Source organism: Rhinolophus sinicus, chromosome 18, assembly GCF_057876585.1.
Source record: "Rhinolophus sinicus isolate RSI-liver-muscle chromosome 18, RSI-T2T, whole genome shotgun sequence".
Taxonomy (NCBI): Eukaryota; Metazoa; Chordata; class Mammalia; order Chiroptera; family Rhinolophidae; genus Rhinolophus; species Rhinolophus sinicus.
This window is the reverse complement of record NC_142518.1, coordinates 21,784,524-21,928,702: the sequence shown is the minus strand read 5'-3', so window position 1 is coordinate 21,928,702 and position 144,179 is coordinate 21,784,524. Positions and strand designations below refer to the sequence as shown.

The window sequence follows — 144,179 nt, the reverse complement described above, 5'->3', positions numbered from 1 at the left end:
GAAGAGAAATATATATATATATATATATATATATATATATATATATATATATATATATATATATATATATATTTATTATTATATATATATATATTTTACATATATATAAAGCCACCTACAAATTCCTTAGAATTGTACACTCAGGCATTGTTGCATCAGTTCGTAAATTATGTGTATGTACTTAAGAAGCTGCCATTTAGTGTTTTAAAGTAATAATTTCTGAGAGTTGGGCAGAGTTGTTCATTTGGTTTTACAGGAGTCTTACTGATCAAGAGTGTTGAATTAGACTTTTTTTCCATTTCATTCATGGGCTTCTGTATGAGTAATGGGTGAAGTCTAACCGTGAACCTGATGTTTTAGGTCAGAAAAATCTCATCAAACAATATGCCCAATTTTAGAGCAGACAAAAATTTCTGGCAGGTATTTTAAGAGCATTTTAAATGATTAGAGAAAGATGTGGGGTGGTCTACAGAAAACAAAATGTAAAAATAAGTAGAACAAAAATAAGAAGGTAGCAAATAATAGAGGATAGGGGATAAAATAAGCAGGAAAAGGGGAAAATAAACTTGTAATATAAAATGAATGCCAGATTTATCTACATGACTGTATTTACCTAAAATAGTCTATATTGTTACACTGTTTGTTTTATTCCTAATACATAGATACCAGAAAACCATACTGTATTTTAAGTAAAAAAGCTAATATTTACTGGGCCAAGCTCTGTTTTGAATGTTTTTCATGGAAGATACCTTTCAATCTTCACAATAGCTCTATAAGTTTAATATTATCTTCCCAGATGATAAGTCAAGGCTCACCAATTGGGTATCTTTCCCAAGACCCCATCACAGCAAAGGCATGGCTAGAATGTGAAAGTAGTCCTGTATGACGAAAGCATTTGAGTTCCTATCACCATACCACACTGTCTCCAATTTAGCTGCAGAAGCTAAATAGAAGTATATATGTGACACTTTATAGAATATATCTAACACATCTCATTTCTAAATACAGGTATCAAAGACTATTTTAAAATATTTTTATTAAAATATAATTAATGTACAACATTATCTCAGTTTCAGGTATACACCATAGTTATTCAACATTTATATACCTAAGGAAGTGATCACCATGGTAAATCCAGCAACCATCTGACACTGTAACACACTATCACAATATTACTGACTATATTCCCAATGCTGTACATTGCATCTCCATGACATTTGTTTTATACCTGGAAATTTGGGCTTCTTATTCCCCTTCACCTTCCCCCTGCTTTTTAAATTTTTCAATTACAGTTGACATTAAATATTATTTTGTATTAATTTCAGGTGTACAGCATAGTGGTTAGACATTTATGAGAAATGATTCCTCTGACTAGTCTAGTACCCACATAGCACTATACATAGTTATTACCATATCATTGACTATATTGCCTATGCTTTACTTTACATCCCCATGATTCTTTTGTAACTACCAATTTGTACTTCTTAATCCCTTCAACTTTTTCACCCTGCCTCTCAGCCCCCGCCCATCTATCACCCAACGAATCTAGTACCTTTCTGACACCATACATAGTTATTAAAATATTATTGACTATACTCCTTATGCTATACCCTACATCCCCATGACTAGTTTGTAACAACAAATTTGCACTTAATTCCTTCCCCTTTTTTTCACCCATACCCCCCAAACTCCCTCCCATCTGGCAAACATCAAAATGTTTTCTGTATCTATGAGTTTGTTTCTGTTTTGTTTATTTTGTTCTTTAAATTCCACATATAAGCAAAATCACATTGCATCTATCTTTCTCTGTCTGACATACTTCACTCAGCACAATACCCACCAGGTCCATCCAGGCCACCGCAGATGGCAAGAACCTATTCCCTTCCGTGGTCAAGCAATATTCCAGTGTATATATGTACTATCTCCTCTTTATCCATTCATCCATCGACAGACAGCCAGGCTGCCTCCACATCTTGGGCATTATAAACAATGTTGCTATGAACATATGGATACACATGTCCCCTCGAAGTACCTTTGGGTTTCTTCAGATAAATACCCTGAAGTGGGATTACTGGGTCCTTCTTTGTCTCTTGTTATACCCTTTGTCCTTTGTATTAAAGTCTATTTTGTCTGGTGTAAGTATTGCTACCTCAGGTTTTTTTTTGTTTCTTGCATTTCCATTTTCATGAAATATCTTTTTCCATTCCTTTACTTTCTGTCTGTCCAGTATGTGTCTTTCAATCTGAAGTGAGTCTCTTGTAGGCAGCATATGTAAGGGTCTTGTTTTCTTATCCATTCAGCCTTCCAATGTCTTTTGATTGGAGCATTTAATCCATTTACATTGAAAGTAATTGTTGATAGATAGGTAGCTACTGCCATTTTATTATTCATAATTTTGATCTTTTTTCCCATCTTAAATAAGTCCCTCTAACTTTCCTTGTAATACTGGTTTAGTGATGATGAACTCCTTTAACTTTTTCTTGTCTAGGAAGCTCTTTATCTATCCTTCTATTTTAAATGATAGCCTTGGTGGTTTGAGTACCCTTGGTTGTAGGTCCTTGATTTTCATCACATTGGATATTTTGTATCAATCCCTTCTGGCTTGCAAAGTTTCTGTTGAGAAATCCGTGGACAATGTTATAGGGTCTTCCTTATAAGTTACTAGTTGCCTTTCTCTTGCTGCTTTTAGGAGTCTCTCTTTGTCTTTAACCTTTGCCATTCTAATTAAAATGTGTCCTGGTGTGGGTCTCTCTTTGGGCTCATCTTGTTTGGGACTCTCTACACTTCCTGGGCTTGTATGTCTATTTCATTCGTCAGGTTAGGAAAGCTTTCAGTCATTATTTCTTCCAATAGGTTCTCAATCCCTTGCTTTCTCTTTTCTCCTCTGGTACCTCTATGATGCGAATGTTGTTATGCTTGATGTTGTCCCAGAAGTCTCTTAAACTGTCCTCATTGTTTTGGATTCCTTTTTTTCTTTTTGCTGCTCCAATTGGGTGGTTTTCTGCTCCCTTGTCTTCCAAATCACTGATTCGATCCTCTGCTTCATCTAGTCTGCTGGGGATTCCTTCTAGTGCATTCTTCATTTCAGTTATTGTATTCTACACTTCTGACTGGTTCTTTTCTATGGTTTATATGTCCTTTTTTATGCTTGCTACCTCTTTGTTGAAGCTCTCACTAAGTTCCTTGAACACCCTTATAACCATTGTTTTGAACTCTGTCTCTTGTAAGTTGCTTGCCTCCATTTTGTTTAGTTCTTTTTCTGGCATTTTCTCCTATTCTTTCATTTGATATGTATTTCTTTGTTTCCTCATTTTGGCTGCCTCTATGTGTTTGTTTCTATGTATTAGGTAGATCTGCTACATCCCCCAGTCTTGGCCAGGTGGCCTTATGTAGTAGGTGCCCTGTGGGGCCCAGTGGCACAGTCTCACTGGGCACCTGCACTGGGTGCTCTAGGAGTGTCCTTTGTGTGGGATGCACATGCTCTCCTGTTATAGCTGAGACTTGGTTGCTATTGGCATACCAATGGGTGGGATTGGCCCTCAGGCTGATTGGCTATGGGGTTTTGCCATGTCCACAACTAACAGGCTGCTGTGCAGAGGGCTTACCCGAGTGAATGGGATTCACCCCAGGGGGCTCTGGTGCCTGTTGAGACTGCCCTTTAAGTGTGCCACTTGTGGAGCTAATTGTTCGGTGCTCTGCTGTGGTCTGAAGCAAACCTCCAAGTATGTTGGTTCTGGGACATCTTGGAAGGGGCTTTTGTGCAGGCCCAGGTAACCCAGTGCCTGTTACCAGGCGTGGACTACCTGTTAGGAGCTACAAAGTCATCCACTGTTGTTCACTGCCTATACACAAGTTGGAGGCATGTGGGAGAGGCTGTGCTGTGAACCCAGGACAGCTGCTACCATTACTGGGCCTGGAGTAGCTCTGCCAAATGCAGGGACGCCCTGAGGCCCTCTGCCACCTGCTGGCTCCCTTCAGGTTCAGCCCCTGATAGAGTCTTGTGAGGTATGCAAGTTGGGTGAGGCAGGGTCTCAGGGAGTTACTAAAGAGGAAAAAGTTGTCAGCAGGTTAAAGTAGATTCTGTTTTGGAACCAGCGCTAAACCTGGAGTTACTCAGCAAAAGTATCAGAGCATACTGAGGCCAGCCACTGCTTGCTGCCTGCCTGGGGCCTGCTGGACTCTTGATAGTTTTCCCAGAAAGAGTGCAATGCAGGCACAGCTGGCTGCTTGTGGAGAAAGTACCTCTGGCATTGGCAGAGTTGGGTAGAGCGGGGTCCCAGGAGATCTCACCAGAACAATCATATTCAGATTTGGCCTGTGGGAGAGAGCTCAACACACAAAAGATGGCACCTGCCTGCTGTCTGCGTAGGAGAAGATCCCCTTACAGGGAAAATGTTGACTGTCCTCCAGTTCGCATCCTGCAGCCACACACCTCAGTCTGAACCCTGATGCCTGACAGCGTCCCTCCACCGGAACCTAGGGTAAGTGCCTGTGAACGAGTGAGTCTGTGTGTGAGTCATTTAAGAGGATGTCTGGGTTTCCTGCAGCCTTCCGTCCCACCTGGATGGTCGGAATCACCACCACTTTTCACAGCCAGATGTTGTGGGGGCTCTTCTTCCTGGGACCAGTACTCCAGGCTGGGGAGCTTGGCGTGGGGCTGGGGGTCTCTTGTTCCTCTGGGGGGAACCTCTTCGGTTGAGTTATCCCTCCTGATTCTCAACTGCCACATGGAGGATTCAAACCCATTCTGAGTTTTCGCCCCTTTTACCAGTTTCAACTTGGCTTCCTCTTTATATTTTTAGTTATAGGACTTCTGTCCGGCTAGACATCAGATGGTTCTCCGGTTCTCCAGGTTGATTGTTCTATAATTTACTTGTAATTTTAATGTGTTCATGGAAGGACACAGGCACAATGTTTATTCACTCTGCCATCTTGGATCTCTCTCTGTTTTTGACTATAGGTAAATCTGGTGGTTCCTACGCTGCCACTATATAATTACAATAGACATATTTTCCAAACCAGAAATTGGGACCTGAGATTTTACAAAGACAGTTTCAGGTTTATACACATGTTTATATGAAAAATCTTATGAAGAGATAAAATGTAAAATACATTTAATTATATGTTGAAAAAAATCACCTTAATTGAAAAGAAAAATAAAGTCACATGAAATATAGTCCACTTGGAAAATACCAAACATATGGTTCTGTAAAACACTTCTTTATAGCCAAATCTTTTTGTTCCTCTCAGGTCCAGTCTTTACCCTTACTAAGTTAGTCACAATCCTTGTTTAGCTAAGTACTTTGAAGCCATTTCAAGCTTCAGTGCAGAATGGTAATTAATGTTGGGATTTTGACATTTAAAAACACATGTAAAGGATTTAATAACATTGATGTAATTACAATGCTTTAAGTGGTTATTTCTTTTCTTACCTCTGCAAAGTAATTGTAATAGAGTCTGTTGCTACTATTACTATTGCTTTTTAAAATTATGAACAAGGGAATTGCCAATGTGGAAAATGTATCCTAATTCAAATTAGGTATAACATGTAGAATATATTAAAATACAAGGGTCCTTGCTTCCTTTGCTTGCTTTCTTTTCAATACAAAAATGATTGTTTTTAATTAGCCCCCCAAAACACACTAATACATATATCTGGTTAAATACTATGTATGATTTATTTGGAGCAGCATATGATCAGTGGATGAATGATAAATCCCTTCTAATCAATTGGATAACCAATTGAATCTGTGGTTCCACAACTGACTAGAGAATTGTATTTCTCAGTGGCCATATCAAAAAAGTGAAATGAAACTAAATCCTCTGGTTTGGAGACAGTTTCATTATTTGTTTCATAATTACTAACACAGTATTATGGGATCTGCATGCAGAATGCAGATATTCATACGTGAACTCAATATGTTTTTAGGAGACAAGGCATATTCTCTTCACTTTACATCACCTAATTGCCTTATATTTATTTTATTTCACTCATTTGGGTTATCTTCTGGGCTTCTAGGATCATGTGAGTTTATTACTCTTGATTGAGAGGATGAAACATAAAAATGTCATATTGGACATTACAGTTTTAAAAAATTGGACACCTGAATTAGATTAATCTTATATGTGAATGTGCCAATCATTCATTTCTTTTTTTAAAAAAATAACCTTTTATTATTAGAGCTGTGTATAGGCATTATAGAAAATTAGGAAGTATAATCAAACAAAAAATTGTTTTTAAATTAAAACATCACATTCCCACCACCCAGATATCACTACTGGTCACACCTTAACAAAAACTCATAGACAATCATTCATTTTTTAACTCTCAGCCCCAACTCTTCCATTCTTTACCTTCTTTGTGATATCAGAGGCATTCCCTGTAAACATTTCTCTTTTGCCAGTGGCACAATGTTGGTTTCAGCAATAGAAAAAGCTTAAGGGATGGTGCAAGGCAATAACAGCAGGAAGACACTTTCCTTCAGGTCCAGGTCCTCCTTTTTTATTATTCCGCATAGAAACCTCATGACACTCATGGCCCTCATGGATCAGATTCAGCCAGCCACACTCTCAGGACACTTTTCCCACTCAGTGGCCCACCAGCTGTGATCTGTGGCCTCTGGTAAGTTCCTTTAACCCTGGAGGATACCTGATCCTGCCTTCTTTGAAAAGATCTGAAACTTGGTCTTGTGGGGATTCTGCTAAGTTATTGTTCTTCCATTGTCAACTCTCTTCAGCCTAGATATTATAGTTGTTTGTTTTAGAATTTGCTATCCCTAGACCCCTTCGAGTCTTCTTTTACTCAGTATAGTTTTTAATTCCCTTTTATTTGATATTAGTTCTTTATGTTAATCTTCTCGATTCAAATTTCTGGTGCTATTTCTGTTTCCTCACTAGACCCCAACTGACATGATGAGCAACTAAGGTCTCGAGAATTTTATTCTAGAGAAGGTGCACCAAAAATTCTTATAGACAAGGTTAACTAAGTGTTCTAGAAAATATATGTTGAAGCATGATCTATTGTATGCCAAGTTTCAATTCTATGTACATAAATTAAGGTCTACTTCTTTAAATGTTATTTAATACCAGTAAATCTTAATGAATACTAACAGCAATGGTGGACTTTCTCATCAAGAGGAAGCTGAAAACATGCCATGGATTTTCAGCCTAAGGTACCTGAAGTTATGCTGAGTAACAACTTCAAGAAAAATTAATCTCCAGGGATATACACAGGTACATAAAAACCACGTAGCTGGGGCCTTTCCCTCAGTTGTCATTTAATCCACATGCCCACAAAATGCCAGGAAGTTACAACTGGCAAGATTGGGTGTCCTTTATTCTCAAAATAGTTTTTTCTCTTTGTATGTAGGTAAGAATTTGTAGGTCAATAATCATTTTGATTTCAGCATGCAATTACACTCTTTGCTTGAGTTCCTCTGAGTTATGCACTAGGTTTTCTGTTCTGATGCCACTGTGTATTTGTTTTTCTGCTCTGGTTTCAATGCCTGCTGATGGCAAGTTAAATTATGAAAAACCTTAGTCCTTAATTCCATCAAGATGTAGATGTCAAAGAAAGGTAAAGGTATAAATTAGATGGTACTAGGAAACTTGAGCTTGGCTCTACAGGACAGTATGCCTATACCTTTTTTTTTTCTGGTGGCTGAGGAGGGTTTGTCTATGTAGAAGTTGAGTGTATGATACAAGGATGCATGTAAGATATCCCTGTAAACTCATCTGTTGACAGTTCATATTAAGACTTGATTAAAACATTTCCACTGAGGACCAAAGATATAAACAAGCTGCTTTCCATATTAAGATAGCCATTTATACCAGGTATTTCCTTCCTCAAAATAGTAAGGGTTGTGTAAGCTCAGGCAAGCACTTTCAGGTCAGCAAGTAATTAAAGCAAGTAACTTGAGAGTTCAATTCAATCCAAATAATATATATCGAATCGCTATAACTTGCAGAATACTGTGTCCTCAAGAAGCTTAAGGTTTGTTGGGTAGACAGAGAGTTCACCCTGGAGTACTCCACATATTGATGCTTTACATCTAAACAGTAATCCACAGCTACTGCATTTTTGACTGTGGGGTCAAGAAATGAACCATTTTCCTTATTCTTTCCTCTGCAGTGAACCCCCAAATTTTACCTACCATTTTACTATAGCCAGGGGCAAAGTAAAGCAGGTGATAGAATAATTCTGAAAAACTTAAAAACGTTTGACTATTTGTTCTAAAATATTTAGATAATTGTCTCACACCTACTTTTGTTTCACAAGTAGATGCCCTTCATTAACAGTGAACTGGCAGATCTGTGAAAGAAACAAACCTCAGTGCTAGACCATTTAGATGGAATAATTTTTTAAAATTTTTTATTAAATTTATTGGGGTGACATTGGTTAGTAAAATTATATAGGTTTCAAGTGTGCAATTCTATAATACATTACCTATATAATGCATTGCGTGTTCACCACTCAGAGTCAGTTCCCCTCCCATCACCATATATTTGACTCCCTTTACCCTCCTTTACTATCCGCCCTCTCCCCTTACCCTCTGGTAACCACTAAACTGTTGTCTGTGTCTATGAGTTTTTGTTTGTTTGTTTGTCACGTTTGCTTGTTGCTTTCAGTTTTATTTCTCACATGTGAGTGGAGTCATGTGGCTCTTGAGTTTGTCTGACTTATTTCACTTAGCACGATAATCTCAAGATCCATACATGTTGTCGCAGATAGAAGTATTTTTTCTTATGGATGAGTAATATTCCATTGTATGTACCACATCTTCTTTATGCAATCATCTATCGAAGGACACTTTGGTTGTTTCCATGTCTTGGCCACCATGAATAATGCTGCAGTGAACATAGGAGTACATATATCTTTACAGATAAATGTTTTCACATTTTTTGGTATATAGCCAGAAGAGGGATTGTTGGGTTGTATGGTAATTCTATTTTTAATTTTTTGAGGAACCTCCATATTTTCTGTGGTGGCTGTACCAATGTACATTCCCATCAGCAGTGTATGAGGGCTCTTTTTTCTCCACAACCTCTCCAACACTTGTTATTCCTTGTCTTGTTGATAATAGCCATTCTAACAGGTATGAAGTGGCATCTCATTGTCGTTTTGATTTGCATTTCCCTAAGAGCTAGTGAAGTTGAGCATTTTTCCATATATCTGCTGGCCATTTGTTTGTCTTCTTGGGAGAAGTGTCTGTTCAGGTCCTCTGCCCATTTTTTAACTGGATTGATTGTTTTTTTGTTGTTGAGTTTTATGAGTTCTTTATATACTTTGGATATTAGCCCCTTATTGGAGGTGTTGTTTGCAAATATCTTCTCCCATTTGGTTGGTTGCCTCTTTGTTTTGTTGATGGTTTCTTTTGCTGTGCAGAAGCTTTTTAGTTTGATATAGTCCTATTCATTTATTTTAGCTTTTACTTCCCTTGCCTTTGAGATCAAATTCATAAAATCCTCTCTGAACACAAGGTTCATAGCTTAGTACCTATGCTTTCTTCTATGCAATTTATTGTTTCAGGTCTTGTTTAGGTCATTGATCCATTTTCAGTTAATTTTGGTATATGGTGACAGGTAGCAGTCTAGTCTTCTTTTGCTCTTGGCTTTCCAATTTTCCCAGCACCATTTATTCATTTATTTATTTATTTTTAAAAAGACACATTTATTCAGCATCATGATCAGACTATTACACTTAGCAATCAACAGCATGGGTCCAAAAATAAATCTACATTAAAATCCTTTGTTGGAATGCTTTACACTTTCCACAGAACAGAAACTAAAATAACCTGTTATACAATTAGTCACAAACACAGTCCTCGAGTTTTTTGCCCACATGTATGTGTATTGTCTAAAACATGTCTTCTTTGTAGCAGCTAGGCCCTATCACTGCTGTGCTCAGCTGAGTTCACGAATCTGTTGTCACCTGTAGCTTCCCTGTCATATCGCTGGCTCCCCTCTCCTGCTAAGTAAGCTTTGTTTCCTGGCAGTAATTAAAACCTTCTGCCACTGCTATAGCTACTGGTGCTGCTGGAACTGCCATAGCCACCTTGGTTTTGTGGTTTGGCAAAAGTATTGGCCTCCACCGCTGTAGGGGCCAGAGCTTCTGCCTCCAAAGTTTCCTCCTTTCATGGGTCCAAACTTTGAAGACTGATTGTTGTAACTGCCAAAATCGTTATAGCTTCCGCCACCTCCCAAAGTGCTTCCATCATTACCAAATCCATTATAATCATCCCCACTGTCACCATATCCTCAATACCATGCCTGCCACCAAAGCCACCTCGACCACTGAAGCTTTCTCCATGACCAACATTGTCATTCCCACCAAAACCACCTCCTTGACTACCACCAAAGTTTCCAGAACCACTTCAACCTTTTTGGCTAGATGAAGTACGAGGGATTTCCTTACGTCACAATTATGGCCATTGACAGTATGGTATTTCTGAATGACAATCTTGCCTATAGAGTCATGGTTATCAAATGTCATCAAAGCAAAGCCTCTCTTCTCACCACTGCCTCGGTCAGTCAGATTTCAATCACTTCAATTTCCCCATACTGTTCAGAATCATCTCTTAGGCGATGTTCTTCAGTGTCTTCTTTGATACCACCCACAAAAGTCTTTTTCACAGTTAAGTGGGCACCAGGTCTTTGAGAATCTTCTCTTGAGATAGCCCGCTTTGGTCCCACAACTCTTCATCCACCTTGTGTGGCCTTGCCTTCATGGCTGCACCCACTTCCTCCACGGTGGCACAGTTGACAAACCCAAAGCCACTGGAGTGCTTGGTGTTTGGGTTTCTTATCACAATACAGTCTGAGATCCCCATTGCTCAGAATGGCTCCTCAGACTCTCATTGGTTGTTTCACAGCTCAAACCTCTGATTAAGAGCTTCTGCAGCTGTTCAGGCTCTTTGGGAGACTCTGACTTAGACATGACGACAGCGGGAGGGGATACTTTAATGATGCTTACTCAGTGGTGTCCACCAATACAAAGGCCCAGCACCATTCATTGAAGAGGCTTTCTTTTCTCTATTGTATGATTTTGGGCCCTTTGTTGAAATTATCTGCCCATATTTTTGGGCTTATTTCTGGGTTTTCAATTTTATTACATTGGTCTGTGTGTCTGTTTTTCTGCCAATACCATGCTGTTTTGATTATTGTTGCTTTGTAGTATAAATTGAAGTCAGGGAGTGTGGTATCTCCTGTCCTATTTTTTTTTCTTAGGATTGCTTTGGATATTTGGGGTCTTTCGTGATTCCATACAAATCTGATGATTTTTTTGGTTCTATTTCTTGAAAAAAAATGCCATTGGGATTTTGATGGGGATTACATTAAGTCTGTATATTGCTTTGGGTAATATGGCCATTTTAACTATGTTGATTCTTCCAATCCACGAACATAGAATATCTTTCCATTTCTTTGTGTCTTCTTCAATTTCTTTTAAAAATGTCTTATAGCTTTCAGTGTATAGGTCTTTCACACCCTTTGTTAAGTTTATTCCTAGGTATTTTATTCTTTTTGTTGCAATTGCAAAAGGAATTGTTTCTTTCATTTCATTTTCTGAAATTTCTTTGTTAGCATATAGAAATGCAATGGATTTTTGTACAATGATTTTTTGTCCTGCAACTTTACTGTACTTGTTTATTGTTTCTAATAGTTTTTTAGTGGAGTTTTTAGGGTTTTCTATATAAAATATCATGTCATCTGCAAAGAGTGACAATTTAACTTCTTCATTCCCAATTTGGATGCCTTTTATTTCTTTCTCTTGCCTGATTTCTTTGGCGAGGATTTCCAATAATATGGTGAGTAACAGTGGTGAAACAGGGCATCCCTGTCCTTTTCCTGATCTTAGAGGAAAAGCTTTTAGTTTTCCACCATTGAGTATGATATTAGCTGAGGGTTTGTCATACATGACCTTTATTATGTTGAGGTACTTTCGTTCTATACTCATTTTATTAAGTGTTTTAATCATAAATGGATGTTGCATCTTGTCAAACCAAATCAGAAATGAAAGAGGAGTTGTTATGTCGGATACCACAGAAAAACAAAGGATCATACAAGTATACTATGAAGGACTATATGCCACCAAATTGAATAACCTAGAAGAAATGGACAAGTTCTTAGAAATATATAACCTTCCTAGACGGAATCATGAAGAACTGAATAATCTAAATAGACCAATCAACAGTAGGGAAATGGAAACAATCATCGAAAACCTCCCCAAAAGCAAAATTGAATTCCACCAAACATTCAAAAATGATCTAATACCTGTCCTACTCAAACTGTTTCAAAAAAGTGAAGAAAAAGCAATACTTCCTAACTCATTTTATGAGGCCAACATTATCCTAATACCAAAACCTGGTAAGGATAACACACAAAAAAGAAAACTACAGACCAATATCTCTGATGAATACATATGCAAAAATCCTAAACAAAATACTACCAAATCGAATACAACAATACATTAAAAAGATTAAACATCACGATCAAGTGGGGTTCATTCCAGGGGCACAAGAATGGTTCAGCATATGCAAATCGATCAATATAATACCACGTAAACAAAATAAAGGATAAAAATCATATGATCATATCAATATATGCAGAAAAATATCTATTTATGATTTTTGGAAATGTATGAGTCACCAATTCCAATTATCAGAAAAAAAATTCTGCCTCATCTTTGGGATACCTAAACTCACAAAAATCAAGTCAAGAATGTCATGCTTTATCTATTGAGCTAGGAGAGCAACTGTCCAGAGATGGATGAATGAGCATGTACATACAATGGAATATTATTCAGCCTTCAAAAGGAAGGAAATTCTGCCCTTTGCTACAACATGGATGAACCTGGAGGACATTATGCTAAATGAAATAAACCAGCCACAGAAAGACACATACTGCATGACTCCCATTATATAAGGCACCTAAAATACTCAAACTCATAGAAAAAGAGAGTGGAATGGTGGTTACCAGAATCTGGGGGAGGGGCTTAATGGGCAGTTGTGTTCAGTTGTTATAAAGTTTTAGTTATGCAAGATGAATTTATTCTAGAGGTCTGCTGTACGTCTTAGTGCTATAGTCAATAATACTGTATCGTGCACTTAAAAATGTGTTAGGAGGGTAGATCTCATACTAAGTGTTCTTACCACAAAAACAAACAATAAAAACCAAAGAGACACAAGGAAACTTTTGGAGGTGATGGATATGTTTATTACCTTGATGGTTTCACGGGTATATGCTTATGTACAAACTCATCAAATTGTATATATTAAATATGTTCAATTTTTGTATATAAAAAACAAAAAGTAAACAAGTCAAAACGCAAATCAACAAACATTTCCAACCATACGCCATTTGTCGCAGTGGAGTTCACTTTAATATTTTAAAAGTTTTGACAGCTTCTAAAGAGAAATGCTCCTACTTTTTGAGTCTTATCTCATGTTGCCTCGATCTTCTCAAAGTTTGATTTGATAGTTAAAATTCTGTTTACTTTTCAAGGCCATTTCAAATAATCCTTTCTCCAGGAAACTATTTTACCTGTCAAACCAAGATAATTACTTCTTCCCCTCCACAATACTTAACTTTTGTTTTTAAAGTTTTTATAGCATCACAGAGTACCATAAGAGTAAAAAACCACCTTCCTCTATGATGTTTTGTTTTACTTTGACTAATGTATCAGGAAGATATCACATTGTTTTATTTTCATTAATGAGAGGGGTGTGGGCACACTACTCAGATTATAATTCCTAAAACATAAAGATAATTTATCTATTAAATTAATCCAAGAATGAGGCCAAAACAAACTTTATCATTGGAAAATCATAAAAGGAAAATGGAAAACCTCTGAGATTTACATGCAAAATTACACCCCACCTCCATGCTATGCTTGGAGCACTGGTCTCCTTCCCTTCTTAGAATGTGGAGAAGTTTAAGGGGGCTGCAGAGCTAGGAAATCTTTGCCGTTCCTCATAGTCGCAATGCCCTCCCCTTCTGAATAGGGGAAGCTGCTGTGCACATCAGTGGACATCTCTTTCCAAATCTTTTCAGAGCCCTGAGGGCAGGCAGCAGCTGAAAGCAGTCAGATGGGGAATCTTTCCTCTCTCCAACAGGGACAGCAGTCTCGTTGGCTCCAGCACTGCAGCCTCTCTGGCACGTAGAGATTCACCAGATGTCTTGTTTTAAGCCCAAGTAGAACCTTGGCCACATGGGCCAGTTTCCTTCCTCTCCAGGGGACTCTGCGGTAACTCTCCTTTAGATCCCTGTGGAACCTCTGTTGCCTGAAAGAGGATCTCCACATACCAAGTCTACTTTATTTCATTTTCTGTTCTCCAAGTATGGGAATGCATAACAATTAAGAATTTAACTAATAGAGAACAGAAGGAAACACTTAGCCTGTTATCAGGTTGATGAAGGACAGGGGACGAGGAATGAAGTAAATGACAATTTAATAAAATTTCTTCTGTAAAAAAAGTTCATGGTTGGAGCAGAAATGTGTTTGGATTTAGCAGGCCAGCATCAACTTCTTCTCCCTAAAGCATCCCACAGTTTTTTGAGAAATTAACGTTTTCCTCATTGAATGCAGTCTGGTGGGCTGTGAACAAGAGCTCTGTCCTTTCCTAACTAAGAAATGGGCACTGATCCAAAACCACTGATCCAAACCAGTGTAGACCTTGGACAGAAGAATAAAGATTAACAATGGTTGGAATTTCATTCCTCCCTGGGGTGGGAGATGGAGGGAGGGATGTTTTCACTGTCCCAACTGCTGATCCCTGCTTCGCATCTTGAAAGACAGTCTTGGTTCTGGCTCATTCCAAAACCTAGCCCCTGTTATCCCCTGATACTTTTCCACATAAGCTCTGTTTAACTTCAGCAAAATGGGATTATTTCTGTTGCTTAAAATCAAAGAAGCTTTATTATGAAATGGCATACCTCAGAAAAATAAGCTGTAGGATAAATATTGATATCTCAAATATATGAGGCCCTTATTACTTGGTCCACGGTTTGCCTAATAAGTTAACAAGATTAAGCACCAAATATATTGATATTAAATATATAAGGGAATTTGCATGTTTTTGTACACTTCAGAGAAAAAATATCTGCAGCATTTGAAAGTATTTTGTTCACTTCAAAGAGAGCTGACAAATAGGGCTTTGGGATGGTTCTAAACCTCAGGCATCAACAAACTAAATGATGAAAACATGAATTCCTCATCTTCACTTTTAGATAAGATTGCTTGCAGTAATAAACACTAGTGTAGTTAGGGATATAGTCAACCATACACTGTCTGAATGGAAAGCCAGAACATTTGTTCCCATATAAAATTTATACCACCAGCTGGAGTATTTGTAGTCCTGTGAAAAGATCATTTCTTTTAAAACATTTATAGATGAGAAAAAATAAAAGCTAACAATTTTAGAACAGATTCACTTATTGATATACTTTATCATGCAGAGAAGTTTGAATGCCAGTGTGCTTTTCTATACATGGCCCAAGGACTTTATGACTGAAGTTTCTTTACAGTCTCAAGAAAGGTAAGGGCCTAAATGAGCAAAAAAACCCAACTAAACGATATTGAGAATACGGTGGCATCACAAGATAAGCCCGTACAGTGAAAAATCAACTATAGTAAATGTTTCTCTTAAAGATTCCTGGGGGAAGTCACCTCATTGGAGATTGACATGGTATTGCCTGTTATTCTAGTGAGTCCAACACTAGCTTGTCCTGCACTATTAGAATAGATTGCTCTTCATTAGGTGAGAACCAGATTAAATAGTGTTCTCATGCTTCAGGCTCATGTTTGGGGGTGGGGAAGGCTTTTAGTAAAATATTAGAATGACATCCATTGAGGCAAGATGATCCCCATTTTTAACGCGACTAGAAATAGAGACTGAGGAAAAAGATTCACCTGCCCCATCTCATGCTAACTCCCCAGGCTTAAGATAGCTAGAATGTTCTACCCATTGCAATTTTTTTTTTTTTGGCAAGCTTTCTGAAAAGTCACATATGGGGTTGATATGACTCCACTGTGTCATCATATCTAGTGAATGATCCTTATGGCAAATCTCAACTCAACTGAAGCCTGCTTTGGTTGTACTTTCCTTTGATTTATAACTCTATCTTGTGGTTTACCTTATTAGCTGGTAATTTGACTGCCATCCAAAGTTAGATGATTAAACAATAATAGCTACCAGTGCTGGTACTGTGCAAGGTTCTTAACAAACTTTACCAAATTTAACTCTGAAAGGTAGGTATTATTATCATCTCCATTGTATAGACTTTATAAAAAAAGGAAGATTCGAGGACCCTGTCTGAGGTCACACCCACAGTGAGAGACTGAGATTTTTATGTAAACCTAGACTCCTAAATTGGTGTTCTTTATCCTTTACCATGTTACCTATGTAGAAACAACTATCAGTAATTTCATTTTAGAGCTGGGAATCTATTCAGATGTAATAAAGTGTAATAGATAATGAAACAGGCTTCAGACCCAGACAACTTGGGCTTCCTTTTTACTTTAGCCTCTTACTTCAGGGTGACCCTGGGAAAGTAAGGTAACCTCACCTCTCTGTGACTCAGTTTCCTCATCTGAAAAATGGGGATAATAATGGAATCTACCTTACAGATGTGCTGTAAAGATCAAATGTGTAAATGCAAGGCAAGCTTTTGGTACAGTCTTTAGCACACAAGTGCTCCATTGCTCCATAAATGTTAGCTATTAATATTCCATATGTGATGTCCAGTGATATGATTCCCCTTGTCAGTTTTGATCATGTCTGAGATTCTGGGGGCACTGTTTTCAAACAGCATGGTGTTGCTTTCTTGAGACCTCTTATTGATCAGTTAGGATTAATTATGTGGCTCTTATAAATTGGCAACATTAAATTAGGCAGGTGTAGCAGGATAGAAAGCAGTGTAAAATAGCTTCACTCTCCATAAGGAATTTCTAGCTGGAGTCAAGTTTTAAAAGAAAAAGTCACAGCTAAATGGCCCGGACAGGAGACCCGGACTCCTTTAGCCCATCAAAAGCCATCCTTCTAAGGGTTGTCATGTCCCTTGAGGGCTGCCTCTGAATTATCTGTAGGTCCTCGATCTCATAAAGACCCTCCACTTGTGGTCTTTTTCCAACCTCATACCCAATCTCACTCTTTCTCTTTCTCCTTCCCTCCGCATTTCAAAAGCCATCTCTTTCTCCGCTCATGCTGAGTTGTGGGACAGGCAAAATTATCATTTAATGGGATGAGGTTTCACAAAGGGCAAGAAGAACCAATGACTTTAGCGATCCTATTTCTATATGTTCTGTAAAAACCCGTGAGGCAAATTTACAAAACCTGACCAACTGTTTGAAATGAGGAAAGAGAAAAATATGCAGAAAACATTACTGTTTCAAAAACCATCCTGACACATCTACATAAAACACTCTCGAGTCTTTCCTCGAGGTGTAGCTGGGGCTGCTTTTCATGGGCACAATCCAGCTAATGCTCACTAAGTGTTCACATAAAACACTGACTTTTAATTTAGAAATGTTTCCAGTAACCCAGGACTGATAGGTGGTACCTATTCATGTGAATCCAATACAATCCTGTATATTAGCTTAATCAAACAATTTATATGAGTTCTTGGATGTTTATTTATTCAAAGGTTGACAATGTTTAGGACGTATAATAATGACTGAACTTTGTGTAAGAATTCTAAAGAAAAAATTTTGAATGACATATGAAAAGAGAAATCCAATAAACTGAGTTCAAAATAAACTCTGTGAAAATAAACATGGGCAAACAGCACTAAAGAAAAAAGAAAGACTACTAGGGATTAGAAAAAATAAGAAGGAAGAGTCCAATAAATACTAATATTCAATAAGCCACAATCAATATGGACAAGCATATGGTGAATATGAGGGTGACAACTGTGAGCACTGAGATGCAGAGTCAGGGACAGGAAGTAGCATGAAGAGTAAATACACAAAATGCTGTAATGAGGGAAAAGGTACCACTTCATTCAGTCTCTGAGACACCCACTCTGTTATGAGAGCTGCTGCTTAGAAGGTACGAAAAGCACAACTCCACAAAGAAGATAAATGATCATATAATTCAACAATGGCTCTTGCCTCAATGGGTCCCTAGATCAAATCTCTGCCTGGAAATGGTTCCTAGTTCTTTGAATGCTCAGTCAGAGAAATAAAATGTTTTCCTATTTTATTACTAATTCTTAAAACATAACTAAATGATGCATGTTGAGGTAGAACATCTAGGTTTTTTTTATATCTAAATTCTCAGGCGATACATTAATCTTATCTATACCACCTCACCCACATGCACTGATGAGAGATATGAAACAATTAGAGACTAACACAATACACTATATAGTTTAGCTAGAGTATAGTGTGTTATTTACTAATAATTAAAATATTTTTATGTTTCAATTACAGTTGACATACAACATTATATTAGTTTTAGGTGGACAACACAGTGATTAAACATTTATATACTTACAAAGTGGTCGCCCTGATAAGTCCAGTACCCATTCAACACCATGCATAGTTATTACAATGCTACTGACTGTATTCCCCATGCTATATTCTACATCCCCATGACTATTTTGCAACTACCAATCTGTACCTCTTAATTCCCTCCTTCCTTCACCCATGTTCCCAAACCCTTCCCAGCTGGTAACCCTCAAAATGCTCTCTGTATTTATGAGCTTGTTTCTGTTTTTATTGTCCATTTATCCTCTTCTCTAGATTCCACATATAAGTGAAATCACATGACATTTGTCTTTCTCTGTCTGACTTACTCCACTCAGCACAATACCCTTTAGGCCCATCCAGATGGAGGCAAAATTTCATTCTTTTTTATGACTGAGTAATATCCATTGTATATGCGTATATATACTTCTATTTTTAAATTTTATTGGGTAACAGTGTGTTTTTTCCAGGGCCCATTAGCTCGAAGTCAAGTTGCTGTCCTTCAATCTACCTTGTTTCACCGAAAATGAGACCTAGCTAGACTATCAGCTCTAATGAGTCTTTTGGAGCAAAAATTAATATAAGACCCAGTCTTATTTTAATATAAGACCAGGTCTTTAATATAAAATAAAACAATATAATATAATATAATATAATATAATATAATATAATATAATATAATATAACATAATATAATACTGAGTTTTATATTAATTTTTGATCCAAAAGAGGCATTAGAGCTGATGGTCTGGCTAAACACCATAGTTGTGGAGGGCGCAGCTCAGCTCCAAGTCCAGTCGCCATTTTCAATCTAGTGTGGGGGTTGCAGCCCATCACCCCATATGGTAATCGAACTAGCAACCTTGTTGTTAAGAGCACACGCTCTAACCAACTGAGCCATCCAGCAGCCCACCAGCAGCTCAGCAGCAGCTCGTTGTCTTCAATCTAGTTGTGGAGGGCACATCTCACTGGCCCATGTGGGAATCAAACCGGTAACCTTGTTGTTAAGAGCACCGTCTCTAACCAACTGAGCTAACTGGCCGTCCCTACCTCCTTTTCTTTATTCATTCATCCATTGTTGGAAACCCAAGTTGTCTCCATGTCTTTGCTATTGTAAATAATGCTGCAATGAACATAGGGATGCACATGTCTCTTCTAAGTAGTGTTTTGGGTTTCTTTGAATAAATACCCAGAAGTGGGATTACTGGGTCCTTCTTTGTCTCTTGTTATAACCTTTGTTTTTAAAGTCTATTTCGTCTGGTATAAGTATTGCTACCCCAGGTTTTTGTTTTCATTTCCATTTTCATCAAATATCTTTTTCCATCCTTTTACTTTCAGTCTGTGATTAAATAATTATTCACTAATTGCTGTGTGAAAACTATCAAAACAGTAGATGTTGGAGCAGGATCTTTATATATGAGAACTAGACCCATCAGGGATGGCTTTTTTTCCATTAAAATAGACCTTGGTAAGGGGGGCGAGGGGTGGGGAGTGGGAGATGAAGGTAAGGGGGATCAAATATATGGTGATGGAAGAACTGACTCTGGGTGATGAACACACAATGGGATTTATAGATGATGTAATACAGAATTGTACACCTGAAATCTATGTAATTTTACTAACAATTGTCACCCCAATAAATTTAATTAAAAAAAAAATAGACCTTGGTATGGGTCTTGAAGATTTTGTAAAATATGGGAATATGGGAAGGAAAAGAGTACATACTAGAATCCCAGTAATTATTTTGAATGTGATTCAGATTTAGAATTCTACACACACCATTTGTGAATTTTGATTATTACTGAAAAGGAGGAGAGTTTTCTGGAGCATACTGAAGACATTATTTAATCCTCATGCAATTTAATAATAATATCTTAGGCACTACAACCAATCATTACATTTCTCTGGGACTTCTTATTTGATGCATCTGCTTTTGGATAAAAACAAGCATTAGCTAAAATTTGACATTAAATTTATGTAAATTTTGATGCAAAACTTGCTAAACATAGATAATAAAATGTGCTTTACCTTGTGGTCTTTGAGGTAATGCATCAATTATGTGAATCCTTGAAAAGGAAAATGGTGACAAAATAATCAAATTAGGGGCCGACCCGGTGGCTCAGGCAGTTGGAGCTCCGAAGGCTGCTGGTTCGATTCCCACATGGGCCAGTGGGCTCTCAACCACAAGGTTGCCGGTTCAACTCCTCAAGTCCCGCAAGGAATGGTGGGCAGCGCCCCCTGCAACTAAGATTGAACTCAGCATCTTGAGCTGAGCTGCCGCTGAGCTCCCAGATGGCTCAGTTGGTTGGAACGCGTCTTCTCAACCACAAGGTTGCCAGTTCGATTCCTCGAGTCCTGCAAGGGATGGTGGGCTGGGCCCCCTGCAACTAGCAACGGCAACTGGACCTGGAGCTGAGCTGCGCCCTCCACAACTAAGACTGAAGGGACAACAGCTTGAAGCTGAATGGCACCCTCCACATCTAAGATTGAAAGGACAAAAACTTGACTTGGAAAAACGTCCTGGAAGTACACACTGTTCCCCAATAAAGTCCTGTTCCCTTTCCCCAATAAAAAAACACACCAAACAAAAAACAAAACAAAACAAAAAGCACAGTATGGTATTGGCAGAAAAACAGACACACAGACCAATGGAATAGAATTGAGAACCCAGAAGTAAACCCATAAAAAATCCCCATAATCAAATTAGTACAAGATAAAATGAAATGGTTATACTAATTTGACAAAAACTTACAAAATACAAATGTCCACGAGACCACTTTTACCATTTGATGCACTAATGGATACTGGGTAAGCAAATGTTTACAAAGCAGACTTAATTCAAAGTATTTGAAGACATATATACTACCACTGTTTGGGATACTTACTTCCCTCATTGTTATGAGAAAATGTGGAAAATGAATGGGTTTCCATTCTAAGTAGATATGATCTAAGTATATATGATCAAATTTTTAGAAATTGTACATGGAAAATTACAAATATAATTTTAACTTCACGTAATATATATGACCTAGTATCATGCAAGGACTCTAGTATTGTTCCCTGCACAGGAACAGTACTTCTTATTTGTGAAGGATATGGTGAGGCCAAAAAGGGACACCAATGGAGCCATGGATAGGGGACTCATACCACTATATTCTCCGATGGCGGCTGGTCGCGACACAGGAAGCAGGAGCCACACGATCCGCAGTCCGCCGCCCGCTTCTCTGCCAACCAGCCCCACTCCACTTGCTAGCTGCAATCTGCCATCTGCTTTTCTGCCAGCCAACCAACCAATCAACCCCTTGCTAACTGCAATCCGCACCTGCTAGTGCAGCCACAGCAGCTATATTAGTGGCTAATGGTTAATGGGTAACAGCTGTTGGCCACCCAGCCACAGTGGATGGCCATCCGAATATAGCTGCGAGCACCTTTCCACATGAGGCCGAGAACCTGGAAACTGCTCTCTGGAACTCTTTCCCCACACCTACGCTGATGACAACCAACCAATCAAACAAACTTATTTATATTTTAAAATATAACTGGAGTACGTATGAAATAGAGTAACTTAGAATTAGCAGAGAGGAAAGATTTATGATTTACTCCCTATTCCCATCCAATGTAAGAATTGTTTTTACAGTATCACTCACAGATGGCCAGACACCTTCTGGCTGAACAGGTGTAGTATCTTATTGTTTCTCTATGAAGCCTATTTTGTACAGCTGTAATTTATGGAAAGCTTTGTCTTCTGCTTAACTAGAATTTACCTCCCTGTGACTTTTATTGTTTGATCCAAGTTTTGCTCATAAGCTTCAAAGGAATATTTTAATTCAAATCAGTTCAATTAATGAATATCATAGAGTAGTTCTGCCAGAGACCGAGGTAAGTGCTGGCATACAAAAATGAATAAGACACATTTATTGACATCTCTCTTCTGACTTGACAGCTATTCAAATTCCAGAAGACAAATTCTATATCTTCCTTGATTCTTTCTTATAAATCAAAGATCTCCAGGTTCTTGAACCATATTAAAATCTTTTACAATCTCAATCACTCAATTTCTAAATTTTCACAATTAAATTGCCAATCTAACTAAAATTTTAATATAAAACTATTAAATGGGGATTTCCTGCGGCAATACTTTGCATCTGTGAACAGACTACCTATATAGAACTTACTGGAGAATGGGGGGCCAAAAATGGTCTAACAAGACCCTTAGCTGACCTTCTATCTCAAGGACTATAAAAAGAAGTAAAACAAGAGAGAAATATTGTTAGTAGTGATTTCTTTGGAGAGAGTTGATGGGGTGATGAGCATTTCTGTATTTTCACTGGTATTTCTTCTATTTTCATCTTCACAACTCAAGCCAAGAAAGAGGGAGGGTTGTTAGAGAACACTTAGAGATGCTTGACATATGTTCCCTGTAGTTAGAACATGTTTTTATTTCTATTCCAAATTAAATTTCTTGGGGTGACATTGGATAATAATATTATATAGGTTTCAAGCATATAATTCTATAATACATCATCTATATATCACATTGTGTGTTCACCACCCAGAGTCAGTTCTCCTTCTGTCACCATATATTTGACTCCCCCCTTTACCGTTTTCAACCTTGACCCCTCCTTACCCTCTGGTAACCACTAAACTGTTGCTCAACTTCATTATCTATTAGGGAAATGCAAATCAAAACCACATTGAGATACCACCTCACACCTATTTGAATGGCTATTATCAATAAAATAAGTAATAACAAGCATTGGAGAGGCTGTGGAGAAAAAGAAACCCTCTTACACCGTTGGTGGGGATATAAATTGGTACATCTTCTATGGAAAACAGTATGGAGGCTCCTCAAAAACTTAAGAATGGAATTACCATACAATCCAGCAATCCCTCTTTTGGCTATTGTCATGCAGAGTGTCATGCGGGATCTCTAGTCTCGCCACATAAGAACGCAGGATATGGTGAGGCCAAAAAGGAACACCCATGGAGCCATAGATAGGTGAGTCATACACTATATTCTCACTGGCGGCTGGGTTGGAGATACAGGAAGCAGGAGCCACACGATCCACAACCCGCCGTCCACTTGTCTCTGCCAACCAACCTCTACTTGCTAACTGCAATCCTCCGCTTGCCAGCCACCATCTTCTTGCTAGCTCAGCCACCATTATCTGCTAGCATAGCCACGGCAGTTATATTAGTGGCCAATAGCTCACTGGTTACAGCTGATGGCCATCCAATCACAGTTGATGGCTATTTACTACCCGAGTGAGCACGTTTCCACATGAGGGTGAGAGCCTGGAAACTGCACTCCTGGCTCTGTCCCCACACTGCACCCCTACAGGGTCTCACCTCACAATCTATGTGACAAGCATCTTCGACAAGGGGCCCTGTGCGAGGAGACTGGAGGTGAATGCAATATCCTGGTGTGGAAACAGAGCCAGGAGTGCAGTTTCCAGGCTCTTGCCCTCACGTGGAAAGGTGCTGGCTCAGGTAGTAAATGGCCATCAACTGTGATTGGATGGCCATCAGCTGTGGCTAGTTGGCTGTCAGCTCTAACCACTGAGCCATTGGCCATTAATATAACTGCTGTGGCTATGCTAGCAGTAAATGGGGGCTAGCAAGAAGATGATGGCTGAGCTAGCAAGAGCAGATTGCAGTTAGCAAGTGAGGTTGGTTAGTTGGCAGAGAAGCGGACAGTGGGTTACAGATCATGTGGCTCCTGCTTCCTGTGTCTCCAACCCAGCCGCCAGTAAGACTGTAGTGGTATGACTCCCCTATCTGTGGCTCTGTGGGTGTTCCTTTTTGGCTTCACCATGTCCTGCATTCCTATGTGGGGAGCGGGAGTAGAGACCCCGCGTGACACCCTGCATGACACCTGGACACAGCCAGGGTTTCTCAAGGCACCACCAGTCCTTCTGGGCATGGCCAGACTTCCTGGACACAGCCAGGGCTCTCAGGGCACTGCCACTCTCTCTGGGCCTCTCAGGGTAAAGTGCTAGAACAACAGCGACTCACAGTCAAGGTACTTACATATTCTCGATGGCTGCTGGTCAAGGCACAAAAGCAAACATCCGCCAGTTCCACTACACAGTGGTATGTTCCCAAGCAAACAGTCAAGCTGTCCATTACATTAGGGATGGAAGGCAGTTCCACATAGTCCATAGTCATTCACCAGGGCTGTCCTGGGGTTGAGGGACGACCTTGACCTCACCCTCATCTCCCACGGAGGACTCAGCAAGCCTTTCCTCCTGGGACTACAAGTCCTGCATCCAGGCTGCCTCAGCAAGCACTTCCTAGCCCACAGGGCCGCAACGACCTTCACTTTCTCTGGCTTATGTTGGTTGGGGAACCGTCCATGTCTTCCCACCCCTCCACGGGGGTCCAGCACTCCAGCAGCTTCTCCTCCTGGTCTTCCTGAGACTGATTGTTCATACGCACAAACTGCTTCACCGCCCTTCGGGGAGCTTTGCCCAGCACTGTACCCTGCTTGCTGCGCCATTTGTCACGTGGGACATCAGGCAGGGTCTCAGCTCCCGCTCCCCACATAAGAATGCAGGATATGGCGAGGCCGAAAAGGAACACCCATGGAGCCATAGATGGCGGAGTCATACCACTATATTCTCGCTGGCGGCTGGGTTGGAGACACAGGAAGCAGGAGCCACACGATCCTCAACCCGCCGTCCACTTTTCTGTGCCAACCAACCTCACTTGCTAACTGCAGTCCTCCGTTTGCCAGCCACCATCTTTTTGATAGCACCTCATTTTCTACTAGCATAGCTACGGCAGTTATATTAGTGGCCAGTGGCTCACTGGTTACAGCTGACGGCCAACTAGCCCAGCTGATGGCCATCCAATCACAGTTGATGGCCATTTACTACCTGAGCCAGCACCTTTCCATGTGAGGCTGAGATCCTGGAAACTGCACTCCTGGCTCTGTCCCCATAGCTATCTACCAAAAAAACCCCTGAAAATATCCGTAAAGATATATGTACCCCTGTGTTCATTGCAGCATTATTCACGGTGGCCTAGACATGGAAACAACCAAAGTGTCCTTAAATAGATTATTGGATAAAGAAGATGTTGTACATATCCAAAATGTAATACTACTCAGCCATAAGAAAAGATGAAATCTGCCATTTGTGACAATGTGGATGGATCCTGAGCAGCAGCTAAGTGAAATAATTCAGGTGGAAAAAGTGGAGAACTATATGATTTCACTCATGTAGGATAGAAAACTGAAAGTAACAAATGAACAAGACAAGCAAAACTCAGACACAGCACAAGTTTTATCTGAAAAAGTTTAGAAATAAGAGACTGAAAGTACCTATTTCTAGTAGGGGAGAGAAAGCTCCAGTGGCAAAGTTATACTTCTATTGATGGTGAAGCAAAAATGCAAGTGACCAGAAGGGACACACAAAAGGGAGTTGGACTTGGATTATTCTGAAAGGTCCCCTTCTTAAAGGTCTGGCTGCCATGGCTAAGCAAATGTGTGAGGTACCACTAGAAGCAGGGGCTGAGGAAAGAGTTTAGGTAAGCTTCCAGAAGCTAAGATATTGTGGTGAGTCCCCTCCAAAGCAGCAAAAAACAATTGCGGTAGATTGATTGTAATAATGCCCTCAATTCCTTATCCTTCAAGTATCTAAGCCATTTGCAATGCAATGTTGCAGCAAGAGAGAAGCATTTATTTCCCCAGCCTTTGAATATAGGCTGGCCTATGACTTTGCCCAAGAGAATGCAGTGTAAGTGGCAATGTGCCAGTTTCAAGCCTAAGCATCAAAGCACTTTACATGCTGCTGCTGGTGATTCTGGTACTGTTGCTTTGCCTTCCTCCTCCTCCTCCTCCTCCTCCTCCTCCTCCATCCTCCTCCTCTTCTTCCTCCTCCTCCTCTTTCCTCCTCCCTCTCCTCCACCTCCTCCTCCTCCTCTTTCCCTCTTCCCTCCTCCTCTACCTCCTTCATCCCCTCCCTCTCTGCCTCCACCCTTGCCTCTTCCTCCTTCTCATTTCAGCCAAAGCTGGAGAAACTATAAATTGAGTGAGAAGGTCAGGATTTAGATTTTTTTCACCTTTTAAATTATTATTACAAGTTTCAGGTGTACAAAGCAATGTAATAGACATTTACACCCCTCACAAAGTGATAACTCCCCCAATCTACTACCCCTTTGATATCGTATACAAGTATAGCTGTTACAATACCATTGACTCTCTTCCTTATATTGTACTCCACATCATGTGAATATTTATATTTGTATTTATATTTAATTTTAGTTGACATTGAATATTATTCTACTTCAGCTTCAGATGTTGTGGGGACAGAGCCAGGAGTGCAATTTCCAGGCTCTCGGCCTCATGTGGAAAGGGGCTGGCTCAGGTAGTAAATGGCCATCAACTGTGATTGGATGGCTATCAGCTGTGGCTAGTGGGCCATCAGCTGTAACCAGCGAGCCATTGGCCACTAATATAACTGCCGTGGCTATGCTAGCAGAAAATGGGGGCTAGCAAGAAGATGGTGGCTGAGCTAGCAAGCTGTGGAATGTGGATTGCGGATTGTAGATAGGCAGGTTGCAGTTAGCAAGTGAGGTTGGTTGGCAGAGAAGCGGATGGCGGGTTGCGGATCATGTGGCTCCTGCTTCCTGTGTCTCCAACCCAGCCGCCAGCGAAGACTATAGTGGTATGACTCCCCTACCTATGGCTCCGTGGTTGTTCCTTTTTGGTCTCACCATGTCCTGCATTCTTATGTGGGGAGTGGGACTAGAGATCCCGCATGACACTGTGCATGACAGATGTACAGCATAGTGGTCAGGCATCTACACAGCCTATGAAGTGATCCCCCTCATAAATCCAGTGTCCATCGGGCACCCTACACAGTCTTTACAACATTATTGATTATATTCTCCAAACTGTATTTCATATCCCCGTGACTACATTGTGACTACTAATTTGTACTTTCTAATCCCTTCACCTTCTCCTCCATCCCCAATCCCCTCCCATCTAGCAACTCTCAGTTTGTTCTCTGTATCTCTGAGTCTATTTCTGTTTTGTTTGCTCATTTATTCTGATCTTTAGATTCCACAGATAAGTGAGATCATATGGTATTTGTCTTTCTCTGTCTGACTTATTTCACTTAGCATAATATTCTCTAGGTCCCTCCATGTTGTGGCAAATGGTAAGATTTCATTCTTTTTTTAGGGCAGAGTAATGCTCCATTGTGTAAATATACCACAGCTTCTTTATCCAATCATCTATCGATGGGCATTTAGATTGTTTTCATATCTTGGCTATTGTGAGTAGCCCTGCAATAAACATAAGGGTGCATATATTTTTTCGAATTAGTGTTTTGTATTCCTTTGGATAGATACCCAGGAGTGGACTTGCTGGGTCATAAGGTAGTTCCATTTTCAATTTTTTGTTTTCCATAGTGGCTGTACAAATCTGCAATTCCACCAACAGTGCACGAGGCTTCCCTTTTCTCCACATCCTCGCCAACACTTGTTTGTTGATTTATTGATGATAGCCATTCTGACAGAAGTGAGGTGGTATCTCATTGTGTTTTTTATTTGCATTTCTCTAATGATTCGTGTGGTTGGGCATTTTTTCATGTCTGTTGGCCATGTGTATGTCCTCTTTAGAGAAATGTCCCCTGCCCATTTTTTAATTGTGTTGTTTGGTTGCTTGGTGTTGAGTTGTATGAGTTTTTTTTTTTTTTTTTTAAATAAATTTTGGATATTAACCCCTTATCAGCTGTATTATTGGCAAATATCTTCTCCCATTCAGTAGGATGCTTTTTTGTTTTATTGATGGTTTTCTTTTCTGTGAACAAACTTTTTAGTTTGTTCCCTTGCCTGAGGGGCTATATCAGTAAAAATATTGCTAAGGGTAATGTCTGTGAGTTTACTTCCTATATTTTCTTCTAGGAGTTTTATGGTTTTGGGTCTTACATTTAAGTCTTTAATCCATTTTGAATTTATTCTTATATATAATGTAAGAAGGTGGTCCAATTTCATTTTTTTGCATGTATCTGTCCAGTTTCCCTAGCACCATTTATTAAATAGACTGTCTTTACCCCAATGTAAATTCTTGCTTCCATTGTCATAGATTAAATGACCATATAGTATAGATTTATTTCTGGGCTCTTTATTCTGTTCCATTGATCTATGTGTCTCTTTTTATGCCAGTACCATGGTGTTTTGATTACTATAGTCTTGTAGTATGATTTGATGTCAGGTAGCATGACACCTCCCATTTTGTTCTTATTTCTCAAGATTGCCATGGCTATTTGGGGGTCTTTTATGATTCCATATAAATTTTAGGATTATTTGTTCTAGTTCTGTGAAAAATGTCATTTGCAGTTTGATAGGTATTGCTTTAGGTAGTATGGACAGTTTAGCTATATTAATTCTTCCTATCCATGAGCATAGTATAATTTTATTGCCTGAAATTGAGAATGTTCATAACTAAGAGTAACTGAAAAAGCTTTGAGATGTGCTCATGTGGGAAAAGCTCTGAAATCTAAGGAAGAAAGATGTGATGTAGGATATTTAAAAGACACTTTTGTGGAAAAAATGTAGTTATTTCATAATTTCACCCCACTGAATCAACTAATTCAAGAAACTGCCTATATGTGTTTTTTAGTTATAAATATCTCTTTTAGTAAATAAAGTGTTTCTCAACATTTTCTCCCAGTTAATCCACTTTTTTACTTTTAAAAATATTTTTATTAAAATATAGCTAACATACAATATTATATTAGTTTTAGGGGTACACCATAGATAGTCAACATTTATATACCTAAAGAAGTGATCATCATGACAAGTCCAGCAACCTCCTGACACCGTACCACACTATCACAATATTATGGACTGTATTCTCTATTCTGATACATTACATACCAATTACTTACTTGTTTTATACATGGAAATTTGGATGTCTTATTCCGCTTCACCTTTAAAATTTTTTCAATTACAGTTGACGTTCAATATTATTTTGTATTAATTTCAGATGTGCAGTATAGAGGTTAGACGTTTGTATAATTTAAGAAATCATCTCCCGGAGTAGCCTAGTATTCACCTAGCATGATACATAGCTATTACCATATTATTGACTATGTTTCTTGTGCTTTACTTTACATCCCCATGACTATTTTGTAACTATCAGTTTGTACTTCTTACTCCATCTTTTACACCCTGCTTCCAACACCCTCCCATCAATCACCCCTATAAATCTAGTACCCATCTGGCACCATCCATAGTTATTACAATATTATTGGCTATATTCCTTATGCTATACCCTACATCCCCATGACTACTTCGTAACAACCAACTTGTACTTCTTAATCCCATCCCCTTTTTTACTCACCCCCAACACCCCTTCCATCTGGCAACAATCAAAATCTATGAGTTTGTTTCTGTTTTGTTTGTTTATTTTGTTCTTTAGATTCCACATATAAGCAAAATCTCACTGCATCTGAATTTCTCTGTCTGACACTCCACTCAGCACAATTCCCTCCAGGTCCATACATGCCTCCACAGATGGCAAGAACCCATTCCCTTCCATGGCAAGGCAATATTCCCATTGTATATATGTATCACCTCCCCTTTATCCATTCTTCCATCGACAGACTCCCAGACTGCCTCCACATCTTGGCCATTGTAAGTTATGCTGCAGTGAACATATAGATGCACGTGTCCCCTTAAAGTAGCATTGTGAGTTACTTCAGATAAATACCCAGAAGTGGGATTACTAGGTCTTCTTTGTCTCTTGTTTCAAAGTTATTTTGTCTGGTATAAGTATTTGCTATCCAGCTTTTTTTGTTTGTTTCCATTTTCAGGAAATATCTTTTCTCACCCCCTTACTTTCAGTCTGGGTGTGTCTTTCAATCTGAAGTGAGTCTCTGGAAGGGAGCATATGTAAGGGTTTTTTTTTTTTTTTTTTAATCCACTCAGCCCTCCTGTGTCTTTTAATTGAAGCATTTAATCCATTTACATTGAAAGTAGTTGCTGATAGATATGTAGCTATTGTGATTTTATTTTTGATAATTTTGATCTTTTTCTTTCCATTTTAAATAAGTCCTTCTAACATTCATTGTGGTACTGGTTTGGTGATGATGAACTCCTGTAGCTTTTCTTTTCTGGGAAGCTCATTATCTGTCCTTCGATTCTAAATGATAGCTTTGCTGTGTAGAGTACCCTTGGTTGTAGGTCCTTGCTTTTCATCATGTTGAATATTTTGTGTCAATCCCTTCTGGCCTGCAAAGTTTTTGTTGAGAAATCAGCTGACAATCTTAGGGAACTAGTTACTAGTTGCCATTCTCTTGCTGCTTTTAGAATTCTCTTTTTGTCTTCAACCTTTGCCATTCTAATTATAATGTGTCTTGCTGTGGTCCGTTTGGGCTTATCTTGTTTGGGACTCTGTGCACTTCCTTGACTTGTATGTCTATTTCCTTCATCAAGTTAGGAAAGTTGTCCGTCATTATTTTTTACAATAGGTTCTCAATCCCTTGCTTTCTCTCTTCTCCTTCTGGTATGTCTGTGATGCAAATGTTGTTACACATGATGTTGTCCCAGAGGTCTCTTAAACTGTCTTCATTTTTTTGGATTCTTCTTTTCTTTTTGCTTTTCAAATTGGGTGTTTTTCTGCTCCCTTGTCTTCCAAATCACTGATTCAATCCTCTGCTTCATCTAGTCTGCTGGGGATTCCTTCTAGTGCATTCTTCATTTCAATTACTGTATTTTTTACTTCTGACTGTTTTTTTTAATGGTTTCTATGTGCTTTTTTATGCTTGCTGTCCCTTTGTTGAAGTTCTCACTAAGTTTCTTGAGCATCCTTATAACCATTGTTTTGAACTCTGTCTCTGGTATGCTGCTTGCCTCCATTTTGTTTAGTTCTTTTTCTGGCGTTTTCTTCTGTTCTTTCATTTGATATGTATTTCTTTGTTTCCTCATTTTGGCTGCCTCTATGTGTTTGTTTCTATGTATTAGGTAGATCTGCTACATCCCCCAGTCTTGGCCAGGTGGCCTTATGTAGTAGGTGCCCTGTGGGGCCCAGTGGCACAGTCTCACTGGGCACCTGCACTGGGTGCTCTAGGAGTGTCCTTTGTGTGGGATGCACATGCTCTCCTGTTATAGCTGAGACTTGGTTGCTATTGGCATACCAATGGGTGGGATTGGCCCTCAGGCTGATTGGCTATGGGGTTTTGCCATGTCCACAACTAATAGTCTGCTGTGTGTGGGGGGTTCACCCACTGAGTGAGCAGGTTCTACTACCTGTTGAGACCACCCTTTGTGTGCACTGCTTGTGGGGCTAATTGTATTGCCTGTGGGGCTAAGTATGAGGTCTGACAATTAAGTTCGCGAACTTGTTGCAACGAATGTTGCTAACTTTTTTTTGATATCAGAGGGATTATTCATCATGAATTTGTACCAACTGAACAAACAGTTAACCAAATTTACTATTTGGAAGTGCTGAAAAGGCTGCATGAAAAAGTTAGGCGACCTGAACTTTCTGCCAACAATTCATAGCTCTTGCTCACCACAATGCACCAGCCCACCCGGCACTGTCTGTGAGTGAGTTTTTAGCCAGTGAACAAATAACTGTATTGGAACACCCTCCCTACTCACCTGGTACATCCCTCAATGATTTCTTTCTTTACATGAAGATAAAGGAAATATTGAAAGGAAGACATTTTGATGACAATCAGGACATCACGGGTAATAGGACAATAGCTCTGATGGCCATTCCAGAAAAAGAGTTCTAAAATTGATTGGAAAAGCGGACTAGGTGCTGGCATCAGTGCATAGCTTCCCAGGGAAGTACTTCGAAAGTGACTGTAGTGATATTCAGCAATGAGGTATGTAGCACTTTTTCTAGGATGAGTTCGCAAACTTAACTGTCAGTCCTCATATATTGGTTCTGGGGCTTCTTGAGAGGGGCTCTGGTGCAGGAGCAGGTCACCCACTGCCTGTGACTTGCTGGGGACTACCTGGTAAGAGCTACAAAGTGATGCACAGTAGTTTGTTGCCTGTGCTCACCGTGGAGGTGCTTGGGAGAGGCCATGCTGTGAACCGAGAATATCTACCACCAATACCAGGCCTGGGGTAGCTCTGCAAAATGCAAGGGCACCCAGATGCCTGCTGCCACATGCCATCTCCCTTAAGGTTCAGCCACTGATAAAGCCTCGTGCACTATGTAAATTGGGTGAGGCATGGTCTCAGAGAGTTGCTAGAGTGGGAAAAGTTGTGGTTACCAGGTTAATGTGAATTCTGGTTTGGTGCCAATTCTGAGCCTGGAGCTATTCAGCAAAAGTCTCAGAGTACCCTGAGGCCAGTTGCCACCCACCTGGGGTCAGTAGGACTCTGAAAGTTTTCCATTAAAGAGTGCAATGCAAGCAGAGCTGGCTGCTCTTGTAAGAAGTGCCTCCATAGTTGGTTGGGGTGGGATCCCAGTGAGTCAGCAGGGCAGAGCTGCAGACTTCACCAGACCAATCAGATTCAGATTTGGCTGTAAGTGTAGGGGGAGCGCTGAACACAAGAAAGATGGCGCCAGCCTGCTGGCTGCCCGGGAGAAGGATCTGTCATAGGGAAAATGCCTACTGTCCTCCAGTCCTTGTCGTGAAGCCACACAATTCAGCCTGCCCCCTGTATGTCTTTGATGTCCCCCAAGTTACTGTCCCTCTGGTGAAGCCCAACGTGAGTCACTGGGAGTGAGATAGTTTCTGTGCAGGCCCTTTAAGAGGATGCCTGGGTCTCTCGCCACCTTCCGTCCTACCCAGATGGTCCAAATCCCTACTGTTTTTCACAGCTAGTTGTTGTGGGGGCTCCTTTTCTTGGCACTGGTACTCTGGGCTGGGAGGCTGGGGTGGGCCTGGAGTCCCTCACTTCTCTGGGGGAGAACCTCTCTGGCTGAGATATCCTTCCCGGTTTTCAAACACCACACGGCTTGGGGTTAGCCAGTTCCACATCTCTGCCCCTTCTACCAGTCTCAAAATGGCTTCTTTATATTCTTAGTTGTAAAACCTCTGTTCAGCCGGACTTCAGATGGTTCTCCAGGTTGATTGCTGCATAATTTAGTCGTAATTTTAATTTGTTCATGGAAGGAAGGAGACACAGTGTTTATCTACTCTGCCATCTTGGATCTCCCTTCCCAGTTAACCATTGGAAGTGCAATATTATTTCAGAGCATTTCAGTTTTTGTAGGGGTATAATTTGATTACATTTATTATGTTACTTTGGTTAATAATTTCGCCATGATGATCAATACATTCCACCACATCCCACATTAAATGACAAAATAGGTACCTTCAGTAGGAAAACCACAGTACCATAGTTCACCATTTTCCATTTTTTTTCTCTTTGAAATCTCACAAAACAACAAAAACATTTCCGGCAAAACTAGGAAACAAATACAATCCATAAATTCCAAAATTCTGATGAAAGCAGCTGAGATTTGGCAGAAGCTTTGGGGGAAGAACCATAAGGGAAAATGAGGGGGTCTGCCATGTGGCAGGAGATCTCAGAAAGTGGGTTCAGACATATTCTGAAGGCTAGAAGCTCATGCTGAATTGCCAAAGCTAAATCCTCTTGTATAGCAATCCAAGCAGAAGCTAAGCTGAGACTGGTTAGAAGCCATGGGGGTGGGAGTGTTGGACAGAGGCGCAGACAGTGTCAACGAGGTCTTAGGGACCATAAATCTCAGAGAAATCTCAAAGAATATACACCCTGAAGTTCAGGATTGAGACAGTTAGATTTAGTAGTTTTTACCTAACATAGTTTGGTGATAGAAGCTATTTCTTTAAGCTAATACTTTTAAGATAAAAAGACAGAGCTTAATCTCAAAGATAAATTATGCTTTTAATTATAACCATCTTTGGCATAAATGGTTAAATTAATTCCATCACTTCAACATTTCTATGTGGATTTAATACAACTGGTAGAAAGGAATTCAGTTACTGAAGCACATCATTTCCACAGTGGTTTCTATAATACTGCTTGTCATAAGGGCATAGATTTCTTTTTTTTGAAAATTGCTCTAACGTATAGTTATTTTTTCTTCTTTTAGTATCAGATATACTTAAATGTAGAACAGAATGACTTTAAAGGAACAATTACTTTACACCAGCATCTCTCCGTAATTGACTGGTTAGTACAGAGAAGAAAACCAAGAATAAATATATTAACTTTTTAAAAGGGTTATGGAATATAAAGTATAACCTACTTTTAAATATCTAACTTCACTAAGTTAATGTCATTATAGGGGAAAATGCCAGTTCATTTATTGTAAAAAATGATAATTTGTTAAGCCTCATTATAGTTACCATATAATTTTTTTCCCTTTCACACATTACCATTATGAAAGGAAATGTATTTTCCTAAAGGCATCCTTTTCTACATTCTTTTTCCTCTTTGAAATGGCCCTGCAACAGAGGTATCTATAATGGAATACATAGTCCCTTTTCCAGGAAGAAAAATATTTAAATTAATATTAAAATTAAATTACATTCACTTTGATTCTTCCTCATTTTATAACTTAATTACATCCCTTAAACCTAGCTATCTTCCAGATTCTATGGGTTATCATCAACAGCCAGAAGGAGATACATTGGTCTCTCTATCCTTTATTTCTTGGGCCAAAGACACAGAAACATAAAATGATATCCTAAATGTTTACACAGGCGTTAAACCAAGAAAATCATCTCTTCTTTGGTTTTATATAGAGAAGTTGGGAGAACTGGAGAGAGCATAACTTGGCACTATCATTTGCAAATGGTAGGCAGTGGCTGGTGGTGAGCCTTCCAGAAGGCAATGAGGGTAGGTCCACCTGAATGAGACTGCCAATTTCCATATTAACTCAAAACTCTAATTCATGCTGTCATCAATTGCCATAGCACTGTGGTTGGCTCAAAGAATAATAAAAGTTTCTATAAATTAAATCACTCTTTTAGAAATAGGTATGTTGAAGAATAAGAAAAGTATGTGATAAGAATGTCACTTATCACAGCTTTTGGAAATAGTAAGTAATCAATGCATGTTTATTATTGTTATTTTACCAATCATTTAACATTTCATACTTTTTCATTCTTTTTTTCCTTTTAATGCACAACTCATGTACAACTTTACTGTTTCTAAAGCTTATCTACATACGACATGTGACTTGAACTTCTGAGAAACCCCTTGAAGCAGTCTATTGCCTAGTTTTATGGATGAAAAAATAGGATTCCAAGAAGTCGAGTAACTTCTATTATTTGAACAAGCATAATAGAAAAATGCAAGAAGATTGAAGCATCAATGTTAAGGGCTTGACCCGAATTGGACAGAGTCCAAATCTCAGCCCTGCTACATACTAACAGTGTAACATTTAGCAGTTCCTTTAAACTCTGTAATCCTTACCTTTTTCATCATTGAAATGGAGTTAATAATTATACTGCTGTGTAGGCTTATGGGGAGAATTAAAAGTGATAATACATGTTAAGGGCTCAGTATAGTGCCTGATATACAGTAAGCACTCAACAAGTTTGTGATTATTGTTACTGTTCTTACAAAGAATCCTTAGATCTAGACTCTTCATTGAGATTCTCATGAAGTCTAAACTCTGATGTTTAAATCTCCATAACATGGCCCTATGCTGCCTTTGTTTTCCATGTCATCCCCTACAGCCTTTGTCTGTGTGGCTTGCTAATAACTATCTCTGTACATTGTTAGTTTTACATTTTATTTTGATTGGAATTCTTCATTTTTTGCCTATTTAAATACATCAGGGTTTAGCTCATGCTTGACCTCTTCCACAAAGCTTTCCCTAATATGGAATCATAGAATATTAGCAGGAACTCCAGGACTGAGGGATTTCCTGGGACATGAGACTTTCAGTGCTAAAACTGAGACAATCCCAAGGATACTGAGACAAGTCGGTCACTCAAGAGCTAGAAGCAATCCTAGAAATTACCTAGATCAACATTTTCAATTTATTGACCTGAAAACATAACATGTACGTGACTAAACAAAATAAGTTAACTGGATAAGATAGAGTTGGGATTAAATGTAGGCTTCTGATTGTCCACGACTATGTCTAGTTTCCCCCAAACTACTTTGACAATTTTAGTATGTTTTAAAGGGAGGCAAAGATGCATGAAAAAGCATAGAGACTTGCAAGTAAAAATGTCTCAGTTTGAATACAGGCCCTGCTATCTATTAGTATGTAAACTTTGACAACTGATTGAACCTCTTTAAACCTCAGTTTTCCCCATCTGTAAAATGGAATAATAACGCCTACTTCAAAAGTTCTTGTGAAAATTAACTAAAATTCTATATATTTATATATTATATATAATAAATATAAAAATTCTATGTGTTCTATATATAAACTATAAACATCTATGTTGTAAAAATATACGCATTTATATATTTATATATGAAAGTATATGAAATTTCTAAAGCTATATATACGTGTAAAGTGATATATACATGTCACTTATCACAGTTTTTGGAAATAGTAAGTAATCAATGCATGTTTATTACTGTTCTTTTACTAATCATTTAACATTTCATACTTTTTCATTCTTGTTTTCCTTTTGTTGCCACACATTTATGTACAACTTTACTGTTTCTAAAGCTTAATCTACATACAACATTTGACTTGAACTTCTGAGCAACCCCTTGAAGCAATCTATTGCCTAGTATTATGGATGAAAAAATAGGATTCCAAGAAGTCGAGTAACTTCTCTAGGTTCACTTGGTGTAAACAGCAGCATCTGGTCACAAACAAAAACGTCTGTTTCACAGTCAGGTGCCTTCTAATTTTTTTTTAATCTCCCTATGGCTTTATTTTTTCTCATGTGTATGACTTATTTCTCCATCCCTCCTGGAGCAAGGGCCTTTGATGGCAGAACCATCCACTGAGCATCAGTGAGATCAGGTAGGTTTTTGACTTGACAGTGTATGCAGGGGTCTCATCCATAAATTATCAGAGCAATCTCTGCCACACTTACCTTTGTATAGAAATTATGAGGATCCATGGAAAATATAAACATGCATGTGTTTTATAACTTCCTATGATACACAAATACAGGGCATCTTACCTATTCAATCAATTCTTGTTGATTGAATTATGTGGTTTACAGTTAGGATTTAAGAAATGAGAGGGGAGTCAGATTATCTTTATATCTTTGTTTTGGTTTAAAAAAATAAATAACACCTTTCAACTTTTATCTATCTATCCTCTTCTGAAACATTAAATTCTAACCCTCAGAAAAATTCTCATGTGCTCTATGGGGACAGAGCCGGGAGAGTAGTTTCCAGGCTCTTGGCCTCATGTGGAAAGGTGCTGGCTCGGTTATTAGATGGCCATCAGCTGTGACTGGTTGGCCATCAACTGTAACCAGTTAGCCGTTAGCCACTAATACAACTGCCGTGGCTATGCCGGCAGGTTGGTGGGTTGGCAGAGAAGCAGACTGCAGATTGAGGCTAGCAAGTGCAGTTAGCAAGCGGATTGCAGTTAGCAAGTGGGGTTGGTTGGCAGCCAGAGAACCGGACGACGGATTGCAGATCTTGTGGCTCCTGCTTCCTATGTCTCCAACCCAGCCACCAGCGAGAATATAGTGGTATGACTCCTCTATCTATGGCTCCGTGGGTGTTCTTTTTTGGCCTCACCATATCCTGCGTTCTTATGCGGGGAGCGGGACCAGAGACCCCTCATGACACCCCGCATGACATGCTCCCAAATCACAAAATAAACATTGAGGAAAAAGAGGCAAAAAGCATTCTCTTGTGTTACTGTGTTCAGGTATGTCTCTGCTCTGAGCTCAGCCATTTCACATGTGTACTGCCTTGGGCAGTTAGTGGTGGGTATTACGCACACGTGTTACCTCTCAGGGTAAAGTGTAAAAACTCCTTGAGAGCAGACAGTGTTATTCTTATATCTATCCCTCATGTCACCATTAATGTCACCAGCATAGTGCCTTGCAGTTCTTTTTTTTTTTTTAATTTTATTGGGTAACAGTGTGTTTTTTCCAGGACCCATCTCCTCCAAGTCAAGTCGTTGTTTTCAATCTAGTTGTGGAGGGTGCAGCTCACTGGCCCATGTGGGAATCGAACCCAGGAACCCTGTTGTTAAGAGCATGCACTCTAACCAACTGAGCTAACCAGCCACCTCATGCCTTGCAGTTCTTAAGGAATTATTTTCATTGTTATTGTTGTTGCTTTTTTTCTACTCTCTAATTCCTCACAGGGAAGTTGAACTAGGCTCTGCTTATGCTTCAAGTCTCAAGGCCTAGAAATTTGTTTTCTGTCTCTTTATCTTTCCTTTTGCCAAGTGTCCCATCCATTCATTTGGTGTAGCATCTCCATACTGTGCTATAAGGACACCATCTCACTTTGGCCACGTGTATGCATTCACCTGGGAGAATGGACGGAGATCTATTTGCATTTGTATCAGGGTAGAGCAAGAGACAGATGCTTCCTGAATCTTGGCACGTAGTACGCAGACACCTATTTCCCTCCCGCGTAAAGCTAACTCTTCTTGTTAGAGTGAAACTTCTTATTTTAAATAAGTAGTGGATGCTGTTTGCACTTACTTATTTCTGAGAACTTCACCTGGACAAAAATGTGCTCATGTCATCCATGAAACTGATGACTTGCCCAATAATGTGTGCATGGAGTTTTCTACTGTGCCTGAGCAAAATTAAAGAGAGAATTTTTCAGCTTCAGCTTGGGTATGGAACCTGCCAACTATCATAGACATCAGTAATGAAATAAAACTTGTCTTTACGTGCTGCTGGTAACTGCATTCAAATCTAACATTTCTCATGTTGGAGCTTCAAGTTCATCACCAATGAAAAACTGAGAGTGATAACTGTTCTTCCTACTTGAGACAGGGTTTATTTTTTATGGGGGTCAGATAAGATGATATGTGATAAAGCCCTAGAGTAACACAGAACACATCCTCCACCTTTGATGACAGATATCAGATTGGACCTGGAGAGTTTCCTAAAATACTCCCCTCTCTAAGGCTGCCCTTCGATACTTGGTCCATGGGGGCATGAAGCAGAATGACATGGGAAAGACACAATATTTCCAGTTTTAAAGATCTCTAGTCCACAAGATATAGCATCTGTCTAAATAATGGATTTCTGTATAATCCCAGGAGCAATCTTGCACATTATAGTTGGATCCACCTCATTACCCAGTTATTTTGTACTTTCCCAGGCTGTTAGTCAAATCACCCTGCTGCCTAGCCAGTTTCTGATTAATCTAGATTTCACTAATTACCTTGTAGTCACATGGATTGGACTAAATTGCTTTTAAGTATTCTTTTGCTGTAGGTTTCAAATCAGTTTTCATAGAAACTGTTGCAATGACGCTACAATTGCTTCCCTGATAATGATACAGCCAGGAACTGTATTTCAATTCTTCCTCATATGATCTTTCTTTCAGGCAAATAAATATTTTTCATCCAGGGAATCAGAGGTGTGTTAAAAAAAATAAACATACTTGAAAAAAAGTAAGGAATCAGGCATATGTTGCTGCTCCAGTGCCATGACTGGGGAGAAATAAGGTGCAGGTAGATTGAACTCAACAGAATAATAAAATAAATGCCAAAGATGAAGCCCTTATCTCAGTTCCAAACCTACAAACCTCTGATGACTATCTTCCAAGAAGCAACACTGCCACCTGGCTGTGTTAAATTGAGAAACGATGCTGATGCTTTCCTTTTCTAACCAAATCCTCTGGACATTCAATCTACTTCTGGATTTCAAAATTCTCTAAGTAACACACCTCTGATTCCCTGGATGAAAAATAAGTAGAATTCTGGAAGATTTCCATAGTATTCCAAAAAACGCAAAGTTTTAAAGGACAAAATCAGAAAGGGATAATTGGAAAATATATCAAGGACCATCTAAACCATTATTTAAAGTTCATGAAAATGAAGCTCGAAATTGAATCACAAAGATAATTCTGTAGTGCAGATCTTAAAGCTTGAGGAAGGAAGGATTGGAAGGGGTGCATAACAGCAAATGCAGGGAAATTCAGTAGTTAAAAGGCAAATGAAGAAACCAAAGAGAGAGATGATGGTGAGCGCAGTCTAGCAAAAAATTAAGAGAATGGGAAAATTTTAACTAATATTTAACAATAAAATCAACAGGCCTCAATTAATTCTTGGTTATAGCTTGGAAGGGTAATGAGGAAGAGGGATGATGCCTAGGTTTCTGACATTAGCAACAAGGTAGATCGTAGAGCCATTTACTGAAATGAGGCCTCAAGGAGACTGATTTTTTTTAAACATTTTTTATTAGTTTCAGGTGCATAAAACAATGTACTAGTTAGACATTTATCATGTATATCCCTCACACTGTGTGAACCCTCCTTCCCCCCATCTACTACCCCTCTGACATCGCACACAGCCATTACATTTCCATTGTCTCTATTCCTAATGCTGTACTCCACTTCTTGTAACTGTGTGTATGTGTGTGTTTGTGTGAGTGTGTGTGTGTGTGTGTGTGTGTGTGTGTGTGTGTGTGTGTATAATTGTAGTTGACATTCATCATTGTTCAGCTTCAGCTTCAGGTGTACAGTGCAGTGATCAGGCATCTACATCATCCCTGAGGTGGTCTCCCTAATGAGACATGTGTCCATCAGATACCCTACAAAATCTTTACATTATTGATTACATTCCCCAAATTGACTTTCGTATCCCCGTGGCAATCTTGTGGTTACTGACTGTGCTTTCTAATCCCCTCACCTTCTCCCTTATCCCCCCTGCTCCCATCTAGCAACCCTCAGTTTTTTTCTCTATGTCAAGGAGACTGATTTTGGAGAGAGCCCATAAGTTCTGTTTTGACATATTGTGTTTGAAGTACTTGTAGTTATTCAAGGAGACTGTTTGGCAGTCTGCCTGACAGGTCTTGAAAAGGAGCAGCATAAGATTATTTAGGGCCAGTTTTCAGCTATTGGTAGAGGTGGATTATTTTCCTGTAGGTGATTAAAGGATACAGCATTATCTTCTGATCCAAGGCAAAGGTGGCTACTGGAAGAGTTTGAGAAGGATGGACAAAAGTCTAAGACATGTCTAGTGAATAACAAAGACTTATCTTGGTAGGAACCAATTAGGAGATTATGAGAAAAAGGAACTAACATTTATTAAGTCTTTACTATAATATCAGTGTTTAACAAGACATAGTTGATATGTTAGATCATTTTAATCCTCAGCCTTCGAAGATGGGCAGTACTTGTCCATTTAACATTCTATACTCGATTAACTATTATATCATATTATTTCCTCAGAAAAGTCATTGTTAACCACCATACAATGACCATTCCTTCTGTCATTAACTCCAATGGTACCCTGTGCCCCCCTTTGATTATAAGCATCTACTTGTCATTACTTATTCTATACCTATTGTATATGTCAGGTTAGTATAGCTTACATTGTTGTAACAAACATCCCCCAAATATTAGAGGATTCAAACACACTATGTACCCAAAGCAGATCAGCAGGAAGGTACTGCTCATGGTAGTTACTCAGGGATCTATGCTAACAGTAGTTCTAATAGCTTATGACACTGCTATCTCAGCATGTATTTCCATGATTGCTACAGTTGAAGGAATTGGGGCTGGAGAATTGAGTGCTGACAATTAAATGCCTCCTCATAGAAGTGACATATATTCATATTTCATTTGAACAGAGCAAGTCGCATGGCAAAATCTAACTTTAAATGGGAAGGGAAGTAAAATTTTCTTATTTGCACAAAGTAGAGAACATGAAATTGGACAAGAATAATTTCTACCACACTCAACTTTCCCATTAAACTGTAAGAATGTGTTTTGTTCATTTTGGTATCCACTAGTATGTTGACTGGCATGTAGTAGGTACCTCCAAACTATTTACTAAATAAACAGAAATGTCAAAGCTGGTATACAGAGCCCAGACTCTCTCCAAAACTGACGTTCTTTTCACTCTACCATGCTAAACCATAGCCACAGATATACTGGTTTATTGTACTGCTTTGTTTCCAGCTCTATAAATTGCCTAATGTCTAGTTGGTTCCCAAAGGTGTTTTGGGGTTTTTAAAATTTTTTTCTTCCACAAAGTAGATATATTCATTATTATGTGATGATACAAGCACCCATTTTCATTTTCTTTGATTTTCTTCTAATTTAACTGGTCATCTGAGATGAGATTTTCAGGATAATAACCTGAGTATACGGTGTTTCCCCGAAAACAAGACCTAGCCAGACATTCAGCTCTAATGTGTCTTTTGGGGCAAAAATTAATATAAGACCTGGTATTGTATTATATCATATTATTATATTATATTGTATTGTATTGTATTGTATTGTATTGTATTGTATTGTATTGTATTGTATTGTATTATACTATACTATACTATACTATACTATACTATACTATACTATACTATACTATAAATTTTTGCTCCAAAAGACGTATTAGCGCTGATTGTCTGGCTAGGTCTCATTTTCAGGGAAACATGGTAGATTATACATGATATTAGAAATAAGATAAAGAAAACTACATGAGAAAAGTTGAGACATACAGCTAACAAAGGCCATGTAAGGAAAATGACATTTTTTGAAGGTTTCAGAAATGGCTCAGAGGCCAAGCTATTCAAACAATTTGTTACCTAAGTTAATTTATTAGATGGGCAAAGTCTAGTAAGCTAAAATATAATATTGCCTGGTCTAACATCTTTTATAATTATTATTTTAGCAAACATTTATTTTTAGCATCAACTGTATGCCAGACATTTTTAGGCACTAGCAGTGTGATCTCCCAAGTGCACAATTCTCTTTCACAGTTGTTTAGTGAATGGCAAGTATTTCATTATGACGGTGTATGGGTTAAGAACTATGGAAAGGAGGCTAGAGCCAGGGCAAGCGTGGTTTTATATGACATGAAAATAACCATGTATATTGTTGTGATTCACAGTTAGCACTTTTAAGCATGAGAGTAGCAATCTAACTTGTGTTGTATAAAGATGACTTTAATGTGTGTGAAGAATGCATTGGATCGGGGGAAGAACAGAATCACAGGTAATAGTCGAGGTTATTCACTAATGTGAGGAGAAATTAAGAGAAACAAATAAGGCATTAACAGTAGGATGTCAAGGATGGAATGAATTTGAGCAATATTATCTGGTAGTGGTAGGTTGAATAATTGGTCTCAATTCTTCATTTCCTTCAATAATATTACATATATACACCCATCCTATGGGTTCATGTTGGGCAGCATGTACTTCCATATGACTTTCATGTTAGGCTTGACATGTGACTTGCTTTGGCCAATATAATGTTAGTGGATACGATGTGAGCAGAGCTTCAGCAAGTACTTGCATTATTTGGTTTGGCCCTCTTAGGCTTCAGTGATCTGCCAGGAGAAAAACCAACCCTTAGGAAGTTGCTGTCCCTTCAGCCTGGGCTGTAGAATGAACACATGTGGAGTAGACCTAAACTGAACCTGCAGAACCACAGCCTAAAGCAGAGTTGTCCAAAAACTTCACAGATCTGTGATTATGAGAATGTATTTTTTGTTGGCTGCGATTAAGTTTTGGGGTGGCTTTTTAGGCAGCATTAATTTGGTGATAGGTTACTAAGACATAGAGAGAGATGCTGGATCTCAGCGAATGACTGAATATCTGAGGGAGGTGTAGGGGATGAATGCTGATTCCCAGCTTTCTGGAATGAGTAACTGAGAGTATGGTGGTGGTGCTCCCCTAAGGGGAAAGAGAAGAGGAGGAACAGGAGAGTGAGGGTAAAATTATGAGCTTAGATTTGGGGCGAACTTCACCTGAAGTACTTGACAGATATCTAAGTGGATGTGTCTTATAGAATTCTTGCTAGAACATCACAGTAGAGGAGGTAATTAGGCAAGGCCTTTAAGCAATCACGATCCCTGTATCAAAGGGTGTTTACTTATAGGACATGATGCATAGAAAGCCTGGAAATTTTGAGTTGAGAGATATCAGCATCCAGATAGTGGTTGAAGCCACAGGAAAGAATGAGGTCTTCAAGGAGAGTTTATATGATAATGTGTGCTTCCTGTGGAAAACAAAGAACATAAAAAAATAAAATATGAATTGCTTATAACCACTGCTAGCTCTTAATGTACTTCTTAGTAAACTTCTGCTGTCTAACAAAGAGCCACAAAACTAAGCATCTTAACACGTTGTGCACGGCGGGGTTTAAATCCCTTGTGAAGATTCTCGTGATCCGTACGCAACATGTTAAAACAGCAACCTTAGTTCTCACAGAGCTACAGGTTGGTTTCATGCTAAGGTTGGCTAAGACCACAGGGGCTGGCTGCGACTTTTTCTAATGATGATGACAGTTTTAAAAAGTGAGGTGGGTCTATATGTGCTGTCATAGAAACACACCGCATTCACTTCATTAAGTTACAATAACAAGTCCAGAACAATATGTACATTGATGCCTATGTGTGTTCAAACCTCAATATATTTTTATAGCACATCAACATATAAAAAAGCCTTGAATCAAGCTTCAAAATGACACATGCCAGATTGATAATTGTGGTTACTTTTGAAAAGGGGGCTGAATTTTGAAAAAATGTTATAAGTGGGAAGATTGTGATTTATCTGTGTTAGTGTTTTTTTATAACATGAATATATGTGCTACTATTAGCGTTGTCATTTAAATATTTAAATGAGCTTAACAATAGTGTATTACTTACATAAAGTATTACTTACATAAAGTAACTGCTAACTGATGAAACAGACAAAGTCTGAAATAGGAATGGCTTAACACAACAAAAATTTCTTTTTCTTACACTGTATTTATTTATTTGGACATTCAATACTATTATATATTAATTTCAGCTGTACAGCATAGTGGTTAGACATTTATACAATTTAAGAAATGATCCCCCTGATTAATCTATTACCCACCTGGCACTCTACATAGTTATTGCCATATTATTGGCTATATTCCCTCTGCTTTACTTTATATCCCCATGACTATTTTGTAACTGCCAATTTGTACTTCTTAATCCTTTAACCTTGTTTACCCTGCCTCCAACTCCCTCCCATCTATCACCCCAACAAGTCTAGTACCCATCTGACACCATACATAGTTATTATAATATTATTGACTATATTCCTTATGCTACACCCTACATCCCCAAGACTACTTTGTAACAACCAGTTTGAACTTAGTTATCCCTTCCCCTTTTTCACTCACCCCCAACCTCCTCCCATCAGGCAACATCAAAATGTTCTCTGTATCTATGAGTTTTTTTCTGTTTCATTTGTTTGTTCACTTTGTTCTTCAGATTCCACATATAAGTGAAATCACATTGCATCTCTCTTTCTCTGTCTGACATACTCCACTCAGCACAATTCCCTCCAGGTTCATCCATGCCACAGATGGCAAGAACCCATTCTCTTCCCTGGCCAAGCAATATTCCATTGTATATGAATATATGTACCACTTGCTCTTTATCCGTTCATCCATTAATGGACACCCAGCTGCCTCCACATCATGGCCATTGTAAACAATGCTGCAATGAACATGTGGATGCACATGCACACGTCCCCTCAAAGTTGCGTTTTGAGTTTATTCGGATAAATACCCAGAAGTGGGATTACTGGGTCCTTCTTTGTCTGTTCTTATAGTCTTTGTTTTAAAGTCTATTTTGTCTGGTATAAGTATTGCTACCTCAGCTTTTTTTCTTTTTGTTTCCATTTTCATGAAATATCTTTTTCTATTCCTTTACTTTCAGTTCGTGTGTGCCTTTTGATCTGAAGTGCATCTCTTGTAGCCAGCATAATTAAGGGCCTTGTTCTCTTATCCATTCACCCATCCTATGTCTTTTGATTGGAGTTTTTAATCCATTTACATTTAAAGCAATTGTTGATAGATATGTAGTTATTGCCATTTTATTAGTCATCTTTTTTTTCTTTTTGTCTTAAAGAAGTCCCTCTAAGATTCCTGTAATACTGGTTTGGTGGTGGTGAACTCCTTTAGCTTTTTCTTTTCTGGGAAGGCTCTTTATCTGTCCTTCGATTCTAAATGATAGCTTTGCTGGGTGGAGTAATTTTGGTTGTAGGTCCTTGCTTTTCATCACTTTGAATGTCTTATGCCAATCCCTTCTGGTCTGCAAAGTTTCTGTTGAGAAATCAGCTGACTGTCTTACGGGAACTCACTTGTAGGTAACTAACTACATTTCTCTTGATGCTTTTAAGATTCTTTCTTTGTCTTTAACCTTTAGCATTTTAATTATGATATATCTTGGTGTGGGCCTCTTTGGGTTCATCTTGTTTGGGACTCTCTGTACTTCCTGAGCTTATATATCTATTTCCTTCACCAGGTTATGGAAGTTTTCAGTCATTATTTCTTCAAACACATTTTCAGTTCCTTGTTCTCTTTTCCTGCTGGTACCCAATGATGCGAATGTTGGTATGCTTGATGTTGTCCCAGAAGCCCCTTAAACTATTCTCTCTCTCTCTCTCTCTCTCTCTCTCTCTCTCTCTCTCTCTCTCTCTCTCTCTCTGGATTCTTTTTTCTTTTTGCTGTTCTGTTTGGGTGTTTTCTGCTCCTATATCTTCTAAATTGCTGATTTGATTCTCTGCTTCATCTAATTTACTCTTGATTCCCTCTCATGTATTCTTCATTTCAGTTATTGTAGTCTTTATGTCTGACTGGTTCTTTTTTTTATGTTTTCTATCTCCATTTTTTCCTATCTCTTTGTTGAAATTCTCCCTGAGATCATTGAACATCCTTATAACCAGTGTTTGGAACTCTGCGTCTGGTGAATTTCTTGTCTCCATTTTATTTAGTTCTTTTTCTGGAGCTTTGTTCCATTCTTTTATTTGGGCCATGTTTCTTTGTCTCCCCATTTTGGCTGCATTCTTGTGTTTGTTTTTATGTAGGGCTGCTATGCCTCCCAGTCTTAGTAGAGTGACCTTATGTAGTAGGTGTCCTGTGGGACCCAGTTGTGTAGACTCCCTGGTTACCAGAGTCGGTACTCCAGGAGTGTCCTTTGGATGTGTTGTGTGTGTCCTCCTATTGTAGTTGAGCATTGGTTGCTGTTTGCACATCAATGGGAGTGATTGACCCTTGGATTCGTTGGTTATGAGGACTGGCCATGACTACAGTGGAAGAGCTGTGGTGCAAGGGTTTACCCCACAGAGCAGGATTCACTTTAGCAGGGCTCTGGTGCCTGCCCAGTTTGCCCTTTCAGTGTGTTGTCCTTGGAGGCAGCTGAATGATGCTTTGGGTTGGTCCAAAGCTGTCCACCTGGTGTGCCAGCCCCACAGCCTCCTGGGAAGAGCCCTGCAGCTAGCCAAGTTCAGCTGCAGTGTGTACCCTGCCTGAGACCACCTGGTATGAGTCACAAAGTAATCTGCAAATGGCTTCCACCTGTGCTGGGCTTGAAGGTGTTGCAAGAGGCCATGCCGTAACGCATGGTCAGTTGCCGCTAGTGCCAGGCTTAGGGCTACTCAGCCAGAAGTATGGAACATGCCAGATGCTGCTTCTTTGGATTTTGTGAACCTTTGAGAGATTTTTGGAAAGTCTGGAGCATGAGCCAAGACAGGCTATTTCTATGGAAAAGCCACTGTAAGTGGCTTGGGTGTGACCAAAAGTTGGGTGGGGAAGGGTCTCAGTAAATCACTATGGCAGGGCAGACGAAAGGTGATAGCCATGTTGATGGAGACTCAGATATTGTGTCTGCCTGCATCAGTACATCAGGAAGGGAGAGGGCTCAACAAAGAAACAGTAGCTTCCATCAGTTCTTCCCTCCATGAGCTAGCCACCCCTCCAGCCCTCACCCTGAAGTTAGATGATTTAGTTCCTCCCCCTATGCTCATGGTGCCTTTCAAACTGCTGCCCCAGCGCTGGAGCTCAGAGCAGGTGAGTCCATCAGTGAGTAAGTCCATGCGTGGGCTCTTTAAGAGGAGTGCCTGGGTATGCATCTGTCCTCTGGGTTACTCAGCCACAATCTCTGCTTGTTTTCACAGCCAGAAGTTATGGGGACTTCTCTCCCCAGCACTGGAACCCTAGGCTGGGAAGCCTGGTGTGGGGCTGGGATCCCTGCTCCTCTAGGGGGGCCTCCACAGCCATGATATCCCTCCCAATTTTTAACGGTCACACATGGGTGTGGGAATGAATGGCTGGTTCCATGTGCTTGCCCCTCCTACCAGTGTCAAAGTGGTTTCTTATGTATGTATGTAGTTATAGGGCTTTGGTTCAGCTGACTTCAGGTGATTCTCAATGATGTTTTTTTCCCTGTAGTTTAGTTGTAATTGATGTGATCCTGAGAGGAGGTGGACACAGCATCTACTTACTTCACCATCTTGACTGCAAGTCTATCAAAAATTTATTTCCCGTGCACATAAATCTGATGTGGGTTGGCAGAGGCTCCCCAGGTGACCCAGGGATTCAGGCTGTTTGCATTATGTTTCTTCACATCTCAGCATGGACTCTCTGTGTTTGTTGCTGAATGGAAGAGAAAGCATGGAGGTGGTTACTGTCTCTCATGTGCCTTAGCCTGGAGGTGACAAACATATTTCTACTATAGTATATCAGTGGTGGAGGTTAGTCACTGGACCCTTCCTAAGTACAAGTGGACTGGGACTATAGTGCCCTCAGGAGCCAGGGAAGAGAGCAAGACACAATGTGGAAGAGCACTTGCAATCTCTCCTATACACTGTTACATAGCAGATGCTCAATAAAGAGAAACTGTTGCAATTGGTTATGACAACAACCCTCTACATTTCTTGGAGGAGTTTTTGAGAAGGCAGATTTACCTTGAAATTCAACACATTTTTCTAGTGCATACTATGTAACAAGGTGTTTTCAAATACAGGATCACATCTAATTTTCAAAAGGACCCTGTAAATCTCAGCAGGGAGAGTTCACACTTTGTTACTCAACAGTACTTTTCTGCATTACCATTTGCAATAACCAATATAATCTCAATAGGCTGAGAGTTTTCTCCTACTTTTTGGTGCATGGTCAAAAATCATAGCTACCCGCACCTGACTGAACACATTTGAACACCTGAACAGGTGACATTAAGCACACTGAAAAAACAGCATTTTCCCTGGGACAGATGCACGAATCAGTAAAGGATGGTGAATTAGTTTTTCCTTTTTATTCAAAGCTAGCATGTCTGCCAAAGAACCACTTTCCACCTCTAAGAAGGACTTTAAGATGGGTTTTTAAGAATTCAGCCTAAGTAGATGTTTATTTACACAGTGCTTTCCTGGGGCCTTCCTCATCTCAGGAGGGAGGCTTTCGTTCTCAGCCACTTAGTTAAGCTCCCTGATCAGTGTATGCATTCAGTGGTCAGTCTCAAATAAGACACTCCATTAAAATCCTACTATAGTCATCAGGGGTGCTTCAAAAAAGCCCTCTCCCGACTCAGTGTTATAAACCAAGGCCCTGTAGATTTCATGCCAAATCAGAGTATTCCTACCCACTGATTTGCCAGGAAACAATTTTTTTTAAATTTTTAAGTGTGTTTTTCCAGGACCCATCAGCTCCAAGTCAAGTAGTTGTTTCAATCTACTTGTGGAGGGCGCAGCTCAGAGTGGCCCATGCAGGGATCAAACCAGCAAACTTGTTGTTAAGAGCACCATGCTCTAACCCATTGAACTAACCAGGCACCCTTGCTAGAAAACTTTAGAAGTTTGGTGGAGGCTGGAGGGGTGTGGGGACAGAGCCAGGAGTGCAGTTTCCAGGCTCTTGGCCTCATGTGGAAAAGTGCTGGCTCATGTAGTAAATGGCCATCAACTGGGATTGGCTGGCCATCAGATGTGGCTAGTTGGCCGTCAGCTGTAACCAGTGAGCCATTGGCCACTAATATAACTGCCGTGGCTACGCCAGCAGAAAATGGGGTCTAGCAAGAAGATGGTGGCTGAGCTAGCAAGAGCGGAGTGTGGCGAAGTTTGGATTGTGGATTCTGGGGCTCCTGCTTCCTGTGTCTCCAACCCAGCCGCCAGCAAGAATATAGTGGTATGACTCCCCTACCTATGACTCCATGGATGTTCCTTTTCGGCCTCACCATATCTTGTGTTCTTATGTGGGGAGCAGGTCCAGAGACACCGCCTGATGTCCCGCATGACACATGGCACAGCGAGCAGGGTACAGTGCCAGCTAAAGCTCCCTGAAGGGTGGTGAAGCAGTTTGCGTATGAACACTCAGTCTCAGGAAGACCAGGAGGAGCAGCTGCTGGAGAGCTGGACCCCCATGGAGAGGTGGGAAGACATGGATGGTTCCCCAACCAGCATAGGCCGGAGAAAGCGAAGGTCGTTGCGACCCTGTGGGCTGGGAAGTGCTTGCTGAGACCCTCACCCCCAGGTTGGGGAGGACTTGGAGCCCTCCCCCTGTGGAGAGGGCACACATTTTGAGGCTAATGCACAGCCCTGGCAAATAACTGGACTATGGGGAATGGGATCTGTCCCTAATTTAATGGACCACTTGACCGCTTGGGAACATACCACCATGTAGTGGAACTGACGGATGTTTGCTTTTGGGTCTCGACAAGCCGCCGTGGAGAATATGTGAGAAAGACTGGCTGTGCCCAGGAAGACTGGCTGTGTCAGAAAGACTAGTGGTACCCTGAGAACCCTGGCTGAGCCCAGGAAGTCTGGCTGTGCCCAGAGAGAGTGGCAGTGCCCTGAGAGCCCTGGCTGAGTCCAGGAAGTCTGGCTGTACCCAGACCAAGTGGCGGTGCCCTGAGAGGTCCTGGTTGTGCCCAGGGAGGCTGGTGGTACCCTAAGAAGCCCAGGAAGTCTGGCTGCACCCAGAAGGACTGGTGGTGCCCTGAGAAACCCTGGCTGTGCCCCGAGAACCTGGCTGTGTCCAGGATATTGCATTCACCTCCAGGCTCTTCACACAGGGCCTCTAGCGGAAGATGCTTGTCATGTAACTTGTGAGGTGAGACCCTGTAGGGGTGGAGTGTGGGGACAGAGCCAGGAGTGCAGTTTCCAGGCTCTTGGCCTCACGTGGAAAGGTGCTGGTTCAGTAGTAAATGGCCATCAACTGGGATTGGATGGCCATCAACTGTGGCTAGTTGGCCATCAGCTATAACCAGTGAGCCATTGGCCACTAATATAACAGCCGTGGCTACGCTAGCAGAAAATGGGGGCTAGCAAGAAGATGGTGGCTGAGCTAGCAAGCGCGGAGTGTGACAGAGTGTGGATTGTGGATTCTGTGGCTCCTGCTTCCTGTATCTCCAACGCAGCCGCCAACAAGAATATAGTGGTATGACTCCCCTACCTATGGCTCCATGGGTGTTCCTTTTTGGCCTCACCATGTCCTGTGTTCTTATGTGGGGAGCGGGAGCGGGACCCTGCATGCCACCCCGCGTGACAAGGGTGGATAAGTGTGGGGACAGAACCCCAGAGGGTAGTTTACAGGCTCTCGGCCTCATGTGGAAAGGTGCTGGCTCGGCTGTGGCTGATTGGCTGTCGGCTGTGGCCGGTTAGCCGATTGGCCGCTGGTATAACTGCTGCGGCTACTTAGGAGAGCTGAGGACTGCTGAGGATTGGCGAGGATTGCCGAAGAGCCGAGCAGAGCCGAGGAGAGCGGAAGAGGAGAGCCGAAGAGAGTGGAAGAGGAGAGCCGAAGAAAGCGGAAGAGAGGAGAGGAACAGGGTCAATAGAGTGGAGGAGAGTCGTCGGTCGGTTGGCGGAAAGGCGGACGGCAGGTCGCACGTCCGGTGAACCCAGCCTCCAGTGAGACCGTGGAGGTATGGCTCCCCTACCTATGGCTCCATGGGTGTTCCTTTTTGGCCTCACCATATCCTGCGTTCTTGTGTGGGGAGTGGGAGCAGAGACCCTGCAGGCGGCCCCGCCTGAAAAATGGCGTGGCGAGCAGGCCTCCGCGCACGACAATAAGGAAGTGTCTAAACTTCACTGTCCGAAGTGAACAATTTTCTGGAAGGGGCTGCTGCTATCAGAGGGGTCCACAGCAAGGGACAGAATCTGCAAGGAGTTGGGGTGCTCTAAGTTGGAGAGGGCAGGGGATATGGGCTCTCTGTTCCATAGGGAGCTGGGTGCAGCCTCCAGAGGCAGATGCAGAGAATAGCTGGATGGCAGGTCAGGTTCCAGTCTGGACAACAGGCGCACTGGGGAAGACTCCGGAAGGGTGCTGTAATGCAGGAAATGCTCAGGGAACCCTGGGGCAAGAGGCAGTAGGATCCTCGGGAAATGAAGTCCCCAGATGATCCCCGAATTGTGTCCGATTTTCATCAATTTACATCTTTAGGCCTGCTTCTAGTACTTTGGACAAAAAAAAAAAAATCCTCCTTTTCATTGCCAGAGAGACATTGTGAAATAAGAACAAAAATGAATTAATAGAAACAAGGTCTGCTTCAGGTTTGGATGAGTGAGAGAGGGTGGGCTTCAGACTAACTCCAATTAAGGGCCTGTTTCCAACTGGTCGCTATCAAGCCATGTGAAATTTGGCAAATTATTAAAACCTGAGTGAAGCTCAGTTTCCTCAACTGTGAACTCAGTTTGATAAGCCCTGTCTTGTTGCATTGGTGGAATGTGTGTAGTAAATGTAAAGCACCTGTGTAGTGCCTGGCATGTATCATGTCCCTGCCTTCTGAGGCTGGGTGGCCACACTTTCAAATGACAGATTTTACATCCTTTAGACCTGATAGAATGCAGGGAAAATCCAAAGGGGACTTGAGCCTGTAGCTATTGCTTGAGCCTCCCAGGAATAACAGCAAGGATTACCCTGTCAGTTGTTGGTTGAGTGGTCCCCATGCTGGGTCTCCATTTGACTCTGCACCATTCCTGGGATAGCTCTTTCTGCTGATCGGGGACTATAGCCTTCTGACAAAATCCTCACCTCCCAGGGACCCTGAACTGAAAGTCAGTGTTAGCCACGAGCAACCAGGACTGTTCTGAGCCTCACAGGGCTGATAACTGGGATGGGACTTCATTGGGTCCTATTGTTCTGGCTGGGTCACTCCATCTATCCCATTCCGGTTTCTCCCGTCCTTTTCTATGAGAACCTGATACTCCTTCCTCTATTGACCTGAGAATTCTGCCTTTAGATCAAGACTTTTATGCCCCTTAAAAGTGTGAAGAATGAGGGAGGGTTTGCTCAGCCATACAGATTTGTCTGGTTCCCGTTGTGTCTGAGAGGGGATGGGACCGGTGTCCCTCAGAACCCCTATATTCTGGGGTGTTGGTCTCCATAGGCCCCATACTTGGGGCCCTCACATTGCTTGCTATCTCTTGGATGAAAGGCTTCCTGGTAAATTCCTCATCTCTGCAAAGTCTTGAGCAGTTACTGCTCTGCAAGTATTGGAGAGAATGTGTCCCTCTCCAGGAGTAATATAAGGTGGGGACACTGTAACATGAGGTTGAGGACGCAGGACAGGTATGCTCTGTCTGGGAAAAACATACATTGATCTATTTCTTGTCTTTATCAGCCAGATGAAGGTTCTCATGTAATTTCTGTTCTGGCAGAGTTACTTTCCACAAATTAGAGATTGTCACGGAAGATTTTCAGAGCCCCTGACCTTTTCAGGTTATCTAACATTGCAAATGTAGGCGATCATAGTATCACAAAATATTGGCTCTTTGTTCATACTACTCAATCATTGTGGCATTCTTACTGTCCTAGCTATGTTTTCAACCCAGGAGTTTGGACACAAGGCCATTCCTTTCACCACTCGGTATGTTTTGAGGTAATGAGAGGAAACCTGAAATAAGGCAACCTGAAATAAGAGGCACAGGTTGTGTCTCAGGGTGTGACGAGAAGAACAGTGTGGGCTCACCGTGACTTAGACCAGCTGTCTACTTCCAGCCTTGCCATTTACTAGTCCCATGAATGCTTGCACATTACCAGACTCCAACTCTATTAGATTCAGGCTCTCCACTGTACAGAGAGTCTGATAAACCCTGTCTTGTATGACTGCTGGAATATGTGTAATGTATGGAAAGCATGGTACTATACCTGTCTTATATGGAAACATTAGGGAATGGCAGTTATTACTGATTATCTTGACCTCACATGTTACCATCCATCGAGCTGGAATTTTTTTTTTTTATATCTAAGAGAAGTTGGAAAATACGCAGTGTTTTAGAAAAATGGAAAACCCCAGAAGTGGCCAAAATTCTGTTTATTGATGGAAACTAAGAAAGGTGTTGTCTACAATGCCCCTTACTGCCCTTTTGACTTGCGCCTCATGAAGTAGTGTATCTCACCCTATTTTCTAATGATAGGTTCTCTAGAATCTATAATTGCATGGGCATGTGCCGGGTATTCTTTGACTAAACATCCCCAGTGCAAGCATGAAGACTTGCAAAGCTATGATGCTCAATTAACGATTGTGTGAAATAAAAGGCACGACCAAGGAGAGGTAAATTCACTCTGGTTTATATTCTCAAACATGCTTGGAACACATAAGCAAATCCAGGAATATATCTTTTAAACTTACATAAAGACGACTAAATGAGTAATGCAAACCAAGAACTGACCAACTTTTACTTGATCTGTCTCTGTATGTCTTTTTAATTTCTTTTCCCTACTATTTGGGTGTAGAATTCGTCACATTTTCAAGGATACTCCTACCCAAAAGACTTGTTATCTTGTTTTGGATCACAAAGTAATTTAAGAAATTTCAAATTGTATTTCAAAACACCGAATTCTGACTCCTAAACCTGACAAACAGCAATGAACGTGTGATTCACGTCATTTCACAAACTTACATTCTGAATCTAAATGAACTTTTTGTTGAAAAGACCACACGAAAATGCAAAAACTAGGTTAGACAAGATAGTTGTGCACATTAGGAACACTGCTTAATAGGCCTTACAAACCAGACAGTGAAGTATCCACCTCAGACCTCACTCAGGGGAGTTTAGTGGCTGGATGTAGCCCTGGGGACCCCACTGGACTTGGAAGTATTGCCAGCCATGGTGGCAGCAGTAGCCCGGGCTCTCTGTTCCTCATCTCTCAAAGCTTCTTCATAATGACGAGGAAAGGCTTTGGGGGTGGTACCATTGATCTTGGACAAAAACTCCAGCACTTTCATCTTGGTGGTCTCAGCATGGGCTCTTGGACCCCAGAGGAATTCAAAGCATGGAGGATCACTGTTGGCCACCTGCCGGCACTCCAGGTACTTTTCCTTCACCAAATCTTTGATGAGCTTCCTGGGCTCCCCGAAGATGAAGTGATTCTTTCCGTCATAGATTCCCCACATATTCAGGATTTCCCAGATGTCCTCCTCAGAGGCGCGGTTGTGACGAAAAAAGATCACACTCAGGAGAGGCATCAGAATCCCTCTTGGAGGAAATTGCCAGGCACTGCTCAGAGTCCCTCTGCCGAGATCATCTGTGTTGCAGACCAGGGTATAGGAGTGACCGTTGGGCTTGACTTCCTTCATTTCTAAGCCAAAGATCAGATCCAAGCTCACAGAGGCTTTCTCGAGGATCTCAGGGAATTGTTCCCTGTACCTTTTGTGGATAATCTTCAGCATGTCTGCCTTTCTCATGGGCTCATTCATCTTATACTTATACAGCAGGAATTGCACCAACATACTCGCTTTCCTATCTAGAAGATCTTGGAAAGAGCTCTCAGTGGAAGTGGAGGCCTGGGAGGAATTCTTACTTTTCTTAACACGGCTCCTGGCACGTCTATCAGACTTTGTGCAGGAAACATCTGCAGCAGCACTGGTGGTGGCCTGGACATTCGGAGGCGCCGGGACAGTGCCACCCACAGCGGAGGTGGAGGGACCATCCCCACAAGCAAGAGAGGAGGATGAAACGGCCTCTTCTTTCACTGCAGGAGCTGCCTGGGCATCCTTAAGACCTTGGGTCTGAGCTCTGTTTTGGCGGCGTTTCTCTTGAGCACGGAGCTTGCTCTTCTGACCACGAGGCATGATGGCTGAGATCTGGGAGGCAGACGGGAGAGTGGGCCAGTGGACAGGTGATTTCGTACCTGGTGGAGGGCAATGAGATGATATGAGCACGTGCAACAGGTCAATTTCACCTTGGCTGCAGTGAAGGCAACCTATGAAAGTTTCCCCGAGGGCACTGATGGAGAACACACTAGGACTCTGTTCTCCTGGTCAGTCTGTCCCCTAAGAATGCCATAGAAAACCCACGACACCCTAAGAGTGAGTCTTCCCCTGCCTCCTCCCAGCTCCTCCGTGGGTTTACTCAAAAGTCAGCAGGTGCTGGCAGGGGGATCCCTGTGTTCTTCCATGTGGAGTCCTTCTAGTTCACATGTAAAATTATCATGTCAGCTGTGGACCAAGTCTGGGCACGCGCCCCTCTGCTACTCTGACATTGACACCTCAAAACTTCCTTGGACCCCGGAGAAAGAACTGAAGGTGAGTCTCAATCACCTTCCTGCAGGGGATACTTATTGCTGAGAGCTGAGTGGGGTCCTTTCTGTCTTGAGTTCATTTCGGTCCGCAGCCATCAGTCAACCTCCTCACACTGGCTCCTTGTAAGGCTTGGCAGCACTCGCCTTTTGCTGACTCAAGCCTACACCTTCAGACTCAGGATCCCACGTCCCTTAGTCCTGATAAAACCAGTGAGGAGGATGCTCAACCTGACAGCCCTTCCCCGAGATTTCTTGGGGTGATATCAAAGGGTGAGGATAGACGCTTTCATGTCCCCTCTTTTCAGAGTTGGTAGGCCACTTGCGTCCTCACTTGGGTTCCTCAATGTGTGTTCTGCTACAGAATTCCTCATAGGAAGAGGCAACCTCCCTGAGTCAAAGTATAAGAGAGTGAAGTTGACCTTCTCTGAGCAAATGTGGTCGCCCGGGCGTGGAGCTATTGCAAGCAGGTGGAGTCCCAAGGTAGGTGGTCCCACATAGGATCCCAACTCGAGGTCTAAATTTGACTCATGATGGGTTCTAAGATTTCTCCCTCTGCTGACCTGGGTCCACTCCCCTCTGACCAATACCCTCACCTCCCTGTGACACTTCAGTGAGGACAGAAGGGTCCTCCTGTCGGACATGTATCCCTTAGGTCGGCCAACCCTGAAAATAGGGAGACTAGTTTGTGGCCCCACTGATACGGTGTGCGACATCCCCACAGGCTTCAAGGGTCTGTGCGTGAAACCCGGCACAACACGAAATTCTGCTGCTGCTGCTGACCTAAGGCTGCCACCATTGCCTGGTCTCTCACCTCCCTGCAAGTCCTGGGAAGAAGTGAGTGCAACTTGTCATGTCAACATGCCTCAGTCTCCCAGGTGTGCAAGCAGAACTGGAGCTTTACGTGGCCCCCTCCTTTCTGAAAAGGAGGGGTCCCCATCCTCATTCAGTGTCACAGCCCTGAATCCTATCAGGGAGTGGGTTCCTTTGGCTTAACTGGACTTACTCCATTAGAGCAAGGCCCTTGCCTCCCTGATACCACCTCCAGAAGAAATGAGGGGCCACCTGAGCCTGCCAACTCTTCCCGGGGCTTCCTCTGCTCAGCTGGGGAGCTGTCACGTCTAGCCCTCACCTCAGTAAGTCCCCGCCAGAGGAGAAATTAGTTGCTTTTTATGCCTTTAGTGTGCCTGGTAAATCCTAGAGCTGAACTCAGCAGCGCCGCACTGTGTGGCCCCCTTTCAGGCGTAGACGTTTGCACACAAAACCTCCCGGTCCTCATCTTGACTGTACTTCACTGAAAGTCCTCTCTCTGTAGAAGGGGGGCTACTCCCGAAGAGGAAGCCCTTCTCCCTAACACATTCCAGGCCGACATCTTGGCTGCGGCGTCTGGGCGCCGGCCCGCAGGGGAGGGATGGGGGCCCCACCTTCGTTAGGCCAGGAATGTGGTTGCTTATGTTCCCACTGGGGCCCTCTTCTGGGTCATGTGGGACTGACACGTCCTCTCTCTGTAGAAGGGGAACTACTCCCCAAGAGGAAGCCCTTCTCCCTAACACATTCCAGGCCGCATACAGGCCGACATCTTGGCTGCGGCGTCTGGGCGCCGGACCGCAGCGGAGGGATGGGGGCCCCACCTTCGTTAGGCCAGGAATGTGGTTTCTTATGTTCCCACTGGGGCCCTCTTCTGGGTCATGTGGGACTGACACGTCCTCTCTCTGTAGAAGGGGAACTACTCCCCAAGAGGAAGCCCTTCTCCCTAACACATTCCAGGCCGCATACAGGCCGACATCTTGGCTGCGGCGTCTGGGCGCCGGACCGCAGCGGAGGGATGGGGGCCCCACCTTCGTTAGGCCAGGAATGTGGTTGCTTATGTTCCCACTGGGGCCCTCACCTGGATCATGTGGGACTGACACGTCCTCTCTCTGTAGAAGGGGAACTACTCCCCAAGAGGAAGCCCTTCTCCCTAACACATTCCAGGCCGCATACAGGCCGACATCTTGGCTGCGGCGTCTGGGCGCCGGACCGCAGGGGAGGGATGGGGGCCCCACCTTCGTTAGGCCAGGAATGTGGTTTCTTATGTTCCCACTGGGGCCCTCACCTGGATCATGTGGGACTGACACGTCCTGCGTGTGTAGAAGGGTTGCTACTCCCGAAAGGAAGCCCTTCTCCCTAACACATTCCAGGCCGAATACAGGCCGACATCTTGGCTGCGGCGTCTGGGCGGCGGACCGCAGCGGAGGGATGGGGGCCCCACCTTCGTTAGGCCAGGAATGTGGTTGCTTATGTTCCCACTGGGGCCCTCACCTGGATCATGTGGGACTGACACGTCCTGCGTGTGCAGAAGGGGGGCTACTCCCCAAGAGGAAGCCCTTACCCTAACACATTCCAGGCCGCATACAGGCCGACATCTTGGCTGCGGCGTCTGGGCGCCGGACCGCAGCGGAGGGTTATGGGGCCCCCACCTTCCTAGTGGGATTCCTGTGTTCTGCTAAGTTCCCACTCGGGTTCCTCACCGTGACTCCAGAGCAGTCCCGCGAATCCTCCGTCAGTGGAACCAACGCCGCGCGCACCAGAAGAAGGCCGTCGGCTCTGGCTCAGGCTCGGGCTCGGGCTCGGCCTCCGGCTCCCGCTGCGCCTCGGCTCCGAAGCGGAAGTCCAGGAGTCACGTCGGCGTGGCTGCCCCGGATGTCCGACGGCAGACAGCCAGGGCGGGGCTCCGTGGGGCTCCGTTGTTGTGGCGTGGGGCGTCCCTAGTCCTGGTTGCGGCTCCTCATTTTTGTGTCTTCACAGCCTGCCACTCCTCCCTCTGGCGACCTGGGTCCTCCAGGCCCCCAGCAAAGCCCTCGTCCCTGAGTCCGGTGGGCAAGGCAGGGCGCACTGCTCTGCTGTCTGCTCGGCCTCTCAGGCCTGCCAAGAGGGGCGGGACCCTGCGAGCCTCCGTCTTTTGGGGAGACATCCTGTCGTGAGCACCGAGGGCCCTCACCGTGACTCTGGTTAAGGCCGAGTCTCCACGCTTTGCACAAGTGGGGATCGACCCTGTTAGATATGGGCCCTCCCTCCCGGAGCCCACTCAGGTGGAAGCTCTTCTGGGTGTCCCAGGGTGAAAAACAGTACAGGACTCTATTTCATCCTCCCTGCTTTTGAGGACCAGACTTTTGTTCTGCGTGGGTGCGTCCCTCATTCCTCATTCGGGGTCCTCACCTCCATCAGTGTGAGAGACTGGGGCCCCTCCCTGTACTGACCTAGGGTCATTCTCCTAGGGAACGAGACCCAAGTCTTTGAGAACCCTGCAGGATAAGTGACAGGGCGCTCAGGTTGAGATCTTCCCAAACCAGATCTCCAACTTCTTGGAAGTTTCATCACTAATATCTTCCGTCCTGGCGGCCCTCCCATCTAAGGACCATTATCTTTGTTCACTTTACCACCAGTGAAAATCCAGGCCCTGCCTACACTTCTCCCAATTACACACACCATAAGCCAAATGACTGCCTTTTGTAATGGAGCCGTCTCTGACTCCCCAACCCAGGGTATACTGTGCCAGTCCAGTGCATTCTGGGCATCCCACTCCAAGGGATCCCACTCCCTTAAAACCCTTATTGCTCAGAAACTCCCAGGTGATGATGAGCATACAACATCTTGTCCGTGTTCTGTGTTCACCTGCACTGGGGCGAGAGCACAGGACACCTTCCTTCCCTACCCTAGGTGGAGATTTCCTGTGTTTTACACACAATCGCAAAGTGAGCGTTCCGGACATTGTTTCATTGCAGGCTGTCTTTCATCTCTGAGGCCCTCTGTCTGAGTGTGGTGCTGGCCCCTGCTCACCACTCTCGGAGTGTCATCTAGCCTACCCCGCAAGCTCCCTTAAAATCACCTCCCACTGAAGCATTTGCAGTTTTCTCAGACCGCAAACTACCTTGCGTCATGATATTTCCCCTTAATTGTTTCAATTCAAACTCCCCTCTTCACCCTTCCTTTGTACTTGTTCCTTATGTCCTAGAGAATATCGCAACAATTGTTTCACATGACACCAGCTGCTAGAGTCTGAAATTCAATGGGCAGGGCCTATGTACTCCTTTGATGTTTTCACTGTTTTGTTGTTGTTGAGATTTTGGTGTTTCTTTGAAACCACCCCCAGTGCTAGCATGAATCCTTCTAGAGTGCCTAGTTTAAATTAAGGGTTGGGAAATAAACAATCCCCTGAGCATGAGGTGAAATTCATTAGGATTTCATTTTTCTTACGTTCCTTTAGTCTGAGCAAATCCAGGTATATCTTCGAATTTTACTGGAAGAAACACTGGAAGGAACGAGGCAAACCAATAATTGGTCAATATTTCCTTATATATATAGTCTTTCTGTTTTTTAGCTTGTATTAATTAAATATTTATAAAGTGCCTGTTGTATCCTAGGCACTATGCTGAGACTACAACTCCAAATGATACAAAATCCCTTCCCCTTTTTGTTAAAAAAACAAAACAAAACACTTTCATTGATGTATGACTGACACACACAAAGCTGCCCATTTAACAGATACAACTTGGTGTGTTTGGACACAAGTATGCACCCTTGGGCCATCAGGACACTCTGTGCCATAAACATATCTCTTTCCTTCAAAAGTTTCTAGTCTCTATTTATTTATTTATGTATCTATTTATTAATTTTCCCCTTCCTTCATTTATTTATTATTTCATGGGTGCAAAACCCATAAATATCACTGCAAAAATTTAAGTATCCCATATCTCATTATTCACTATAGGTTCTGTGGTACACAGTAACCTTCTAGGACTTATTCGCCTTATGCAACTGAAACTTTGTATCCTATGACCCCTACCTCCCCATTACAGCTCCTCCCAACTCCTGGCTACCACCATGCTATTCTGCTTCTATCAGTTTGACTATTTTAGATTCGTCATATGAGTGGTATCACATATTTATTTTTCTGTGTGTGGTTTATTTCTACTTACCATAATGTCTTCTAGGTTCCCCTGTGCTGTTGCAAATGGCAAGATTTGCTTCTTTCTGAGGCTGAACAATACTCCATGCATGCAATACCGTATTTTCTTTATTTGTTTATCCATCAGTGGACAGTGACTTTGCTTCCATTTCCTGGCTGTTGTGAATAATGGTGCACTGAACATGGTAATTCAGGTATCTCTAGAAGATCCTGATTTCTGTTCCTTGGACGGGCATGGAGAAGTGGGATAGGTGAATTGTATGCTTGTCCTATTTTTAATTTTTTCAGGATCCTCCATATTGCTTCTCATGGTGGCTGCTGCATTTTATAGTCCCACTAAGATGATAAGAGTTATCTTTTCCAAATAGTTGCACTTAATCAGATTACTCTCTACTTGGGGAGAGAGCAAGACAGTTAACTCTGTTCTTGTTGTTGTGATAAGGACTCTTAACAAGAGAACCACTCTCCTAACAGATTTTCAAGGGCACACTACAGTATTGTTAAATATGGGCTCCGTGTTTTACATCACATCGTTTGAACTTATTCATCTTGTGTAACTGAAACTACACCAGTTGAAGAGCAACTCCTTGTTCCTCCCCACCCCAGGCCCTGGCCACCACCATTCTACTCTGTTTCTATATGTCTGACTATTCTCGATACCTCATATGAGTGGAATCGTGCAGTATTTTTCATTGTGTGACTGGCTTACTCACTAACAATAATGTCCCCCAGGTTCATCCATGTAGTCCCATATAACAGGATCTTTTATTTTCAAGGGTAAAGAATATTCCATTGTATGTATATACCACCTGTTCTAGAATCAATTTGATGGATGTGTGTTTTTTTTTGTTTTTTACATAATTGGCTATTGTGAATAATGGTGCAATGAACGTAGATGTGTGCAGCTATCTTTTTGAGATAATGATCCGTGGCCACACAGCATCTTCCCCACCGCTAGCGTCAGTAGGACAAAGGCAGAGATTTCAGCCAGAGGGACTCAAACCGAAGTGGGATTGTTGAATCATGTGGTAGTTCCAGTTTAATAATGTTCGGAAGACTTTCCCAACTGTTTTCGTTGATGGGTGTACCAATTTACTTTCCCTCCAACAGTGTAGAACGTTTCTTTCTGTCAACAACCTCACTAACACTTGTTATAGCTTGTCTTTATGATGGTAGCTCTCCTAACAGGTATGAGGTGATATCTGATTGTGGTCTTGATTTCCATATCCTTGATGACTCGTGGTGCCGGTCACGTTTTCATATACCTCTTTTCCATTTGTATGTCATCTTGAGAAAAATATTCAGAGTATTTGCTCACGTTTTAGTGTGCAGTGAGTTTTTAAAGGATTAATTGGCTAATGAAATATATGGGCTCCTTACATAATTTGATATTAACCCTTATCAGCTCTATGGTTCGCAGCTCTTTCCTCCGATTGCATAGATTGCTGTGTCATTTTGTTAATTGTTTCTATTGCTGTACAGAGTTATTTAGTTTATAGTCTTTCTTTTTCTCTTTTGCACTTCTGTATTGTTTGTGTTGTCATATGAAAAAAAAAATTCCGAAGCAAGGTGAACTAGTTTTTCGTCCTGTATTTATTTTCTTAGAATTTTATGGTTTCGGGTTTCATTTTTATGTGTTTAACCCATGTTTCACTAATTTTTGAGTAGGATGTTAGATAAACCTGCAATTCAACTCTTTTGAATGTAGATATTCAATTTTCCCAATACCATATATTGCATGGTCCCCTGCTCCAGGACCGAAGTCAACTCCTAAATTTGACTTCCGGGCAGGCCTAACATCCCTCCTTCCGTTGACGTGGGACTGCCGCCCTCAGACCAAAACCCTCACTTCCCTGTTACTCCTCTGTGGGAACAAATGAGTGCCTCTGGCTGACATCTCTACCTTTGTCCTACTGGTGCTAGTGGTAGGGAGGATTCTGTGTGGCCACGGATGATATGGGTCGTGTGTCTCCCCACTCTTTACTGTGCTCACTCTGACTCCTGGCACAACCTTTATACTGAGGCCCTCAATTCCCTGTGAAACCCTAGGAGGAGGTGAGGTTTGCCTCATCTGGCCTTAGCAGCCTCTGGTGTGCCACGGCTAGCACTAGTGGAAGGAATCTGTGCTGAAACCCACTTTTAGGACGTGGGTGGGCCTTTCAGTATTCAGGATCCTTACCTTGGTTCCTGGCACATCTGGAATCCTTCCTTCTGTTCACCTGTGGCTGTCCACTTTGATGATGTTCCTTCCGGCCTTGAGGTGTTGTGGGAGAAAGTGAGTATGACTCATGTCACCATGACTAGGTGACACGGTCTCAGTTGTGACTACAGGGACGGGGCTGTGTGTGGCCCACTTCTTTCTGGGAGGGATCCTCTTATCATTATGTAGTGTCACCATGTTGACTGCTGTTAGGAACCAGGTCTCTTTCCTCTGCTGAATGGGGTATCACCCATCACTGCAAGTCTAAGTCCCTGAGACCAGCCCCTTTCAGGAAATGAGGCTGGAAGACTCGCCCTGTGACCTCCCAGAGACATCTGTAGAAGTGGGCATTAGATGGACATATGTCTTACGGAACTGTTGGTTGCCTCAGTCCTCATACAGGATTGTTATTGTGACACGGTCATGCCTGGGCTTCCACTCTCTGCTGAAAAGCCAGCCTGTACACCGAGGATCTTTCCCTTGAGACACAGCACGGAGAATCCAAGGGGAAATTGAGCTTGTCAGCGCCTACTTGAGCCTCCCAGGGATAACAGCAGAGGTGGGGTTAGGTGTAGCCCTGTCAAGTGTGGATTGAGTGGTCCCCACGATGGTTCTCCACTCTGACTATTCAACTTTCCCGCCTGGGACTCCACTCTGCGGATCTGAGGCAATAGCATTCTGGCAAAATCCTCACCTTCCAGGGTCCTGAACTGAAAGTCAGGGTTAACCCCGAGCAACCAGGACTGTCCTGAGCCTCATAGGGCTGACAGCTGGGACGGGACTTCATTGGGTCCCATTGTTCTGGCTGGGTCACTCCGTCTATCCCATTCCTGTTTCTCCCGTCCATTTTTAGGAGAACCTGATACTCCTTCCTCTACTGACCTGAAAACTGTGCACTTAGACCGAGGTTCTATGCCCCTAGGAAGTCTGAAGAATGAGGGTGTGCTCAGCCATACAGATATCCTTGGTTCCCTTTGTATTTGAGAGGGGATATGACTGGTGTCCCTGAGAACCCCTATATTCTGAGGTATTGGTCTCCCCAGACCCCTTACAGCAGGCCCTTATTATGGTCCCTATATTGCATGGAAGGCTGTCTGTTAGATAACTTGTAAAGGTAACCTGTTGGATAACCTGTAGAGGAAAACTGAAATAAGAGGCACAGGTTGTGTCTCAGGGTGTGAGGAGAAGGTCAGTGCAGAGTTATCGTGGCTTATAGCAGCTGACTTATTCCCACCTTGCCATTTACTAGACCCATGAATTTTGACACATTACTGATCTCTAAGTCTGTGAGACTCAGGCTCTCCAATATACAGTGAGTCTGATAACCCTGTCTTGTCAGAATGCACGAATATATGTAATGTATGGGAAGCATCTGTCGCTGTGCCAGTCTTGTATGGAGACATTAGGGAATGGCAATTATTACTGATTATCTTGACATCACATGTTACCATCCGTCCAGCTGGAATATTTTTTTTTTTTTACATGTAAAAGATGTCAGAAAATATGCAATGTCCTAGAAAAAATAAAACCCCTTACATGTGCAAAATTATGCTTATCAATGAAAAAGCAGCAGCATGTTGTCGGCACCCCTCCTTTACTGGTTTTTTGACTTGTTCTTCATGAAGTAGGGTATCTACCCCTCTTTTGTAATGATAGCTTCTCCTAGAATCTATAACTGCATGGGCACGTGCTGAATGCTCTTTGACTAAACATCCCCAGTGCTAGCATGAAGACTTCCAAAGCGATGATGCTGAATTAACGATTGTGTGAAATAAAAGGCACGAGCAAAGAGGTAAATTCATTCTGTTTTATATTTTCAAATATCCTGGAAAAACAACAGCAGATCCAGGTATATCTTTTAAACTTACAGAAAGAAAGACTAAATGGAGTAAGGCAAACCAAGAATTGACCAACTTTTCTTTATCTATTTCTACATATTTTTAAATCTTCTTTTCCTACTATTTCAGTGTGGAATTCTTCACATTTCCAAGGATATTCCTACCCTAAAGCCATGTTATCTTATTTTGGATCACAATGTGATTTAAGGATTTTCCACGTGTATTTTAAAACACCAAAATCTTACTCCTAAAGCTGACACAGAGAAATGAATGTGTGACCCATGTCATTTATAAACTTACATTTTGAATCTAAATGAACTTTTTGTTGAAAAGACGACTGCACGAAAATACAAAACTAGATTAGACAACAAGATATTTGTGCATATTAGGAACACTGCTTAACAGGCCTGTCAAACTAGACAGTCAAGTATCCACCTCAGACCTCACTCAGGGTGACAGGAGGGTTTGGATGTCGCCCTGAAGCCAGCACCGGCCTTGGAAGCTTTGCTAGCCTTGTTTGTAATTAACAGCCCTGGCTCTCTCTTCCTCATCTCTGAACACCTCTTCTTGATGGGTAGAATGGCCCTTGGGGCGGTATCATTGATATTGCACAAAAACTCTAGGACTTTCATCTTGGTGGTCTCAGTTTGGGCTCTTGGACGCAACAGGTATTCACAGTGTGGAAGATCGGTGTTGGGTACCTCCCGGTACCCCAGGTACTTTTAATGCACAAAATCTTGAGTCATATGTTTCCTGGGCTCCCTGAAGAAGTGCCGTCATAGATGCTCCACATAGTCAGGGATTCCTCGACTGCCTCCTCAGAGGCACGGTTGCCATGTAAGTAGATGACAAGCAGGAGAGGCACCTGAATCCCTTTCATAGGAAATCAGCAGCCAGTGCTCTGACTCCCATCATTGGTGTCATCTTGCTTGCAGACAAAGGTATAGGATTGACTGTTGGGCTTGACTTCCATCAATTCTAGGCCAAAGGCCACAACCATGTGCTCAGAGGCTTTCTTGAAGATCTCAGGGAATTGTTGCCTGTACCTTTTGTGGACAATCTTCAGCATGTCTGCCTTTTTAATGGGCTCATTCATTTTATATTTAAATAGCAGAAACTGCACCAACATATTCGTCTTCTCAGTTAGAAGATCTTGGACAGTGCTCTCAGCGGAAGTGGAGGCCTGGGAGCAATTTTTACTTTTCTTAACACGGCACATGGCACCACCATCAGAACTTTTGCAGGAAACACCTGCAGCAGCACTGGTGGTGGCCGGGACACTTGGAGGGGCCGGGACAGTGCCAGCCACAGCGGAGGTGGAGGGACCATCCTCACAAGCAGGAGAGGAGGGTGAACTGGTTTCTTCTTCCTCCGCTTTAGCTGCCTGAGAACTGTGAAGACCTTGGGTCTGAGCTCTGTTATGGTGGCGTTTCTCACGAGCACGGAGCTTGCTCTTCTGACCACGAGGCATGATGGCTGTGGTCAGGGAGGCAGAGAGGACAGTGGGTCAGTGGACAGGTGACTTCGTACCTGGTAGATGGGGAATGAGATGATATGAGGACGTGCAACAGGTCAATTTCACCTTGGCTGCAGTGAAGGCAGCCTCTGAAAATTTCCTTGAGGGAACTGATGGAGAACCCACTAGTACTCTGTTGGCCTGGTCAGACTGTCCCCTAAGAATGCCATAGAAAAACCATGACACCCTAAGAGTGAGTCTTCCCCAGCCTCCTACCAGCTCGTCCTTGGGTTTACGCAAAAGTCAGCAGGTGCTGTCAGGGGTACCCATGTGTTCTGCCATGTGGAGTCCTTCTAGTTCAAATTCAAAATTATCATGTGAAATGTGGCCAAAGTCTGGGTATCCGCCCCTCTCCTACTCTGACAGTGACACCTCAAAGCTCCCTTGGACCCCGGAGAAGGCACTGAAGGCGGGCCTCAATCACCTTCCTACAGGGGACACTTAGTGCTGAGAGCTCAGTGTGGTCCTTTCTGTCTTGAGTTCATTTGGGTTCAGAGCCGTCAGTCAACTTCCTCACAATTGCTCCTTGTAAGGCTTGGCAGCACTCGCCTTTTGCTGACTCAAGCCTACACCTTCAGACTCAGGATCCCACCTCCCTTAGTCCTGATAAAACCAGTGAGGGGGATGCTCAACCTGACAGCCTTTCCCCGAGATTTCTTGGGCTGATATCTTTTCAGACTTGGTTGATCCCTTGCGTCCTCACTCGGGTTCCTCAATGTGTGTCCTGCTAGAGAATTCCTCATAGGAAGAGGCAACCTCCCTGAGTCAAAGAACGAGAGAGTCAAGTTGACCTTCTCTGAGCAAACGTGGTCCCCAGGCGTGGAGCTACTACAAGCAGGTGGAGTCCCAAGGTAGGTGGTCCCACATAGGATCCCAACTCGAGGTCTAAATTTGACTCATGATGGGTTCTAAATGGGTTCTAAGATTTCTCCCTCTGCTGACCTGGGTCCACTCCCCTCTGACCAATACCCTCACCTCTGTGACATTTCAGTGAGGACTGAAGGGCACTCCTGTCGGACATGTATCCCTCAGGTCGGCCAGCCCTGACAATAGGGAGACTAGTTTGTGGCCCCACTGATACCGTGTGCGACATCCCCACAGGCTTCAAGGGTCTGTGCGTGAAACTCGGCACAACACGAAATTCTGCTGCTGCTGCTGACCTAAGGCTGCCGCCATTGCCTGGTCTCTCACCTCCCTGCAAGTCCTGGGAAGAAGTGAGTGCAACTCGTCATGTCAACATGCCTCAGTCTCACAGGTGTGCAAGCAGAACTGGAGCTTTACGTGGCCCCCTCCTTTCTGAAAAGGAGGGGTCCCCATCCTCACTCAGTGTCACAGCCCTGAATCCTATCAGGGAGTGGGTTCCTTTGGCTTAACTGGACTTACTCCATTAGAGCAAGGCCCTTGCCTCCCTGATACCACCTCCAGAAGAAATGAGGGGCCACCTGAGCCTGCCAACTCTTCCCGGGGCTTCCTGTGCTCAGCTGGGGAGCTGTCACGTCTAGCCCTCACCTCAGTGAGTCCCCGCCAGAGGAGAAATTAGTTGCTTTTTATTCCTTAGTTTGCCTGGTAAATCCTAGAGCTGAACTCAGCAGCGCCGCACTGTGTGGCCCCCTTTCATGTGTAGACGTTTGCTCACAAAAGCTCCCAGTCCTCATCTTAACTGCAGTTCAGACTGAAAGTTCGCTCTCTGTAGAAGGGGGGCTACTCCCCAAGAGGAAGCCCTTCTCCCTAACACATTCCAGGCCGACATCTTGGCTGCGGCGTCTGGGCGGCGGCCCGCAGCGGAGGGATGGGGGCCCCACCTTCGTTAGGCCAGGAATGTGGTTGCTTATGTTCCCACTGGGGCCCTCTTCTGGGTCATGTGGGACTGACACGTCCTCTCTCTGTAGAAGGGGAACTACTCCCCAAGAGGAAGCCCTTCTCCCTAACACATTCCAGGCCGCATACAGGCCGACATCTTGGCTGCGGCGTCTGGGCGCCGGACCGCAGCGGAGGGATGGGGGCCCCACCTTCGTTAGGCCAGGAATGTGGTTGCTTATGTTCCCACTGGGGCCCTCACCTGGGTCATGTGGGACTGACACGTCCTCTCTCTGTAGAAGGGGAACTACTCCCCAAGAGGAAGCCCTTCTCCCTAACACATTCCAGGCCGCATACAGGCCGACATCTTGGCTGCGGCGTCTGGGCGCCGGACCGCAGGGGAGGGATGGGGGCCCCACCTTCGTTAGGCCAGGAATGTGGTTTCTTATGTTCCCACTGGGGCCCTCACCTGGATCATGTGGGACTGACACGTCCTGCGTGTGTAGAAGGGTTGCTACTCCCGAAAGGAAGCCCTTCTCCCTAACACATTCCAGGCCGAATACAGGCCGACATCTTGGCTGCGGCGTCTGGGCGGCGGACCGCAGCGGAGGGATGGGGGCCCCACCTTCGTTAGGCCAGGAATGTGGTTGCTTATGTTCCCACTGGGGCCCTCACCTGGATCATGTGGGACTGACACGTCCTGCGTGTGCAGAAGGGGGGCTACTCCCCAAGAGGAAGCCCTTACCCTAACACATTCCAGGCCGCATACAGGCCGACATCTTGGCTGCGGCGTCTGGGCGCCGGACCGCAGCGGAGGGTTATGGGGCCCCCACCTTCCTAGTGGGATTCCTGTGTTCTGCTAAGTTCCCACTCGGGTTCCTCACCGTGACTCCAGAGCAGTCCCGCGAATCCTCCGTCAGTGGAACCAACGCCGCGCGCACCAGAAGAAGGCCGTCGGCTCTGGCTCAGGCTCGGGCTCGGGCTCGGCCTCCGGCTCCCGCTGCGCCTCGGCTCCGAAGCGGAAGTCCAGGAGTCACGTCGGCGTGGCTGCCCCGGATGTCCGACGGCAGACAGCCAGGGCGGGGCTCCGTGGGGCTCCGTTGTTGTGGCGTGGGGCGTCCCTAGTCCTGGTTGCGGCTCCTCATTTTTGTGTCTTCACAGCCTGCCACTCCTCCCTCTGGCGACCTGGGTCCTCCAGGCCCCCAGCAAAGCCCTCGTCCCTGAGTCCGGTGGGCAAGGCAGGGCGCACTGCTCTGCTGTCTGCTCGGCCTCTCAGGCCTGCCAAGAGGGGCGGGACCCTGCGAGCCTCCGTCTTTTGGGGAGACATCCTGTCGTGAGCACCGAGGGCCCTCACCGTGACTCTGGTTAAGGCCGAGTCTCCACGCTTTGCACAAGTGGGGATCGACCCTGTTAGATATGGGCCCTCCCTCCCGGAGCCCACTCAGGTGGAAGCTCTTCTGGGTGTCCCAGGGTGAAAAACAGTACAGGACTCTATTTCATCCTCCCTGCTTTTGAGGACCAGACTTTTGTTCTGCGTGGGTGCGTCCCTCATTCCTCATTCGGGGTCCTCACCTCCATCAGTGTGAGAGACTGGGGCCCCTCCCTGTACTGACCTAGGGTCATTCTCCTAGGGAACGAGACCCAAGTCTTTGAGAACCCTGCAGGATAAGTGACAGGGCGCTCAGGTTGAGATCTTCCCAAACCAGATCTCCAACTTCTTGGAAGTTTCATCACTAATATCTTCCGTCCTGGCGGCCCTCCCATCTAAGGACCATTATCTTTGTTCACTTTACCACCAGTGAAAATCCAGGCCCTGCCTACACTTCTCCCAATTACACACACCATAAGCCAAATGACTGCCTTTTGTAATGGAGCCGTCTCTGACTCCCCAACCCAGGGTATACTGTGCCAGTCCAGTGCATTCTGGGCATCCCACTCCAAGGGATCCCACTCCCTTAAAACCCTTATTGCTCAGAAACTCCCAGGTGATGATGAGCATACAACATCTTGTCCGTGTTCTGTGTTCACCTGCACTGGGGCGAGAGCACAGGACACCTTCCTTCCCTACCCTAGGTGGAGATTTCCTGTGTTTTACACACAATCGCAAAGTGAGCGTTCCGGACATTGTTTCATTGCAGGCTGTCTTTCATCTCTGAGGCCCTCTGTCTGAGTGTGGTGCTGGCCCCTGCTCACCACTCTCGGAGTGTCATCTAGCCTACCCCGCAAGCTCCCTTAAAATCACCTCCCACTGAAGCATTTGCAGTTTTCTCAGACCGCAAACTACCTTGCGTCATGATATTTCCCCTTAATTGTTTCAATTCAAACTCCCCTCTTCACCCTTCCTTTGTACTTGTTCCTTATGTCCTAGAGAATATCGCAACAATTGTTTCACATGACACCAGCTGCTAGAGTCTGAAATTCAATGGGCAGGGCCTATGTACTCCTTTGATGTTTTCACTGTTTTGTTGTTGTTGAGATTTTGGTGTTTCTTTGAAACCACCCCCAGTGCTAGCATGAATCCTTCTAGAGTGCCTAGTTTAAATTAAGGGTTGGGAAATAAACAATCCCCTGAGCATGAGGTGAAATTCATTAGGATTTCATTTTTCTTACGTTCCTTTAGTCTGAGCAAATCCAGGTATATCTTCGAATTTTACTGGAAGAAACACTGGAAGGAACGAGGCAAACCAATAATTGGTCAATATTTCCTTATATATATAGTCTTTCTGTTTTTTAGCTTGTATTAATTAAATATTTATAAAGTGCCTGTTGTATCCTAGGCACTATGCTGAGACTACAACTCCAAATGATACAAAATCCCTTCCCCTTTTTGTTAAAAAAACAAAACAAAACACTTTCATTGATGTATGACTGACACACACAAAGCTGCCCATTTAACAGATACAACTTGGTGTGTTTGGACACAAGTATGCACCCTTGGGCCATCAGGACACTCTGTGCCATAAACATATCTCTTTCCTTCAAAAGTTTCTAGTCTCTATTTATTTATTTATGTATCTATTTATTAATTTTCCCCTTCCTTCATTTATTTATTATTTCATGGGTGCAAAACCCATAAATATCACTGCAAAAATTTAAGTATCCCATATCTCATTATTCACTATAGGTTCTGTGGTACACAGTAACCTTCTAGGACTTATTCGCCTTATGCAACTGAAACTTTGTATCCTATGACCCCTACCTCCCCATTACAGCTCCTCCCAACTCCTGGCTACCACCATGCTATTCTGCTTCTATCAGTTTGACTATTTTAGATTCGTCATATGAGTGGTATCACATATTTATTTTTCTGTGTGTGGTTTATTTCTACTTACCATAATGTCTTCTAGGTTCCCCTGTGCTGTTGCAAATGGCAAGATTTGCTTCTTTCTGAGGCTGAACAATACTCCATGCATGCAATACCGTATTTTCTTTATTTGTTTATCCATCAGTGGACAGTGACTTTGCTTCCATTTCCTGGCTGTTGTGAATAATGGTGCACTGAACATGGTAATTCAGGTATCTCTAGAAGATCCTGATTTCTGTTCCTTGGACGGGCATGGAGAAGTGGGATAGGTGAATTGTATGCTTGTCCTATTTTTAATTTTTTCAGGATCCTCCATATTGCTTCTCATGGTGGCTGCTGCATTTTATAGTCCCACTAAGATGATAAGAGTTATCTTTTCCAAATAGTTGCACTTAATCAGATTACTCTCTACTTGGGGAGAGAGCAAGACAGTTAACTCTGTTCTTGTTGTTGTGATAAGGACTCTTAACAAGAGAACCACTCTCCTAACAGATTTTCAAGGGCACACTACAGTATTGTTAAATATGGGCTCCGTGTTTTACATCACATCGTTTGAACTTATTCATCTTGTGTAACTGAAACTACACCAGTTGAAGAGCAACTCCTTGTTCCTCCCCACCCCAGGCCCTGGCCACCACCATTCTACTCTGTTTCTATATGTCTGACTATTCTCGATACCTCATATGAGTGGAATCGTGCAGTATTTTTCATTGTGTGACTGGCTTACTCACTAACAATAATGTCCCCCAGGTTCATCCATGTAGTCCCATATAACAGGATCTTTTATTTTCAAGGGTAAAGAATATTCCATTGTATGTATATACCACCTGTTCTAGAATCAATTTGATGGATGTGTGTTTTTTTTTGTTTTTTACATAATTGGCTATTGTGAATAATGGTGCAATGAACGTAGATGTGTGCAGCTATCTTTTTGAGATAATGATCCGTGGCCACACAGCATCTTCCCCACCGCTAGCGTCAGTAGGACAAAGGCAGAGATTTCAGCCAGAGGGACTCAAACCGAAGTGGGATTGTTGAATCATGTGGTAGTTCCAGTTTAATAATGTTCGGAAGACTTTCCCAACTGTTTTCGTTGATGGGTGTACCAATTTACTTTCCCTCCAACAGTGTAGAACGTTTCTTTCTGTCAACAACCTCACTAACACTTGTTATAGCTTGTCTTTATGATGGTAGCTCTCCTAACAGGTATGAGGTGATATCTGATTGTGGTCTTGATTTCCATATCCTTGATGACTCGTGGTGCCGGTCACGTTTTCATATACCTCTTTTCCATTTGTATGTCATCTTGAGAAAAATATTCAGAGTATTTGCTCACGTTTTAGTGTGCAGTGAGTTTTTAAAGGATTAATTGGCTAATGAAATATATGGGCTCCTTACATAATTTGATATTAACCCTTATCAGCTCTATGGTTCGCAGCTCTTTCCTCCGATTGCATAGATTGCTGTGTCATTTTGTTAATTGTTTCTATTGCTGTACAGAGTTATTTAGTTTATAGTCTTTCTTTTTCTCTTTTGCACTTCTGTATTGTTTGTGTTGTCATATGAAAAAAAAAATTCCGAAGCAAGGTGAACTAGTTTTTCGTCCTGTATTTATTTTCTTAGAATTTTATGGTTTCGGGTTTCATTTTTATGTGTTTAACCCATGTTTCACTAATTTTTGAGTAGGATGTTAGATAAACCTGCAATTCAACTCTTTTGAATGTAGATATTCAATTTTCCCAATACCATATATTGCATGGTCCCCTGCTCCAGGACCGAAGTCAACTCCTAAATTTGACTTCCGGGCAGGCCTAACATCCCTCCTTCCGTTGACGTGGGACTGCCGCCCTCAGACCAAAACCCTCACTTCCCTGTTACTCCTCTGTGGGAACAAATGAGTGCCTCTGGCTGACATCTCTACCTTTGTCCTACTGGTGCTAGTGGTAGGGAGGATTCTGTGTGGCCACGGATGATATGGGTCGTGTGTCTCCCCACTCTTTACTGTGCTCACTCTGACTCCTGGCACAACCTTTATACTGAGGCCCTCAATTCCCTGTGAAACCCTAGGAGGAGGTGAGGTTTGCCTCATCTGGCCTTAGCAGCCTCTGGTGTGCCACGGCTAGCACTAGTGGAAGGAATCTGTGCTGAAACCCACTTTTAGGACGTGGGTGGGCCTTTCAGTATTCAGGATCCTTACCTTGGTTCCTGGCACATCTGGAATCCTTCCTTCTGTTCACCTGTGGCTGTCCACTTTGATGATGTTCCTTCCGGCCTTGAGGTGTTGTGGGAGAAAGTGAGTATGACTCATGTCACCATGACTAGGTGACACGGTCTCAGTTGTGACTACAGGGACGGGGCTGTGTGTGGCCCACTTCTTTCTGGGAGGGATCCTCTTATCATTATGTAGTGTCACCATGTTGACTGCTGTTAGGAACCAGGTCTCTTTCCTCTGCTGAATGGGGTATCACCCATCACTGCAAGTCTAAGTCCCTGAGACCAGCCCCTTTCAGGAAATGAGGCTGGAAGACTCGCCCTGTGACCTCCCAGAGACATCTGTAGAAGTGGGCATTAGATGGACATATGTCTTACGGAACTGTTGGTTGCCTCAGTCCTCATACAGGATTGTTATTGTGACACGGTCATGCCTGGGCTTCCACTCTCTGCTGAAAAGCCAGCCTGTACACCGAGGATCTTTCCCTTGAGACACAGCACGGAGAATCCAAGGGGAAATTGAGCTTGTCAGCGCCTACTTGAGCCTCCCAGGGATAACAGCAGAGGTGGGGTTAGGTGTAGCCCTGTCAAGTGTGGATTGAGTGGTCCCCACGATGGTTCTCCACTCTGACTATTCAACTTTCCCGCCTGGGACTCCACTCTGCGGATCTGAGGCAATAGCATTCTGGCAAAATCCTCACCTTCCAGGGTCCTGAACTGAAAGTCAGGGTTAACCCCGAGCAACCAGGACTGTCCTGAGCCTCATAGGGCTGACAGCTGGGACGGGACTTCATTGGGTCCCATTGTTCTGGCTGGGTCACTCCGTCTATCCCATTCCTGTTTCTCCCGTCCATTTTTAGGAGAACCTGATACTCCTTCCTCTACTGACCTGAAAACTGTGCACTTAGACCGAGGTTCTATGCCCCTAGGAAGTCTGAAGAATGAGGGTGTGCTCAGCCATACAGATATCCTTGGTTCCCTTTGTATTTGAGAGGGGATATGACTGGTGTCCCTGAGAACCCCTATATTCTGAGGTATTGGTCTCCCCAGACCCCTTACAGCAGGCCCTTATTATGGTCCCTATATTGCATGGAAGGCTGTCTGTTAGATAACTTGTAAAGGTAACCTGTTGGATAACCTGTAGAGGAAAACTGAAATAAGAGGCACAGGTTGTGTCTCAGGGTGTGAGGAGAAGGTCAGTGCAGAGTTATCGTGGCTTATAGCAGCTGACTTATTCCCACCTTGCCATTTACTAGACCCATGAATTTTGACACATTACTGATCTCTAAGTCTGTGAGACTCAGGCTCTCCAATATACAGTGAGTCTGATAACCCTGTCTTGTCAGAATGCACGAATATATGTAATGTATGGGAAGCATCTGTCGCTGTGCCAGTCTTGTATGGAGACATTAGGGAATGGCAATTATTACTGATTATCTTGACATCACATGTTACCATCCGTCCAGCTGGAATATTTTTTTTTTTTTACATGTAAAAGATGTCAGAAAATATGCAATGTCCTAGAAAAAATAAAACCCCTTACATGTGCAAAATTATGCTTATCAATGAAAAAGCAGCAGCATGTTGTCGGCACCCCTCCTTTACTGGTTTTTTGACTTGTTCTTCATGAAGTAGGGTATCTACCCCTCTTTTGTAATGATAGCTTCTCCTAGAATCTATAACTGCATGGGCACGTGCTGAATGCTCTTTGACTAAACATCCCCAGTGCTAGCATGAAGACTTCCAAAGCGATGATGCTGAATTAACGATTGTGTGAAATAAAAGGCACGAGCAAAGAGGTAAATTCATTCTGTTTTATATTTTCAAATATCCTGGAAAAACAACAGCAGATCCAGGTATATCTTTTAAACTTACAGAAAGAAAGACTAAATGGAGTAAGGCAAACCAAGAATTGACCAACTTTTCTTTATCTATTTCTACATATTTTTAAATCTTCTTTTCCTACTATTTCAGTGTGGAATTCTTCACATTTCCAAGGATATTCCTACCCTAAAGCCATGTTATCTTATTTTGGATCACAATGTGATTTAAGGATTTTCCACGTGTATTTTAAAACACCAAAATCTTACTCCTAAAGCTGACACAGAGAAATGAATGTGTGACCCATGTCATTTATAAACTTACATTTTGAATCTAAATGAACTTTTTGTTGAAAAGACGACTGCACGAAAATACAAAACTAGATTAGACAACAAGATATTTGTGCATATTAGGAACACTGCTTAACAGGCCTGTCAAACTAGACAGTCAAGTATCCACCTCAGACCTCACTCAGGGTGACAGGAGGGTTTGGATGTCGCCCTGAAGCCAGCACCGGCCTTGGAAGCTTTGCTAGCCTTGTTTGTAATTAACAGCCCTGGCTCTCTCTTCCTCATCTCTGAACACCTCTTCTTGATGGGTAGAATGGCCCTTGGGGCGGTATCATTGATATTGCACAAAAACTCTAGGACTTTCATCTTGGTGGTCTCAGTTTGGGCTCTTGGACGCAACAGGTATTCACAGTGTGGAAGATCGGTGTTGGGTACCTCCCGGTACCCCAGGTACTTTTAATGCACAAAATCTTGAGTCATATGTTTCCTGGGCTCCCTGAAGAAGTGCCGTCATAGATGCTCCACATAGTCAGGGATTCCTCGACTGCCTCCTCAGAGGCACGGTTGCCATGTAAGTAGATGACAAGCAGGAGAGGCACCTGAATCCCTTTCATAGGAAATCAGCAGCCAGTGCTCTGACTCCCATCATTGGTGTCATCTTGCTTGCAGACAAAGGTATAGGATTGACTGTTGGGCTTGACTTCCATCAATTCTAGGCCAAAGGCCACAACCATGTGCTCAGAGGCTTTCTTGAAGATCTCAGGGAATTGTTGCCTGTACCTTTTGTGGACAATCTTCAGCATGTCTGCCTTTTTAATGGGCTCATTCATTTTATATTTAAATAGCAGAAACTGCACCAACATATTCGTCTTCTCAGTTAGAAGATCTTGGACAGTGCTCTCAGCGGAAGTGGAGGCCTGGGAGCAATTTTTACTTTTCTTAACACGGCACATGGCACCACCATCAGAACTTTTGCAGGAAACACCTGCAGCAGCACTGGTGGTGGCCGGGACACTTGGAGGGGCCGGGACAGTGCCAGCCACAGCGGAGGTGGAGGGACCATCCTCACAAGCAGGAGAGGAGGGTGAACTGGTTTCTTCTTCCTCCGCTTTAGCTGCCTGAGAACTGTGAAGACCTTGGGTCTGAGCTCTGTTATGGTGGCGTTTCTCACGAGCACGGAGCTTGCTCTTCTGACCACGAGGCATGATGGCTGTGGTCAGGGAGGCAGAGAGGACAGTGGGTCAGTGGACAGGTGACTTCGTACCTGGTAGATGGGGAATGAGATGATATGAGGACGTGCAACAGGTCAATTTCACCTTGGCTGCAGTGAAGGCAGCCTCTGAAAATTTCCTTGAGGGAACTGATGGAGAACCCACTAGTACTCTGTTGGCCTGGTCAGACTGTCCCCTAAGAATGCCATAGAAAAACCATGACACCCTAAGAGTGAGTCTTCCCCAGCCTCCTACCAGCTCGTCCTTGGGTTTACGCAAAAGTCAGCAGGTGCTGTCAGGGGTACCCATGTGTTCTGCCATGTGGAGTCCTTCTAGTTCAAATTCAAAATTATCATGTGAAATGTGGCCAAAGTCTGGGTATCCGCCCCTCTCCTACTCTGACAGTGACACCTCAAAGCTCCCTTGGACCCCGGAGAAGGCACTGAAGGCGGGCCTCAATCACCTTCCTACAGGGGACACTTAGTGCTGAGAGCTCAGTGTGGTCCTTTCTGTCTTGAGTTCATTTGGGTTCAGAGCCGTCAGTCAACTTCCTCACAATTGCTCCTTGTAAGGCTTGGCAGCACTCGCCTTTTGCTGACTCAAGCCTACACCTTCAGACTCAGGATCCCACCTCCCTTAGTCCTGATAAAACCAGTGAGGGGGATGCTCAACCTGACAGCCTTTCCCCGAGATTTCTTGGGCTGATATCTTTTCAGACTTGGTTGATCCCTTGCGTCCTCACTCGGGTTCCTCAATGTGTGTCCTGCTAGAGAATTCCTCATAGGAAGAGGCAACCTCCCTGAGTCAAAGAACGAGAGAGTCAAGTTGACCTTCTCTGAGCAAACGTGGTCCCCAGGCGTGGAGCTACTACAAGCAGGTGGAGTCCCAAGGTAGGTGGTCCCACATAGGATCCCAACTCGAGGTCTAAATTTGACTCATGATGGGTTCTAAATGGGTTCTAAGATTTCTCCCTCTGCTGACCTGGGTCCACTCCCCTCTGACCAATACCCTCACCTCTGTGACATTTCAGTGAGGACTGAAGGGCACTCCTGTCGGACATGTATCCCTCAGGTCGGCCAGCCCTGACAATAGGGAGACTAGTTTGTGGCCCCACTGATACCGTGTGCGACATCCCCACAGGCTTCAAGGGTCTGTGCGTGAAACTCGGCACAACACGAAATTCTGCTGCTGCTGCTGACCTAAGGCTGCCGCCATTGCCTGGTCTCTCACCTCCCTGCAAGTCCTGGGAAGAAGTGAGTGCAACTCGTCATGTCAACATGCCTCAGTCTCACAGGTGTGCAAGCAGAACTGGAGCTTTACGTGGCCCCCTCCTTTCTGAAAAGGAGGGGTCCCCATCCTCACTCAGTGTCACAGCCCTGAATCCTATCAGGGAGTGGGTTCCTTTGGCTTAACTGGACTTACTCCATTAGAGCAAGGCCCTTGCCTCCCTGATACCACCTCCAGAAGAAATGAGGGGCCACCTGAGCCTGCCAACTCTTCCCGGGGCTTCCTGTGCTCAGCTGGGGAGCTGTCACGTCTAGCCCTCACCTCAGTGAGTCCCCGCCAGAGGAGAAATTAGTTGCTTTTTATTCCTTAGTTTGCCTGGTAAATCCTAGAGCTGAACTCAGCAGCGCCGCACTGTGTGGCCCCCTTTCATGTGTAGACGTTTGCTCACAAAAGCTCCCAGTCCTCATCTTAACTGCAGTTCAGACTGAAAGTTCGCTCTCTGTAGAAGGGGGGCTACTCCCCAAGAGGAAGCCCTTCTCCCTAACACATTCCAGGCCGACATCTTGGCTGCGGCGTCTGGGCGGCGGCCCGCAGCGGAGGGATGGGGGCCCCACCTTCGTTAGGCCAGGAATGTGGTTGCTTATGTTCCCACTGGGGCCCTCTTCTGGGTCATGTGGGACTGACACGTCCTCTCTCTGTAGAAGGGGAACTACTCCCCAAGAGGAAGCCCTTCTCCCTAACACATTCCAGGCCGCATACAGGCCGACATCTTGGCTGCGGCGTCTGGGCGCCGGACCGCAGCGGAGGGATGGGGGCCCCACCTTCGTTAGGCCAGGAATGTGGTTGCTTATGTTCCCACTGGGGCCCTCACCTGGATCATGTGGGACTGACACGTCCTCTCTCTGTAGAAGGGGAACTACTCCCCAAGAGGAAGCCCTTCTCCCTAACACATTCCAGGCCGCATACAGGCCGACATCTTGGCTGCGGCGTCTGGGCGCCGGACCGCAGGGGAGGGATGGGGGCCCCACCTTCGTTAGGCCAGGAATGTGGTTTCTTATGTTCCCACTGGGGCCCTCACCTGGATCATGTGGGACTGACACGTCCTGCGTGTGTAGAAGGGTTGCTACTCCCGAAAGGAAGCCCTTCTCCCTAACACATTCCAGGCCGAATACAGGCCGACATCTTGGCTGCGGCGTCTGGGCGGCGGACCGCAGCGGAGGGATGGGGGCCCCACCTTCGTTAGGCCAGGAATGTGGTTGCTTATGTTCCCACTGGGGCCCTCACCTGGATCATGTGGGACTGACACGTCCTGCGTGTGCAGAAGGGGGGCTACTCCCCAAGAGGAAGCCCTTACCCTAACACATTCCAGGCCGCATACAGGCCGACATCTTGGCTGCGGCGTCTGGGCGCCGGACCGCAGCGGAGGGTTATGGGGCCCCCACCTTCCTAGTGGGATTCCTGTGTTCTGCTAAGTTCCCACTCGGGTTCCTCACCGTGACTCCAGAGCAGTCCCGCGAATCCTCCGTCAGTGGAACCAACGCCGCGCGCACCAGAAGAAGGCCGTCGGCTCTGGCTCAGGCTCGGGCTCGGGCTCGGCCTCCGGCTCCCGCTGCGCCTCGGCTCCGAAGCGGAAGTCCAGGAGTCACGTCGGCGTGGCTGCCCCGGATGTCCGACGGCAGACAGCCAGGGCGGGGCTCCGTGGGGCTCCGTTGTTGTGGCGTGGGGCGTCCCTAGTCCTGGTTGCGGCTCCTCATTTTTGTGTCTTCACAGCCTGCCACTCCTCCCTCTGGCGACCTGGGTCCTCCAGGCCCCCAGCAAAGCCCTCGTCCCTGAGTCCGGTGGGCAAGGCAGGGCGCACTGCTCTGCTGTCTGCTCGGCCTCTCAGGCCTGCCAAGAGGGGCGGGACCCTGCGAGCCTCCGTCTTTTGGGGAGACATCCTGTCGTGAGCACCGAGGGCCCTCACCGTGACTCTGGTTAAGGCCGAGTCTCCACGCTTTGCACAAGTGGGGATCGACCCTGTTAGATATGGGCCCTCCCTCCCGGAGCCCACTCAGGTGGAAGCTCTTCTGGGTGTCCCAGGGTGAAAAACAGTACAGGACTCTATTTCATCCTCCCTGCTTTTGAGGACCAGACTTTTGTTCTGCGTGGGTGCGTCCCTCATTCCTCATTCGGGGTCCTCACCTCCATCAGTGTGAGAGACTGGGGCCCCTCCCTGTACTGACCTAGGGTCATTCTCCTAGGGAACGAGACCCAAGTCTTTGAGAACCCTGCAGGATAAGTGACAGGGCGCTCAGGTTGAGATCTTCCCAAACCAGATCTCCAACTTCTTGGAAGTTTCATCACTAATATCTTCCGTCCTGGCGGCCCTCCCATCTAAGGACCATTATCTTTGTTCACTTTACCACCAGTGAAAATCCAGGCCCTGCCTACACTTCTCCCAATTACACACACCATAAGCCAAATGACTGCCTTTTGTAATGGAGCCGTCTCTGACTCCCCAACCCAGGGTATACTGTGCCAGTCCAGTGCATTCTGGGCATCCCACTCCAAGGGATCCCACTCCCTTAAAACCCTTATTGCTCAGAAACTCCCAGGTGATGATGAGCATACAACATCTTGTCCGTGTTCTGTGTTCACCTGCACTGGGGCGAGAGCACAGGACACCTTCCTTCCCTACCCTAGGTGGAGATTTCCTGTGTTTTACACACAATCGCAAAGTGAGCGTTCCGGACATTGTTTCATTGCAGGCTGTCTTTCATCTCTGAGGCCCTCTGTCTGAGTGTGGTGCTGGCCCCTGCTCACCACTCTCGGAGTGTCATCTAGCCTACCCCGCAAGCTCCCTTAAAATCACCTCCCACTGAAGCATTTGCAGTTTTCTCAGACCGCAAACTACCTTGCGTCATGATATTTCCCCTTAATTGTTTCAATTCAAACTCCCCTCTTCACCCTTCCTTTGTACTTGTTCCTTATGTCCTAGAGAATATCGCAACAATTGTTTCACATGACACCAGCTGCTAGAGTCTGAAATTCAATGGGCAGGGCCTATGTACTCCTTTGATGTTTTCACTGTTTTGTTGTTGTTGAGATTTTGGTGTTTCTTTGAAACCACCCCCAGTGCTAGCATGAATCCTTCTAGAGTGCCTAGTTTAAATTAAGGGTTGGGAAATAAACAATCCCCTGAGCATGAGGTGAAATTCATTAGGATTTCATTTTTCTTACGTTCCTTTAGTCTGAGCAAATCCAGGTATATCTTCGAATTTTACTGGAAGAAACACTGGAAGGAACGAGGCAAACCAATAATTGGTCAATATTTCCTTATATATATAGTCTTTCTGTTTTTTAGCTTGTATTAATTAAATATTTATAAAGTGCCTGTTGTATCCTAGGCACTATGCTGAGACTACAACTCCAAATGATACAAAATCCCTTCCCCTTTTTGTTAAAAAAACAAAACAAAACACTTTCATTGATGTATGACTGACACACACAAAGCTGCCCATTTAACAGATACAACTTGGTGTGTTTGGACACAAGTATGCACCCTTGGGCCATCAGGACACTCTGTGCCATAAACATATCTCTTTCCTTCAAAAGTTTCTAGTCTCTATTTATTTATTTATGTATCTATTTATTAATTTTCCCCTTCCTTCATTTATTTATTATTTCATGGGTGCAAAACCCATAAATATCACTGCAAAAATTTAAGTATCCCATATCTCATTATTCACTATAGGTTCTGTGGTACACAGTAACCTTCTAGGACTTATTCGCCTTATGCAACTGAAACTTTGTATCCTATGACCCCTACCTCCCCATTACAGCTCCTCCCAACTCCTGGCTACCACCATGCTATTCTGCTTCTATCAGTTTGACTATTTTAGATTCGTCATATGAGTGGTATCACATATTTATTTTTCTGTGTGTGGTTTATTTCTACTTACCATAATGTCTTCTAGGTTCCCCTGTGCTGTTGCAAATGGCAAGATTTGCTTCTTTCTGAGGCTGAACAATACTCCATGCATGCAATACCGTATTTTCTTTATTTGTTTATCCATCAGTGGACAGTGACTTTGCTTCCATTTCCTGGCTGTTGTGAATAATGGTGCACTGAACATGGTAATTCAGGTATCTCTAGAAGATCCTGATTTCTGTTCCTTGGACGGGCATGGAGAAGTGGGATAGGTGAATTGTATGCTTGTCCTATTTTTAATTTTTTCAGGATCCTCCATATTGCTTCTCATGGTGGCTGCTGCATTTTATAGTCCCACTAAGATGATAAGAGTTATCTTTTCCAAATAGTTGCACTTAATCAGATTACTCTCTACTTGGGGAGAGAGCAAGACAGTTAACTCTGTTCTTGTTGTTGTGATAAGGACTCTTAACAAGAGAACCACTCTCCTAACAGATTTTCAAGGGCACACTACAGTATTGTTAAATATGGGCTCCGTGTTTTACATCACATCGTTTGAACTTATTCATCTTGTGTAACTGAAACTACACCAGTTGAAGAGCAACTCCTTGTTCCTCCCCACCCCAGGCCCTGGCCACCACCATTCTACTCTGTTTCTATATGTCTGACTATTCTCGATACCTCATATGAGTGGAATCGTGCAGTATTTTTCATTGTGTGACTGGCTTACTCACTAACAATAATGTCCCCCAGGTTCATCCATGTAGTCCCATATAACAGGATCTTTTATTTTCAAGGGTAAAGAATATTCCATTGTATGTATATACCACCTGTTCTAGAATCAATTTGATGGATGTGTGTTTTTTTTTGTTTTTTACATAATTGGCTATTGTGAATAATGGTGCAATGAACGTAGATGTGTGCAGCTATCTTTTTGAGATAATGATCCGTGGCCACACAGCATCTTCCCCACCGCTAGCGTCAGTAGGACAAAGGCAGAGATTTCAGCCAGAGGGACTCAAACCGAAGTGGGATTGTTGAATCATGTGGTAGTTCCAGTTTAATAATGTTCGGAAGACTTTCCCAACTGTTTTCGTTGATGGGTGTACCAATTTACTTTCCCTCCAACAGTGTAGAACGTTTCTTTCTGTCAACAACCTCACTAACACTTGTTATAGCTTGTCTTTATGATGGTAGCTCTCCTAACAGGTATGAGGTGATATCTGATTGTGGTCTTGATTTCCATATCCTTGATGACTCGTGGTGCCGGTCACGTTTTCATATACCTCTTTTCCATTTGTATGTCATCTTGAGAAAAATATTCAGAGTATTTGCTCACGTTTTAGTGTGCAGTGAGTTTTTAAAGGATTAATTGGCTAATGAAATATATGGGCTCCTTACATAATTTGATATTAACCCTTATCAGCTCTATGGTTCGCAGCTCTTTCCTCCGATTGCATAGATTGCTGTGTCATTTTGTTAATTGTTTCTATTGCTGTACAGAGTTATTTAGTTTATAGTCTTTCTTTTTCTCTTTTGCACTTCTGTATTGTTTGTGTTGTCATATGAAAAAAAAAATTCCGAAGCAAGGTGAACTAGTTTTTCGTCCTGTATTTATTTTCTTAGAATTTTATGGTTTCGGGTTTCATTTTTATGTGTTTAACCCATGTTTCACTAATTTTTGAGTAGGATGTTAGATAAACCTGCAATTCAACTCTTTTGAATGTAGATATTCAATTTTCCCAATACCATATATTGCATGGTCCCCTGCTCCAGGACCGAAGTCAACTCCTAAATTTGACTTCCGGGCAGGCCTAACATCCCTCCTTCCGTTGACGTGGGACTGCCGCCCTCAGACCAAAACCCTCACTTCCCTGTTACTCCTCTGTGGGAACAAATGAGTGCCTCTGGCTGACATCTCTACCTTTGTCCTACTGGTGCTAGTGGTAGGGAGGATTCTGTGTGGCCACGGATGATATGGGTCGTGTGTCTCCCCACTCTTTACTGTGCTCACTCTGACTCCTGGCACAACCTTTATACTGAGGCCCTCAATTCCCTGTGAAACCCTAGGAGGAGGTGAGGTTTGCCTCATCTGGCCTTAGCAGCCTCTGGTGTGCCACGGCTAGCACTAGTGGAAGGAATCTGTGCTGAAACCCACTTTTAGGACGTGGGTGGGCCTTTCAGTATTCAGGATCCTTACCTTGGTTCCTGGCACATCTGGAATCCTTCCTTCTGTTCACCTGTGGCTGTCCACTTTGATGATGTTCCTTCCGGCCTTGAGGTGTTGTGGGAGAAAGTGAGTATGACTCATGTCACCATGACTAGGTGACACGGTCTCAGTTGTGACTACAGGGACGGGGCTGTGTGTGGCCCACTTCTTTCTGGGAGGGATCCTCTTATCATTATGTAGTGTCACCATGTTGACTGCTGTTAGGAACCAGGTCTCTTTCCTCTGCTGAATGGGGTATCACCCATCACTGCAAGTCTAAGTCCCTGAGACCAGCCCCTTTCAGGAAATGAGGCTGGAAGACTCGCCCTGTGACCTCCCAGAGACATCTGTAGAAGTGGGCATTAGATGGACATATGTCTTACGGAACTGTTGGTTGCCTCAGTCCTCATACAGGATTGTTATTGTGACACGGTCATGCCTGGGCTTCCACTCTCTGCTGAAAAGCCAGCCTGTACACCGAGGATCTTTCCCTTGAGACACAGCACGGAGAATCCAAGGGGAAATTGAGCTTGTCAGCGCCTACTTGAGCCTCCCAGGGATAACAGCAGAGGTGGGGTTAGGTGTAGCCCTGTCAAGTGTGGATTGAGTGGTCCCCACGATGGTTCTCCACTCTGACTATTCAACTTTCCCGCCTGGGACTCCACTCTGCGGATCTGAGGCAATAGCATTCTGGCAAAATCCTCACCTTCCAGGGTCCTGAACTGAAAGTCAGGGTTAACCCCGAGCAACCAGGACTGTCCTGAGCCTCATAGGGCTGACAGCTGGGACGGGACTTCATTGGGTCCCATTGTTCTGGCTGGGTCACTCCGTCTATCCCATTCCTGTTTCTCCCGTCCATTTTTAGGAGAACCTGATACTCCTTCCTCTACTGACCTGAAAACTGTGCACTTAGACCGAGGTTCTATGCCCCTAGGAAGTCTGAAGAATGAGGGTGTGCTCAGCCATACAGATATCCTTGGTTCCCTTTGTATTTGAGAGGGGATATGACTGGTGTCCCTGAGAACCCCTATATTCTGAGGTATTGGTCTCCCCAGACCCCTTACAGCAGGCCCTTATTATGGTCCCTATATTGCATGGAAGGCTGTCTGTTAGATAACTTGTAAAGGTAACCTGTTGGATAACCTGTAGAGGAAAACTGAAATAAGAGGCACAGGTTGTGTCTCAGGGTGTGAGGAGAAGGTCAGTGCAGAGTTATCGTGGCTTATAGCAGCTGACTTATTCCCACCTTGCCATTTACTAGACCCATGAATTTTGACACATTACTGATCTCTAAGTCTGTGAGACTCAGGCTCTCCAATATACAGTGAGTCTGATAACCCTGTCTTGTCAGAATGCACGAATATATGTAATGTATGGGAAGCATCTGTCGCTGTGCCAGTCTTGTATGGAGACATTAGGGAATGGCAATTATTACTGATTATCTTGACATCACATGTTACCATCCGTCCAGCTGGAATATTTTTTTTTTTTTACATGTAAAAGATGTCAGAAAATATGCAATGTCCTAGAAAAAATAAAACCCCTTACATGTGCAAAATTATGCTTATCAATGAAAAAGCAGCAGCATGTTGTCGGCACCCCTCCTTTACTGGTTTTTTGACTTGTTCTTCATGAAGTAGGGTATCTACCCCTCTTTTGTAATGATAGCTTCTCCTAGAATCTATAACTGCATGGGCACGTGCTGAATGCTCTTTGACTAAACATCCCCAGTGCTAGCATGAAGACTTCCAAAGCGATGATGCTGAATTAACGATTGTGTGAAATAAAAGGCACGAGCAAAGAGGTAAATTCATTCTGTTTTATATTTTCAAATATCCTGGAAAAACAACAGCAGATCCAGGTATATCTTTTAAACTTACAGAAAGAAAGACTAAATGGAGTAAGGCAAACCAAGAATTGACCAACTTTTCTTTATCTATTTCTACATATTTTTAAATCTTCTTTTCCTACTATTTCAGTGTGGAATTCTTCACATTTCCAAGGATATTCCTACCCTAAAGCCATGTTATCTTATTTTGGATCACAATGTGATTTAAGGATTTTCCACGTGTATTTTAAAACACCAAAATCTTACTCCTAAAGCTGACACAGAGAAATGAATGTGTGACCCATGTCATTTATAAACTTACATTTTGAATCTAAATGAACTTTTTGTTGAAAAGACGACTGCACGAAAATACAAAACTAGATTAGACAACAAGATATTTGTGCATATTAGGAACACTGCTTAACAGGCCTGTCAAACTAGACAGTCAAGTATCCACCTCAGACCTCACTCAGGGTGACAGGAGGGTTTGGATGTCGCCCTGAAGCCAGCACCGGCCTTGGAAGCTTTGCTAGCCTTGTTTGTAATTAACAGCCCTGGCTCTCTCTTCCTCATCTCTGAACACCTCTTCTTGATGGGTAGAATGGCCCTTGGGGCGGTATCATTGATATTGCACAAAAACTCTAGGACTTTCATCTTGGTGGTCTCAGTTTGGGCTCTTGGACGCAACAGGTATTCACAGTGTGGAAGATCGGTGTTGGGTACCTCCCGGTACCCCAGGTACTTTTAATGCACAAAATCTTGAGTCATATGTTTCCTGGGCTCCCTGAAGAAGTGCCGTCATAGATGCTCCACATAGTCAGGGATTCCTCGACTGCCTCCTCAGAGGCACGGTTGCCATGTAAGTAGATGACAAGCAGGAGAGGCACCTGAATCCCTTTCATAGGAAATCAGCAGCCAGTGCTCTGACTCCCATCATTGGTGTCATCTTGCTTGCAGACAAAGGTATAGGATTGACTGTTGGGCTTGACTTCCATCAATTCTAGGCCAAAGGCCACAACCATGTGCTCAGAGGCTTTCTTGAAGATCTCAGGGAATTGTTGCCTGTACCTTTTGTGGACAATCTTCAGCATGTCTGCCTTTTTAATGGGCTCATTCATTTTATATTTAAATAGCAGAAACTGCACCAACATATTCGTCTTCTCAGTTAGAAGATCTTGGACAGTGCTCTCAGCGGAAGTGGAGGCCTGGGAGCAATTTTTACTTTTCTTAACACGGCACATGGCACCACCATCAGAACTTTTGCAGGAAACACCTGCAGCAGCACTGGTGGTGGCCGGGACACTTGGAGGGGCCGGGACAGTGCCAGCCACAGCGGAGGTGGAGGGACCATCCTCACAAGCAGGAGAGGAGGGTGAACTGGTTTCTTCTTCCTCCGCTTTAGCTGCCTGAGAACTGTGAAGACCTTGGGTCTGAGCTCTGTTATGGTGGCGTTTCTCACGAGCACGGAGCTTGCTCTTCTGACCACGAGGCATGATGGCTGTGGTCAGGGAGGCAGAGAGGACAGTGGGTCAGTGGACAGGTGACTTCGTACCTGGTAGATGGGGAATGAGATGATATGAGGACGTGCAACAGGTCAATTTCACCTTGGCTGCAGTGAAGGCAGCCTCTGAAAATTTCCTTGAGGGAACTGATGGAGAACCCACTAGTACTCTGTTGGCCTGGTCAGACTGTCCCCTAAGAATGCCATAGAAAAACCATGACACCCTAAGAGTGAGTCTTCCCCAGCCTCCTACCAGCTCGTCCTTGGGTTTACGCAAAAGTCAGCAGGTGCTGTCAGGGGTACCCATGTGTTCTGCCATGTGGAGTCCTTCTAGTTCAAATTCAAAATTATCATGTGAAATGTGGCCAAAGTCTGGGTATCCGCCCCTCTCCTACTCTGACAGTGACACCTCAAAGCTCCCTTGGACCCCGGAGAAGGCACTGAAGGCGGGCCTCAATCACCTTCCTACAGGGGACACTTAGTGCTGAGAGCTCAGTGTGGTCCTTTCTGTCTTGAGTTCATTTGGGTTCAGAGCCGTCAGTCAACTTCCTCACAATTGCTCCTTGTAAGGCTTGGCAGCACTCGCCTTTTGCTGACTCAAGCCTACACCTTCAGACTCAGGATCCCACCTCCCTTAGTCCTGATAAAACCAGTGAGGGGGATGCTCAACCTGACAGCCTTTCCCCGAGATTTCTTGGGCTGATATCTTTTCAGACTTGGTTGATCCCTTGCGTCCTCACTCGGGTTCCTCAATGTGTGTCCTGCTAGAGAATTCCTCATAGGAAGAGGCAACCTCCCTGAGTCAAAGAACGAGAGAGTCAAGTTGACCTTCTCTGAGCAAACGTGGTCCCCAGGCGTGGAGCTACTACAAGCAGGTGGAGTCCCAAGGTAGGTGGTCCCACATAGGATCCCAACTCGAGGTCTAAATTTGACTCATGATGGGTTCTAAATGGGTTCTAAGATTTCTCCCTCTGCTGACCTGGGTCCACTCCCCTCTGACCAATACCCTCACCTCTGTGACATTTCAGTGAGGACTGAAGGGCACTCCTGTCGGACATGTATCCCTCAGGTCGGCCAGCCCTGACAATAGGGAGACTAGTTTGTGGCCCCACTGATACCGTGTGCGACATCCCCACAGGCTTCAAGGGTCTGTGCGTGAAACTCGGCACAACACGAAATTCTGCTGCTGCTGCTGACCTAAGGCTGCCGCCATTGCCTGGTCTCTCACCTCCCTGCAAGTCCTGGGAAGAAGTGAGTGCAACTCGTCATGTCAACATGCCTCAGTCTCACAGGTGTGCAAGCAGAACTGGAGCTTTACGTGGCCCCCTCCTTTCTGAAAAGGAGGGGTCCCCATCCTCACTCAGTGTCACAGCCCTGAATCCTATCAGGGAGTGGGTTCCTTTGGCTTAACTGGACTTACTCCATTAGAGCAAGGCCCTTGCCTCCCTGATACCACCTCCAGAAGAAATGAGGGGCCACCTGAGCCTGCCAACTCTTCCCGGGGCTTCCTGTGCTCAGCTGGGGAGCTGTCACGTCTAGCCCTCACCTCAGTGAGTCCCCGCCAGAGGAGAAATTAGTTGCTTTTTATTCCTTAGTTTGCCTGGTAAATCCTAGAGCTGAACTCAGCAGCGCCGCACTGTGTGGCCCCCTTTCATGTGTAGACGTTTGCTCACAAAAGCTCCCAGTCCTCATCTTAACTGCAGTTCAGACTGAAAGTTCGCTCTCTGTAGAAGGGGGGCTACTCCCCAAGAGGAAGCCCTTCTCCCTAACACATTCCAGGCCGACATCTTGGCTGCGGCGTCTGGGCGGCGGCCCGCAGCGGAGGGATGGGGGCCCCACCTTCGTTAGGCCAGGAATGTGGTTGCTTATGTTCCCACTGGGGCCCTCTTCTGGGTCATGTGGGACTGACACGTCCTCTCTCTGTAGAAGGGGAACTACTCCCCAAGAGGAAGCCCTTCTCCCTAACACATTCCAGGCCGCATACAGGCCGACATCTTGGCTGCGGCGTCTGGGCGCCGGACCGCAGCGGAGGGATGGGGGCCCCACCTTCGTTAGGCCAGGAATGTGGTTGCTTATGTTCCCACTGGGGCCCTCACCTGGGTCATGTCATGGGTACTGGACAGACTGACACGTCCTCTCTCTGTAGAAGGGGAACTACTCCCCAAGAGGAAGCCCTTCTCCCTAACACATTCCAGGCCGCATACAGGCCGACATCTTGGCTGCGGCGTCTGGGCGCCGGACCGCAGGGGAGGGATGGGGGCCCCACCTTCGTTAGGCCAGGAATGTGGTTTCTTATGTTCCCACTGGGGCCCTCACCTGGATCATGTGGGACTGACACGTCCTGCGTGTGTAGAAGGGTTGCTACTCCCGAAAGGAAGCCCTTCTCCCTAACACATTCCAGGCCGAATACAGGCCGACATCTTGGCTGCGGCGTCTGGGCGGCGGACCGCAGCGGAGGGATGGGGGCCCCACCTTCGTTAGGCCAGGAATGTGGTTGCTTATGTTCCCACTGGGGCCCTCACCTGGATCATGTGGGACTGACACGTCCTGCGTGTGCAGAAGGGGGGCTACTCCCCAAGAGGAAGCCCTTACCCTAACACATTCCAGGCCGCATACAGGCCGACATCTTGGCTGCGGCGTCTGGGCGCCGGACCGCAGCGGAGGGTTATGGGGCCCCCACCTTCCTAGTGGGATTCCTGTGTTCTGCTAAGTTCCCACTCGGGTTCCTCACCGTGACTCCAGAGCAGTCCCGCGAATCCTCCGTCAGTGGAACCAACGCCGCGCGCACCAGAAGAAGGCCGTCGGCTCTGGCTCAGGCTCGGGCTCGGGCTCGGCCTCCGGCTCCCGCTGCGCCTCGGCTCCGAAGCGGAAGTCCAGGAGTCACGTCGGCGTGGCTGCCCCGGATGTCCGACGGCAGACAGCCAGGGCGGGGCTCCGTGGGGCTCCGTTGTTGTGGCGTGGGGCGTCCCTAGTCCTGGTTGCGGCTCCTCATTTTTGTGTCTTCACAGCCTGCCACTCCTCCCTCTGGCGACCTGGGTCCTCCAGGCCCCCAGCAAAGCCCTCGTCCCTGAGTCCGGTGGGCAAGGCAGGGCGCACTGCTCTGCTGTCTGCTCGGCCTCTCAGGCCTGCCAAGAGGGGCGGGACCCTGCGAGCCTCCGTCTTTTGGGGAGACATCCTGTCGTGAGCACCGAGGGCCCTCACCGTGACTCTGGTTAAGGCCGAGTCTCCACGCTTTGCACAAGTGGGGATCGACCCTGTTAGATATGGGCCCTCCCTCCCGGAGCCCACTCAGGTGGAAGCTCTTCTGGGTGTCCCAGGGTGAAAAACAGTACAGGACTCTATTTCATCCTCCCTGCTTTTGAGGACCAGACTTTTGTTCTGCGTGGGTGCGTCCCTCATTCCTCATTCGGGGTCCTCACCTCCATCAGTGTGAGAGACTGGGGCCCCTCCCTGTACTGACCTAGGGTCATTCTCCTAGGGAACGAGACCCAAGTCTTTGAGAACCCTGCAGGATAAGTGACAGGGCGCTCAGGTTGAGATCTTCCCAAACCAGATCTCCAACTTCTTGGAAGTTTCATCACTAATATCTTCCGTCCTGGCGGCCCTCCCATCTAAGGACCATTATCTTTGTTCACTTTACCACCAGTGAAAATCCAGGCCCTGCCTACACTTCTCCCAATTACACACACCATAAGCCAAATGACTGCCTTTTGTAATGGAGCCGTCTCTGACTCCCCAACCCAGGGTATACTGTGCCAGTCCAGTGCATTCTGGGCATCCCACTCCAAGGGATCCCACTCCCTTAAAACCCTTATTGCTCAGAAACTCCCAGGTGATGATGAGCATACAACATCTTGTCCGTGTTCTGTGTTCACCTGCACTGGGGCGAGAGCACAGGACACCTTCCTTCCCTACCCTAGGTGGAGATTTCCTGTGTTTTACACACAATCGCAAAGTGAGCGTTCCGGACATTGTTTCATTGCAGGCTGTCTTTCATCTCTGAGGCCCTCTGTCTGAGTGTGGTGCTGGCCCCTGCTCACCACTCTCGGAGTGTCATCTAGCCTACCCCGCAAGCTCCCTTAAAATCACCTCCCACTGAAGCATTTGCAGTTTTCTCAGACCGCAAACTACCTTGCGTCATGATATTTCCCCTTAATTGTTTCAATTCAAACTCCCCTCTTCACCCTTCCTTTGTACTTGTTCCTTATGTCCTAGAGAATATCGCAACAATTGTTTCACATGACACCAGCTGCTAGAGTCTGAAATTCAATGGGCAGGGCCTATGTACTCCTTTGATGTTTTCACTGTTTTGTTGTTGTTGAGATTTTGGTGTTTCTTTGAAACCACCCCCAGTGCTAGCATGAATCCTTCTAGAGTGCCTAGTTTAAATTAAGGGTTGGGAAATAAACAATCCCCTGAGCATGAGGTGAAATTCATTAGGATTTCATTTTTCTTACGTTCCTTTAGTCTGAGCAAATCCAGGTATATCTTCGAATTTTACTGGAAGAAACACTGGAAGGAACGAGGCAAACCAATAATTGGTCAATATTTCCTTATATATATAGTCTTTCTGTTTTTTAGCTTGTATTAATTAAATATTTATAAAGTGCCTGTTGTATCCTAGGCACTATGCTGAGACTACAACTCCAAATGATACAAAATCCCTTCCCCTTTTTGTTAAAAAAACAAAACAAAACACTTTCATTGATGTATGACTGACACACACAAAGCTGCCCATTTAACAGATACAACTTGGTGTGTTTGGACACAAGTATGCACCCTTGGGCCATCAGGACACTCTGTGCCATAAACATATCTCTTTCCTTCAAAAGTTTCTAGTCTCTATTTATTTATTTATGTATCTATTTATTAATTTTCCCCTTCCTTCATTTATTTATTATTTCATGGGTGCAAAACCCATAAATATCACTGCAAAAATTTAAGTATCCCATATCTCATTATTCACTATAGGTTCTGTGGTACACAGTAACCTTCTAGGACTTATTCGCCTTATGCAACTGAAACTTTGTATCCTATGACCCCTACCTCCCCATTACAGCTCCTCCCAACTCCTGGCTACCACCATGCTATTCTGCTTCTATCAGTTTGACTATTTTAGATTCGTCATATGAGTGGTATCACATATTTATTTTTCTGTGTGTGGTTTATTTCTACTTACCATAATGTCTTCTAGGTTCCCCTGTGCTGTTGCAAATGGCAAGATTTGCTTCTTTCTGAGGCTGAACAATACTCCATGCATGCAATACCGTATTTTCTTTATTTGTTTATCCATCAGTGGACAGTGACTTTGCTTCCATTTCCTGGCTGTTGTGAATAATGGTGCACTGAACATGGTAATTCAGGTATCTCTAGAAGATCCTGATTTCTGTTCCTTGGACGGGCATGGAGAAGTGGGATAGGTGAATTGTATGCTTGTCCTATTTTTAATTTTTTCAGGATCCTCCATATTGCTTCTCATGGTGGCTGCTGCATTTTATAGTCCCACTAAGATGATAAGAGTTATCTTTTCCAAATAGTTGCACTTAATCAGATTACTCTCTACTTGGGGAGAGAGCAAGACAGTTAACTCTGTTCTTGTTGTTGTGATAAGGACTCTTAACAAGAGAACCACTCTCCTAACAGATTTTCAAGGGCACACTACAGTATTGTTAAATATGGGCTCCGTGTTTTACATCACATCGTTTGAACTTATTCATCTTGTGTAACTGAAACTACACCAGTTGAAGAGCAACTCCTTGTTCCTCCCCACCCCAGGCCCTGGCCACCACCATTCTACTCTGTTTCTATATGTCTGACTATTCTCGATACCTCATATGAGTGGAATCGTGCAGTATTTTTCATTGTGTGACTGGCTTACTCACTAACAATAATGTCCCCCAGGTTCATCCATGTAGTCCCATATAACAGGATCTTTTATTTTCAAGGGTAAAGAATATTCCATTGTATGTATATACCACCTGTTCTAGAATCAATTTGATGGATGTGTGTTTTTTTTTGTTTTTTACATAATTGGCTATTGTGAATAATGGTGCAATGAACGTAGATGTGTGCAGCTATCTTTTTGAGATAATGATCCGTGGCCACACAGCATCTTCCCCACCGCTAGCGTCAGTAGGACAAAGGCAGAGATTTCAGCCAGAGGGACTCAAACCGAAGTGGGATTGTTGAATCATGTGGTAGTTCCAGTTTAATAATGTTCGGAAGACTTTCCCAACTGTTTTCGTTGATGGGTGTACCAATTTACTTTCCCTCCAACAGTGTAGAACGTTTCTTTCTGTCAACAACCTCACTAACACTTGTTATAGCTTGTCTTTATGATGGTAGCTCTCCTAACAGGTATGAGGTGATATCTGATTGTGGTCTTGATTTCCATATCCTTGATGACTCGTGGTGCCGGTCACGTTTTCATATACCTCTTTTCCATTTGTATGTCATCTTGAGAAAAATATTCAGAGTATTTGCTCACGTTTTAGTGTGCAGTGAGTTTTTAAAGGATTAATTGGCTAATGAAATATATGGGCTCCTTACATAATTTGATATTAACCCTTATCAGCTCTATGGTTCGCAGCTCTTTCCTCCGATTGCATAGATTGCTGTGTCATTTTGTTAATTGTTTCTATTGCTGTACAGAGTTATTTAGTTTATAGTCTTTCTTTTTCTCTTTTGCACTTCTGTATTGTTTGTGTTGTCATATGAAAAAAAAAATTCCGAAGCAAGGTGAACTAGTTTTTCGTCCTGTATTTATTTTCTTAGAATTTTATGGTTTCGGGTTTCATTTTTATGTGTTTAACCCATGTTTCACTAATTTTTGAGTAGGATGTTAGATAAACCTGCAATTCAACTCTTTTGAATGTAGATATTCAATTTTCCCAATACCATATATTGCATGGTCCCCTGCTCCAGGACCGAAGTCAACTCCTAAATTTGACTTCCGGGCAGGCCTAACATCCCTCCTTCCGTTGACGTGGGACTGCCGCCCTCAGACCAAAACCCTCACTTCCCTGTTACTCCTCTGTGGGAACAAATGAGTGCCTCTGGCTGACATCTCTACCTTTGTCCTACTGGTGCTAGTGGTAGGGAGGATTCTGTGTGGCCACGGATGATATGGGTCGTGTGTCTCCCCACTCTTTACTGTGCTCACTCTGACTCCTGGCACAACCTTTATACTGAGGCCCTCAATTCCCTGTGAAACCCTAGGAGGAGGTGAGGTTTGCCTCATCTGGCCTTAGCAGCCTCTGGTGTGCCACGGCTAGCACTAGTGGAAGGAATCTGTGCTGAAACCCACTTTTAGGACGTGGGTGGGCCTTTCAGTATTCAGGATCCTTACCTTGGTTCCTGGCACATCTGGAATCCTTCCTTCTGTTCACCTGTGGCTGTCCACTTTGATGATGTTCCTTCCGGCCTTGAGGTGTTGTGGGAGAAAGTGAGTATGACTCATGTCACCATGACTAGGTGACACGGTCTCAGTTGTGACTACAGGGACGGGGCTGTGTGTGGCCCACTTCTTTCTGGGAGGGATCCTCTTATCATTATGTAGTGTCACCATGTTGACTGCTGTTAGGAACCAGGTCTCTTTCCTCTGCTGAATGGGGTATCACCCATCACTGCAAGTCTAAGTCCCTGAGACCAGCCCCTTTCAGGAAATGAGGCTGGAAGACTCGCCCTGTGACCTCCCAGAGACATCTGTAGAAGTGGGCATTAGATGGACATATGTCTTACGGAACTGTTGGTTGCCTCAGTCCTCATACAGGATTGTTATTGTGACACGGTCATGCCTGGGCTTCCACTCTCTGCTGAAAAGCCAGCCTGTACACCGAGGATCTTTCCCTTGAGACACAGCACGGAGAATCCAAGGGGAAATTGAGCTTGTCAGCGCCTACTTGAGCCTCCCAGGGATAACAGCAGAGGTGGGGTTAGGTGTAGCCCTGTCAAGTGTGGATTGAGTGGTCCCCACGATGGTTCTCCACTCTGACTATTCAACTTTCCCGCCTGGGACTCCACTCTGCGGATCTGAGGCAATAGCATTCTGGCAAAATCCTCACCTTCCAGGGTCCTGAACTGAAAGTCAGGGTTAACCCCGAGCAACCAGGACTGTCCTGAGCCTCATAGGGCTGACAGCTGGGACGGGACTTCATTGGGTCCCATTGTTCTGGCTGGGTCACTCCGTCTATCCCATTCCTGTTTCTCCCGTCCATTTTTAGGAGAACCTGATACTCCTTCCTCTACTGACCTGAAAACTGTGCACTTAGACCGAGGTTCTATGCCCCTAGGAAGTCTGAAGAATGAGGGTGTGCTCAGCCATACAGATATCCTTGGTTCCCTTTGTATTTGAGAGGGGATATGACTGGTGTCCCTGAGAACCCCTATATTCTGAGGTATTGGTCTCCCCAGACCCCTTACAGCAGGCCCTTATTATGGTCCCTATATTGCATGGAAGGCTGTCTGTTAGATAACTTGTAAAGGTAACCTGTTGGATAACCTGTAGAGGAAAACTGAAATAAGAGGCACAGGTTGTGTCTCAGGGTGTGAGGAGAAGGTCAGTGCAGAGTTATCGTGGCTTATAGCAGCTGACTTATTCCCACCTTGCCATTTACTAGACCCATGAATTTTGACACATTACTGATCTCTAAGTCTGTGAGACTCAGGCTCTCCAATATACAGTGAGTCTGATAACCCTGTCTTGTCAGAATGCACGAATATATGTAATGTATGGGAAGCATCTGTCGCTGTGCCAGTCTTGTATGGAGACATTAGGGAATGGCAATTATTACTGATTATCTTGACATCACATGTTACCATCCGTCCAGCTGGAATATTTTTTTTTTTTTACATGTAAAAGATGTCAGAAAATATGCAATGTCCTAGAAAAAATAAAACCCCTTACATGTGCAAAATTATGCTTATCAATGAAAAAGCAGCAGCATGTTGTCGGCACCCCTCCTTTACTGGTTTTTTGACTTGTTCTTCATGAAGTAGGGTATCTACCCCTCTTTTGTAATGATAGCTTCTCCTAGAATCTATAACTGCATGGGCACGTGCTGAATGCTCTTTGACTAAACATCCCCAGTGCTAGCATGAAGACTTCCAAAGCGATGATGCTGAATTAACGATTGTGTGAAATAAAAGGCACGAGCAAAGAGGTAAATTCATTCTGTTTTATATTTTCAAATATCCTGGAAAAACAACAGCAGATCCAGGTATATCTTTTAAACTTACAGAAAGAAAGACTAAATGGAGTAAGGCAAACCAAGAATTGACCAACTTTTCTTTATCTATTTCTACATATTTTTAAATCTTCTTTTCCTACTATTTCAGTGTGGAATTCTTCACATTTCCAAGGATATTCCTACCCTAAAGCCATGTTATCTTATTTTGGATCACAATGTGATTTAAGGATTTTCCACGTGTATTTTAAAACACCAAAATCTTACTCCTAAAGCTGACACAGAGAAATGAATGTGTGACCCATGTCATTTATAAACTTACATTTTGAATCTAAATGAACTTTTTGTTGAAAAGACGACTGCACGAAAATACAAAACTAGATTAGACAACAAGATATTTGTGCATATTAGGAACACTGCTTAACAGGCCTGTCAAACTAGACAGTCAAGTATCCACCTCAGACCTCACTCAGGGTGACAGGAGGGTTTGGATGTCGCCCTGAAGCCAGCACCGGCCTTGGAAGCTTTGCTAGCCTTGTTTGTAATTAACAGCCCTGGCTCTCTCTTCCTCATCTCTGAACACCTCTTCTTGATGGGTAGAATGGCCCTTGGGGCGGTATCATTGATATTGCACAAAAACTCTAGGACTTTCATCTTGGTGGTCTCAGTTTGGGCTCTTGGACGCAACAGGTATTCACAGTGTGGAAGATCGGTGTTGGGTACCTCCCGGTACCCCAGGTACTTTTAATGCACAAAATCTTGAGTCATATGTTTCCTGGGCTCCCTGAAGAAGTGCCGTCATAGATGCTCCACATAGTCAGGGATTCCTCGACTGCCTCCTCAGAGGCACGGTTGCCATGTAAGTAGATGACAAGCAGGAGAGGCACCTGAATCCCTTTCATAGGAAATCAGCAGCCAGTGCTCTGACTCCCATCATTGGTGTCATCTTGCTTGCAGACAAAGGTATAGGATTGACTGTTGGGCTTGACTTCCATCAATTCTAGGCCAAAGGCCACAACCATGTGCTCAGAGGCTTTCTTGAAGATCTCAGGGAATTGTTGCCTGTACCTTTTGTGGACAATCTTCAGCATGTCTGCCTTTTTAATGGGCTCATTCATTTTATATTTAAATAGCAGAAACTGCACCAACATATTCGTCTTCTCAGTTAGAAGATCTTGGACAGTGCTCTCAGCGGAAGTGGAGGCCTGGGAGCAATTTTTACTTTTCTTAACACGGCACATGGCACCACCATCAGAACTTTTGCAGGAAACACCTGCAGCAGCACTGGTGGTGGCCGGGACACTTGGAGGGGCCGGGACAGTGCCAGCCACAGCGGAGGTGGAGGGACCATCCTCACAAGCAGGAGAGGAGGGTGAACTGGTTTCTTCTTCCTCCGCTTTAGCTGCCTGAGAACTGTGAAGACCTTGGGTCTGAGCTCTGTTATGGTGGCGTTTCTCACGAGCACGGAGCTTGCTCTTCTGACCACGAGGCATGATGGCTGTGGTCAGGGAGGCAGAGAGGACAGTGGGTCAGTGGACAGGTGACTTCGTACCTGGTAGATGGGGAATGAGATGATATGAGGACGTGCAACAGGTCAATTTCACCTTGGCTGCAGTGAAGGCAGCCTCTGAAAATTTCCTTGAGGGAACTGATGGAGAACCCACTAGTACTCTGTTGGCCTGGTCAGACTGTCCCCTAAGAATGCCATAGAAAAACCATGACACCCTAAGAGTGAGTCTTCCCCAGCCTCCTACCAGCTCGTCCTTGGGTTTACGCAAAAGTCAGCAGGTGCTGTCAGGGGTACCCATGTGTTCTGCCATGTGGAGTCCTTCTAGTTCAAATTCAAAATTATCATGTGAAATGTGGCCAAAGTCTGGGTATCCGCCCCTCTCCTACTCTGACAGTGACACCTCAAAGCTCCCTTGGACCCCGGAGAAGGCACTGAAGGCGGGCCTCAATCACCTTCCTACAGGGGACACTTAGTGCTGAGAGCTCAGTGTGGTCCTTTCTGTCTTGAGTTCATTTGGGTTCAGAGCCGTCAGTCAACTTCCTCACAATTGCTCCTTGTAAGGCTTGGCAGCACTCGCCTTTTGCTGACTCAAGCCTACACCTTCAGACTCAGGATCCCACCTCCCTTAGTCCTGATAAAACCAGTGAGGGGGATGCTCAACCTGACAGCCTTTCCCCGAGATTTCTTGGGCTGATATCTTTTCAGACTTGGTTGATCCCTTGCGTCCTCACTCGGGTTCCTCAATGTGTGTCCTGCTAGAGAATTCCTCATAGGAAGAGGCAACCTCCCTGAGTCAAAGAACGAGAGAGTCAAGTTGACCTTCTCTGAGCAAACGTGGTCCCCAGGCGTGGAGCTACTACAAGCAGGTGGAGTCCCAAGGTAGGTGGTCCCACATAGGATCCCAACTCGAGGTCTAAATTTGACTCATGATGGGTTCTAAATGGGTTCTAAGATTTCTCCCTCTGCTGACCTGGGTCCACTCCCCTCTGACCAATACCCTCACCTCTGTGACATTTCAGTGAGGACTGAAGGGCACTCCTGTCGGACATGTATCCCTCAGGTCGGCCAGCCCTGACAATAGGGAGACTAGTTTGTGGCCCCACTGATACCGTGTGCGACATCCCCACAGGCTTCAAGGGTCTGTGCGTGAAACTCGGCACAACACGAAATTCTGCTGCTGCTGCTGACCTAAGGCTGCCGCCATTGCCTGGTCTCTCACCTCCCTGCAAGTCCTGGGAAGAAGTGAGTGCAACTCGTCATGTCAACATGCCTCAGTCTCACAGGTGTGCAAGCAGAACTGGAGCTTTACGTGGCCCCCTCCTTTCTGAAAAGGAGGGGTCCCCATCCTCACTCAGTGTCACAGCCCTGAATCCTATCAGGGAGTGGGTTCCTTTGGCTTAACTGGACTTACTCCATTAGAGCAAGGCCCTTGCCTCCCTGATACCACCTCCAGAAGAAATGAGGGGCCACCTGAGCCTGCCAACTCTTCCCGGGGCTTCCTGTGCTCAGCTGGGGAGCTGTCACGTCTAGCCCTCACCTCAGTGAGTCCCCGCCAGAGGAGAAATTAGTTGCTTTTTATTCCTTAGTTTGCCTGGTAAATCCTAGAGCTGAACTCAGCAGCGCCGCACTGTGTGGCCCCCTTTCATGTGTAGACGTTTGCTCACAAAAGCTCCCAGTCCTCATCTTAACTGCAGTTCAGACTGAAAGTTCGCTCTCTGTAGAAGGGGGGCTACTCCCCAAGAGGAAGCCCTTCTCCCTAACACATTCCAGGCCGACATCTTGGCTGCGGCGTCTGGGCGGCGGCCCGCAGCGGAGGGATGGGGGCCCCACCTTCGTTAGGCCAGGAATGTGGTTGCTTATGTTCCCACTGGGGCCCTCTTCTGGGTCATGTAGGACTGACACGTCCTGCGTGTTGTGAAAGGGGGGCTACTCCCCAAGAGGAAGCCCTTCTCCCTAACACATTCCAGGCCGACATCTTGGCTGCGGCGTCTGGGCTGCGGCCCGCAGCGGAGGGATGGGGGCCCCACCTTCGTTAGGCCAGGAATGTGGTTTCTTATGTTCCCACTGGGGCCCTCACCTGGATCATGTGGGACTGACACGTCCTGCGTGTGCAGAAGGGGGGCTACTCCCCAAGAGGAAGCCCTTCTCCCTAACACATTCCAGGCCGCATACAGGCCGACATCTTGGCCGCGGCGTCTGGGCGGCGGCCCGCAGCGGAGGGATGGGGGCCCCACCTTCGTTAGGCGAGGAATGTGGTTTCTTATGTTCCCACTGGGGCCCTCACCTGGGTCGTGTTGGGAGTGACACGTCCTGCGTGTGCAGAAGGGGGGCTACTCCCCAAGAGGAAGCCCTTACCCTAACACATTCCAGGCCGCATACAGGCCGACATCTTGGCTGCGGCGTCTGGGCGCCGGACCGCAGCGGAGGGTTATGGGGCCCCACCTTCCTAGTGGGATTCCTGTGTTCTGCTAAGTTCCCACTCGGGTTCCTCACCGTGACTCCAGAGCAGTCCCGCGAATCCTCCGTCAGTGGAACCAACGCCGCGCGCACCAGAAGAAGGCCGTCGGCTCTGGCTCAGGCTCGGGCTCGGGCTCGGCCTCCGGCTCCCGCTGCGCCTCGGCTCCGAAGCGGAAGTCCAGGAGTCACGTCGGCGTGGCTGCCCCGGATGTCCGACGGCAGACAGCCAGGGCGGGGCTCCGTGGGGCTCCGTTGTTGTGGCGTGGGGCGTCCCTAGTCCTGGTTGCGGCTCCTCATTTTTGTGTCTTCACAGCCTGCCACTCCTCCCTCTGGCGACCTGGGTCCTCCAGGCCCCCAGCAAAGCCCTCGTCCCTGAGTCCGGTGGGCAAGGCAGGGCGCACTGCTCTGCTGTCTGCTCGGCCTCTCAGGCCTGCCAAGAGGGGCGGGACCCTGCGAGCCTCCGTCTTTTGGGGAGACATCCTGTCGTGAGCACCGAGGGCCCTCACCGTGACTCTGGTTAAGGCCGAGTCTCCACGCTTTGCACAAGTGGGGATCGACCCTGTTAGATATGGGCCCTCCCTCCCGGAGCCCACTCAGGTGGAAGCTCTTCTGGGTGTCCCAGGGTGAAAAACAGTACAGGACTCTATTTCATCCTCCCTGCTTTTGAGGACCAGACTTTTGTTCTGCGTGGGTGCGTCCCTCATTCCTCATTCGGGGTCCTCACCTCCATCAGTGTGAGAGACTGGGGCCCCTCCCTGTACTGACCTAGGGTCATTCTCCTAGGGAACGAGACCCAAGTCCTTGAGAACCCTGCAGGATAAGTGACGGGGTTTTCAGGCTGACAACGGTGCCTGGCATGCTGCTCACTCCAGTCCCCACGTAAGTCGCTCTTCATCATGGCCTGCGTTTCTTGTTTAAAACCCTCCTTGGAAGGGCTCCATTTCTGCAAACTCTCGACTGCTTCCCTATTGCAGTGTGGTCCGTGAATTGGTCCCTGTCCCAGCAATGATGTGAGATAGGGACACTCTAACAATAGGCAGAGATTTCAGGATGAATTTGCTGTCAATGAAAAAAGAAAAACTACATTGATCTATTCCTTCTTCCTCCCCCCACCCACCTAGACTTAGCTTCTTTGTACACCTCGTTGAATAGGTTTAACTATCTATCTGGAAGGTGCTGTTCGGAATGATTTTCTGAGCCCCTCAACTTTTGAGGTTTGCTGACTTTAGATATGTACATGATCACATTACCACCAATTAACTCTCTTTCTCTCCTTGATTCCGATATCTCAATTATTTTGATACAGTTATTACTCTGGTTATGTATTTCATTGGAGCGTTTGGGGTACAGAATCCTTTTTATCACCTGATACAAATTTGGAGAAGTGAGAGGAATGGTGAATTAAGGAACACAGAGTTGTCTTTAGGCTGGCAACAGAGGACAAGTGTAAGCTTCAGTCAAATTCAGGCCAGGGGTCTGGTTCCAACCCTGTCACTTAACAGCCATGTGAAATTAGGCACATTACCAAACTCTGTGAACCTCAGTCTTTTCATCTGCGGCATGGGTTTCATAAGCTGTATCTTGGGCACCGGGAGATCGAGTTTCGTGCATGCAAAATGCCTGTTGAGACTTTAAAAGTTGCTGGTCCCACGGTACTATGATTAAGTTGTCCCCTGGAGTTTCAATGCACTACTCTGAGATTTAATTTTTAATCCAGGTGATGTGAGAGAACATCAGTGCTCTAGGGAAAAGAAAACACTATCAGGCAAAATGCTGCTTAGCAAGGAGAATTAAGTACTGTGTCCCCCATTAGAGTATGTTCTTCAGTGTCGGTGTGAGGTAGAATTCCTCAGTAGATGGAATAGAAAGCTCTTAAAATATGTGTTGAGGATCAAAGACTTACCTCCTTCTCAGCTGACCTTCTTCCTAAGCCACTTCCAATTAAAAAATGGTCAGAATACCTGAACAGAAACTTCTCTCAAGAAGACATACAAACGGTCAACAGATATATGAAAAAATGCTCTACGTGTCTGTTTGTATGCTATTATAGCACTGTTTTGATTAATATAGCTCTGTAATGTAGTTGAGAATCAGTAAGTGTGATACCTATATCTTTGTTCCTCTCTCTCCAAATTACTTTGGCCATTCGAGGCGTTGTGTGGTTTCATATGAATTTTACTTTTTTTTTTTATTTCTGTGAAAAAGTCCATTGCAATTATTATACGGATTGCATTGGACATGCAGACTGCTTTTGGTAGTATGGATATTTTAGCAATATTAATTCCTTCGGTCCATGAATATGTGATGTCTTTTCATTTGAGTCATCTTTAATTTCTTCCATCAGTGTCTCATTGTTTTCAGTGTATAGGTATTTCACCTCCTTAGCTATGTTTATTCCTAAGTGTATTTTTCTGTTTTGACACTATTTTCAATGGAATTGTTTTCTTACTTTCTTTTTCAAAAAGTTGGTTGAATAGCATGTAGAAACACAACTGATTTTTGCATGTTTATTTTGTATCCTGCAACTCTACTGAATAAATTTATTTTTTCTAACCGATTTTGGGACACATGGAACATACACCCAACTCTCTGTCGCCCCACACCTGGAGGAGTCACCGTCTGTTCTGGTGCTGAGCTGGGCTGATGCCTGTAAAGTCAAGTTGCTCTTCTACCCCTTTCAGCTGATCTTGGTTTCATGCTCGCCAGTGGTATTGCAACTTCTGGATTAGATTATTGATCTCTCATAAAAGTATTTTGCTACTAATATCATTGTTAAATCTGTGTTTCTATGGGAAAACTGGGCTGGGAATTCCTTGTCTACCGTCTTGCTGGTGATGCCACTCAGTCAAGACCTTTGAAAATTCTTTGATCCCAACAATTTTACTCTAGGTTCATTTACATTTGCAAGAAATTCCCTACCCACATGACATGTTACCTTGCTGTGGACCATGGAAAGAGAGGCAAGGATTTTCAATTTGTTGTACAAAATCCCAAAACTTTCATAGTTATACTGAAAAACAGCCATAAACGTGTGATACAAAAGAAAAGCAGATAAATTTCCCAGTTCCTCAAGCAGAGCAAGAACAAAAAAAGGACATAGAAGGTGTTCCCTTCAGCTCCACCCTGGTGCCCAACTAGTTATTATGTTGGGATGTCTTTTCAAACAAAAGTGAAGACTCTCCCTGAGACGTCACTGGATGTGGGAGGTGCTGCCAGACTTGGCCCTGGCTCATGGCTTGGCCATGGCACTAGTATCAGGGCTGGCTGCAGCTATAGCTCTGGCTCTGTGTTTCTCATCTATCAAAGTCTCTTTATACTTCATCCTGCAATGGAATTCAGAATGTGCAAGGGCTGACAGCAGGGACTGGACTCTATAGGACCCCAGTGTCCTGGTGGGTGCTTCCTTCATTCTTTTAAGGGATGTCACATTCGTATCTGACACCTCCCTCTGCTGACCTGAGATTGCCCTCCTCAGACCAAAACTCTCATGTCCCTGACAACTATGAAGAAAAAGTGAGGAGGTGCGCAGCCTGACAGCTCTGCCTGGAGCCTTGCAGGTCTCAGAACACGCAGGGGCTGGACTCCTCATAACACCCAGTAATCTGGGATGTTGCTTTCCCCAGTCCTAATTCATGGGCGTCCTCGGATAGGTTCTCGTCATTTCAATTAAAAGCATCTTGGGAACTGACACATCTCTGAAATCTGAGCACTACCCCTACTCCTACCCTTGCAGAGAATGTGTCCCTGTCTGGGGAGTGATGTGATATGTGAAATGCGTAGTACAAACCAGGGGCCCCAGAGTGTAAGAGAAATTAAACATGGTAATCTAGTCCTTTTCTTCTCCAGCCAGACGTAAAGGTCTTATGTAACTGGAATCTTCTGTTCTAGTAGATTTACTTTTTATAAAGAAGAGGCTGAGTTGGTCAATTTTTTTAAGTCTGTGATCTTTAAGGTTATCTGATATCACATACGTACATGATCATGTTGTCAGCAAATGTTATCTCTTTTCCCCTTTATTCATATCTCACGTTTATTTTGGTATTATTGTTGCTCTGGCTATGTATTCCAATCCAGCGGTTTGGCCACAGAGTTCTACTTCTTATTGCTTGGAATACATTTTGCAGTAATGAGAAAAAAAGTGAATTGAAGAACACAAGGTCGGCCTCAGGCTTGGAGGAGTGGGAGAGTGTGGGCTTCAGACTAACTTCAATCAAGGGCCTGTTTCCACCCTGTCACTATCCAGCCATGTGAACTTTGGCACATTATTAAAACCTATGAGTGAAGCTCAGGCTCCTCATCTGTGAACTCAGTGTGATAAGCCCTGTCTTGTTGCATTGGTGGAACGTGTGTAGTAAATAGAAAGCTCCTGTTGCAGTGCCTGGTATGTATCCAGTCCCTGCCTTCTGAGGCCTGGTGGCCACACTCTCAAATGAAAGATTTTACCTCCTTTCAACCTGATATAAAGACGTGAAGCGGTAGGCATCGTCTGATAGCCCTGGCCTGAGCCTTGTACAGCTGATATAAAGGGTGGGACATGACTCTCATGCCTCCCATATTCAGACTTGTGTGGACAGCTCAATCTTCTCTCAGGCTCCTGGATTTGACTCCTGGCAGGGCCTGTAGCTCAGCTCCTCCTGTACTTGACACTAATCCGTCACAGTAAGGTTCGCACCTCCCTGTGCTCCAGCAGGAGGGGTAAGGTTGGCCTTGTCTGGTCATACCTGCCTATGGTCTCACGACATTGAAAGCTGTGCCAGGAAGGTTCAGGCCATATGAGAGATAGTCCCACTCAGGGACCCAACTCAAGTCCTAAATTTGATCCTGGACCGGCCTAACATCCCTCCCTCCATTGACATGGGACCGCCGCCCTCAGACCAAAACCCTGACTTCCCTGTTACTCCTCTGTGGGAACAAATGAGCCCCTCTGGCTGACATCTCTGCCTTTGTCCTACTGGTGCTAGCGGTGTGGAAGATTCTGTGTTGCCACGGATGATATGGGTCGTGTGTCTCCCCACTCTTTACTGTCCTCACTCTGACTCCTGGCACAACCTTTATACTGAGGCCCTCAATTCCCTGCGAAACCCTAGGAGGAGGTGAGGTTTGCCTCATCTGGCCTCAGCAGCCTCTGGTCTGCCAAGGCTAGCACTAGTGGAAGGAATCTGTGCTGAAACCCACTCTTAGGACGTGGGTGGGCCTTTCAGTATTCAGGATCCTTACCTTCGTTCGTGGCACAATCTGGAAATCCTCCTTCTGCTCACCTGTTGCGGTCCCTTTTGATGATGTTCCTCCCAGCCTTGAGGTGTTGTGGGAGAAACTGAGTATGACTTATCATGTCCCATGACTAGGTGACACGGTCTCAGTTGTGACTACAAGGACGGGGCTGTATGTGGTCACTTTCTTTTTGGCAGAGATCCTCTCATCATTACGTAGTGTCATTATGTTGACTTGTTTAGGAACCCGGTATTTTCCTCTGTCGAATGGGGCCTCCCCCATTAGTGCAAGGACTTTAAACCCCTGAGACCAGCTCCTTTCAGGAAATGAGGCCGGAAGACTCTGCCTGTGATCTCCCAGGGACATCTGCAGAAGCGGGCATTAGATGGACATATGTCTTAGGGAACAGTTGGTTGCCTCACTCCTCATAAAGGATTGTTATCTTGACACGGTCATGCCTGGGCTTCCACTCTCTGCTGAAAAGCCAGCCTGTACACCGAGGATCTCATTTCCTTGAGACCCTGCACGTAGAATCTAAGGGGGAATTGAGCTTGTCATCACCTACTTGAGCCTCCCAGGGATAACAGCAGACGAGGGGCAAGGTGTAGCCCTGTCAAGTGGCAGTTGAGTTGTCCCCATGCTGGGTCTCCACTCTGAGTATTCAACTTTCCCTCCTGGGACTCAACTCTCTCCTGTGGTGAGGCAATAGTGTTCTGGCAAAATTCTCACCTCCCAGGGACCTGAACTGAAAGTCAGTGTTAGCCCCGAGCACCCAGGACTTTTCTGAGCCTCACAGGGCTGACAATTGGGATAGGACACTTCATTGAATCCTGTTGTTCTGGCTGGGTCACTCCGTCTATCCCATTCCGGTTTCTCACGTCCTTTTCTCTGAGAACCTGAATCTCCTTCCTCTATTGACCTGAGAACTCTGCCCTTAGATGAAGGCTTTTATGCTCCTTAAAAGTCTGAAGAATGAAGGAATGTTTGCTCACCATATAGATTTGTCTGGTTCCCTTTGTGTCTGAGAGCAGACGGGACTGGTGTCCCTCAGAACCCCTGTATTCTGGGGTGTTGTTCTCCACTGTCCCCTTACGTGGGGCCCTCATCTTGCTTGCTATCTCTTTGATGGAAAGCTTCCTGTTACATAACCTGTAAAGGTTACCAAACATTGCAAATATACATGATCATAAAGTCACAGAATGTTGCCTCTTTCATTTGTTTGTTCATACCTCTCAATTATTTTGGCATTCTTACTGTTCTGGGCATGTTTTCCAATCCAGTAGTTTGTCACAAGGCCATTCCTTTCACCACTCGTTATGTTTGAAGTACTGAGAGGAAATCTGAAATAAGAGGCACAGGTTGCGTCTAGGGTGTGAGGAGAAGAACAGTGTGGGCTCACCATGATTTAGACCAGCTGTTTACTTCCAGCCTGCCTTTTACTAGCATTGTGAATCCTTGCACATTACCAGACTCCAACTCTATGAGATTCAGGCTCTCCACTGTACAGAGAGTCTGATAAACCCTGTCTTGTAGGACTGCTGGAATGTGTGTAATGTAGGGAAGCATGGCGCTATGCCTGTCTTATATGGAGACATTAGGGAATGGCAGTTATTACTGATTATCTTGACCTCACATGTTACCATCCATCCAGCTGGAATTATTTTTTTTAAATCTAAGAGAGATGTCAGAATATATGCAGTGTTCTAGAAAAAAGCAAAGCCCTTAAGTGTCCAAAGTTCTGCTTATCAATGACAACTAAGTAATATGCTGTCAGCACCCCTCCTTTACTGCCCCTTGACTTGTTCCTCATGAAGCAGTATATCTCGTCATCTTTTGTTATGATAGCTTCTCCTGGAATCCATAATTGTGTAGGCATGTGCTGGGTCTACTTTGACTAACATCCCCAGTGCTAGCATGAAGACTTCCAAAGCGATGATACTCAATTAGCAACTGTGTGAACTAAAACCCAAGAACAGTGAGGTAGGTTATGATTTATATTCTCGAACATTCTTGAAAATCATAAGCAAGTTCAGGTACATATCTTTATAAAGTTACAAAAAGAAAGACTAAATGGAGTAAGGCAAACCAGGAATTGGCCAACTTTTACTTGAGCTATCTTTGTACATATCTTCTAATTTTGTGATCCTGGCTATTTGAGTGTGGAGTTCTTTATTTCCCAGGACATTCCTCTCCTAAGGCCATGTTATATTGTTTTGGATCACAAAATGATTTAAGTATTTTCAACGTGTATTTCCAAAAACCAAAATCTTACTCCTAAATGTGACACATGGCAATGAATGTGTGACCCATGTCATTCATAAACTTACATTCTGAATCTAAATGAAATTTCTTTTGAAAACAAAGCACCTGAAAATGCAAAACAACGAAAAAAGATAAGAAAAGAATATATTTGTGCATATTAGGAACACTGCTTAACAGGCCTTTCACAGCAGATAGTGAAGTATCCACCTCACATCTCACTCAGGGTGAGAGCTGCGGCTGGATGTGGACGTGGAATGTGCACTAGCCTTGGAAGTTTTGCTAGCCTTCGTTGGAGAAACAGCCCGGGCTCTCTCTTCGTCTCTCAAAGCCTCTTTGTAGTGGGATGGGAAGTCACTGGGGGCGGTACCATTGATCTTAGAAAAAAATTGCAGCATTTCCATCTTAGTGGTCTCAGCATAGGCTCTTGAACCCCAGAGAAATTCAAAGGATGGAGGATCACTGTTGGGCACCTGCCGGTATTCCAGGTATTTTTCCTTCACCAAATCTTCAATGACCTTCCTGGGCTCCCCAAAGATGAAGTGCCTCTTTCCATCATAGATGCCCAAAAAATTCAGGAATTCCCACACTTCCTCCTTAGAGGTGCGGTTGCCATTCAAGAAGATCACCCCCAGGAGAGGCATCAGAATCCCTTTTGTAGGAAATCGCCAGGCAGTGCTCAGACTCCCTCCGCTGTTATCATCTGTGTTGCAGACCAGGGTATAGGAGTGAGTGTTGGGCTTGACTTCCTTCACTTCTAAGCCAAAGACCAGATCCAAGCTCTCAGTGGCTTTCGCGAGGATCTCGGGGAATTGCTTCCTGTACCTTTTGTGGATAAGCTTCAGCATGTCCGCCTTTTTCATGGGCTCATTCATTTTATATTTATTCAGCAGGAACTGCACCAATATACTTGCTTTCTTATCTAGAAGATCTTGGCCAGGGCTCTCAGTGGAAGTAGAGGCCCAGGAGGAATTCTTACTTTTCTTAATGCGGTTCCTGGCACATCCATCAGACCTTTTGCAGGAAAGACCTGTAGCCGCACTGGTGGTGGACGGGACACTTGGAGGCGCCGGGACAGTGCCACCCACAGCGGAGGTGGAGGGACCATCCCCACAAGCAGGAGAGGAGGATGAAGCGGCCTCTTCTTTCACTGCAGGAATCGCCTGGGCATCCTTAAGACCTTGGGTCTGAGCTCTGTCATGGCGGCGTTTCTCACGAGCACGGAGCTTACTATTCTGACCACGAGGCATGATGGCTGTGGTCCGGGAGGCAGACAGGCGAGTGGGTCAGTGGACAGGTGATTTCGTACCTGGTGGAGGGGAATGAGATGATATGACCACGTACAACAGGTCAATTTCACCTTGGCTGCTGTGAAGGCAGCTTCTGCAAGTTTCCTTCAGGGCACTGATGGACAACGCAGTAGGACTCTGTTTTCCTGGGCAGTCTGTCCCATAAGAATCCCACGGAAGAACCATGGCACCCGAAGAGTGAGTCTCCCCCTGCCTCCTACCAGCTCCACCCTGGGTTTACTCATAAGTCAGCAGGTGCTGGCAGGGGAATCCCTGTGTTCTGCCATGTGGAGTCCTTCTAGTTGACATTCAAAATTATCATGTCAACTGTGGCCAGAGTCTGGGCACCTGCCCCTCTGCTGCTCTGACATTGACACCTCAAAGCTGCCTTGGACCCCGGAGAAGGAACTGAAGGTGGGCCTCAATCACCTTCCTACAGGGGACACTTAGTGCTGAGAGCTGAGTGGGGTCTTTTCTGTCTTGAGTTCATTCTGGTCCTCAGACATCAGTCAACTTCCTCACACTGGCTCCTTGTAAGGCTTGGCAGCACTCGTCTTTTGTTTACTGGTGTTTACACCTTCAGACTAAGGATCTCACGTCCCTTAGTCCTCACAATACAAGTGTGGGGATAGTAACCTGACAGTTCTTCCCCGGGATCTCTCATGCTGATACCATTGGGTTAGGCGGATAATTTCGTGTTCCTTTTATTCATGGTTTGTTGGTCCCTTGAGTTGCCACGGAGTTACCTCAATTTATTTGGCTCCTAGTAGAGAATTTCTCATAGTAAGAGACAACCTCCATGAGTCCAAGTAGGAGAAAATGAATTTGACCTTATGTGACCAAATGTGGTCCCCCAGGCATGGAGCTAATGCAAGCAAGTGGAGTCCCAAGGTAGTTGGTCCTACATAGGATCCCAACTCGTGGTCTAAATTTGACTCCTGATGGGTTCTAAGATTTCTCCCTCTGCTAACCTGGGTCCACTTCCCTCTGACCAATACCCTGACCTCCCTGTGACACTTCAGTGAGGACTGAAGGGCACTCCTGTCAGACATGTATCCCTCAGGTCGTCCAGCCCTGACAATAGGGAGAACAGTTTGTGGCCCCACTGATACGGTGTGCGACATCCCCACAGGCTTCAAGGGTCTGTGCGTGAATCCCGGCACAACAGGAAATTCTGCTGCTGCTGACCTAAGGCTGCCGCCATTGACCTGGTCTCTCACCTCCCTGCAAGTCCTGGGAAGAAGTGAGTGCAACTCGTCATGTCAACATGCCTCAGTCTCCCAGGTGTGCAAGCAGAACTGGAGCTTTACGTGTCCCTCTCCTTTCTGAAAAGGAGGGGTCCCCATCCTCACTCAGTGTCACAGCCCTGAATCCTATCAGGGAGTGGGTTCCTTTGGCTTAACTGGACTTACTCCATTAGAGCAAGGCCCTTGCCTCCCTGATACCACCTCCAGAAGAAATGAGGGGCCACCTGAGCCTGCCAACTCTTCCCGGGGCTTCCTCTGCTCAGCTGGGGAGCTGTCACGTCTAGCCCTCACCTCAGTGAGTCCCCGCCAGAGGAGAAATTAGTTGCTTTTTATTCCTTATTGTGCCTGGTAAATCCTAGAGCTGAGCTCAGCAGCGCCGCACTGTGTGGCCCCTTTTCATGTGTAGACGTTTGCTCACAAAACCTCGGGGTCCTCATCTTGACTGTACTTCACTGAAAGTCCTCTCTCTGTAGAAGGGGGGCTACTCCCGAAAGGAAGCCCTTCTCCCTAACACATTCCAGGCCGACATCTTGGCTGGGGCCTCTGAGCGCAGGACCACAGGGGAGGGATGGGGCCCCCACCTTCGTTATGCGAGGGATGTGGTTTCTTATGTTCCCACTGGGGCCCTCTTCCGGATCGTGTTGTGACTGACTCGTCCTCTCTCTGTAGAAGGGGGCTACTCCCCAAGAGGAAGCCCTTACCCTAACACATTCCGTGCCAATTAGTGTCTGATATCTTGGCTTGGCCCTTAGTTTAGCGAAGGGAGCTTTGGGGGGGGGGGGGCGAGCAATCTATTATGGTAGGGGTGTGGTTTCTTACGTTCCCACTCAGGTTCCTCACCTTGACTCCAGATCAGTCCTGCGAATCCACCCTCAGCTGAACAAACGCCGTATCTCCGTTCCGTTTTCGACGTTCTGGGCCGATAAGTGGAATTCAGTGAGCCACTTCCGGCCACCAGCGCTGAGGTCTGTGTGGGCATTCAGTAGGGCCGTGGCTCCGTCACACCCCATTGTTTAGTAGTCAGTGATCTCTAGCTCCTCACTGAGAGTCCTTGCCTGGTATTTATTACAGCCTGGGACTGCTCCTTCTGGTGACAGGAGTCAGCCAGCCTCGAAACTATGTCTCACCTTCTTGAGTCCCTAGAGGGTATATCTGGTTATGCAACACATGGCTACTCCTTCCTGGGCCTCATACAGTTGACAGCAGCGAGATGTGTCTGTGAGGCCCCTATTTTAGTGAGAGGTTTTGTCTTTAGCAGTCAGAGTCCTCATCTTAACTCCATTAAGGCCAAGACTCCTCTTTCTGCAGAACTCGGTCTGTCTCCTTCGTACCATGGACCTTCCCACCCTGAGACCACACAGGTGTAATCAGTCATAGCTCTTCTCCATCTTTCCGGGGCTAAGAATAGGATGGGGCTCTGTTTGACTCCCTTGGCTGGTGGGGGACCATCATTAACACTTGTGGTCTCTACCATGATACTTGTTGAGGCCTAGGTTTTCTCTCTGCATATCTGGGACTGTCCCCATTAGTCCAAGATCCTCACCTCCATGAGACACTCCAGGGAATATAAAGGGGTTCCACCACCTCACAGGTCTCTCCTGAACATCCCAATGCCAACAGCATAATGGGAATTTGCAGGGCTACTCTGTTTTGGGGTGGGTGCTTCCTTCATTCTTATTTAGAGTCCTCACCTTGACCCCTGACCAGTCTTGGGAGTCTGCTCTCTGTGAGCCTGAGGCGGCTGCCATCAAATCAAGGTACTCACCTTCTGGGGACCACCAAACTGGAAGTCAGGATATGCCACATCCTGTCCGGACTGTTCCAGAACTCCAAGGGTTGATAGCCTGAGTCAGACTTTATGGAACTGCACTGTTGTTTCTGGGTCCTTCCATAACTCCTCATTCAGAATCCTCACCTTCATGTCTGTCACAGATTAGGACTCTTCCTTCTACTTACCTGCCTGAAGTTGTCCTTCTTAGGCCGGGGCGGGCTCTTAAGTCCTTGAAAGTCCTGAAGAATAAGTGAGGGCATGCTCGGCATGACAGCTCTGTCTGGGGTCTTCTGATTCTGAGAGCAGGTGGAAGCCTGGCTGAGTGTGACACCCTATATTCTGGGGTGTTGTTCTCTCCAGCCCTCTAACATTGGGGCCCTCCTCTTGGCTCCTGCATCTTGGATTAAATGCTTCCTGGGAAATGCTACACCCCTGCAAACCCCCGAACAGTTTTGTATATGCAAACTGTGGTCCCTGTTCTAGGAGTGGTGTACGATGTGGAAACTGAAGCACAAGGCAGGAATCCCAGCACAGGTGAAGGACTGATGGGGGAAAAATAGGCTATTTTCCTTCTCTTCATCAGGCAGACTTAGATTCTCAAGTAAAGTCTGTTCTGATAGATTTACATACTGCAGGGAAGGGGAGGTCTGGGATGATTTTGTGAGACCCTGATCTTTTGAGGTTATCTGACATTGCATGTGTGGATGTAATGATGAGCGGGGAAAGAAAGAGGAGCACACGCTACAGAGGGGCTAATTAATTTTTTCAGCAATATCTAATCACCTTATTTAGCAATATACAATAGCAATAGACAAAGGCAATTAAAAGAATATGCAGCGACAGCGGTAAAGGCAATTAAGACTAAACTATATACATTGATAACAATATCATATCAAAGGAGTATACATACACATCAGTTTAAGAGATCCCAACATAGGTTTACTATTGATCAAAAATCACTTGACTAAATATACAAATGACGTCAATAAGGAGTATTCAAATGCAGTAATAAACTCTATAAGATATTAACTAATAACAGTACTGTGTTTCCCTGAAAATAAGGCCTACCCCGAAAATAAGCCCCAGTTAAGATCGTCAGCCAGACAGACACATTTAGTACATTATGACGATGTTCCAGAAGAAGATGACATGACTGTGTTTGAATAAATGTAGATCGTTGTACCTGAAAAAATAAGACGTCCCTTGAAAATAAGCCGTAATGCATCTTTTGGAGCAAAAATTAACATAAGACCCCGTCTGATTTTCAGGGAAACATCGTATATGCCGAAAGCTCACCAAACTGTGGGGAAACAAGATTGGAGAGGTCGGAAAACTGATCAGGTCTCACTAGGTCCACAGCTGGAGATTAGGGTGTCCCCTGATGTTGCAAGCTGTGAACAAACTGTAGGGAACAACACTGGAGAGGTCTTGAACCAGCCAGACCTCACCAGGTCCGCGGTTGGAAGCCAGGGTATCTCCTGATGCTGCAAGTGGCATGCTGTATGTAAGTTCTTAAAATGTTAACAAATTCCCAAGAATGCTGCTGATGTTGTCGTTGTTGTTGTAAGTTCCAAGTTCTAAATTTTAAATCACCAATCACCAAAGAACAAAAGCGTCGTGTACTGCCAATTGAGGTCTGCCTAATATATCTCTTTAAATGTATCTTAGAACCATGCTTCATGTTCCTGCCTCCCCCTCAGGGAATGGCGAGTTCCGGGAGGGTTCAGCAGTTACTGTGATAAAAATATTGCTTATCCGGCTGAAGGGCCAGTTTATTTGGATAAATAATACTTACTGTTCTCACCTGGGACCATCGGCCCAAGGCCTTCCAAAGCCTGGCAACATGTCTGTCACGTCATTTTGATATAACTTAGTTACTTCTTCACCTCATCGGCTGATGCGGGTGAAACAGACAGAAAGCAACATCATCCCATATCTCTCCTGCCGGTGATGAGATGAGGGAGAATTTTTTGTTTTTAAGATTTCATTGGGGAAGGGGAACAGGACTTTATTGGGGGAACTGTGTGTATTTCCAGGACATTTTTTAAATTGGGGAACAGTAGTGTGTTTTTCCCAGGACTCATCAGCTCCATCCAAGTCGAGTTGTTGTCCTTTCAATCTTAGTTGTGGAGGGTGCAGCTCAGCTCCAGGTCCATTCACCATTGTTAGTTGCAGGGGTGCAGCTCACCATCCCTTGCGGGAGTTGATCCGGTAACCTTGTGGTTGAGAGTCCGCGCTCCAACCAACTGAGCCACCTAGGAGCTCAGTGGCATCTCATTGACTTCATTCTAGTTACGGAGGGCGCAGCTCTCTGGCCCATGTGGTAATTGAACTGGCAGCCCTGTTGCCCAGAGCTCGCAGTTCTAACCAACTGAGCCACCTGTCTGCCCCGAGAATTTTTTTAGCCTTAAGCTAACCATCACCTCACATGCAATTTCTCATGTGAGGAACAAAAAGCTAACCATCACCTCACATGCAGTGTCTCATGTGAGGGAACAAAACAAAAGAAAAAAAACTAACTTCAGCCAATGAAGTGAATTTTCTTAACATCTTCCCTACAGTCGATAATCATACTGTCACCATGTATTAGCTTCCTTTTTTTCATTCATGCCTCTCATTTAATTTGGTATTCGTATTACTCTGGGAATGTAGTCCAATCCAGTAGTATGTTCATAGATTCTTTTTATTGCCTGAGATACATTTTTAAGAAGAAAGAGGAAAATTGAATTACTAAGAAGCACAAGGTGGGCCTTGGGCTAGGAGAATTGGAGCAGTGTCAGCTCTAGACTAATCTAGACCAGCGGTCTAGTTTCAACCCTGTCCCCTAACAGCCATGTGAATTTGGGCACAATACTAAACCTAGTGAGCATCAGGTTCTGCACTTGTGAGGTGGGTTCCATTAGCTCTGTCTTGTAGGGCTTGTAGAATGTGGTTCTTGAATAAGCCAAGCAAATGCAGGTATATATCTTTGAATTTTATAAACATAAGGACTAAAAGGTATAAGGCAAACCAAGAATTGACCACCTCTTACCTTTTTGTTTTTTCTCTTTTGCATGATCCCAACTATTTTAATGCAGAGTTCTTTTACATGTCTAAGAAAATGTCTCTTCCAATGTTATGTTATCTTGTGTGGATCACAGAAAAAACAATTTAATGATTTTTAACTTGTTTTACTAAATACCAAAACTCTTCTTAAAATTGGTAAACAGAAATAAGTGTGGGTCCCATGTCATTCAAAAACTTAGATTCTGAAGCTAAATACATCCTCCGTTTAAGTGAACATTTGATAAATACCAATTCAATCAATCAATCTACAAGTTGCCCATATGCAGCAGGAACACAGAAGTGACATACTCTCCCCACCCTTTATTTCTACCCTGACCCTCTGCTACTCAGAACATTGACTACCAACTTGCAACACAAGTGAAGAATCTGCATTAGGCCTCACTAGGGGATGGGAGGAACTGTTGGACATGATCCTCACTGTGCACTGGACTTGGAAGTAGTGCCAGCCATGGTGGCAGTAGTGGCCCACATTCTCTCTTCCTCATCTCTCAAAGCCTCTTCATAATGACGTGGAAAGTCACTGGGGATGGTACCATTGATCTTGGACAAAAACTCCAGCACTTTCATCTTGGTGGTCTCAGCATGGGCTCTTGGACCCCAGAGGAATTCACAGTGTGGAGGATCACTGTTGGGCACCTGCCAGTACTCCTGGTATTTTAGCTGCACCAAATTGCTGATAATGAGCTTCATGGGATCCACAAGAATGAAGTGCCTCTTCCCATAATTTACATTCATTATATTCTGCTCTTCCCAGACTATCTCCTCAGTGATGCAGTTGCCCTTTGTGAATATTGGGCCCTGGACAGTCATCAAGGGACTGGTCTTGTGCATGCCCTTTTCATAACTCAGCCTCTCGTCTTATGTGAGATCCATTTTTTTTGACAAGGGCACAGGAATAGTCCTTCCCATCAACTCCAAGACCAGCTCCATGTGCTCAGAGGCTCTCCTGAGCATATCAGGAATTGTTCCTTGTCCTCTTTTATGACATTCTTCACCATGTCTGACTTTGTGATGTACTCTTTCACTTGATAACTGAGCACAGGGAAGTTCACCAACAAAGCCTCTTTCTAGTCCAGAGGCTCTCCGGAAAAGCTGCAGGGTTCTGGAGCTTTCTGTCTTTGTAACCACTGGAATCCTCATCCAATATGCTTGATGATGCGACTGTGGACGCTCCTGGCTTTGAGTCTCCCTGTGGACCTGCAAGTGTTGCTCATGTGCAACACTAAAGCTTCTGATACTGAGGTGTGATGAGTCTTGGTGGTATAAGTAGGCAGGAGTGTGAGTAGGAGGCATGGTGATAGGGCACCAAAGGCTAAAGAAGAGAAGGAGGATGAGAGTGGCCTCTCCTGGTAAACTCAACTTTGTTGGCGCCGATGAAAGCCAACTCCACCAGACCTTTCCTAAGGGCAGTGCTCTAGGTCCTCACAGGTCTCCTGTCCTGCTTATCTCAGAAGTACTTGAAGGAAGAACTGAGATGGTATTTCTCAGTACAGCCAACCATCCCAGTTGCAGACTTCCCAGAGCTCACAGTACGGCAGACAGAACTGGGCTTTGGGGTTCTCTGTTTAAGGGGTGTGGTTCCCTCAGTTCTCACTCATTGTCCTTACCATAAATCCTGGCAGTTCATAAGACACTCACTTTGCTGATTGAGGCCATCTCCCTTTAGACCAAGGCCTTCACCTCTCTGTGATTTCTATGAGGAAGTGAGGGGACGTCTTATATGGCTACCGGTGTGACAGAAGGAACTTGACTCTGGGGGCACCCTCTCTTCTGGCGTGGGTGGTCTCCACACCCCTCATTCTGATTCTTCACTTTAACTCCTGCAGATAATGGAATTTTTTTCTCTGTTGAAATGGTATCATCCTGTTCAGACTAAGGACCTTACCTCTTTTAGTCACCTGAGGAGAAAATATAACATGACAGGCTGACGTCATCAAAATGGCTGCATGAGGTGAGCCTCTGTAAATCTCCCCTGGAATTTACAACTAATCAAACAACAATAACTCCACAAAGGACTCCCTGCACAGCAGGCAGGCAAGATGAAGAGGCCCACTACTGAATTCACCTAAGCGTGGGTGAATCACACGAACTGGGGAGGAGGTAAGGGAGAAGTGAGACGGAGCACCTCGGGCACAGGATAGAGACCTAGCTCAGTCCTCCGGGCCCGCTGCATCCTGGAACTATCGCAGCTGCAGGAGAGGGAGGAACTTGGACCTCTAGGGCTCCGCTTATGGCCCACGGGGCTGAGGGGGCAGCATATAACATGTCTGAACCCAATGCTCATGGCAGAGACCTTGGAGAAAGGACTGAGGAAAGGCCAAAAACAATGGTTTAAGCCCTCCCTGCCGAGCAGAGAAAGGAAGCCTTAGGCACTGAGACTAGCCGCCCCCTCCCTACCCTCCCAGAGCTCACCCTGCCCCCATCAGCCTTGTTCTAGAAGCAGAACAGTAGCAGTGTCAGGTGAAAAGAATAGAATATTTGCTATTCTGAGAACTGTGGACCGCAGACACAGATTCGCAGCCCAACTAGTTCCAGCAAAGGGGAGGGAGCTTTGGAAGCAGGACAGGCTGTGGTGGTGGTCGCCGCCATTGCTCTGGGCTACCTCTCACAACTCACCCCGCCCCTGATCCCACCTATCTGGGCAGATCCCTGCAGGAATAAACAGATCTGCTAAAACATACAGGCTCTGAATCTAGTGCAGGAAGAGCTTTGGAACTTCAAAAGCTCTCTGCCTACCCACCGGGACACTGCACCCTGTGACCCAGGCGAACTATTAACAGAGGAGAAGCCCATCTCCCAGGGAATCCCCCCATTGTGTGAGAAGCTGGAATAGTGCAGAGAAAACATAACACTACAGTGTGAGAGAGAAAAAAAGGCTGCAGTCGGAGAGAAAATAAAACATTCTACCAGCAAGTACTGGAAAACAAAAGAAAGACCTCTTCCTATCAAGCTGTTGCAGATGCCACTCCTGTAGATGTCTAGGAAGGGAAACAATAGATCAGTAATTGCCATGAATAACCAAGGCAACAAGACAGCTCAGAAAGAAAGTGAAAAGTCTCCAGAAAAGGAACTTAAAGATATGGAAATATGTGACTTAAATGACAGAGAATTCAAGATTGCAGTTCTGAAAAACTCAACGAGATACAAGAAAACACAGAAAGGCAGTTTAATGAACTCAGAAACACAATCAAAGAACAATATGAGCATTTAACGAAAGAGATTTAAATTTTTAAAAGAACCAAATAGAATTTCTGGAGATTAAGAACTCAATAGAAGAAGTTAAGAATGAAATAACCAGCTTAGGTAGTAGAGTTGACGAGATGGAGGAAAGAATCAGTGACATCGAAGATAGAAACCTGGAATTTACACAGATGGAAGAAGAAAGAGACTTGAGACTTCAAAGAAATGAAAGAACTCTACAAGAACTTTCTGACTCCGTCAGAAAGAGCCATATAAGAATAATGGGCATACCAGAAGGAGAAGAAAGAGTGAAGGGAACAGAGAATATATTCAAACAAATTGTTGATGAGAACTTCCCAAACTTGTGGACAGAACTGGATCCTCGAATCCAAGAAGCAAATAGAACACCTAGTTACCTCAATCCCAACAGGCCTTCTCCAAGGCACATTGTATTGAAGCTGCCTAAAATCAACGACAAAGAAAGAATCCTCAAGGCAGCCAGGGAAAAGAAGACGGTAACCTACAAAGGAAAGCCCATTAGATTATCATCAGATTTTTCAGCAGAAATTCTACAAGCCAGGAGGGAGTGGAACCAAATGTTCAAACTATTGAAAGAGAGAAATTATGTGCCAAGAATCCAGCAAAGATATCCTTTAGATATGAAGGAGGAATAAAGACCTTTCCAGACATACAGAAGCTGAAGGAATTTTCTAATACATGACCTGCACTACAAGAAATACTAAAGGAGGCTATTCGACCACCATCAACAGGGACAATCTGTGGCAACCAAAACATAAAAAGGGGGAGAGTAAAGGCCTGAACCGGAATATGGGAATGGAGAAAGTAAGCGTGCTGGAGAAAATGGAATACTCTAAATATCAAACTTTCTATTACATAAACTTAAGGGTAACCACTCAAAAAAAATCCAGAACTGAAATATATACTGTCATAAAAGAAGAAACAGAGTGAAACATCATAGAATACCACCACACAGAAATAATAGACAATAACAGAAAGGCAAAGAAACAATGGAGACACAGCCTTACCAGAAAACTAAAGATAGAATGACAGGAAATCCTCACATATCAATAATCACCCTAAATGTAAATGGACCGAACTCACCAATATAAAGGCACAGAGTAGCAGATTGGATCAAAAAACCAAACCCAACCATATGCTGTCTCCAAGAGACACAACTCAGTTACAAGGACAAGCATAGACTCAAAGTGAAAGGGTGGAAATTGACACTCCAAGCAAATGGTACCCAGAGAAAATCAGGTGTAGCCATAATGATATCAGATGAAACAGACTTCAGGGTGAAAAAGATAATAAGAGACAAAGATGGACATTTCATAATGGTAAAGTGGACTATACAACAAGAAGACATAACAGTCATCAATATTTATGCCCCCAATCAGGGAGCACCGAAATATACCACGCAACTGCTAACAGAACTAAAGGGAGAAATTGACCAAAACACAATTATACTAGGGGACTTAAATACATCATTGACAGCTATGGATAGATCATCCAAACAGAAAATAAATAACGAAATAGCAGCCCTAAATGATACATTAGATGAAATGGACATAATTGACATTTATAGAGCACTTCATCCTAAAACATCAGACTATGCATTCTTTTCTAGTGTACACGGAACATTCTCAAGTATAGACCATATATTGGGACATACAATCAGCCTCAGCAAATTTAAGAAGATTGAAATAATACCAAGCACATTCTCTGATCACAAGGCTTTGAAATTGGATATCAACTGCAAAAAGAAAGCAGGAAAAACACACAAATACATGGAGATTAAACAACATACTTTTAAAGAACGACTGAGCCAAAGAAGAAATTGTAGGAGATATCAAAAGATACATAGAAATAAATGACAATGAAAATACATTCTACCAAAATTTTGGGGATGCAGCGAAAGCAGTTTTAAGAGGGAAATTTATCTCATTACAGGCCTATCTCAAGAAACAAGAAAAATCCCAAATAAATAACCTCATGTTACACCCTAAAGAACTAGAAAAAGAAGAGCAAATGAAACTCAAGGTCAGCAGAGGAAAGGAAATAACAAAAACCAGAGCAGAACTAAATGAAATAGAGAACAAAAAGACAATAGAAAAAATTAGTGTGACAAAGAGCTCGTTCTTTGAAAAGATAAACAAAATTGAGAAAGCCTTGGCTAGGATCTTTTAATTTTAAAGGTAAAGAATATTCCATTGTATGTATATATCACCTGTTCTTAAATCCATTTGTGTGCTGATGGATGTGTGGGTTTTTTACATAATTGGCGATATGAATAATGGTGTAATGAACGTAGATGTGTGCAGCTATATTTTTGAGACAATGATTTGGTATACAAACCGAAGTGGGATTGTTGAATCATGTGGTAGTTCTAGTTTAATAATGTTCGGAGGACTTTCCCAACTGTTTTCCTTGATGGGTGTACCAATTTACTTTCCCTCCAACAGTGTAGAACGTTTGTTTCTCTCAACAACCTCACTAACACTTGTTATGGCTTGTCTTTACGATGGTAGCTCTCTTAACAGGTATGAGGTGATATCTGATTGTGCTCTTGATTTCCATATCCTTGAGTATTTGCTCCTGTTTTAGTGGACTGAGTTTTTAAAGGATTAATTGGCTAATGAAATTTATGGGCTCCTTACATAACTTGATGGTAACCCTTTATCAGCTGTATGGTTTGCAGCTCTCTCCCCCCATTGCATAGATTGCTGTGTCATTTTAATTCTTTCTATTGCTGTACAGATTTATTTACTTTATAGTCTTTATTTTTCTCTTTTACACTTCCTGTATTGTTTGTGGTGTCATATGAAAAAAAAAATTTCCGAAGCAAAGGTGAACTAGTTTTTCGTCCTGTATTTATTTTCTTAGAATTTTATGGTTTTGGGTTTCACTTTTAAGTGTTTAACCCATGTTTCACTAATTTTTGAGTAGGATGTAAGATAAACCTGCAGTTCAACTCTTTTGCATGTAGATATTCAATTTTCCCAATACCATATATTGCATGGTCCCCGCTCAGGGACCGAAGTCAAGTCCTAAATTTGACTTCCGGGCAGCCCTAACATCCCTCCCTCCGTTGAAATGGGACCGCCGCCCTCAGACCAAAACCCTCACTTCCCTGTTCCTCCTCTGTGGGAACAAATGAGTCCCTCTGGCTGACATCTCTGCCTTTGTCCTGCTGGTGCTAGTGGTAGGGAGGATTCTGTGTGGCCACGGATGATATGGGTCGTGTGTCTCCCCACTCTTTACTGTGCTCACTCTGACTCCTGGCACAACCTTTATACTGAGGCCCTCAATTCCCTGTGAAACCCTAGGAGGAGGTGAGGTTTGCCTCATCTGGCCTCAGCAGCCTCTGATGTGCCAAGGCTAGCACTAGTGGAAGGAATCTGTGCTGAAACCCACTCTTAGGACGTGGGTGGGCCTTTCAGTATTCAGGACCCTTACCTTGGTTCCTGGCACATCTGGAATCCTTCCTTCTGTTCACCTGTGGCTGTCCACTTTGATGATGTTCCTCCCGGCCTTGAGGTGTTGTAGGAGAAAGTGAGTATGACTCATCATGTCACCATGACTAGGTGACACGGTCTCAGTTGTGACTACAGGGACGGGGCTGTGTGTGGCCCACTTCTTTCTGGGAGGGATCCTCTTATCATTATGTAGTGTCACCATGTTGACTGCTGTTAGGAAATCAGTATCTTTCCTCTGCTGAATGGGGTATCACCCATCAGTGCAAGGAGTTTAAGTCCCTGAGACCAGCCCCTTTCAGGAAATGAGGCCGGAAGACTCGCCCTGTGACCTCCCAGAGACATCTGTAGAAGCAGGCATTAGATGGACATATGTCTTACGGAACTGTTGGCTGCCTCACCCCTCATACAGGATTGTTATCTTGACAAGGTCATGCCTGGGCTTCCACTCTCTGCTGAAAAGCCAGCCTGTACACCGAGGATGTCTTTCCCTTGAGACACTGCACACAGAATCTAAGGGAGAATTGAGCTTGTCAGCGCCTACTTGAGCCTCCCAGGGATAACAGCAGAGGTGGGGTTAGGTGTAGCCCTGTCAAGTGTGGATTGAGGGGTTCCCACGATGATTCTCCACTCTGACTATTCAACTTTCCCGCCTGGGACTTCACTCTCCGCGGATCTGAGGCAATAGCGTTCTGGCGAAATCCTCACCTCCCAGGGACCTGAACTGAAAGTCAGTGTTAGCCCCAAGCAACCAGGACTGTTCTGAGCCTCATAAGGCTGACAGCTGGGAGGGGACTTCATTGGGTCCTATTTTTCTGGTTGGCTCACTCTGTCTAATCCATTCCTGTTTCTCCCGTCCATTTTTAGGAGAACCTGATACTCCTTCCTCTACTGACCTGAAAACTGTGCACTTAGACTGAGGTTCTATGCCCCTAGGAAGTCTGAAGAATGAGGGAGGGTGTGCTCAGCCCTACAGATTTGTCTGTTTCCCGTTGTGAGAGCGGATTGGACCTGTGTCCCTCAGGACCCCTATATTCTGGGGTGTTGGTCTCCATAGGCCCCTTACTTGGGGCCCTCACCTTGCTTGCTATCTCTTGGATGAAAGGCTTCCTGGTAAATTCCACATCTCTGCAAAGTCTTGAGCAGTTGCTGCTCTGCAAACATTGGAGAGAATGTGTCTCTCTCCAGGAGTAATGTGAAGTGGGGACACTAGCACGAGGTTGAGGACGCAGGACAGGTATGCTCTGTCTGGGAAAAACATACATTGATCTATTTGTCTTTATCAGCCAGATGAAGGTTCTCATGTAATTTCATGTAATTTCTGTTCTGGCACAGTTACTTTGCACAAATTAGAGATTGTCCCGGAAGATTTTCAGAGCCCCTGACCTTTTCAGGTTATCTAACATTGCAAATGTAGGCGATCATAATGTCACGGGATATTGGCTCTGTTCATAACTCTCAATCGTTGTGGCATTCTTACTGTCCTGCTGTGTTTTCAATCCAATAGTTCGGACACAAGGCCATTCCTTTCACCACTTGATGTTTTGAGGTAATGAGAGGAAACCTGAATAAGAGGCACAGGTTGTATCTCAGGGTGTGAGGAGAAGAACAGTGTGGGCTCACCGTGACTTAGACCAGCTGTCTACTTCCAGCCTTGCCATTTACTAGCCCCGTGAATGCTTGCACATTACCAGACTCTAACTCTATGAGATTCAGGCTCTCCACTGTACAGAGTCTGATAAACCCTGTCTTGTAGGACTGCTGGAATATGTGTAATGTACGGAAAGGATGGCACTATGCCTGTCTGCTATGGAGACATCAGGGAATGGCAGTTATTACTGATTATCTTGACCTTACATTACCATGCATCCAGCTGGATTTTTTTTTTGTATCTAAGAAAAGTCAGAAAACATGCGGTGTTCTAGAAAAAAGGAAAACCCCTAAGTGTCCAAAATTCTGCTTATCAATGAGGAAAACTAAGTAACATATTGTCTGCAAACCCCCTTACTGCCCTTTTGACTTGTGCCTCATGAAGTAGTGTATCTTGCCCTGTTTTCTAATGATAGGTTCTCTAGAATCTATAATTACATGGGCACGTGCTGGGTCTTCTTTGACTAAACATCCCCAGTGCAAGCATGGAGACTTCCAAAGCGATGATGCTCAATTAACAATTGTGTGAAATAAAAGGCACGACCAAGGAGAGGTAAATTCACTCTGGTTTATATTCTCAAACTTGCTTGGAACACATAAGCAAATCCAGGAATACGTCTTTTAAACTTACGCAAAGAAGAGTAAATGAGTACAGCAAAACAAGGACTGACCAACTTTTACTTGATCTATCTCTACATGTCTTTTTATCTTCTTTCCCCACTATTTTGGAATAGAATTCTTCACATTTCCAAGGATATCCCTATCAAGAAGACATGCTACCTTGTTTTGGATCACAAAGCGATTTAAGGAACTTCAAGTGTATTTCAAAACACCAAAATCTTACTCCTAAACCTGACACAGAGCAATGAATGACTGATCCATGTCATTTATAAACGTACATTTTGAATCTACATGAACTTTCTGTTGAAAAGACCACCACATGAAAAAGCAAAAACTAGGTTAGACAACAAGATATTTGTGCATATTAGCAACACTGCTTAACAGGCCTTACAAACCAGACAGTGAAGTATCCACCTCAGACCTCACTCAGGGGAGTTTAGAGGCTGGATGTGGCCCTGGGGACCCCACTGGACTTGGAGGTAGTGCCAGCCATGGTGGCAGCAGTGGCCCGGGCTCTCTCTTCCTCATCTCTCAAAGCCTCTTCATAATGACATGGAAAGTCACTGGGGGTGGTACCATTGATCTTGGACAAAAACTCCAGCACTTTCATCTTGGTGATCTCAGCATGGGCTCTTGAACCCCAGAGGAATTCAGAGCATGGAGGATCACTGTTGGCCACCTGCCGGCACTCCAGGTACTTTTCCTTCACCAAATCTTCGATGAGCTTCCTGGGCTCCCCAAAGATGATGTGCCTCTTTCCGTCAAAGATTCCCCACATATTCAGGATTTCCCAGATGTCCTTCTCAGAGGCGCGGTTGTGATGCAAAAAGATCACACCCAGGAGAGGCATCAGAATCCCTCTTAGAGGAAATTGCCAGGCACTGCTCAGACTCCCTCCGCTGTTATCATCTGTGTTGCAGACCAGGGTATAGGACTGACCGTTGGGCTTGACTTCCTTCATTTCTAAGCCAAAGATCAGATCCAAGCTCACAGAGGCTTTCCCGAGGATCTCAGGGAACTGCTCCCTGTACCTTTTGTGGATAATTTTCAGCATGTCTGCCTTTCTCATGGGCTCATTCATCTTATACTTATACAGCAGGAACTGCACCAACATACCCGCTTTCCTATCTAGAAGATCTTGAAGAGAGCTCTCAGTGGAAGTAGAGGCCTGGGAGGAATTCTTAGTTTTCTTAACACGGCTCCTGGCACGTCTATCAGACTTTGTGCAGGAAACATCTGCAGCAGCACTGGTGGTGGCCTGGACACTCGGAGGCGCCGGGACAGTGCCACCCACAGCGGAGGTGGAGGGACCATCCCCACAAGCAAGAGAGGAGGATGAAACGGCCTCTTCTTTCACTGCAGGAGCTGCCTGGGCATCCTTAAGACCTTGGGTCTGAGCTCTGTTTTGGCGGCGTTTCTCTTGAGCACGGAGCTTGCTCTTCTGACCACGAGGCATGATGGCTGAGATCTGGGAGGCAGACGGGAGAGTGGGCCAGTGGACAGGTGATTTCGTACCTGGTGGAGGGGAATGAGATGATATGAGCACGTGCAACAGGTCAATTTCACCTTGGCTGCAGTGAAGGCAACCTATGAAAGTTTCCCCGAGGGCACTGATGGAGAACACACTAGGACTCTGTTCTCCTGGTCAGTCTGTCTCCTAAGAATGCCATAGAAAAACCACGACACCCTAAGAGTGAGTCTTCCCCTGCCTCCTCCCAGCTCCTCCGTGGGTTTACTCAAAAGTCAGCAGGTGCTGGCAGAGGGGTCCCTGTGTTCTTCCCTGTGGAGTCCTTCTAGTTCACATGTAAAATTATCATCTCAGCTGTGGACCAAGTCTGGGCACGCGCCCCTCTGCTACTCTGACATTGACACCTCAAAACTCCCTTGGACCCCGGAGAAGGAACTGAAGGTGAGTCTCAATCACCTTCCTGCAGGGGATACTTATTGCTGAGAGCTGAGTGGGGTCCTTTCTGTCTTGAGTTCATTTGGGTCCGCAGCCGTCAGTCAACTTCCTCACACTGGCTCCTTGTAAGGCCTGGCAGCACTCGCGTTTTGCTGACTCAAGCCTACAACTTCAGACTCAGGATCCCACGTCCCTTAGTCCTGATAAAACCAGTGAGGAGGATGCTCAACCTGACAGCCCTTCCCCGAGATTTCTTGGGGTGATATCAAAGGGTGAGGATAGACGCTTTCATGTCCCCTCTTTTCAGAGTTGGTAGGCCACTTGCGTCCTCACTTGGGTTCCTCAATGTGTGTTCCGCTACAGAATTCCTCATAGGAAGAGGCAACCTCCCTGAGTCAAAGTATAAGAGAGTGAAGTTGACCTTCTCTGAGCAAATGTGGTCGCCCAGGCGTGGAGCTATTGCAAGCAGGTGGAGTCCCAAGGTAGGTGGTCCCACATAGGATCCCAACTCGAGGTCTAAATTTGACTCATGATGGGTTCTAAGATTTCTCCCTCTGCTGACCTGGGTCCACTCCCCTCTGACCAATACCCTCACCTCCCTGTGACACTTCAGTGAGGACAGAAGGGTACTCCTGTCGGACATGTATCCCTTAGGTCGGCCAACACTGACAATAGGGAGACTAGTTTGTGGCCCCACTGATACGGTGTGCGACATCCCCACAGGCTTCAAGGGTCTGTGCGTGAAACCTGGCACAACACGAAATTCTGCTGCTGCTGACCTAAGGCTGCCGCCATTGACCTGGTCTCTCACCTCCCTGCAAGTCCTGGGAAGAAGTGAGTGCAACTCATCATGTCAACATGCCTCAGTCTCCCAGGTGTGCAAGCAGAATTGGAGCTTTACGTGCCCCTCTCCTTTCTGAAAAGGAGGGGTCCCCATCCTCACTCAGTGTCACAGCCCTGAATCGTATCAGGGAGTGGGTTCCTTTGGCTTAACTGGACTTACTCCATTAGAGCAAGGCCCTTGCCTCCCTGATACCACCTCCAGAAGAAATGAGGGGCCACCTGAGCCTGCCAACTCTTCCCGGGGCTTCCTGTGCTCAGCTGGGGAGCTGTCACGTCTAGCCCTCACCTCAGTAAGTCCCCGCCAGAGGAGAAATTAGTTGCTTTTTATGCCTTTAGTGTGCCTGGTAAATCCTAGAGCTGAACTCAGCAGCGCCGCACTGTGTGGCCCCCTTTCATGTGTAGACGTTTGCACACAAAACCTCCCAGTCCTCATCTTGACTGCAGTTCAGACTGAAAGTCCTCTCTCTGTAGAAGGGGGGCTACTCTCGAGGAGGAAGCCCTTCTCCCTAACACATTCCAGGCCGACATCTTGGCTGCGGCGTCTGGGCGGCGGCCCGCAGCGGAGGGATGGGGGCCCCACCTTCGTTAGGCCAGGAATGTGGTTGCTTATGTTCCCACTGGGGCCCTCTTCTGGGTCATGTAGGACTGACACGTCCTCTCTCTGTAGAAGGGGGGCTACTCCCCAAGAGGAAGCCCTTCTCCCTAACACATTCCAGGCCGCATACAGGCCGACATCTTGGCTGCGGCGTCTGGGCGCCGGACCGCAGCGGAGGGATGGGGGCCCCACCTTCGTTAGGCCAGGAATGTGGTTGCTTATGTTCCCACTGGGGCCCTCACCTGGATCATGTGGGACTGACACGTCCTCTCTCTGTAGAAGGGGAACTACTCCCCAAGAGGAAGCCCTTCTCCCTAACACATTCCAGGCCGCATACAGGCCGACATCTTGGCTGCGGCGTCTGGGCGCCGGACCGCAGGGGAGGGATGGGGGCCCCACCTTCGTTAGGCCAGGAATGTGGTTTCTTATGTTCCCACTGGGGCCCTCACCTGGATCATGTGGGACTGACACGTCCTGCGTGTGTAGAAGGGTTGCTACTCCCGAAAGGAAGCCCTTCTCCCTAACACATTCCAGGCCGAATACAGGCCGACATCTTGGCTGCGGCGTCTGGGCGGCGGACCGCAGCGGAGGGATGGGGGCCCCACCTTCGTTAGGCCAGGAATGTGGTTGCTTATGTTCCCACTGGGGCCCTCACCTGGATCATGTGGGACTGACACGTCCTGCGTGTGCAGAAGGGGGGCTACTCCCCAAGAGGAAGCCCTTACCCTAACACATTCCAGGCCGCATACAGGCCGACATCTTGGCTGCGGCGTCTGGGCGCCGGACCGCAGCGGAGGGTTATGGGGCCCCCACCTTCCTAGTGGGATTCCTGTGTTCTGCTAAGTTCCCACTCGGGTTCCTCACCGTGACTCCAGAGCAGTCCCGCGAATCCTCCGTCAGTGGAACCAACGCCGCGCGCACCAGAAGAAGGCCGTCGGCTCTGGCTCAGGCTCGGGCTCGGGCTCGGCCTCCGGCTCCCGCTGCGCCTCGGCTCCGAAGCGGAAGTCCAGGAGTCACGTCGGCGTGGCTGCCCCGGATGTCCGACGGCAGACAGCCAGGGCGGGGCTCCGTGGGGCTCCGTTGTTGTGGCGTGGGGCGTCCCTAGTCCTGGTTGCGGCTCCTCATTTTTGTGTCTTCACAGCCTGCCACTCCTCCCTCTGGCGACCTGGGTCCTCCAGGCCCCCAGCAAAGCCCTCGTCCCTGAGTCCGGTGGGCAAGGCAGGGCGCACTGCTCTGCTGTCTGCTCGGCCTCTCAGGCCTGCCAAGAGGGGCGGGACCCTGCGAGCCTCCGTCTTTTGGGGAGACATCCTGTCGTGAGCACCGAGGGCCCTCACCGTGACTCTGGTTAAGGCCGAGTCTCCACGCTTTGCACAAGTGGGGATCGACCCTGTTAGATATGGGCCCTCCCTCCCGGAGCCCACTCAGGTGGAAGCTCTTCTGGGTGTCCCAGGGTGAAAAACAGTACAGGACTCTATTTCATCCTCCCTGCTTTTGAGGACCAGACTTTTGTTCTGCGTGGGTGCGTCCCTCATTCCTCATTCGGGGTCCTCACCTCCATCAGTGTGAGAGACTGGGGCCCCTCCCTGTACTGACCTAGGGTCATTCTCCTAGGGAACGAGACCCAAGTCTTTGAGAACCCTGCAGGATAAGTGACAGGGCGCTCAGGTTGAGATCTTCCCAAACCAGATCTCCAACTTCTTGGAAGTTTCATCACTAATATCTTCCGTCCTGGCGGCCCTCCCATCTAAGGACCATTATCTTTGTTCACTTTACCACCAGTGAAAATCCAGGCCCTGCCTACACTTCTCCCAATTACACACACCATAAGCCAAATGACTGCCTTTTGTAATGGAGCCGTCTCTGACTCCCCAACCCAGGGTATACTGTGCCAGTCCAGTGCATTCTGGGCATCCCACTCCAAGGGATCCCACTCCCTTAAAACCCTTATTGCTCAGAAACTCCCAGGTGATGATGAGCATACAACATCTTGTCCGTGTTCTGTGTTCACCTGCACTGGGGCGAGAGCACAGGACACCTTCCTTCCCTACCCTAGGTGGAGATTTCCTGTGTTTTACACACAATCGCAAAGTGAGCGTTCCGGACATTGTTTCATTGCAGGCTGTCTTTCATCTCTGAGGCCCTCTGTCTGAGTGTGGTGCTGGCCCCTGCTCACCACTCTCGGAGTGTCATCTAGCCTACCCCGCAAGCTCCCTTAAAATCACCTCCCACTGAAGCATTTGCAGTTTTCTCAGACCGCAAACTACCTTGCGTCATGATATTTCCCCTTAATTGTTTCAACTCAAACTCCCCTCTTCACCCTTCCTTTGTACTTGTTCCTTATGTCCTAGAGAATATCGCAACAATTGTTTCACATGACACCAGCTGCTAGAGTCTGAAATTCAATGGGCAGGGCCTATGTACTCCTTTGATGTTTTCACTGTTTTTTTTTTTTTTTTTTGAGGTTTTGGTGTTTCTTTGAAACCACCCCCAGTGCTAGCATGAATCCTTGTAGAGTGCCTAGTTTAAATTAATGGTTGGGAAATAAACAATCCCCTGAGCATGAGGTGAAATTCATTAGGATTTCATTTTTCTTACGTTCCTTTAGTCTGAGCAAATCCAGGTATATCTTTGAATTTTACTGGAAGAAACACTGGAAGGAACGAGGCAAACCAATAATTGGTCAATGTTTCCTTATACATAATCTTTCTGTTTTTTAGCTTGTATTAATTAAATATTTATAAAATGCCTGTTGTATCCTAGGCACTATGCTGAGACTACAACTCCAAATGATACAAAATCCCTTCCCCTTTTTGTTAAAAAAACAAAACAAAACACTTTCATTGATGTATGACTGACACACACAAAGCTGCCCATTTAACAGATACAACTTGGTGTGTTTGGACACAAGTATGCACCCTTGGGCCATCAGGACACTCTGTGCCATAAACATATCTTTCCTTCAAAAGTTTCTAGTCTCTATTTTTTTATTTATGTATCTATTTATTAATTTCCCTCTTCCTTCATTTATTTATTATTTCGTGGGTGCAAAACCCATAAATATCACTGCAAAATTTTAAGTATCTCATATCTCATTATTCACTATAGGCTCTGTGGTACACAGTAACCTTCTAGGACTTATTCGCCTTATGCAACTGAAACTTTGTATCCTATGACCGCTACCTCCCCATTACAGCTCCTCCCAGCTCCTGGCTACCACCATTCTATTCTGCTTCTATCAGTTTGTCTATTTTAGATTCGTCATATGAGTGGTATCACATACTTATTTTTCTGTGTGTGGCTTATTTTCACTTACCATAATGTCTTCTAGGTTCCCCTGTGCTGTTGCAAATGGCAAGATTTGCTTCTTTCTGAGGCTGAATAATACTCCATGCATGCAATACCGTATTTTCTTTATTTGTTTATCCATCAGTGGACAGTGACTTTGCTTCCATTTCCTGGCTGTTGTGAATAATGGTGCACTGAACATGGTAATTCAGGTATCTCTAGAAGATCCTGATTTCTGTTCCTTGGACGGGCTTGGAGAAGTGGGATAGGTGAATTGTATGCTTGTCCTATTTTTAATTTTTTCAGGATCCTCCATATTGCTTCTCATGGTGGCTGCTGCATTTTATAGTCCCACTAAGATGATAAGAGTTATCTTTTCCAAATAGTTGCACTTAATCAGATTACTCTCTACTTGGGGAGAGAGCAAGACAGTTAACTCTGTTCTTGTTGTTGTGATAAGGACTCTTAACAAGAGAACCACTCTCCTAACAGATTTTCAAGGGCACACTACAGTATTGTTAAATATGGGCTCCGTGTTTTACATCACATCGTTTGAACTTATTCATCTTGTATAACTGAAACTACACCAGTTGAAGAGCAACTCCTTGTTCCTCCCCACCCCAGGCCCTGGCCACCACCATTCTACTCTGTTTCTATATGTCTGACTATTCTCGATACCTCATATGAGTGGAATCGTGCAGTATTTTTCATTGTGTGACTGGCTTACTCACTTACAATAATGTCCCCCAGGTTCATCCATGTAGTCCCATATAACAGGATCTTTTATTTTTAAGGGTAAAGAATATTCCATTGTATGTATATACCACCTGTTCTAAAATCAATTTGATGGATGTGTGTGTTTTTTTGTTTTTTACATAATTGGCTATTGTGAATAATTGTGCAATGAACGTAGATGTGTGCAGCTATCTTTTTGAGATAATGATCCGTGGCCACACAGCATCTTCCCCACCGCTAGCGTCAGTAGGACAAAGGCAGAGATTTCAGCCAGAGGGACTCAAACCGAAGTGGGATTGTTGAATCATGTGGTAGTTCCAGTTTAATAATGTTCGGAGGACTTTCCCAACTGTTTTCCTTGATGGGTGTACGAATTTACTTTCCCTCCAACAGTGTAGAACGTTTGTTTCTCTCAACAACCTCACTAACACTTGTTATAGCTTGTCTTTATGATGGTAGCTATCCTAACAGGTATGAGGTGATATCTGATTGTGGTCTTGATTTCCATATCCTTGATGACTCGTGGTGCCGTTCACGTTTTTATATACCCCTTGTCCATTTGTATGTCATCTTGAGAAAAATATTCAGAGTATTTGCTCACGTTTTAGTGGAGTGAGTTTTTAAAGGATTAATTGGCTAATGAAATATATGGGCTCCTTACATAATTTGATATTAACCCTTATCAGCTCTATGGTTCGCAGCTCTTTCCTCCGATTGCATAGATTGCTGTGTCATTTTGTTAATTGTTTCTATTGCTGTACAGAGTTATTTAGTTTATAGTCTTTCTTTTTCTCTTTTGCACTTCCTGTACTGTTTGTGGTGTCATATGAAAAAAAAACAACTCCGAAGCAAGGTGAACTAGTTGTTCGTCCTGTATTTATTTTCTCAGAATTTTATGGTTTCGGGTTTCGTTTTTATGTGTTTAACCCATGTTTCACTAATTTTTGAGTAGGATGTTAGATAAACCTGCAATTCAACTCTTTTGAATGTAGACATTCAATTTTCCCAATACTATATATTGCATGGTCCCCTGCTCCGGGACCGAAGTCAACTCCTAAATTTGACTTCCGGGCAGGCCTAACATCCCTCCTTCCATTGACATGGGACCACCGCCCTCAGACCAAAACCCTGACTTCCTTTTTACTCCTCTGTGGGAACAAATGAATCCCTCTGGCTGACATCTCTGCCTTTGTCCTACTGGCGCTAGTGGTAGGGAAGATTCTGTGTGGCCACGGATGATATGGGTCGTGTGTCTCCCCACTCTTTACTGTGCTCACTCTGACTCCTGGCACAACCTTTATACTGAGGCCCTCAATTCCCTGTGAAACCCTAGGAGGAGGTGAGGTTTGCCTCATCTGGCCTCAGCAGCCTCTGATGTGCCAAGGCTAGCACTAGTGGAAGGAATCTGTGCTGAAACCCACTCTTAGGACGTGGGTGGGCCTTTCAGTATTCAGGACCCTTACCTTGGTTCCTGGCACATCTGGAATCCTTCTGTTCACCTGTGGCTGTCCACTTTGATGATGTTCCTCCCGGCCTTGAGGTGTTGTGGGAGAAAGTGAGTATGACTCATCATGTCACCATGACTAGGTGACATGGTCTCAGTTGTGACTACAGGGACGGGGCTGTGTGTGGCCCACGTCTTTCTGGGAGGGATTCTCTTATCATTATGTAGTGTCACCATGTTGACTGATGTTAGGAAATTGGTATCTTTCCTCTGCTGAATGGGGTATCACCCATCAGTGCAAGGAGTTTAAGTTCCTGAGACCAGCCCCTTTCAGGAAATGAGGCCGGAAGACTCGCCCTGTGACCTCCCAGAGACATCTGTAGAAGCGGGCATTAGATGGACATATGTCTTACGGAACTGTTGGCTGCCTCACCCCTCATACAGGATTGTTATCTTGACAAGGTCATGCCTGGGCTTCCACTCTCTGCTGAAAAGCCAGCCTGTACACCGAGGATGTCTTTCCCTTGAGACACTGCACACAGAATCTAAGGGGGAATTGAGCTTGTCAGCGCCTACTTGAGCCTCCCAGGGATAACAGCAGAGGTGGGGTTAGGTGTATCCCTGTCAAGTGTGGATTGAGGGGTCCCCACGATGGTTCTCCACTCTGACTATTCAACTTTCCCGCCTGGGACTCCACTCTCCGCGGATCTGAGGCAATAGCGTTCTGGCGAAATCCTCATCTCCCAGGGTCCTCAACTGAAAGTCAGTGTTAACCCCGAGCAACCAGGACTGTCCTGAGCCTCATAGGGCTGACAGCTGGGACGGGACTTCATTGGGTCCCATTGTTCTGGCTGGGTCACTCCGTCTATCCCATTCCTGTTTCTCCCGTCCATTTTTAGGAGAACCTGATACTCCTTCCTCTACTGACCTGAAAACTGTGCACTTAGACCGAGGTTCTATGCCCCTAGGAAGTCTGAAGAATGAGGGAGGGTGTGCTCAGCCCTACAGCTTTGCTTGGTTCCCTTTGTATTTGAGAGGGGATATGACTGGTGTCCCTGAGAACCCCTATATTCTGGGGTGTTGGTCTCCCCAGACCCCTTACAGCAGGCCCTTATTATGGTCCCTATATTGCATGGAAGGCTTTCTGTTAGATCAGTTGTAAAGGTAACCTGTTGGATAACCTGTAGAGGAAAACTGAAATAAGAGGCACAGGTTGTGTGTCAGGTTGTGAGGAGAAGGTCAGTGTAGAGTTATCGTGGCTTATAGCAGCTGACTTATTCCCACCTTGCCATTTACTAGACCCATGAATTTTGACACATTACTGATCTCTAAGTCTGTGAGACTCAGGCTCTCCAATATACAGTGAGTCTGATAACCCTGTCTTGTCAGAATGCACGAATATATGTAATGTATGGGAAGCATCTGTCGCTGTGCCAGTTTTGTATGGAGACATTAGGGAATGGCAATTATTACTGATTATCTTGACATCACATGTTACCATCCGTCCAGCTGGAATATTTTTTCTTTTACATGTAAAAGATGTCAGAAAATATGCAGTGTCCTAGAAAAAATAAAACCCCTTACATGTGCAAAATTATGCTTATCAATGAAAAAGCAGCAGCATATTGTCGGCACCCCTCCTTTACTGGTTTTTTGACTTGTTCTTCATGAAGTAGGGTATCTACCCCTCTTTTGTAATGATAGCTTCTCCTAGAATCTATAACTGCATGGGCATGTGCTGAATGCTCTTTGACTAATCATCCCCAGTGCTAGCATGAAGACTTCCAAAGCGATGATGCTGAATTAACGATTGTGTGAAATAAAAGGCACAAGCAAAGAGGTAAATTCATTCTGTTTTATATTTTCAAATATTCTGGAAAAACACCAGCAGATCCAGGTATATCTTTTAAACTTACAGAAAGAAAGACTAAATGGAGTAAGGCAAACCAAGAATTGACCAACTTTTCTTTATCTATTTCTACATATTTTTTAATCTTCTTTTCCTACTATTTCAGTGTGGAATTCTTCACATTTCCAAGGATATTCCTACCCTAAAGCCATGTTATCTTATTTTGGATCACAATGTGATTTAAGGATTTTCCACGTGTATTTTAAAACACCAAAATCTTACTCCTAAAGCTGACACAGAGAAATGAATGTATGACCCATGCCATTTATAAACTTACATTTTGAATCTAAATGAACTTTTTGTTGAAAAGACGACTGCACAAAAGTACAAATCTAGATTAGACAACAAGATTTTTGTGCATATTAGGAACACTGCTTAACAGGCCTGTCAAACTAGACAGTCAAGTATCCACCTCAGACCTCACTCAGGGTGACAGGAGAGTTTGGATGTCGCCCTGAAGCCAGCACCGGCCTTGGAAGCTTTGCTAGCCTTGTTTGTAATAACAGCCCTGGCTCTCTCTTCCTCATCTCTGAACACCTCTTCTTGATGGGTAGAATGGCCCTTGGGGCGGTATCATTGATATTGCACAAAAACTCTAGGACTTTCAACTTGGTGGTCTCAGTTTGGGCTCTTGGACGCAACAGGTATTCACAGTGTGGAAGATCGGTGTTGGGTACCTCCCGGTACCCCAGGTACATTCAATGCACAAAATCTTGAGTCATATGTTTCCTGGGCTCCCTGAAGAAGTGCTGTCATAGATGCTCCACATAGTCAGGAATTTGTCGATTGCCTTCTCAGAGGCACGGTTGCCATGTAAGTAGATGACAAGCAGGAGAGGCACCTGAATCCCTTTCATAGGAAATCAGCAGCCAGTGCTCTGACTCCCATCACTAGTGTCATCTTGCTTGCAGACAAGGGTATAGGATTGACTGTTGGGCTTGACTTCCATCAATTCTAGGCCAAAGGCCACAACCATGTGCTCAGAGGCTTTCTTGAAGATCTCAGGGAATTGTTGCCTGTACCTTTTGTGGACAATCTTCAGCATGTCTGCCTTTTTAATGGGCTCATTCATTTTATATTTAAATAGCAGAAACTGCACCAACATATTCGTCTTCTCAGTTAGAAGATCTTGGACAGTGCTCTCAGTGGAAGTGGAGGCCTGGGAGGAATTTTTACTTTTCTTAACACGGCACGTGGCACCACCATCAGAACTTTTGCAGGAAACACCTGCAGCAGCACTGGTGGTGGCCGGGATACTTGGAGGGGCTGGGACAGTGCCAGCCACAGCGGAGGTGGACGGACCATCCTCACAAGCAGGAGAGGAGGGTGAACTGGTTTCTTCTTCCTCTGCTTTAGCTGCCTGAGAACTGTGAAGACCTTGGGTCTGAGCTCTGTTATGGTGGCGTTTCTCACGAGCACGGAGCTTGCTCTTCTGACCACGAGGCATGATAGCTGTGGTCAGGGAGGCAGACAGGAGAGTGGGCCAGTGGACAGGTGATTTCGTACCTGGTGGATGGGGAATGAGATGATATGAGCACGTGCAACAGGTCAATTTCACCTTGGCTGCAGTGAAGGCAGCCTCTGAAAGTTTCCTTGAGGGAACTGATGGAGAACCCGCTAGTACTCTGTTCTCCTGGTCAGTCTGTCCCCTAAGAATGCCATAGAAAAACCATGACACCCTAAGAGTGAGTCTTAACCAGCCTCCTACCAGCTTGTCCTTGGGTTTATGCAAAAGTCAGCAGGTGCTGGCAGGGGTACCCATGTGTTCTGCCATGTGGAGTCCTTCTAATTCAAAATTATCATGTGAAATATGGCCAAAGTCTGGGTATCCGCCCCTCTCCTACTCTGACAGTGACACCTCAAAGCTCCCTTGGACCCCGGAGAAGGCACTGAAGGCGGGCCTCAATCACCTTCCTACAGGGGACACTCAGTGCTGAGAGCTCAGTGTGGTCCTTTCTGTCTTGAGTTCATTTGGGTCCACAGCCATCAGTCAACTTTCTCACAATAGCTCCTTGTAAGGCTTGGCAGCACTCGCCTTTTGCTGACTCAAGCCTACACCTTCAGACTCAGGATCCCACCTCCCTTAGTCCTGATAAAACCAGTGAGGGGGATGCTCAACCTGACAGCCCTTCCCCGAGATTTCTTGGGCTGATATCTTTTCAGAGTTGGTTGATCCCTTGCGTCCTCACTCGGGTTCCTCAATGTGTGTCCTGCTAGAGAATTCCTCATAGGAAGAGGCAACCTCCCTGAGTCAAAGAACGAGAGAGTCAAGTTGACCTTATCTGAGCAAACATGGTCCCCAGGCGTGGAGCTACTACAAGCAGGTGGAGTCCCAAGGTAGGTGGTCCCACATAGGATCCGAACTCGAGGTCTAAATTTGACTCATGATGGGTTCTAAATGGGTTCTAAGATTTCTCCCTCTGCTGACCGGGGTCCACTCCCCTCTGACCAATACCCTCACCTCTGTGACATTTCAGTGAGGACTGAAGAGCACTCCTGTTGGACATGTATCCCTCAGGTCGGCCAACCCTGACAATAGGGAGACTAGTTTGTGGCCCCACTGATACTGTGTGCGACATCCCCACAGGCTTCAAGGGTCTGTGCGTGAAACCCGGCACAACACGAAATTCTGCTGCTGCTGACCTAAGGCTGCCGCCATTGCCTGGTCTCTCACCTCCCTGCAAGTCCTGGGAAGAAGTGAGTGCAACTCGTCATGTCAACATGCCTCAGTCTCCCAGGTGTGCAAGCAGAACTGGAGCTTTACGTGTCCCTCTCCTTTCTGAAAAGGAGGGGTCCCCATCCTCACTCAGTGTCACAGCCCTGAATCCTATCAGGGAGTGGGTTCCTTTGGCTTAACTGGACTTACTCCATTAGAGCAAGGCCCTTGCCTCCCTGATACCACCTCCAGAAGAAATGAGGGGCCACCTGAGCCTGCCAACTCTTCCCGGGGCTTCCTCTGCTCAGCTGGGGAGCTGTCACGTCTAGCCCTCACCTCAGTGAGTCCCCGCCAGAGGAGAAATTAGTTGCTTTTTATTCCTTAGTGTGCCTGGTAAATCCTAGAGCTGAACTCAGCAGCGCCGCACTGTGTGGCCCCCTTTCATGTGTAGACGTTTGCTCACAAAAGCTCCCAGTCCTCATCTTGACTGCAGTTCAGACTGAAAGTTCGCTCTCTGTAGAAGGGGAACTACTCCCCAAGAGGAAGCCCTTCTCCCTAACACATTCCAGGCCGACATCTTGGCTGCGGCGTCTGGGCGGCGGCCCGCAGCGGAGGGATGGGGGCCCCACCTTCGTTATGCGAGGGATGTGGTTTCTTATGTTCCCACTGGGGCCCTCACCTGGATCATGTGGGACTGACACGTCCTGCGTGTTGTGAAAGGGGGGCTACTCCCCAAGAGGAAGCCCTTCTCCCTAACACATTCCAGGCCGCATACAGGCCGACATCTTGGCCGCGGCGTCTGGGCGGCGGCCCGCAGGGGAGGGATGGGGGCCCCACCTTCGTTATGCAAGGGGTATGGTTTTTTATGTTCCCACTGGGGCCCTCACCTGGATCATGTGGGACTGACACGTCCTGCGTGTGCAGAAGGGGGGCTAATCCCCAAGAGGAAGCCCTTCTCCCTAACACATTCCAGGCCGCATACAGGCCGACATCTTGGCCGCGGCGTCTGGGCGGCGGCCCGCAGCGGAGGGATGGGGGCCCCACCTTCGTTATGCAAGGGGTATGGTTTTTTATGTTCCCACTGGGGCCCTCACCTGGATCATGTGGGACTGACACGTCCTGCGTGTGCAGAAGGGGGGCTACTCCCCAAGAGGAAGCCCTTCTCCCTAACACATTCCAGGCCGCATACAGGCCGACATCTTGGCCGCGGCGTCTGGGCGGCGGCCCGCAGGGGAGGGATGGGGGCCCCACCTTCGTTAGGCCAGGAATGTGGTTGCTTATGTTCCCACTGGGGCCCTCACCTGGGTCGTGTTGGGAGTGACACGTCCTGCGTGTGCAGAAGGGGGGCTACTCCCCAAGAGGAAGCCCTTACCCTAACACATTCCAGGCCGCATACAGGCCGACATCTTGGCTGCGGCGTCTGGGCGCCGGACCGCAGCGGAGGGTTATGGGGCCCCACCTTCCTAGTGGGATTCCTGTGTTCTGCTAAGTTCCCACTCGGGTTCCTCACCGTGACTCCAGAGCAGTCCCGCGAATCCTCCGTCAGTGGAACCAACGCCGCGCGCACCAGAAGAAGGCCGTCGGCTCTGGCTCAGGCTCGGGCTCGGGCTCGGCCTCCGGCTCCCGCTGCGCCTCGGCTCCGAAGCGGAAGTCCAGGAGTCACGTCGGCGTGGCTGCCCCGGATGTCCGACGGCAGACAGCCAGGGCGGGGCTCCGTGGGGCTCCGTTGTTGTGGCGTGGGGCGTCCCTAGTCCTGGTTGCGGCTCCTCATTTTTGTGTCTTCACAGCCTGCCACTCCTCCCTCTGGCGACCTGGGTCCTCCAGGCCCCCAGCAAAGCCCTCGTCCCTGAGTCCGGTGGGCAAGGCAGGGCGCACTGCTCTGCTGTCTGCTCGGCCTCTCAGGCCTGCCAAGAGGGGCGGGACCCTGCGAGCCTCCGTCTTTTGGGGAGACATCCTGTCGTGAGCACCGAGGGCCCTCACCGTGACTCTGGTTAAGGCCGAGTCTCCACGCTTTGCACAAGTGGGGATCGACCCTGTTAGATATGGGCCCTCCCTCCCGGAGCCCACTCAGGTGGAAGCTCTTCTGGGTGTCCCAGGGTGAAAAACAGTACAGGACTCTATTTCATCCTCCCTGCTTTTGAGGACCAGACTTTTGTTCTGCGTGGGTGCGTCCCTCATTCCTCATTCGGGGTCCTCACCTCCATCAGTGTGAGAGACTGGGGCCCCTCCCTGTACTGACCTAGGGTCATTCTCCTAGGGAACGAGACCCAAGTCCTTGAGAACCCTGAAGGATAAATGACGGGGTTTTCAGGCTGACAACGGTGCCTGGCATGCTGCTCACTCCAGTCCCCACGTAAGTCGCTCTTCATCATGGCCTGCGTTTCTTGTTTAAAACCCTCCTTGGAAAGGCTCCATTTCTGCAAACTCTCGACTGCTTCCCTATTGCAGTGTGGTCCGTGAATTGGTCCCTGTCCCAGCAATGATGTGAGATAGGGACACTCTAACAATAGGCAGAGATTTCAGGATGAATTTGCTGTCAATGAAAAAAGAAAAACTACATTGATCTATTCCTTCTTCCTCCCCCCACCCCCCTAGATTAGCTTCTTTGTACACCTCGTTGAATAGGTTTAACTATCTATCTGGAAGGTGCTGTTCGGAATGATTTTCTGAGCCCCTCAACTTTTGAGGTTTGCTGACTTTAGATATGTACATGATCACATTACCACCAATTAACTATCTCTTTCTCTCCTTGATTCCGATATCTCAATTATTTTGATACAGTTATTACTCTGGTTATGTATTTCATTGGAGCGTTTGGGGTACAGAATCCTTTTTATCACCTGATACAAATTTGGAGAAGTGAGAGGAATGGTGAATTAAGGAACACAGAGTTGTCTTTAGGCTGGCAACAGAGGACAAGTGTAAGCTTCAGTCAAATTCAGGCCAGGGGTCTGGTTCCAACCCTGTCACTTAACAGCCATGTGAAATTAGGCACATTACCAAACTCTGTGAACCTCAGTCTTTTCATCTGTGGCGTGGGTTTCATAAGCTGTATCTTGGGCACCGGGAGATCGAGTTTCGTGCATGCAAAATGCCTGTCGAGACTTTAAAAGTTGCTGGTCCCACGGTACTATGATTAAGTTGTCCCCTGGAGTTTCAATGCACTACTCTGAGATTTAATTTTTAATCCAGGTGATGTGAGAGAACATCAGTGCTCTAGGGAAAAGAAAACACTATCAGGCAAAATGCTGCTTAGCAAGGAGAATTAAGTACTGTGTCCCCCATTAGAGTATGTTCTTCAGTGTCGGTGTGAGGTAGAATTCCTCAGTAGATGGAATAGAAAGCTCTTAAAATATGTGTTGAGGATCAAAGACTTACCTCCTTCTCAGCTGACCTTCTTCCTAAGCCACTTCCAATTAAAAAATGGTCAGAATACCTGAACAGAAACTTCTCTCAAGAAGACATACAAACGGTCAACAGATATATGAAAAAATGCTCTACGTGTCTGTTTGTATGCTATTATAGCACTGTTTTGATTAATATAGCTCTGTAATGTAGTTGAGAATCAGTAAGTGTGATACCTATATCTTTGTTCCTCTCTCTCCAAATTACTTTGGCCATTCGAGGCGTTGTGTGGTTTCATATGAATTTTACTTTTTTTTTTTATTTCTGTGAAAAAGTCCATTGCAATTATTATACGGATTGCATTGGACATGCAGACTGCTTTTGGTAGTATGGATATTTTAGCAATATTAATTCCTTTGGTCCATGAATATGTGATGTCTTTTCATATGAGTCATCTTTAATTTCTTCCATCAGTGTCTCATTGTTTTTAGTGTATAGGTATTTCACCTCCTTAGCTATATTTATTCCTAAGTGTATTTTTCTGTTTTGACACTATTTTCAATGGAATTGTTTTCTTACTTTCTTTTTCAAAAAGTTGGTTGAATAGCATGTAGAAACACAACTGATTTTTGCATGTTTATTTTGTATCCTGCAACTCTACTGAATAAATTTATTTTTTCTAACCGATTTTGGGACACATGGAACATACACCCAACTCTCTGTCGCCCCACACCTGGAGGAGTCACCGTCTGTTCTGGTGCTGAGCTGGGCTGATGCCTGTAAAGTCAAGTTGCTCTTCTACCCCTTTCAGCTGATCTTGGTTTCATGCTCGCCAGTGGTATTGCAACTTCTGGATTAGATTATTGATCTCTCATAAAAGTATTTTGTTACTAATATCATTGTTAAATCTGTGTTTCTATGGGAAAACTGGGCCAGGAATTCCTTGTCTACCATCTTGCTGGCGATGCCACTCAGTCAAGACCTTTGAAAATTCTTTGATCCCAACAATTTTACTCTAGGTTCATTTACATTTGCAAGAAATTCCCTACCCACATGACATGTTACCTTGCTGTGGACCATGGAAAGAGAGGCAAGGATTTTCAATTTGTTGTACAAAATCCCAAAACTTTCATAGTTATACTGAAAAATAGCCATAAACGTGTGATACAAAAGAAAAGCAGATAAATTTCCCAGTTCCTCAAGCAGAGCAAGAACAAAAAAAGGACATAGAAGGTGTTCCCTCCAGCTCCACCCTGGTGCCCAACTAATTAATATGTTGGGCTGTCTTTTCAAACAAAAGTGAAGACTCTCCCTGAGACGTCACTGGATGTGGGAGGTGCTGCCAGACTTGGCCCTGGCTCATGGCTTGGCCATGGCACTAGTATCAGGGCTGGCTGCAGCTATAGCTCTGGCTCTGTGTTTCTCATCTATCAAAGTCTCTTTATACTTCATCCTGCAATGGAATTCAGAATGTGCAAGGGCTGACAGCAGGGACTGGACTCTATAGGACCCCAGTGTCCTGGTGGGTGCTTCCTTCATTCTTTTAAGGGATGTCACATTCGTATCTGACACCTCCCTCTGCTGACCTGAGATTGCCCTCCTCAGACCAAAACTCTCACGTCCCTGACAACTATGAAGAAAAAGTGAGGAGGTGCGCAGCCTGACAGCTCTGCCTGGAGCCTTGCAGGTCTCAGAACACGCAGGGGCTGGACTCCTCATAACACCCAGTAATCTGGGATGTTGCTTTCCCCAGTCCTAATTCATGGGCGTCCTCGGATAGGTTCTCGTCATTTCAATTAAAAGCATCTTGGGAACTGACACATCTCTGAAATCTGAGCACTACCCCTACTCCTACCCTTGCAGAGAATGTGTCCCTGTCTGGGGAGTGATGTGATATGTGAAATGCGTAGTACAAACCAGGGGCCCCAGAGTGTAAGAGAAAT

General features: G+C 45.0%; 4 protein-coding genes and 6 pseudogenes across 4 annotated transcripts; all 10 read right to left on the bottom strand.

The window, feature by feature from the left end:
* Positions 1-9,998: 9,998 nt before the first annotated feature.
* LOC109433936 (heterogeneous nuclear ribonucleoprotein A1 pseudogene) lies at positions 9,999-10,936 on the bottom strand (annotated as a pseudogene).
* Positions 10,937-55,304: 44,368 nt separating this feature from the next.
* LOC109433929 (melanoma-associated antigen B4-like) lies at positions 55,305-56,324 on the bottom strand. Its single transcript, XM_074323291.2, has one exon. It carries the CDS (start codon positions 56,322-56,324, stop codon positions 55,305-55,307), a length of 1,020 nt encoding a protein of 339 aa, XP_074179392.2.
* Positions 56,325-66,263: 9,939 nt separating this feature from the next.
* Positions 66,264-67,227, bottom strand: LOC148754576 (melanoma-associated antigen B4-like; annotated as a pseudogene).
* A 9,709-nt stretch (positions 67,228-76,936) lies between these two features.
* LOC148754575 (melanoma-associated antigen B4-like) lies at positions 76,937-77,900 on the bottom strand (annotated as a pseudogene).
* Positions 77,901-87,609: 9,709 nt separating this feature from the next.
* On the bottom strand, positions 87,610-88,573 carry LOC148754574 (melanoma-associated antigen B4-like; annotated as a pseudogene).
* Positions 88,574-98,295: 9,722 nt separating this feature from the next.
* On the bottom strand, positions 98,296-99,259 carry LOC148754573 (melanoma-associated antigen B4-like; annotated as a pseudogene).
* Positions 99,260-109,421: 10,162 nt separating this feature from the next.
* Positions 109,422-110,453, bottom strand: LOC148754572 (melanoma-associated antigen B4-like). Its single transcript, XM_088794746.1, has one exon. The coding sequence runs from the start codon at positions 110,451-110,453 to the stop codon at positions 109,422-109,424; it is 1,032 nt and encodes a 343-aa protein (XP_088650872.1).
* Positions 110,454-116,990: 6,537 nt separating this feature from the next.
* On the bottom strand, positions 116,991-117,407 carry LOC148754571 (melanoma-associated antigen B18-like). The gene has a single exon (XM_088794745.1). It carries the CDS (start codon positions 117,405-117,407, stop codon positions 116,991-116,993), a length of 417 nt encoding a protein of 138 aa, XP_088650871.1.
* An 8,550-nt stretch (positions 117,408-125,957) lies between these two features.
* Positions 125,958-126,977, bottom strand: LOC148754570 (melanoma-associated antigen B4-like). The gene has a single exon (XM_088794744.1). It carries the CDS (start codon positions 126,975-126,977, stop codon positions 125,958-125,960), a length of 1,020 nt encoding a protein of 339 aa, XP_088650870.1.
* A 9,678-nt stretch (positions 126,978-136,655) lies between these two features.
* On the bottom strand, positions 136,656-137,682 carry LOC141569565 (melanoma-associated antigen B4-like; annotated as a pseudogene).
* Positions 137,683-144,179: the final 6,497 nt, after the last annotated feature.

Excerpts from the sequence above, each read along its gene's own strand:
- LOC109433929 (XM_074323291.2), bottom strand. The coding sequence starts at position 56,324 with ATGCCTCGTGGTCAGAAGAGCAAGCTCCGTGCTCAAGAGAAACGCCGC.
- LOC148754572 (XM_088794746.1), bottom strand. The coding sequence starts at position 110,453 with ATGCCTCGTGGTCAGAATAGTAAGCTCCGTGCTCGTGAGAAACGCCGC.
- LOC148754571 (XM_088794745.1), bottom strand. The coding sequence starts at position 117,407 with ATGCACAAGACCAGTCCCTTGATGACTGTCCAGGGCCCAATATTCACA.
- LOC148754570 (XM_088794744.1), bottom strand. The coding sequence starts at position 126,977 with ATGCCTCGTGGTCAGAAGAGCAAGCTCCGTGCTCAAGAGAAACGCCGC.